This window comes from Neovison vison, chromosome 5 (assembly GCF_020171115.1).
Source record: "Neovison vison isolate M4711 chromosome 5, ASM_NN_V1, whole genome shotgun sequence".
Taxonomy (NCBI): domain Eukaryota; kingdom Metazoa; phylum Chordata; class Mammalia; order Carnivora; family Mustelidae; genus Neogale; species Neogale vison.
Genome location: NC_058095.1, coordinates 10,138,651 through 10,282,829, shown reverse-complemented (window position 1 = coordinate 10,282,829; position 144,179 = coordinate 10,138,651). Strand labels below are relative to the sequence as shown.

The 144,179-nt window shown below is 40.4% G+C and overlaps 1 protein-coding gene across 7 annotated transcripts; it reads left to right on the top strand.

Moving 5' to 3' along the window:
- The first annotated feature begins 62,065 nt into the window (after positions 1-62,065).
- KCNJ16 (potassium inwardly rectifying channel subfamily J member 16) lies at positions 62,066-116,713 on the top strand. 7 transcript variants are annotated; one of them, XM_044247534.1, is made up of 5 exons: positions 62,067-62,229; positions 69,740-69,838; positions 111,236-111,404; positions 112,476-112,619; positions 113,106-116,713. In XM_044247534.1, exon 5 carries the CDS (start codon positions 113,194-113,196, stop codon positions 114,451-114,453), a length of 1,260 nt encoding a protein of 419 aa, XP_044103469.1. In that variant the 5' UTR covers positions 62,067-62,229; positions 69,740-69,838; positions 111,236-111,404; positions 112,476-112,619; positions 113,106-113,193; the 3' UTR covers positions 114,454-116,713. The 7 variants fall into 7 exon arrangements, 6 of the variants coding, with proteins under 6 accessions (XP_044103469.1, XP_044103473.1, XP_044103471.1 ...); XM_044247538.1 differs by lacking the exon at positions 112,476-112,619; XM_044247536.1 differs by lacking the exons at positions 111,236-111,404; positions 112,476-112,619 and adding an exon at positions 86,226-86,309.
- The last annotated feature ends 27,466 nt before the right edge of the window (positions 116,714-144,179 follow it).

The following is a 144,179-nucleotide window of genomic DNA, read 5'->3' as shown; positions in this document are numbered from 1 at the left end:
ACTCTCTAAGAACTTCTTCAGCTGCATCTGTTGATTTTTTGATATATTATCATATTTTGATGATATAGTAACATATTTTGATTATATGCTTTCTTTATGATCCATTCAAGATATTTTCTAGTTTTCCTTATTGGATCCATGGGCTACTTAAAAGACTGTTGATTAATTACAAATATTTGATTTCTCTAGATCTCTACATATTTTATTGTTATTGCTTTCAGTTTGGTTTAATTGTGGTCACAGAACATGCAAAGTATGATTTCAAACCTTTGAAAGTTATTAAAACTAATTTTATGACCCTGCATGTAATATTTGGCTCGTGTGGTTCCAGTATATAGTTTATCTGGTAAATAGTTCACGGGTACTTGGAAATATTATGCAATTGTCAGATGCAAGGGGAAATCATAAGGGATGATCATGGAATATCATGAACAGCTTGATGCCAATAAATCCGACAACTTAGGTGAATTGGAAAAATTCCTTGAAAGGTGCAGACCACCAACGCTAAGATAAGACAGAATAGGAAAAAATCTGTATGGATGTAGTTCTTTATATACTCTGCATTTACACAGCGTTTTCTTTCAGATAAATGAATTATGCATTTTTTCCCCCGAATCGTGGCTTTCCTTTTCATTTTTTCCCTCATGCTGTCTGAACAGAACATTTTTACTTTTGGTGAAGTCCAGTTTTTCAAGTATTTTTTCTTTGATGGTGAGTGTTTTTGCATCCTGTGTTGTCTACTCTAAGGTGGAGAAGATGATCTCCTACACCTTCCTCTAGAGGTGTTTTAAATTTAGTTTTTATATTCATGTCTGTATTTTACCTTGAATTAATTTTTTTTAAGATTTTATTTATTTATTGGACAGACAGAGATCACAAGTACGCAGAGAGGCAGGCAGAGAGAGAGGGGAAGCAGGATCCCCGCTGAGCAGAGAGCCCAATGGGGGTCATGACCTGAGCCCTGGGATCATGACCTGAGCCAAAGGCAGAGGCTTGAACCCACTGAGCCACCCAGGCGCCCCATGAATTTTTGTATATAATGTGATGAGTCCTAGTTTTCTTGAGGAAAGGTGTTCTGTTCATGGGGGTCTCACCCCATGTAAATTCCTTCTTTCAAAGATCCAGTGCCAACCACCTGGGTGGCTCAGTGGGTTAAGCCTCTGCCTTCAGCTCAGGTCATGGTCTCAGGGTCCTGGGATCAGCTCCTGCATCGGGCTCTCTGCTCAGCAGGGAGCCTGCTTCCCCCACCCCTCTCTGCCTGCCTCTCTGCTTACTTGTGATCTCTCTCTGTCAAATAAATAAAATCTTAAAAAAAAAAAAAGATCCAGTGCCTCTGAGTTTCTGCTCTTTTCCATCATTTTGTGGTGTCTTCAAACTGCTTTTATATTTTGCTCGATTTGTAATTGTCATCTGCAAAAATATTAGTCCATTCCATTACTGGGCTCAGGACTCCCTGAATCTCTTCTGAGAACCATATGTCAGACTATGCTTTTAAAAATGAAAGGATTCAATCTCTCTCCCTCAACAATTCTGGAAATTCTTCAAGCTACTCCTTTTACATAGATCTTTTATTTCCTATCCTATTTTATCCTTTTGTAATTCCTAGCAGACAGTTTTAAACTTTTTTTATTCTCTCTCTTTGTTCTCTCCTATCTTACATTCTGATTTCCCTTTCTCTTTGTGCTGCATTCAGGATAATTTCTTTGTCAACCCTCCATTGCTAATTCTCCTTTCAACACCAGTTTAATTTTGTCCAGTGATATTTTTTCTTTCTTGGATTACATGTTTTAATTACGGTCTTTCCCTTCCCTCCCTAAATCTACCTATTTTTTTTTCCTCATATTTCCACTCTTCATTTTATATCCTTGATTATTGGACACATCAGTGTGTTGTTGGCTTTTCATGTTATTCTGTCATTTCAGGTCTTCTGTAATCCTCTTGTCTGCTGGCCGTGCCTGATGAATTATCTGGGCAGTATACCCTTTGTGATTGTAAGAGCATCTTCAACAAAGTTGATTTTTTTTTTCCTCAGTGAAATTATGTGCTTTTAGTTTGCGCTGCCATTTGTATCCAGGGTTTCGAAGGGTGGTGACCTGTTTTTACACTGATTTAGCATCTCAAGCATAGAAGCATCATGTAGGTACCAGACATTTTGCCCCATGACCATGTGTGGTGTTAGTCTGAGTTACATGATTTCCAACAGAAGACTTTATTGTCTCCTACCATTAAGAGGGACAGAGGTAGGGGCGCCTGGGTGGCTCAGTGGGTTAAAGCCTCTGCCTTCAGCTCGGGTCATGATCTCAGAATCCTGGGATCGAGCCCTGCATCAGGCTCTCTGCTCAGTGGGGAGCCTACTTCCTTCTCTCTCTCTGCCTCCCTCTCTGCCTACTTGTGGTCTCTGTCTGTCCAATAAATAAATAAATAATCTTCAAAAAAGGGGGGGGCAGAGGTAGAGATGTACAAGCTTATTGCCATACATCCAGGCCAGGGTATGGACTTACATAGCCCACCTTTATAGCAGGGTCAAAGCTAGACCAGTCCCCACCTGATGTAAGGCTCTCAGTTCTAAATCTCATTCTAACTCAAGTCCAACGCAGCCTCTCCTGTTCCTGTGTATGAATGAAAATATCAGTCCCTAGTCTGTTCTGGTGTGGTTCCTGAGGTTCCTAGATCATTCATATATCAGCTTAGGCTTCCTGCTTGAGTTGTCTCTACTTCTGGAACCTGGGGCGGGGTGGGGGTGGATTTTCCTTTCTTTCTTTGGAGGATCACCTATATGATGAGTTAAATATTTCTGTTGTAGTGAGAAGAGAGTTCCTAATCCACATTATAATTTAAGTTTCTATTGGCTTCTATTATTTTTATTTTATTCTTGAAGGCATTGAGAGGGTGTGTTTGATTTATGTGTTTATCCTTTGTAGGACTTAGCGCAGTGCTATAAAAATCCGTTCGTGCTTAATACAAATAGAATGAACTTAAAAACGAATGAAAGGAAGCGACTAAATAATAAACGTTGAAAGGGAGAAGACTTTAATATTTTAAATAGATGAATTCAGTCAGTCAGGGACCAAGAGATGACGGAAGGCATTACCGTCCTCACTAATGGATCAACAAGCACAATGTACTGCTTCATTTCAAAAAGAAAAAAAAAAAAGTACCATGCTGGTTGCCGTCCACAGAAATTCTGCCAACATCCTGGTGGTTGCCGGTTTATAATTTTATGGGTTTACAGAGGATCAAACACTGTATTATTATGTTTGGCTACTAACTCAGGTCAGCAGTTCAAAGGGAGAGGGGAGTGGAGTGGAGTAGGTAGGAGGGGAAGGGGGGAGCATGTGTACGCGGGTGTATTTAAGATAATAGATGGAACTTACTGAACGTGAAGCCGTCTTTACTGAATCTCAGTGAATTTCCTTTCCACAGATGATAATTAGTATATATTCAGAACTCTGTTTTGTAAGAATTGAAGCTTTGACAATTACGTACTATTTAAATTTTGACGAAAGAAGAAATTAATAGGTCGTTTGCTTCATGTGTATCTTTTCACAGTGATTTGAAATGAAAGGTGTTTTTGTTTTTTGTTTGTTTTTTGTTTTTTGAAATGGAAGATTTTTATATAAATGAAGACAAAAACAGATTATCAAACATATCCCAAATCCCAAATCCCTCTCCCGTCAAAATAAATCTATCTACCTATATATAATTCATGGGACTATCGATACTAAGTATTACAAGTATCATTTTAGGCATTTAAACTCGACATTCAGTAATTACGGGGTCCTCTCAATACCCAAACTATTTTAAGACCTTCAACAATATTTTCTCAGAAATGAACTTTAGATTATTAATGTAAGAAACTCGGCCCCTTAACCATCACACCTTCTAGCGGGGCCAAGAGGAAATCAAGTTTGACTTCTCGGCCACCGTTTCTTTCCCTTAATTCAGAAGGGGCTGGAAGAGGGGTGGGTCAGACAGTTAGGACAACAACTTTGTTTAACGCACAGCAAACTGATTATTCCTGGATCTGCTGCCTCTCCCTCCTGTTCCTTTCTCACAGTAAGTGTGTAGTGGTGTCAGATTTATCATTAGCTGGCTTCAAAAGAAATGGGAGAGCATCATGCACCGACATTAGAAAAGCCCAGACACAACACAGCTGTTTAGTAGTTTTATTTAAGATAAACGTGCATCCCTACACCTGGGTGGTTCCGTCAGTTAAACATCAGACTCTTGGTTTTGGCTGAGGTCATGATCTCAGGGTCATGGGTTCGTGCCCCATGCATGGGACTCTGCACTTAACGCAGAGTCTGCTTGAGATTCTCTCTCTCCCTCTACCCCTCCCCACCCCCACTCATGCTCACTGGCTCTCTTACTCTCTCTCTAAAATTAATTAATGAAATAGACGTGCTTAGAAATCCGTATGTTTCATTTGTCGGTTTATTCATCACATTACATATTCTGTTATTCTCTCATCAAACAGGTATTTAGGGAATATCTATTTTGTGTTTCCAGGCACTAAGAATGCAGCAGTGGAGAAGGGAAAGCAGAACCTTTGCTTCAAGGAGCATACCTCCTGGCAGGGAGGAACCGTAGAGCGGAAAGCGAATCATGTGAGTGCTCTGGCTAATAGAGGGGGAGAAACAGGGAGTGGCTGGCTTGTACTGGAAGAACTATTTAGGGCAAGGGAGTCAGAGATGGCCTTTCCGAATACAACAGTTATCAGATATCTGAAGACTAAAAAGGAACCTGCCTTTGTGAAGGTTCAGAAGAGGCATTAAGAGCAAGTAAATAGGACAGGGCTCTCTGCTATCCTGTTCTGTGTTCCGGGACAGTAGTACCAACGGCAGGCCATGTGCCCTCTATGGAAATACTTAACAATGATAAACCGAGCTAGAAAACGGTTCGTATAATAGTTCGTGTAATATTTTCTACCCACCCACCTTGACAAATAATCCTTCCTAACCACCTCAAGGCGCCCTGCTTTGAGTTTAGAATTCTTGGACCTTTAGCCTTCTTCCCTGGTAACCCCATCCATGGGCCCATTTCCCCTTCTCTTCACACCCCTGGCTGCCTTCCATGATGGGAAGAGCCTCCCCCCTGCTTATGTGCAGGTCCCCCAGTCCACACATCCCAGCGCAGCTCCCCCTGCCCTTTGGCACTCTCTTGGGCTCGTTGGAGAATGCTCCTCAAGATAGTCAACCAATCTGACTTTACGAAAAGTCTCCCAATCCTTTTGCTGGGAAAGAGCCCAACGATTCTGAACATGAAACTCCTAAGCTGTGACTGAAATTGGGATATTTCAGAAAAATTGAAAAGGCCAGTAAGCCTAGGATGGAGTAATAAACAAGAAGGACCGTCAGGGTAGATGAGATGGGAACATGGGAGCCAGAACGCACGGGGACTTTCGGCCGTGCTGGGTAGTTAATTTTTCCCCGAGGTAGTGAAAAGTCATTAATTTGAATATCATTTGCTACGCTTCACATATATCTTACATTAGCATTTTTAACCTGTTACAGAAAATGTTCCAAAGTCCCTGAGTAGTTTGTGGATTTCTTTTTTTTTTTTAAGGTTTTATTTATTTATTGGACAGACAGAGATCACAAGTAGGCAGAGAAGCAGGCAGAGAGAGAGAAGGAAGTAGGCTCCCTGCTGAGCAGAGAACCCAATGCGGGGCTCGATCCCAGGACCCTGAGATCATGACCTGAGCGAAGGCAGAGGCTTTAACCCACTGAGCCACCCAAGTGCCCCTAGTTTGTGGATTTCAAGGAACAGTTTCCAGTCTAATGTCCCCTACTATTCTTCCCCTCCCTCCTCTCCATAAAAACAAACAAACAAATAAATACCACAAATACTCCTACCAAACCACCCCTAGATGGAGAAAGTAAAAATAGCTCCATTGCATGGACAAGAAAACTGGAGCTCCCTTTTCTGTAGGGCGGCGAATAAGAAAGGATTGGGAACATGGAGACTGATTGGGGGTCTTGCATCTCCCACCCATTGGCTGGGCAACTTTGGATGAGTTAACGGCTCTACCCTTGATTTCCTCTGACAAATCCTCTTATAAATGGTGATAATAATACTATTTACCCCATAGTGTTATTGAAGGAATTTCAGTGAGGTAACATGTAACATTTAATGCATTTCACAGAATGCCTAACACGGAATATATAGTCCATAATCGTTTGTGGTCATTAGCACTGCCATGACTATCAGCACAACAACGACTACTGTGTCCGCCATGACTATTCCTTACGCCTCCAGTAAGAAACTGAGAGAACTTAAAGTTCGGCTTTTCTGATTCCAAGACGAGTGCCCTGGTAACCTTAAACTATGGTCCTTTCAGGGGGCAAAAAAAAAAAAAAGAGGCAAACAAAATTCCAGCAGCATCATTATTTGCAGACAGCCACCAATATCTACCATCAGAATATGGAAGGAGGTAAAGTGAGGGCCCTGACATCTCATAATTTTGTAAAGGCAAAGCTATTTCCTTTCCTGTACAGTCACACTCACTGGGGAGCTGGCCTGGAATCAGCAGCTGGAAGGGGCTCTGCAGTGTCCACACAAAGGGAGTGTGGCAGCTTTGAAAATATAAAACAATGAGCTACAAAACCCAAATGTCATTTGGCTTTTTGGCTTTAGGGCCAGAGGTTCAAAATCCCTCTTTGTCTCTCTCTCTCCCTTTCTCATTCCTTCTTTTCTCTCTCCCTCTCTCATAGACAGACAGACACACACATTAGACATGCACACACACTTTTACCAGTTTTACCCATGTTGTCTTCTTGCTTGCACCCACTTCGGTGCCCTCCAGCGGGTGTAGACAATCTACTCAGAATCAGTAGTTAATGATAGGGGAGTGAGTCAGACCTGCAGTGTCAACAGGATCTTAAATCGCTTGCTCTATTAAACGTATTCTGTATTCCGTCCATGGCAAGTTTCATGGGTTAGGAAACCATGATCAGGTGGGTTTGCTGAATAAAATATTTCATTCTCAAACATTGTACCTGGATACTTCTAAGAAAAGTCCTGGCCCTTGTGGGTGGTGGGAACCTGGAGCTCAGGCAGACTGGGATCAAATCCTGGCTTCCTTGAAGGTGTTTCTATAAGGTTCAGTCTCTGCCGTAAGAAAGACTACCATCGATCGTTACTTTTGTAATTGTTCATATTTATTATGATAATAATTACTTGAAATTAGAGCTGGGGGACTCTGGGGAACCCAGAATAATTCACATCTACTCAAGAGGAAAATATGACAAAAATTTTAAAGTGTTAGTTGTTTGTGTAGGTTCCCCAGAAAGAAAAGCCTGAGGCCAGGGCTGTGTTCTGGTAGATTATTTGGGGAAGAAATCTCAAACAGGAGGGTTGGAGGACTGGAGAGAGTAAAACAAGGATGTCAGGAAATCCAGGTAGGAGGAGCTGTGAAGCTGCTCTCCCCTGAGCTGGGAGCCTGGTTGCCTGTCCCCATGGGGTTCCTCTGAAGAACTGCGTTTTTGAATTACTCATTTGAAAGAAAGAAGAAGAGCACTTTTGTTTACTAGCTTCCCTCCTCTGAGGTTCAAGTGTTGATCTATGGAACAGTCATGCCTTGGAGCTTCCAGGATGCACATGTGCTGGAAGGTTCTTGTAATCACTCCGCTGTGTGGGTGTCGGACAGGCCCCAGGGCACACAGTGAGAGATACTCATTGCAGCTGAACCCGGAGGCTGTGGGGGCTACACTGCTGGCAGATAGCAGCTGGTTACCGAAGCGGAGTCCTAGCAGACGAGGAGCCAAGAGAACATGAGGTCCAGGCCAAAGGGACTCTTCAAGCTTGTTCCCTAACCGTGGGTCAGTAATGGCAGCGGGTTCATAGCTAGCCCTTAGTAGAACTCCAAACAATGTAAAAGGGGTTACAAATTCAAATAAGGATTTGTTTTCTTGGGAGATGTGGACTCTTAAAAGCTTGGCACTCTTCCCATTTGTGTTGAGATAGGAATTCTTTGTTGGAAGAGGGGCTGCTTTGTGCATTAAGGGAATATCCCTAGCCTCTATGCACCAGATTCCAGTAGCCCTCCCCCAACTGCCATCACCCCCTCTCCTCCCCAGGTTGTGACAACCGAAAATGTCTTCAGATGTTACCAAATTTCTCTAGGGGATGGGCCATTGCCCACCCCTCCAAGCACCCCACTGAAAACCTCTCATCTAATAGAGTTATGATGTCTTTCCTGCTCCCGTTTTACCCCATGTACCCCCATCACTGACCCCATGAGTGTTTACGTCCCATGCCACAAGCAGCCCATACCTGTGACCAACACCCTTCCCATCCTAGAGACCTGTACCAACAAGATTTTTCTCCGTAGCTCTGTTTACTAGAAGTGCTATTAAAAGCAACTTGATAGGGCCAACACAACTGGATGTAATTAAGAACAGTTAAATAAAAGAATCTTCTGAAAAAAAGGATAAAGGGAGTACTCAGTTTGCTACAATGAGGTATGTTTCATAATATTTTTTATGTGTTTTTCTTCATGTTAAAATGCTCCTCATTAAAAAAAAAAAAATGGTTAAACAGTACTCTGGAGTGTTTCCTTTGGTAAGCGTATACCAGAACAGCAAATTAATGAAGATAATAGAAGTCTGTCCAGGAACTAATTTTTTTTTCTTTCAAATGTTACATCCTTTTTAAAAATAAACTTCTAATTTTAGTTCTACAGGATATAGTACAGATGGCTCCTCTGTACCACATACCCCCTCCTATCATTAACATCTTCTATTAACATGGTACATTTGTCACAATTAATGAAACAATACTGATCCTTTTTTATTAACTAAAGTCTATACTTTATTCAGATGTCTTTACTTTCTCCTAATGTCCTTTTTCTGTGCCAGGATCCCATTGGGACATCACATTTATCATTCTCCTTGGCAACTCTTGATGGGGACAGTTGAGAGCATCTTTTCTCATCCTGGGCTCCTAAATTCACAAGCACTGGGTAGCCCTTTAGGGCAGGGCATCAAGGTGACTATGGATGAGAAACTTTTCATTCTCATTGTATGCCAATAATAATGGTAAAATAACTAATTGTTTCATGTTATCATGTATCCTGGACAAGGGCTTTCCATGCATTATCTCACTTAATCTTCATGACAGCCCTGGAGAGTAGGGACTGGTTACTCCATTTTATAGAAGGAAACATTGAGACACAATGCATTTAAGTAACTTTTTCATTGTCCCATAACTAGCAAGTGAGACTTACTAGTAAGCAGTATCTGGAACCTATCAAGTCTCTTATGAGGTCTGATGCTAGTGCCTTTTTCTTCTCCTTGTTTCTTTTCTTTTATTTCTTTTTTTTTAAGATTTTATTAATTTATGAAAAAGAGAGAGAGAGAGGAAGAGGAAGAGGAGGAGCAGAGGGAGAGAGACAAACAAACTCCATGTTGAGTGCTGAGCCTGTCTTCATCTCATAACCCTGAGATCATGACCTGAGCCGAAACCAAGAGTTGGATGCTTAACCGATGGAGACCACCTGGGCGCCCCTCTTCTTGTTTCTAGCATGTCCTTAACATGATGAAGCCCATGGCTCTTTATTCTACCATCGCTTATAACTTACTTAGAAATGGAGATCTGTTTTATTCATGTCTCTATCCACAAAGCACTTAGTTCAATGCCTTATGCATTAAAGGCATTTGCTAAAAGATTATTGAATTGAATTTTTTTTAATTAAAAAAAAATAACGTAAGTTATTCTCGCCTCTAAGCTTGATCCGAACAGCTCTGGAAATTAGCTGGAAGAATGCTCCTGGGAGGGTAAGAGCTAAAAATACCTTCTCATTAAAGTAATGATCAGAAATACCAGTGAGCTCTGGGAAGAGACATTCTTCAGGTCTGCTGGCTATATACAGCCTGGGGCGGAGGTCTAACTGTGGGAAGCAGTGCCCTGTCCAGGGCGCTTCCCTTGCCCACACTGGAAAATGACAAGGTGTGTTGGAATGTTCTAGGATCATTGGGGTCCAGAGACCAGGAGTCCAGTGCCGAGCCGGCCAGGCATTGACCCTGTGACCTCCAGAAAGTGTCTTCATCTCTCTGGGACTCCAGTTGCCTCACCTGTAAAATGCTCCTGAAGGAGCTTCAGCAAACTCTTAACGATTCCTCCAGCTGTAACATTCTATGATTTTTAGGTGCAATTATGTGAGTCCTGGAAGCCGTGCTTATCCACGCAGCCTTTTTGGAAAAAGGGGAAGGAAAAAGGAAAAGAAAAACACTTCCATAAAAGTATTTATAGCACAGCCAGTGACTATGAATCACAGCATAATTAATTCTCTTTTATAAAGTTGCCTTGTTCCCTAACTTACTTAGTTGCAGTCATTCCCAAGCCCTGCTCAACAGCAACTCCATTGACTGATACGGCATTTTCCTTGTCTCTCTGCACTGCGTTAAGTTCAAAGCATCCAGGCTAATCTCTGAGTTTCTGCCAGTTCTAAATTTCGGGAACTGCATGATACTAATCTTCTGTGACTGACTGACAGACCCAGTTGCCGAAGGATGTGAGATAAATGTGATCTATTTTGACTTTAATAAAGCTTTGGATTAATTTCCTCACATCAGTTTTGTCCATCAAGTTTTATTATTAAGTGGTTTACAAGTTAATGATGATTGGCCTAGAAAAATTAGCCACGGGCTGGTTTGAAACCGCTGCATGCTGATCCCGTGGTTATTGTAGATAACAAATACCCTTTTTCTGCAAATGTCTGTGACCCGCCATTTCTTCCATCTGATTCTTTCTGGCACAGCTTTCTGATGATTTGTCTTTTTTTTTTTTTTAAGATTTTGTTTATTTGTTGGAGAGACAGAGATCACATGTAGGCAGAGAGGCAGACAGAGAGGAGAGGGGAAGCAGGCTCCCTGCTGAGCAGAGAGCCCTATGTGGGGCTCAATCCCAGGACCCTGAGATCATGATCTGAGCCGAAGGCATAGGCTTTAACCCACTGAGCCACCCAGGCGCCCCATGATTTGTCTTCTTAATAACACCTTCTACAATAATGTTTTCTCATCAAACACTTTTCTCTAGCCTCGAATTCCACTCTAGGAATCTTCAAAAGGAGTTTAGGAAGTTACCTAAAAGCATTCATGCTAGAGGGCTCGAGATAATCTTGATTCTGTTTTGCAAAGTTTGTTTTTATTTACTGGATGTCTACTTCCAATTTGGAGTTGAGAAACCACTAATCCGTTTCCTTCCTCTGAATTGGGGAAGTGAGGGATGAGGAGGAAGCTAACAAGAGCTGATTTTATGTTGACAAATTCTACTGACTGGCCAAAGGGAGGAAAACTGTACGTCTGAGCCATAGGAATGCATGAGTGTTCACTCTTCCCGTTGAGTCTTACCTCATGTCATGTTTGACTTTGGATGGGAACTGTGTAATAAAAGGGAGATTAGTCCATAGTTTAGATTTCCTCTTTGACCTTGAGCAAGGAGGTTTACCTACGTGGTACCAATTTCCCCATGGGTAGAATAAAGAACTAGGACTGGCTGGCTTTGAAAACTTGTTCAATAGAAAGGTTCAGGGAGCAATCTGGATTGATCCATTTTATTAAGGTCCAAGTTGGTTCATGTCTAAAAAAAATAGATCATTATGGGGTCATTTTCAAATTTCCTCCTTTTTTTTAATCCTGATTTTGAAAGACAAGCCTTTGGAATATCTCTTTGGGGTCATACTATATAAAAGGTATGATCATCAGGGTGGTGAATTTACACAATAGAAATGGCGTTATGCTTTCCTCACCTGAGAGAGGCAGAAAAGTCTGAGCTGCACTTAAAAATCTATAAACACTTTGGAATCAGAATATAATCAGCCTGCCATAAATGTTCCTGAGAAAGATAGTAGCAAGCCAGACAAGAAATGGAATTCTTGGCAGAAATAACCACTTCTCTGAAAGCCAGGTCCTCAGCATCCACTTGACCCCAAATTGAACACATTTAAAAGCACTCAGGGATCTCCAGCTTTGTCTGCCATTTCATTGCCTTGAGCCAATCCTTAGCCCTCAACACGCCCTTTTCTAGTGTGGGGTCTTTCAATCATATTTTCAGTTTGTAAGCAGATAGCCATATAGCTACAGAAAATGTTTGAGGCCCTCTTTCTTGTTTGAATGAGATTCTATTATGTGCGAGAAAAGTTTCTTTTTTTTAACTTTACATCTCATAAAGTACAGCTTATACATTTATAAAGAAACCTTGAGGCACCACATAACATAGCAATTTAGGAGTGCCTAGGTGACTCAGTGGGTTGAGCTGCCCTTCGTGGGGGTCATGGTCATGACCTCAGTGTCCTAGGATGGCGCCCAATTGGGGCTCTGTGCTCAGTGGGGACTCTGCTTCTCCCTCTCCTCCTGCCCCTCCCACTCCTGCTCATGCTCTCTCTCTCTAGAATAAATAAAAATAAAATATTTTTTAAAAGATAGGAATTTAAAACTGGGGATCTCCTGTGTTATCTACCACTTCAGTTGTACCCCAAGAGGGTATACCCTGCACTACAGGGAATCTGATTTCACAATGAAGCTCCAAGTCTAAGATCTTAGAATATTGGGGGAAGGGGTTGAGGGATGCCCAAATGTTATGCATAGAATCACAAAGGAGGTGGAATTACCCAGCAGCTCATCTGTCGCATTCTTTGTGTAATGGAAAAGGGCTGGCAGGTTTCAGTATAGTGCAGACCTCTTCGTTTTCAGAGGTAAGTATCTTGTTTTATCCTAGGCGGCTAAGCCACAATGAACAGTCATGGTGGTCTCTCACCATGTGGTTTCTCTCTCATGATATCTTTACCTGCTGAGATAAGAAATCTGTCAGGGAGAAGCTATGTGTTCAACATAGCCATTTTTTGATTTCTACTCACTACAAAAATGAACCTTAAATAAGACTTGTGGAATAAGGGACGCTTGGATGGCTCAATTGGTGAAGCCTCTGCCTTCGGTTCAGGTCGTGATCCCAGGGTCCTGGAATTGAGCCCCGCCTCAGGCTCCCTGCCCAGTGGAAGTCTCCTCCCTCTCCTCCCTGCTTATTCTCTCTTGCTATCTATGTCTCTCTCTCTCTCTCAAATAAATAAATAAAATCTTCTTTTTTTTTTTTTTTTAAGGGTTGTGGCATAAGATAAACATGAATTTGGGTTTGGTTTTGCCTAATGTGCTAGCTAATTCCAATGTTTAGTCTTATGCAGTTGCCCTGATCTAGAGGAGAGGCGTGTTGTTGTTTCAGTTGTCTTTTCTATAATGTATGCATTGTCTTCCTGGAACTAGAGAAAATAAGAAAAATCACACAGAAAGGAGAAATAGGGATATAGTTCCTTGTCTCAAAAAAACAAAAACAAAAACTCCATAAATTCTAAAACTCAACCAAGTTAAACCAAAAACCCTCTCCTTTTGCAAGAGAGACACATGGGATTGGAAACAGAATGAGAATTATTCTCACACTGTGTACCACCATTGATACAAAAATAGAGTTTTCATCATTTATATCCTGTGATTCTTTAAGGCAAGTTTTTATAACAATAGCTCTGTTTATAATTCTATTAATGTCGCATCACTTTAAATGGTCCTTACTTTCTGTGGATTCTCCTTTATCAAGTCAGGACTTCATTGTGTGCCATTTTCCATAGGAAAATAATTGCAAATACTACTAAAACCTGTACATTTATAAAAGAGATCCCAGGACTTGCATGCAGACACCCAGAAGATAAGGATATAGAATTTCCTATTTTTTAATCAGCAGATGACTGCCCACCCAGCTGAGTGATAAAAGCATGGTAGGAAGAGAATGGTTAAGGGTTCTTGGATCCATCCCCCTGGTTAAAAAAGATATTAAAACCTTCTTTATATTAAATATTCTATGGAAGAAAAAACATTGAGTGCTATGTTTTAGGAGAAAGACACTTACAGGCTGTGTAACCTTGGACAATTGTATGACTTTCTAAAGCTAAATATCTGCCCCCAATACCGTCATCCCAGAATTCCTCATTAACTGAATTTGACAATAATTCCTACGTTTTTGTGAAGATTAGAAAAGGATAGCATGTATGGTGACGTACCCAGTGAAGATTGGAACTTTGATCTCAAGTAACCCTCATGTGTGGAATCTATCCAGGTTTCTGCCTTTAGGGGTGATACCTGTTGATCTGAGAGATTTCCTAGAAATGTGCGTACAACTCATACAGGTATCAGTCTATGGTTCTTATGAGGAGAAACCATTGGATTTTGATGAAACAGAGATGTGAGCTGTCTGGGGACATGACCTTTTCCTAACCACAGGTGTCATGAAATCCTGTGGGTTGGGTAGGGCTATGTGGAAAATTTGTGTGAGAAAAACAGAGAGGTATCCTGGTAACAAAAGGAAGGACTGAGGATTTAGTTCCTCTCTGAGATTCCCAGATAGTGAAATGAGCTGGTTGGACCAAGATGGACGGCCCTGATGAATGCTTCGGGTCAAGAAAGGGTAAAGTGGTTCTGGCTCTGTGCCACTGAACGTTAAGGCATTTTCAAGAGAAGGAGTGTCCATGACTGAGTATTTCTCCAGTGTTCCTGCCTCATGGTCTAAGAGCCAGTCATCATGGATTCTCCACAAACTATGTAAAATTCCATTTTGAATTTCCTAAAACCCATTCCCTCTTCATAAAGCAGACTATTACTGATACATCTTACTGTCTTCCAGAGTGTTCTCAGCTCCTGACCATTTGCAGGCTGCTTCTAGCTTGTTTGGAGTGGGCTGGGAAATTGAGAGGTTTCTCAGTTCTGGTGTGGGAAATGGAAAGAATTCAATTCTTGGTGGTCAAAAAAGGGTGGGGGGGGAGAAAGAAAAACACCAAAAACTGGGGAATGACTCTTCCTATCACTGAGAAAAACACTGGCCTGGTTCTTTGGACTTTGGTTTCATGAATAGGCTCGTTAAGGATTCAGACAGCATCAGAGCCCCTATTCCCTTGGCATCATGTTTTACCTTAATTTATTCTCACCATTTTAAAAAAGGAAGGAGTGGGAGTTTAAGAGAAGGATAGTGGGATACTCCCACTTCCCCTCTGGTCCAGTCCACCCTCTTGTGCCCTCCAGGAGAAATAATTGCACAGGTCCCAGGTTTTTCATGGGTTTCTCAACCGGAAGACCCCACCAGGCAGAAGCTCTCCCTTGATTCTTCATCGCCATGCTCCATCTTTCTCCAGCATGTTGGGGTCTTGGTGACATGTTGGCCTACTGCCAGATAAAGACTTTGTGTCGGTGAGGAAAGATGAAAGTCTCTTATCTTGCGTGGTTAGCTTGGGAATGGTATTTGGTGTTCTCCATATAAAGCCTATCTTATTAGACATGGATAACACCTTACGCTTCTCCCTACATTTCCATCTACATTATCTAAGTTGTTTCTGGGACAACCTTTTACAGTTGGTGGTATTATGCCCTTAGTATAGATTCATTATTCGTTCTCCAATATTTGGAGTTGAGCTATATGCTATGCTAGGTAATGAGGAGATAGTTTTAAAAAGCTGGGTTCTTTCCCTTAAAGAAGATGATGAGCCAGTGAAGGACAAAGATAAGTAAATGGACATTGTATTATGGGGAAATAACTACATGGAAGAGAGATAATGTTTTAAGACTATGGTGGAGATCCTGTTGATATAAACCACTGGGCCTTTACTGTATCAGTGCATGCTGGTCTGTCTTCCACCTGCCAGCACCTTGGTCTCTTTAGCTAAGGGGGCTTTCCTTTGGTCTCTCAGGCTATTCATCCCTTGACCTATGACTGGTAGACATTATTATACACATATTCCACGTCCCTTGCTCCTCAGATGGCTAACAATAAGTGCATGCTTCCTATTGTTTTCTATACTTTCCCAGTTGGATCAAGCTCCATAGGCCAAGTAATAACTGTCTTGGTAACACTCTATTAGTTCCCCTTTCCTTCTCAATTTCGTACTTTCTGTATTCCTGGGATCACATTCCAAATACACGACTTGAAGTCCAACACATGTCTCAGAGTCAGCTTCTGGAAGAACCCAAATAAGAGAAAATGATCAAATAAGTATCTTTTATAGATAACACATCTCTGTGATTTCTAGTTAGAATATATATATTTTCCCATTCTTTAATCCATTCATTTATTTAACAAAATCTGAGTACCTCTTGCATACTTGGCAAGAGTCCTGGATATCTGGGAGGAAGAAAATAGACATAATTTTTTACTTCAAGGGGGGTCGGAGTCTGGTGGCAGTATGCCAGTAAAAATAAACATATAGGAAGAATCTTTGATGACTTCAATAAGTAAAACAAAGGAAAACAGAGCTTTAGGAGTCATTTGGAGAAAAATAAACACTTCATTTTATAAATGTAGACATTAGTGTAAAGAGAAGAGAAGAGGGTCCCAACACACCTGGCTAATATGAGGCAGAGCAAGGACAGGAATGCAGGTCTGTCTAGTCTAACCCTGTATTCTTCTTAGTATAACACTATAATATACTATACTCTTTCTGGAAAGATAAGAAGTACTTTAACTACTTAAATTTTGTGACTCTTATTTATGTCCAGAAAGGTATGTGATCACATGGTAACCACCAACTAGTTTCAAGTGGAGTTAAGTTCACTACAGAAATAAGTAGGTAAGGAAATAATTTCTTCCACTTTTTCTTTCTTTTTTTTTTTTTAAAGATTTTATTTATTTATTTGACAGAGAGAGATCACAAGTAGGCAGAGAGAGAGAGGAGGAAGCAGGCTCCCTGCTGAGCAGAGAGCCCGATGCGGGGCTCGATCCCAGGACCCTGAGATCATGACCTGAGCCGAAGGCAGCGGCTTAACCACTGAGCCACCCAGGCGCCCCTCTTCCACTTTTTCTTAACCCCTCACTCATGGACCAAACTCAGCATTCTTAACACTTGTCAAAAAAAAAAAAAAAAAAAAAAAAGTCCTATTGGTGTAGTTGTAATGGATTGGATTGGAAGCAACAAATAGTTTCAAATACTCTTTACATTCTTGGCTTCCATCCTCGATCTCAGAGAAATCTCCTCTTATAGTTTGGGCTTTCTCTCTAGAGCTGGATATGATATGCCATGGAAGGAATGTTGAGCAATTTATCTGGGACTGTGGGTTGGCAGCTCTTGGTCCCCCATCTTCAGTAGCTATTCACAAGGCCAAGAGGTTGATGTGGGTCCTAAGTTGTCATCTGCATAGGCAGGATGTATCCTGAGGTGGTCCAAAGCCAAGTCCAGGGTTTTGTAGTGTTGCTTTCCTCAAAAACAGCCTGCTCGTATACTGTTCCATCTCCCTTCATGCTGTTGCAAGTGTTGGGTGATTTCTGATGATTTATTTACCCATAAATCAAACTAATGGAAGTAAGTTCTGATTCTTGCTATCCAATTGAGGCATTATGGTGATTGGTTCTTGGTATACGGTGGTGACTTTTGCTTTGTTATTAAGGTACGTGCAGTCTATAGAAAAGGACCATGTGCTCTCCTTTCATGTTCTCCTACATTAGAAAAATTTAATGAGTGCTTTATACATCTTCATCCCAACAAATATCTGTGTTCCTCAGATTTCTAGCATCCTGTACATTTATCCCCTCCCCTAGGCCTCTAGCAATTATGAACTCCATTAATTATAATTTTGAAGCTCCATGATAACTTGATATATAAAGCAATTGATATTCACAATCTGTAATCTCCCAAATGAATATTTATTTCAGTACTTCAGCTGCAACATCTAAAAATGAAGGTAAATAATTTGACAAGGACCTCAAAAGGGTGGCATATTTTCTTTCAATTGGGAAGTATGTGACTTCTTAAAATAGCTCGGGCTCTTTTTTCATGGAACTTACATGAATGCCCCTATTGATTTTTCATGAGATTGGAAAGGGAAAGGATTTGGATTACAACATTTTGGGCTATTTTTAGAAAGTATTTAACAATCTAAAGATGTAGTTAGAGATTTTTTTTTTTTTTTAAAGGGAATGCTGTTATGTTGTTAATGTGATCCCTAGTTAGTAATTAAGGGACTCACACTAAAATGGTCATCGTCATCAGAAAATAATATTGTCCAAATTCTAGTCAGTTTTGATTAAAACAGAAATGAATAAACCAATTCTGGCTCACTTCAGGAGAAAGATGATGGTTCATTCGATCCGTAATAGCTTTTGGGTTCAACCTAGAGAACCAGGCTCAGGCAGACGTCAAAGGAGGAAAGGTTCCTCCAAGATGCCCTGATGTCCAAGAAGTCCTGATGTCCAAGAAGTCCTGATGTGGACTTCAGGATATCATTGTTCCCCAGGCGAGTTTCGTTAAGGCTGCACAATGCTTCACCAGGACATGGGTTGTTGCTCTGTTGCACTGCTCTGCGTCCAGACCTTGACTGCTATGCCTTTGGAATCCCCACAAGTTTTCTGACTTTCTACCTGCACTTCCTGTTGTTTTCCACTTATGGGCCAAGTGCAGGTCCCAGCATCTGGTTGGCTGAGCTAAGTAACCTTTCCAGAGTTCAGCTTCCAAGAGACAAAGACAGGTTGTATTGGATGCTCCTTTCGCTACGTGATTGAAAGTGGAATTCCCTCCCCGAACCTATCATTTAGGTGACCAGAGTCCTGGTTGCTGGAACAGTCATGATTTAAGTCTGTCACTGATATGTGATGATGAATGGTGCTCTGCTCATTCTAAAGTGTATCCAGGTTTGGATGATGTTATGGATTCAATGTTTGTGCTGCCCCCGACCCCCTTTCATAGGTTGAAGTCCTAACCCACTGGTGTGGTGGAATTGGTAGGAAGGGCTTTGGGGAGATGATTAAGTCATGAGGGTAGAGCTCTAATCATGAATGACATTATGTTTTTTTGACATGTTTTTTTGAATGACATGTTTTTTTGAAGACCTCGGAGAATTCTTTTTTCTCTTCCACTATGTGAGGAGACAGCCTTTTATGAGCCAGGAAGTGGTTTCTCACCAGACACTAAACATGCCAGCGCCTTGATTTTGGACTCCCCAGCCTCTGGAACTGTGAGAGATCAGTATTTGTTGTTTAAGCCACCCAGCCTATGGTATGTTGGGGACAGAAGCCCAAATAGACTAAGTCAGATGATAAATGACATGCTTACTCTACTGATTCTACGATTTCCCCCCAGATTAAAGGGGTGATTAGGTACACTAGGAAATCAGATTTTATACTCTTTTACTAAGACACAAAGTGCAACCAATGCTCCCTTCCCCTTTTCTCATGAAGAAATGGGGATGGAGACATACTTTTCAGTATCCCTACCTTTTGACATAGTTTCAAGTTTAAGTCCTTTGAGGAGAACAAAATGTCAATGTAATAAGTGAAAAGATTGGCTCTCTCCACAGTCCAGCGACGCACCTTGATCATAAGGACTTTTGTCACTGATGGGCCACAAAGCAGAGAATATATCTACTACTAACCTTGCATACACAACTCTACCAAATGAACTCCTCACACATGTGTCTACTGTTGTGTAACATCACTGATTTGTGTGCCCAAAGCAAGAGGTAGTCAGGTATGAAACACCACTAGAGAGAGTAGCTAGAGTGACTTATGGTTTATACTGAAGCAAGCCTAGTAGGATCAAAGGATAAAAGGAATTTCTTTCCCTCCAATCAATGATTGGGATGATGATCAAGATAAACCACTTACCAGTATGGCGTTAAGTGCCATCTTTTTCATTTTCCCTAGCTTTCAGCCTTTTTTTCTGGGGCATTCACTGACGTTTATTACTTACTTACTCCTGCCCGCATCTAGATGACAAATCCTCTGATGGTCCAGGCAACTTAGGCTGGGTAGTTTTTTTTTCAGTAGGCGACCATGACTCGATCATATTTGTTTCTCCCGTTGCATTCGACATGTGCTTTGTTTGCAAGACACTCTCAAAATCACCGATCACACTAGAATTAAAATTTGTCATGCACATAAAAAGGCTGAAAGTGTATGTTGAATGAGTGAACATGATTCTGAGAGAATAGAGCCATTTGGAAATTATATACATTTCTGGATGTAGGGTCTTCAGGAACTTATCACGCTAAGTCCTACCAAGAAAAAGATTGAGGAACCTCGAGGGATTTATATGTATATTGTGCTGCTAATATAATGCAGTGAATAAGGAGGAGAACTGTCTTCTTCCTCAAGAACCTTTGTAGCTTCCTGGAAGTTACTCTTCTGAGTTTGTCTTGACGACATTATATCTTATGCATTTTTTATTGTCAAAGATGAAAATCTGTGGTCACTATGACTTATCCCGGTGTTTCGGTTCCCTGAGATGACTTTGTTCTTCATCAGGGAGAAGTAATAGCCTGAAAATAGATGCCTCCACAGAGATCAAAATAGGTGAGCTCTTTCACAGGGGAAATGGCTTTTGCTCGAAGAAATGTTCTCACCATTTTACTGTTTTTGATTGTTCTTTCTCACCTTATTTCACATAGGAAGACATTTTCTTTAATTACCGTAATCAAGTATGCAGCTTATAGGAAGTGACTCAAAGGAAAAAGGTGTCGACTCCTGCGGGCTGATAACATAGAAGCTGGTGACCACACAGGAAGGCCTTCAACATGGAAACACAATGTTAGTTTTGTGCCAGGATCCCATGGCCATATTCCCTTATATTTACAAGACTTCATGAAGTTGCTTTCAAGGTAGGGTTTCAAGATGCATTACTTGTATGTCATTATAGATGTCATCTATATGTGTATATGTACGTGTGTGTGTGTATATATATATGTATATGTATATGTATATATATATGTCTTTATGTCTATATATATAGATGTCAAGATGTCATCACTTGTATGTCATTATAGGGTGTTGTTCCATCTTGACCAAATGCATACTTCTCCTCTTTTTGAGTCAGAAATGAAGAGGTGGGTATGTATTCATTCACTGAAGAAATTTATACCGAGTGTCTACTATGGGCAAGGCATTATGTTTGGGTCTAGAGATATAGAATGGAACAAAAGGGTGTTCATTTTCAGTGCTGGGATATGAGGGCATTGGCAAAAGAATGAGGAGGTGACAGATAATAAACCAATGAAAAAAATGTATAATATAAAAATGGTAAAAAATATAGTATCAGGTTATTATACATGCATTAAAAAACCTGAGGAGAGAGGAATAAGACTCTGTCAGCGAAGTCAAAGATATCAATATTAAATGGACAGTGAAGAAAGTTGTTCTGAAGAGGTACTCTGTGATCAGAGGGCAGATGTAGATGTAGTCAGATAGAGACCATGTGGATAAGTGAAAGTAGAATTTTCCAGACAGCGATGTCCTTAAACTTGCTGTCTTGAGGAATATCCTTGTGCAAAGGAAGGCAAGGGGCTCAGACAGTGTGGGTGAGTGGTAGAAGATGAAGTGAGAAAGGTAGCAGAGACCAGACCGCATGGTTGTGTTAGCTTTGCTGAGACCTCTGGACTTTATTCCAAGTGTTTATCCTACGTAAGTAAGTGTGAGATCTCTGAGACACCAGCTTCCATGTTGTAGCAACTGCCTCTTCTATCCCTTTCTGTGGCTTGTTTCCCTTTCCTTTTCAAATGTATCATCCTTGAAATTTTATTTTACATCTTATTTTTACCTACAAAGGAAAAGGACCTTTTTCTGGTATTGATAATATGTTTACTGATAATATGACAGCCACTGCACAAAAGAAAATTTCCATTTGACTTTTTACAATCACCTTCTGGGATTCCGCTCAGCTTAATTAACTAGTCACAAAGTCGGAGAACTGGAACCCCAGCTTAGGGTTGTCTGACCAAAGAAGTCTGTGCCCACCATATTCTGCCATACTGCCAACTAAATGCTCCATGACTCAAGGATGATGTGGGTCCTTTTACCTGAAAATTGTGGGATGGACATCCCCCTCAATTCCAAGCTCCATCAAAGGGTCCTGTCATAAAGCCAGTGTCACTATCTTTAAGCTATTTCTAGCCCATGCTGTGGGAGCCTCGATTTCTGTGTTGACTGCTAGCAGGGAAATCTAAAGTAAGTGGCTAGAGTTGGACCTTCGAGGTGATGGTGAAGATAACACCCATCCAAGAAAGCTTGGTCTATGGCCTCTCGGTGCCCATGCTGCTCACACACAGGTGAAGGTGGTGTGGCCAAGAGTGGAATCGAAAAATGTGCCTCAACCAAGGCAAAAATAAATAAACCAAACTATGGAATTTCAACCTTATACCACGTCGGAGGTTTAAGATTCAGTGATTCATCCCTATTTCCCCAGGTCTGCTAGTCCCTCTCTTTCATGTACGTATTACAAAAGAAAAACAACAAGAACAACAACAACTACTACAACAAAAAACCGCTGATATAAATGAAGGAATTGGCACATTCGGGCTGGGAAGTGAAAATACTATGTCTCACTGTCTTTGTGTCTTGGATTTTGGTCTCAAAATACTCTGTTAACAGCTAAGGAGTATTAATGAAGAGACACATCTGCAAGAAATGTCTCTTCAATCGCACCTCTTAGAGAGATGGAATTGTTTTATGTAAATGTTTTCCCTAGCGTGACTAATTGGTATTGATTTGTTTATCTAAAACATCTTCTTCAGCACTCTCCTACTTGTGAAACCAAAGGATGTATCACAGAAGCCTGTGGCATTCAGAATCAAATAAAGCAAGGTTTAAACCTTTCTTCCCTCCCTTACTGGTGGTATGTACCTGCCTCGTTGAGCCAAGTCTCAGTTTTGTAATCTGTAGGTGGGTACAAGAACTCTCGTAATTATCCAGTCTATATCATTCTGTGAGATAATGCATGTGAAAGCATTTAGTACATTAGAGAGTCCACAGATAATAATAGTAACCATCACTGGGATGCCCTGTACACGTGACGTGTATTCTTATTCTAGGAAGCCTGTGATTATCCAAGTTGGTGACTCAAAAAGAAACTATAAATTGTTGCTAACACCCTTTTTATTATATTTTTAAAAATATTTTCTTTTCCAACCCCAGTTATGTGATTATGTGCTCATTCTTATCATCAGTTTAATTGAATAATTAGGGAGCCTAAAAAGTCTGGATATGACAAGGCCAAACTGACATGTAGAAAAATTATTTTCTTCTGGAATTAGAATTCATCACTACTTCTTCCCACTCTTATTGCAATTAAATATTGATCATCTATGAATGGACATCACATGCATATTAGTAGCTGACTAGATAATCAGAGCTTTAGAAAATCTAATTTAGTAGAATACTGGGCATATTGTTAGCATCGAATTATGTAAAGATTAGTCCGTATCATTGTTTGCTGCTATTTGACAGTGGGCCAAAGTAAGCTATACATGTTTATAATTATATTTAACTATATATGTAGTTATATATAATTTATAATTTCATCCTATGACATCTACTGTGTATACCGGTAATTGCTCTGTGGATAGGGATGGATTTGGGGAGAGGGGATAGGATTCTTGGAAGACACAGAAAAATTGCAAGTTGTCTGTTACTTGTCCTCTGTGTGTTCTCTACTCCCCATTGTACATTGTCTAGTATAAAGTACCATATTCTAGACTGTGTGTAGAGGTAAGACTGGGACTGGAGATTGGAGCAGAGATGTACAAGATGTTTGCAAAACTACTGTTTCATGGACTGTTGTCAGGGCCCCTAGGTGGTTCAGCCAGTGAAGCTTCTGCCTTCAGCTCAGGTCATGATCCCAGGGTCCTAGGATCCAGCCCCACATGAGGCTTCCTGTTCAGTGGGGAGCCGGCTTCTCCCTCTCTCTCTGCCACTCCCTTTGCTTGTGCCCTCTTGCTTATTTGCTCTCTCTCTCAAATAAATAAAATCTTAAAAAAAATAATAAACAGTTGTCAGTTAACATGAAGGACCTTGAATCATAGCACAGAGACTGATGACATCAAAGGGATCTTCTATGTCTTCTAGTTAAATATTTCAAGTTTGGGATGTATTGTTCTCTTTTGTCCCCTAATGAATTTTTTTTAAAAGATATTATTTATTTATTTGACAGAGAGAGATCATAAGTAGGCAGAGAGGCAGGCAGAGAGAGAGGGGGAAGCAGGCTCCCCGCTGAGCAGAGAGCCTGATGTGGGGCTTGATCCCAGGACCCTGAGATCATGACCTGAGCCGAAGGCAGAGGCTTAACCCACTGAGCCACCCAGGCACCCCTCTAATGAATTATTTTTAAATATTAAATGTCTACTTAGTCGAACAAGAACTAACTTATTTAAGTTTTTCAAGAATAATTTACCTTCAGCCATCTCTCATTTAGTCATATAATTAACCAACAAATATTCGTGAGTTGCTGACTATATTGATGGTGTCCAAGACAGGAGCCTGCATTGCAGACACTGTTGTGAGCAAATTTGACATGTATGTTTCCTCCTGCCTTTTCTCCTACATCATATTCATTACGAGTTATTGAGAACATCCACACAAGGGAGACACTTTGATGTGTTGCACAAAAACAACATGTGACCCCAAAGATGAAAAAAAATAGTTTCCTCCCATCATCAAGAAAAGAGTTCATGTTTTCTTCCCTATCCTATTTTGTGAAGAGGAAATGGGAGCTTGAGTCAGTCTTAAGTCTTTTCATTTCCTTCCCAAAATGGATATTAAGTGAGAAAAACAAATAAAGAACAAAAGCCACAAGGATAGCAACAAACAAGGTAGGAGTCTTCTGGCTCGATCCAATGCAATAGCCTATAGGATAGGCAAAATGGTGACTGTTCAGTCTACTCTCTCTCTAGTAAGAGAAGAAACACAAAGACAAAGAAGAGGTCATTGTCTGGAGTATAGACTGAGAAGAGAATTAGAGAAGAGGATATTTGTCTCCCTATTTGATTCATGTGAACAGTTTTCTTTTTTTTTTTTCTAATTTTCATAAAGACACAACAGAAGTCATTCCCCCATTAAGTTTGAGATTGTTACTAAATTATCTAGATAATCTCTTCTACTCTGTTTTGCTGTTGGTGAATGTTTGACTTATTGTCCCAAATACTTGAGGGTGGCCATGTTCCAAAGATAAATAAAAATAACGTCGGGTTTATGCACGCTTTTTAATAGCCATATTATAAAAAGATCACTTCTTTCCAAAACAAGTTTAGCAATTATGCTTTCTATTTTTAATTTGTACTTAACACTTGATTTCAGTTCTCACCATTCATGTGCTCTGTGTTTACTTACCTCACTCTGACAAGTCTGTTTCCCTTTCTGTTTTATGGAAACTTTCACCATCTGTTCCTGATGCTATAATAGCCTTCCATGAGGTTTAGGTTTACAGCAATACTGACAAATTGGGAGGGCTGGGGCAGAGAAAGTAAAGAAAAAGTAACAAAAGTGAACTGTGCCAGTTGAAATTTAAGTTAATTAATGGAAAACTTTTAGGGCAGTGAAGCATTTTTATTATATACTATAAAATGAAGCTTGTGTTTCCTAAAAGCGTATTTACTGCTTTATTTACTATTAATAGTCTATTTGTTTTAAAGATTTTATTTATTTATTTATTTATTTATTTGAGAGAAAGCAAGAGTGAGCACAAGCAGGTGGCAGGACAGAGGGAGAAGCAGACTCCCCACTGAGCAGGGAGCCTGATATGGGACTCAATTCCAGGACCTAGGATCATGACCTGAGCTGAAGGAAGACAGTTAACCAACTGAGCCACCCATGTGCCCCTACAATTAATATTCCTAAGTCCTTCTCTATTTGCGGAGTGCTTAGTCTTTGAGAGTTTTACATCATCAGGTCATGCATAAATGAGGTCCATTTGGAGGAAGAAGCATTGAGACCATTCTTACATTAAAAAGAAACCAACTCATGTGAAACATTGCACCAAGAAAGTATATAAATGGGTAGTAAGCCTGTGAAAAGATTCTCAGTGTCATTAGTCATTGGGGAAATGCAAGTTTAAGCTACAGTGAGATACTATTTAACACCTACAGGATGGTGATTTAAAAAAAAAGAAAAAGGGGGGGGTGGCGCCTGGGTGGCTCAGTGGGTTAAGCCTCTGCCTTCGGCTCAGGTCATGATCTCAGGGTCCTGGGATCGAGCCCTGCATCGGGCTCTCTGCTAAGTAGGGAGCCTGCTTCCTCCTCTCTCTCTCTCTCTGCCTGCCTCTCTGCCTACTTGTGATCTCTCTCTGTCAAATAAATAAATAAAATCTTAGAAAAACAAAACAAAACAAGACAAAAAACAGACAGCCAGACAATAGTAAGTGTAGAGAATCAGGAACTCCCATACGTTGCTGCTGAAATGTAAAATGGCTCAAGAAGTTCAATGTCAATTTCTCATATTAGCCAGAAATTCCACTCCTAGGTTTCAACTCAACAGAAATAAAAACTTATGGCCACACAAAAAACACGTACATACATGTTCATAGCAACATGATTCATGACAGACAAAAGCTGGAAATCCCTCAAATGTTCATTAACTAGTGAAAGACTGAATAGAAAAAGATGTTTCCATACAGCAAATACTGTTTGGGAATAATAAGAGAAAGGACTGACACAGCCTATAATGTAGATGAACTTCGAAAGTACTATTCAAAATGAAATAAGCCAGACACCCAAGACCTCTTGCAGTATGATTTCACGTACATGAAATACCCAGAAAATACAAATTTAGAGAGATGAGAGAAAGAAAGAAAGAAAGAAAGAAAGAAGAAATAAAAAGAAAGAAAGAAATGATGAGTGGATACTTGGGGATGGGGAAGAAACAAAGATTAACTGTAAAGGGTTAGGGGGGATCTTACTGGGGTAACAGAAATGTTCTGAATTAGGATCGCAGTGACAGATTGTCAACTGGGTGCATTTATGAAAAAAGCATCCAATTACACATATAAAATGGGGCTGAGGACTACAGCGGGTTTTCTGTGCAGGTGTTCTAATATGGTTTCAGTATGGAAGAGGGAGATTGCCCTCCCATCTAGGCAAGAGACTTGCTGGGAGTTAGTCCGTTCTGGGTCTCTGTGCCACCTGCTCCCACTATGAAAACTTTATGACCAATAAAAACAGGAAGTAGGCCATTCCCAGAGCTCAGGTTTTATACTTTCCTGCCCCAAAGGACAACATAAAACCCATGTTAACCTTAGATTTTATATACTTCAGGTGTTCAAAACAGGGTACGGTGGGATGCGGGGAACTTGAAAGGGGGGACATGTGACCCCAGCATCCTGAAATCAGGTGTGGGCAGAAAGAAACAAGACACCTGGTAATTAAAGCAAACCCAAGGCCAGATGAATAATAAACCCAGCAGAGAAACAGGGGGAAGCGTCACCAGTGAGGGCCCGCAGTGGGTTTCAGTGGGTGACCCATCGTCCTTAATGGAAACTGCGTATGTTAACATGCAGATGCCATCTGAAAAATGAAAATCGTCCTTCCTTTTCACTCCGTGTTTATCAGGGCAGCAGCTTTGGAATCTCTTTAGGATAGGTCAGGCTTAAAACAGCAACACTGTTCATTTTCTTTAATATGTATACACATGTGAGTGTCATTTCTGCAGGACCCTCTGCTAGATGGAGTTATGCAAAAGAGTATTAAATGTCATTTTTCTTTTTAAGGATTTGCAGCCTCGTGACAATATGAGCCAAGCCGATACAAAGACAGATATCTGTAATAAAACGGGAGAGCAGATGCCAACAGCCAGGGGAAAGGTGAGTGTTAGTTCCTAAACGTCTATCAGACTGGTTACATTGAAATTGGTTGGAAAATAAAGTAACAGCTTTTCTAGCATTTACTCTCCACGTGGTCACAGCCTGGGCATTACCTGGAGCCTTGTTAGAAATGTAACACTTCTAGCCCTATCCGGAACCCACTGCATCAGAATCTGCCTTTTTAATAAGCTTTGGGGGCTATTTGTGTGCACATCAAAGTTAAGGAAGCGTTCATCTGAGCTGTGGAATTAGACACTCCAGGAGTAGGATTCTGGGAACATGCATTTTGGAAAAGCTCCCCAGAAGATTCTGGGATCTAATTATCTAGGGGAGGAGACTTGGGACATTGCAGAGACCCTGTACATAAGTGGGCTGGAGGCGGGTCTGGAGAGTTGATGGGGAGTAGGGAGTGAAGCCAGTTCTGCATAAGCAAAGGGATGGGGGCCATAGTGATTGTTTCTTGTAAAGTGAACTCTCGTGTAGCCTCTCCATCCTCTCTGTGGCCCTGTTTCTGCCTTCCTATGAATGTTTAGAGACAAACATGCATCAATTTCCTTTCCTTTTTTTTTTTTTTTTTAAGATGAGAGAGCACACGCACGCACAAGCTGGGGGGGGGATGGTAGGGGGCAGAGGGAGAAGGAGGCTCCCCACTAAGCAGGGAGCCCAAGATCATAACCTGAGCTGATGGCAGACATTTAACCAACTGAGCCAGCCAGGTGCCCCACACATCTTTTTTTTTTCTTCATGGGAAGAAGAACTGTTCCTGTTTTGGGTTGTAGCAATCCTTCCAATGTCCCTTTATTACTAGTTTCCATTCCCTCTACTTTCCTCTAAGACCTTGCCCCAACAATGACCCCCTTCTTCCCATATCTTCAGTCTTTCCTTCTCTATGGGCTCCTTCCCCTCAGTGGTAAACATGAGCAAATTTCTGCCATTCCAAACAAAACCTGCCTTTGACCTTACATCTCCCTCCTGCTACTGCCTGTCACCCTCCTACCCTCCACAGCTTTGAGAAAATGAAAACTGAGTTTCTTTCGTTTGTTGGTTTTACAAAAAGAGATACATACTCATTATGTAAAATTAGAAAATAATATAGTCAAAGAGAGAGCAAAAGAGAAGGCATAACCATAATATCAATAGCTAAAGATAATAATAAACATGATTGTACTTCTAATATATTTCTATGCATAAAAGTACTTTAAAAGCATAAAATGTATCCTAAGTTCACACTATTTTATAATGTGAAAGTTACATTTTTAATATTATGCACCTTGAAAATCATTCAGTGACAATGCCTTTTTTTTCCAATTTTTTTTCAATTTATTTATTTTTAGAAAAACAGTATTCATTATTTTTTCACCACACCCAGTGCTCCATGCAATCCGTGCCCTCTATAATACCCACCACCTGGTACCCCAACCTCCCACCCCCCCCACCACTTCAAACCCCTCAGATTGTTTTTCAGAGTCCATAGTCTCTCGTGGTTCACCTCCCCATCCAATTTACCCCAACTCCCTTCTCCTCTCTAACACCCCTTGTCCTCCATGCTATTTGTTATGCTCCACAAATAAGTGAAACCATATGATAATTGACTCTCTCTGCTTTGGCCAAAATTAACAAAACAGGAAACAGCATGTGTTGGAGAGGATGTGGAGAAAGGGGAACCCTCTTACACTGTTGGTGGGAATGCAAGTTGGTGCAGCCTCTTTGGAGAACAGTGTGGAGATTCCTCAAGAAATTAAAAATAGAGCTTCCCTATGACCCTGCGATTGCACTCCTGGGTATTTACCCCAAAGATACAGATGTAGTGAAAAGAAGGGCCATCTGTACCCCAATGTTTATAGCAGCAATGGCCACAGTCGCCAAACTATGGAAAGAAATAAGATGCCCTTCAACGGATGAATGGATAAGGAAGATGTGGTCCATATACACTATGGAGTATTATGCCTCCATCAGAAAGGATGAATACCCAACTTTTGTAGCAACATGCACGGGACTGGAAGAGATTATGCTGAGTGACAATGCCTTTTAATTTGCAATGTCATTCTTCATGGTTGTGTAGGGTTCAGTGGGATAGCTGGATATTATCTTGAACTTACAAGGCATGTGTTTCTCCCCATGCACACACACCTTCCCTGGCACGCTCTCCTACTCTTGGACCTGCTTGTTAATTCTCCTCCCAGTGCCACCTGCCAAAAGACGCTCTACCTACCAATGTTAGTGTTCTTCACCTGGGTTTTTTTACTGCAGAAACAAAGGCAGAATTATAAAACAGACTTTCACAACTCATGGTCCAGGCACTAAAGATACTAGCAAGAAAAGGTGTGTGTTCGTGAGTCTTTCAGGGATCTGAGAAAATTTGTGCCACAACTGTGGGCAGCGTATCCAAGGTCACCATGACTAGGATTCCCAGGGGCAAGATTGAAAGGGGAGTTCAAACGGATCAAGCTTGGGTTCTGCACCTTTTGAGTTGAATCCAGGGAGAGAAGAGATGGAGAGATCCTGGATTCTATGATCTGAGAGTAGAGGGCACTGGGTTCTGTGTTCCCAGAGTCCCAGGACTACCATGACTAGGAGAGTAGAGCAGAAGCAGAGCAGTATACCCCATGAAGCTTACTATGGCCCCAGACTGGTTTGGGAGGAGGATTAGGTTTACCTGTGCTCTTATAAATGGCACAGGGATTAGATGAACAAGAAAGGGCTGGAGAATGGAAAGGGTCTTGAGCCAAGGGCACATCTATCAACTGCCAAAGCAGGGAGTGGTATGATCACCCATCAACTTTTGCACATTACAGTCAACCTCAACTCCTCTTGTACTTTGCTTGGGGAAGCAGTATAATTTAGTGGTTGAATCTGGGTTATACCACCCTACAGACTTTGGCTCAAAGTTTTGTCACTTACCAAAGCTATGTGACTTTGGCCAAGTTACTTGACCTTTCTAAGCTTGCTTTTTAAAAAAAAAAATCCTACTTCATAGGATTAAGTGTGAATCAAATAATATATAGTTATTATCCCTACTTCTATATAATAACTCATCATATGGTAGCTGTTCTTTTTATTATTATTTGCCCAACTGGTGAAGGAGACTTGAAGATTCTATTTTCTAAACCCGCACTCTTCCAACTGGCAGCCACAAATGCATATGACAGTTAATCACTTGAAATACAGTTTACCAAAATTGAGATGTGCATTAAGTTTAAAATGTTGGGCTTCAAAAAAGTACCGAGAGAGAGAGAGGAGAAAGAGAGAGAGAGAGAGAGAAGAAAAGAAAGAAACTGCCTCAGGAAAAAAAAGTGTTGTCTTGATTGTATGTCAAAATGATAATATTTTTGGTATATCTGGTTAAATGTTATTAAAATTAATTTCATTTGTTTGTCTTATTTTTTTTTAAGTAAAAACTTTCAAACCTACCATCTACACTGTTGCCTGGCTGATACTTCTAAAATGTTAGAAAACCTTTTCCCCCTACCTCGAGGGTAAATCCAGTCTCATCTTGGCACACAGAGCCCCTGGGGAGGGTAGTTTCTACCTCTCTAGACTTTCCCTGGACTGTTTCTCATTTTCCCCATGGGATCCAGCTGCTTTAAGCTATTCATGCTTCTAGGATTTGGACATCATTTCCTTTTACTCACCCTGTCTACCCAAAGAATTCCTTCTTTATCCTTAAGAAGCACCTTGTTACCTGTGTGAAGCTTCCCACACCTCTTCTTTTTTGTCTGTTTACATAGCCTGTCTCATTCTCTTTCTCTATTACTGACTACTCCATTTGGACTTTGGGTGTCTTAAGAACAGGGATTGTAATTTATTAACTGTCTGTATCTACCACAGGTATCATAATATCTGTAACATACAGAGTACAAAATATTTAAAGACAGGTAGGATAGATTGGTGGGGGGAGTTTAAAAAAAAAATGAGCACACAAACCATAAAAGCAACAACTAAACATTCAGTATTGTCTATTTGTGTATTTGAAAAAAAAAATGTCTGAGACATACCAGTTGGCTAAGTAAATAATGTAACATCTTTCCCTAAGATAATGAATGCATTTTGTATCAGAACTAGTATTCAAATTCACAGCCAAGTTTGATTTCCCATTCGCTAGTTTAGCTAATGGAAACAATGATAAATAATACATACACCTCTTGAAACAGGAGATTCTTTAATAGATACTGTAGAACTAGATCAATTTAGTCTTTGGCATGATCCTAATCTTCTCTAAAAAAAAAAAACAGTGATTACTTATGTTTGTTGGAAATTATATTGTTTTATGATTTCTACTACGAAACTCGCATGAGTGACTCCGTCTATAAGGTCTCGAGGTATGCTCTTTGAAAGTTTTCAAGCCTCTTTCCTTCCGAGGTATTGTCTCCATAGATTGTCTCTTGTCTGACAGAAACCTGGCCTGGGAATTAGCCTTGCCCGTTGGGAGAACACTGAAACCGCTATCAGGTGCTAATGATTTCTGAACCAGACAAAAACAACAGAGAGACGTGAACACGGATTTCTGTGCTGTCATCCCCTTCCTGGTGATTTATTAACTGGAAGGTACTGCTTGCTTTCCAAGGAGGAACAGTTAGGGAAGGTCTACACTCATCTCTGCAATTTCTTAAGATCCTAAAAACAGATATAAATTAGGGATAGTATACTGACCTAATTTTCCAGGCGAGGGTTACCCAATAGGTCAGTCGGCTAATTCCAGATTTTGATGTACTGTGAAAAAGTATGGTCATTGGATCAAAAAGTCAGCTGGGGGATGAGGGGAGTTGGCCTTTAAGGGGAAGATAGATGACAGATGACATCATCATTGGCAGGGGCCTTGCTTGCCTTTGGGGACCAAAGTTTCATAAATTATCACAGATTAATGTTTGTGCAGCACGTGTTGTATAGAAGAAAAGAGATATGATGCACTTTGTAGGAATTACCAGTACTAGGAAAGAATTTACCACGAAAAAAAGATATTTCTGTTGAAGTGAGTCTAAAATCCTAATACAGATGCATTCCATTTTAAAACTGACTATTGTGACATACCAAGGCACAGTTTTTTTTTGCGCCAGAACTTTACTATGATTAGCATTGTTATTGGTAATTAAATATTGTGCTAATAGATCAGAATAAATATAATTTCTTTCTCATTTAAGACAGCCAATTTCACATTTAACCTTATTAAAAATTCTGTATAAACATAACTTAGTTGACTGGCTACAATAGGCACAGCCTATTGTAAACAGCCACATACTACATGTTTTTAGCAGTGCAGGCAGTATGGTTTCTGTAATAGTTGTTCACCTCTGTCCTTTTATCGTGACAGCAACTATGGACAATATGTAAATGAAAACATGGCTGTGTTCCAATGAAACTTTATTGACAAAGACAGTGGGCTGGTCTCAGTTCCCAGGAAGATATTGCTGATCCCTCTGCTACAGTATAATACAGTGTACTATCTCCTAGATACACCTGAATTTACTCAACCTCCTTCTTACTGCGGACCATTGAGATTACTCCCCAAATCTCCTTACTCTAATAAAAAAAATTTAAATAAACATCTCTATGATTAAAACTTTCTGTGCATTTCCATTGCCCTTAGAATAGATTCCTAGAAGTGGGATTTCTAGGTCAAAGGCTATAAATACTTTTCAGACTGCCTTTTCTTTTGCCGCTTGTGGGAAGTGTGAATTGGTGTGTCATCTCTGGAAAACAGTTTGGCAATGCTTAATTGATGCCTCCCTGAGATCTTAGTAGTTCTAAATAGGATCATTTGTAAAGAAAGGCAAAGAAAGCAAGCTGTGTGAATTTTATGTTTAAGAAAAAAGGGGGGGAAATGGTATCTTGGTGAAATAGTTGTGTGTGTGTGTGTGACTCATGACAGTAGTTCAACTTTTTTTTCAAGTTTATTATCCATTTACATTTATTCTGTTACAAAATTTTCATTTGTATCTTGACCCATTGGTTTGTTTTCTCTCTCTCTCTCCATTTTATTTTTTCCTCTCCAATTTTATTTCTGTTAGATACATTTTAGGTGGTAAAAGTCTAAAAGCCCATGTTCTAGAGTCCAACTGCCCAGACTTATACCTTGACTCTGCCACTTCCTGGTCATGTGACCTTACTAAGCCTTCCTATGCCTCAATTTTCATGGCTCTAAAATGGAGTCGATAAGAATATCTACCTTATGTCATTGCTCTGAAAAAAGAATGTAAAGCCCTTTATGTATTGTCCAACACATAGTAAATGTTCGGTGGATAATTGAAGGAACAACTCTGTTTAGTTAAGTGCTCATTATGTATCTGATAATCAAATGTTTTTTCTTTTCTCTTCATTGTGGTTTAATTTTAAAAATTTCCCTCAGCGTTATTTGGCTGTAAGTTATGAAGACAGGCTCTAAATTGATTGGTTTTCCAAATAGCTGGCCAATTATCCCAATTTTATTCTTTTATTATTGAATAGTACATTCCTTCTTCATTAGTTTGTGCTGTGACCTTTATCAAATATTTTGCTTTTTCCCATTTTAGTATCTGCCTTTGGGAAAGCTAGTGTCTTAAGTTTATCTGTTGGTTTATTCTAGCTTCTTCACCATTGGCTTAATTATTACGACTTTATAACGTTTTAACACCCGATAATGTGACTTACTTGCATTACTCTCATCAACCAGGTTTTTTTCTTAGACATTCCCGTAAGTTTACTCTCCCAGTTGTATTTTTGGCCATGTTGTCAACTTACAACAAGAACTGCTGCTATGTGAATTCAGATCAGAAGCACATGCTACTTGTGGAATCATTTGAGAATTGACATTGTGATAAACATGATTCTTCCCATCCTGGAGCATAATGTATATTCTCATTTATTCAATTTTTCTTTTCTATGTTTCCCTTTTCTTAAGATGTTATTTATGTATTTATTTTTGAGAGAGTGGATCCAAGGGTGTGGGGGAGATAGAGAGGGGGAGGGGCAAGCAGACTCATCACTGGGCATGGAGCAGAAGCAGGGCTCAATCTCATGTCTCTGAGATCATGACCTGAGCTGACTCAGTTGGTGGTGCCAGCTGAGCCACCTCTTCTTTCATAGGCACCCCTCTTCTTTCATATTTTTCAATGGCATTGTGCCACTGCCCATACCATGTAAAAATAGTTTATTGAAAATTAATTGTGTGCAAGGCATTGCTCTATGGACTTCCCATGTATTAATATTTTTTAACTCCTAAGACTATAAGGGAGAGGTTTATCATTATCCTCATTTAACAGTCGTGACACTGAGGAACACGGAGGATAAGTGATCTGTCCCTAGTCACTAGGTCCAAAGTCAAAACCAGAGTCTGTCTCCAAAAGCCCATGTTCTTAGATTCCGTGGTTTACCCATCATGTACATTAGATATTAAGAAAATTGTTAGATTATCATAGTGGCTGTATGAATGAGGTCATTTTTCCTCTAAAATATTCCTTTTAATTGGTTACTGCTAACATAGGAAAAATAATTGCCTATTATTGATAAACCCTTATAATTTGTAAGCAAAAATCTACTTTGAGAGATTAAAAAAAAAACAGAAAATTGGATGCAGATTATGTTGCAAGGAAAAAAGAAAGAAAGAAAGCTAAAATTGAGATGTTTCCACTAAAAAACTTGGTTTGTTTTTGAATTTTGCAAATTGGGAAAAGAATAATTTGCAGCAGAATAACCTGGGTAGTTTGAGGGGAAAAAAACAAAACAAAACAAAACAAAACAAAAGAAACCCTCTGTCTTGAAAACAGAGTTTGAGAAACATGACCAGTGATAATTCTCTATGGAAAGGTCCATGGACTCCCAAGAGAAGGAATCTGAGTTTTCCTGTAAGTTAGCAATCTGTCCTATGACTTCCTTGATGTTTTTCATTTGTTCTCCATAAGAAGAAGTTAATAGTGTACTACTGGCTTTTAAGTATTTTACTACGTCTACTAGAGTTTTTCATTCTCTCAATACCTTGTTGTCCTTCCTGAATGTTATGATCAGTCTGTCTGTACCACTTTATGGACAAATTGGGCAACTGTATGCCTTGCTCCCACCTCCCCCAGACGTATATGTGTGCAGCTACACAGGTGTGAGGAAGTTGTAGTCAACTGTTGTCCATCAAATAACAGGCTATTCAGAACAATTAAAATATCAAGCATTTGGAAATAATCTTGCCAGAGAATTTCCTGACGATTGGCAACTGCTACATGAATGTCACTCTCAGGGAAAGGAGAGGGTTTCTGATTTGAAATTAGAGTCCCAGGAGATAAAGATCCCTACACAACCGAAGAATCTATAAGAACAGGGGGTTTCTAAAATTCAAGGTGATCCGTTGGCCCATCAATCTCATTAAAGGGGAAGACTTCTCTCTCTGGTTCTGGCTGCTACCCTTACAGGTTGAGGGTGAAGTGAATTATGTTATATTCAGGAGCAACAATGAGGAAAACACAACACAGGCAAACTCGATGAATCACTTTCCTTGGACTCCGGAAAATGTATGTGTGATTGCTTTGTTAAATATAAGCCCATCAGCCAAATTGAATGGTACTTGCTAATTGTTGTTGCTACTTTAGCTGTCCTCCTTATTCTTCTTCATCCCCATCTTTGTCTTATATAAAGTAGCTACCTTTGCTTTTACATCCAGCATTTTCTCCCAGCTTTTTTCCGTTGGATTCCTCATCTTCTATTATACTCAACTCTTCTTGTGCCACTTGTCTCTTTCCACTACAATGTAATATTCACAGAGCAGGGAGTGTATCTAATTTTCAGTACATTCACTGAAGAGCCTAAAAGAGTATGGGACATAGTAAGTGCTCAATAAATATATGTTGGATGGATAATACAACATTGCTTGGAGATTAAGAACAAATTACTTCTGTCTTTCAAGGTTGTTCTGAGTAGAGGGAACTGTGCTTAATTAGGCTTCTGATGCATTAATGAACTGCAACAATGTTTTATGTGGGCCTCCTATGTCCTAAGCACCCTGATAGGTTCTCTGAAAGATTTAGAAAAATATAAAGCCATGGTTCTCGTCATGAAGATTCTTCTAGTCTATGAGCAAAGACAAACCTGTAAAAATATGTTTCCATTAAAATATGGTAGGTGTTAAAATTAAAAAAATAATAATAACTTAGGAGCAAACAGTTGGCCTATAATTAGCAGCCATGGTATAGGGACAATTTTTCCAGAAAAGATGGATGATTAAACCAAGTACAAAAGTATGGATAGGAGTTTTCCAGGATTCTGAAATGGTAGAGGACATTATGAGATTTGTCAGAGTATGAAGGTATGAAAAACATAGTCTGTTAATCTCCATGAATCTGGGATTTTGGAGAATCCATACATCTCAGCCTATAAGCAACCTGAGGCTCAAAATAAACCACAGGATCTTGACCAGTTCCACAGCTGTCCCCGGGCTGTGTTGGCAAAAGGGGTGTGAATCTCCGGAGAGCCAATGATGAAGTGATAAGATGCTCAGGTTTTTTTCTAACACTTCAATCCGATAGGAGTCTCTCCTCAAATATTTGGTGACCATGTGGTTTGGCTGAAGGGAAGAACGTTTATGAACACAGCAGAATATTGGCGTCAGAATATCCTAGATATCTGAATCCTAAGGGACTGACCGGGCTGGACATCAAACCAAGATTCTGATAAAAGGAGATAACACAGACTGGCCAAAGAAGGAAAGGTGCTTTGCTTAGCCTGAGTCAGATGTACTGAGAGACGCTTAGGAAGCAGCTAACTCAGGAAGTTTTGAGCCCGTGAATAGGTAAGTCAAAACTTTAAACTTCAATAATTTGTAGTAATAGTAATTTGTAGCAATAGAAGACTTTTTTTCTATTCTGTTAAGTGATAGCTATTGGCTCTGGTCTAGATGCTTCTGTCATATGCCTTTAATATTGTCTCTAAAATGAATGTTAATAAGAACTATTTAATGATCATTTTGTTGTTGTTGTTGTTTGTTTGTTTTCATTTTATTTTTTTTTCAGTGTTCCAAAATCCATTGTTTATGCACCACACCCAGTGCTCCATGCAATACGTGCCCTCCTTAATACCCACCACCAGGCTCCCTCAATCCCCCACCCTCCTCCCCTCTAAAATCCTCAGTTTGTTTCTCAAAGTCCATAGTCTCTCATGGTTTTTCTCTCCTTCTGATATAATAATTTATTTAACATTGGGCTGTATTGTAATTAAAGATTGTTTTGGATCTTTTCATTCCACACATGAGAAAACGGAGCCTCAGAGAAAGGATATGGCTTATCTGAGTAACACAGTTGGTCAAGGTTTGTGATGGGAACAAGTGTCCTGACTTCTAATTCAGTTTCCTTGCTAGAATATCTATAAATTGGGTTCATATTTTGATCTCTTCTCCTGGGGAGGATATGGATATCAAATCATATACAGTTAAGTTTGAGTTCCATGTTCAAAGCTCCTATCTGTGTGAATTTAGATAAATTACTTTAAATTCTGAGTCTCAGTTTTCTCATCTGTGAAATGGGGGTTAGAGGCTAGGGAGATAAAAGATCATATTTGTAAGATCTCTAGCCCAGGGCCTTTGTCGGTCCAGACAGTAAGTACATGTTAACTGATGTTATAAGTGCCTCAAATCACAGGTTGGGTTTTGCTCTGAAGAAGTAGTCTGATTGCAAAGCCGCATTTTGGATTCTACAACCATAAATGAGAACTCTCTAAGTGAATTTCAGCTGAATTTCTGTCTCGAGGTTTTCATATAAAATAAACATTCCTGTTTCCTTGACATTTGAATGGTAAAGAAGAGAGTAGAGTTAATAGCTTTTCAAAATCTAGTGATGCTTCTTCCCACTCTTGTAGGTCATCAGTCAAAGAGTGATAACATTTATTGAGGTTCATGATCAGTAAGAGAAGAAGATACACCTTTGAAACCATTACAAAGAGATATTACTTCATACCTGTCAGGACATCAGTTTTCAAATACACAAGAGATAACGAGTGTTGGCAAAGATGTGAGGGCACAGGAACTCTTGTATCTTGCTCATGGAAATGGAAATTGGTACATGTAATGCAAAAATCAGTACGGTAGTCTAGGGATGCCTGGGTGACTCAGTGTCTGACTTTGGCTCAGGTCATGATCCCATCGTCCTGGGACGGAGCCCCATATAGGACTCCTTGCTCAGCTTTTTCCTCTGCCTGCCACTCCCCCTGCTTGTGTTCACTCTCTCTCTCTGATGAATAAATAAATAAAATCTTGAAAAAAAAAATAAAGAAAAGCAGTCTGGTAGTCTCTCAAAAAATTAAAACTAGAACTTACATACAATCCAGCTATCCTACTTCTAGGTATATATTCAAAGGAATTGAAATTAGAATCTTAAAGAGATAATATGCAACCCCCCAGAGTTTTTATCAGACTTGTTCACGTGAACCTTCAGCAATGATTAGCAACAGTTTAGATTTTCCTGGTTCCCATGGAGATTTCTGCTCTGGTAACTTGTGATTCTCTGTATTTCCCTGTATGTGTCTCCAATTTCGGTGGAAGCAATTTGCTGTGGCAGATCTGAGAAGAGTTGTTGATTTTTCGGCTTGATCAGTTTTTTATTTGTTGTTATCATGGTGTGTCAACTTCCAAACTTCGTATATCCCAGATGAGAACCATTCATTTTTTTAAACTTTCATGGTGCTTTAAATTGAGGGACACATTATTCTAGATATACAGGGCTATGATACAGAGACTATGTCTAATGACATTTTCAAATTACTGGACTTGAGACCTCATTCTTGGATTCTAATCATTTTCAAAGTCACCATCTGCTAAAGAAGTCAATTAATCATGTTATTAGAGGCAGGTTCCCATATACATCTATGCAGAGTAGGTCATTTTAAATGGTTAATTCCTAAAGACAATGATGAAAGGAGGGAAGATATACTTGGAAAAATATAGGATCGTAGACAATTTAGTTCAACAGAAATAGAACCTGAATATTTTACCTAAAAATTCCAGATCATCCCTAGTTTTCAACCTAAATTTATTTGAATTAAAGTTTGAATTTTGTCTTCTCAAGAGACCTTCCATATGAGTTTTGGTAAATTTCCAATTATGTACCAACTCACAGTCTTAAAATGGAAGGGGGACACCCACAATGGAAGGAGAGAGCCCACAATGCTTCACTGTAACCCTGTCTGTTGCAAATGAGCTTTGCTAAAGGAACAGAAAGGAGATGAATGGAAGAGCCTTTAAGGAATCAGATCACAATACACCAACCCAAGTGAGGCCTGTGCAGCTCTTGTTTGTTTTTGGTAGATTCACCATTACTAGCCTTTAGGTGATGGAAGCTGTGCTGTCTCTGAATTCTTTCAGACAGTAACATCTTGTGTCTGGATATATTTGCATCCTAATGTTGCAGAAGACCTGGTAATGCGCTGGTAAGAAACAGAGCTCAGGTTGTCCCCCTCGCTTAAACTTCTAAAATTATTTTATTTTGCAGGAGATTTCTGGAGTGTAAGCCCTGGGATTCAGGGGTCCCTCTCTGTCAGCGAGGCTCACTTACCTTGAGGCAAATACTTGACACTTTTTTCTTGGATGCGACCCTTCAGTGGGAAGCCAGTGTATCAGTCAGATGTCACCTTCACCTTGCCAAAGGCAGATTTCTTCAGATTTGGGATGTGTTCTCTAAGTTTTCACTGCTAGACCTGTCCCTTCCTGCATGCACAGAAGGTTAAAACAAACAAACAAACAAACAAAAACAACAACAACAAAACCCACACCAAAAAAAAAAAACCCAAAAACAAAAACAACAACAAGAAGCTTTTTATTCTCACAGTCTTTTGGCAGTACTGTAGCCTTGATTTATAATGTGGTACTTAAATTTTCTTTTGTACTTGGAGAAAATTTTAAACGTGGCTTCCTCGTGTCTCTCCACACCCAGTGGTGTCAAAAAACTTAAAAACAATTACATAGGCTTCAAAGGTGTGAAGGCCATTTCATTTTGGGGTTTTGTTTCTCTTTTCCAGCTGACTCTGGAAGGCCTGTTTCTTCTCCAGCGGCAAGCGTCTTGTTGCTGGGTATGGCATGCATAGAGGGGGAGCTTTGAAACTGGATCTGTGAACTTCTTCCTTCCCCAAGCTCTCTGACCTCTGCTGCGTTTTTCTTTCCCAGAAATTCCTGTGAAAATAGGAATGATGGACTTTGAAAATCTAGACCATCCAATTCAATCATCTTAATCTTACCACAAATCAGGGCTGCAGTGGGGAATGTTATTTAAGATATATTAGCCTATATCCTAAAGGAAATTTAGTCATTTATTTAAAAAATATATATATATTCTTCAAAGGTATCTAATCACTGTGAACAGCCACTGATTTACATGTCATTCTGTTGCTCTGAGTCCGGAGATCAACTTCATATGTCTTCCAAAACACATTCGTTTGGAATGGGGTTGCTAAAGGACAAAGGTCATTTTTAACAGCCTAGAAAATGTGGATTCTAGTTAACAATGCAGCCACAGCAAAGTACGAAGCTGTCTTTCTGGGTGAAAGAATCATTGAGGAACTGAGAGCAAGCTACAAAATGCAATCAAAGGCAAGCAGATTTGCTCTTAGCAAACAGGAAGCCTGCTGCCTTTCCTTGTGGTATAGAAAGAGTAAATAAGATCAGACTGAGGAAGTAATCTGTATCTCGTAGAGCCTACCTGCTCTGTGATAAAGAGTTGTTGCAAAATAACACAAGCTGTATTTTTCTTTAGTACCAAGGCATTTGTTGACATGAAGGACAACCAAAGGTCATTTATTCATTCACTTCTATATTTATTTAAAAATATATATATACACAAATATATGTATATATATATTCTTTAAAAATATGTATATATATTTTAAAGATTTTATTTATTTATTTGACAGACATAGGTCACAAGTAGGCAGAGAGAGAGAGGGGGAAGCAGGCTTCCTACCAAACAGAGAGCCTGATGCGGGGCTCGATCCCAGGACCCTAGAATCATGACCCAAGCTGAAGACAGAGGCTTTAACCCACTGAGCCACCCAGGTGCCCCCTTTTTTTTTTTTAAATATATATATTTTTAGAGATTTAACTTCTATATTTATTTAAAAAGGCAATATGAAATTCCTACTATGAAGTTACCATGGAGAGTTAGAGGGACAGAGGAGGGTGGGTGGCAGCTGCCAAAATGATGAGACAGCCTTGAGAAGTTCCCAGTATGCTGGGGAAGAATGCTGTGCCTATAAATAATCATCATTTGTAGCTACAAGTGTGATCATAGAGCCTTGCACAGTGGTCTGTGGAAGGACCCAGTTAGCCTGGGAAGGAGGGAGGATTTATTGAAAATGCATGGACTGCTCGTATGTCACTGGCAAAACAGATCTACCTGTTCTAGACTTTAAACTTTCTCAATTAGGCAAATAAGCCGATCCATTTTCATACTACAGTTATGAATGGCCCCGTAAGCAAGTCAGGAGGCGGACTGAGCAGGTGAGAATTGACATGCAAAAGCAGGAAACAGGAGGTGGTGTGGGGCTCATAACCTTTCATGTTCAAGGGTCTCCTGAGTTTGGGTCTCTGGTGGTCGAAGTGAATTAGGTGGCAAGAAGTGGGGTTAGAGGCACCTCAGCTTGCCCTTTGGAAATGAGCCCAGTAAACAGACAAACCGTCCTGTGTGTCTACACCTTCGTCATCTCCTTATGCTTCTTATGAGGTTTAAGGTGTGGGCGTCCCCCGCCCACCCCCGCCACCTTCACTAGCTGTTGCAGTGCACGTGCACATGTGCATGCGGCAATTCTAGCTAGACCTTAACCAGGAATTTGGGAAGATTAGAAGGGAGCACTGGGCAGAGAGAAGTGAAAAACAAGATGGAGAAGTTTGTTCGAGAAGGAAAGGGAGAAAAAGGCCAGCTCTCCGGGTAGAACGGATTCTGTTTCCTTGGTCTTTCATGCTTCCTCCTTCCCCAGATTTGCATTGTTTGCTCCTGATGACTTGGGGAACACCCTCTTCCTCAAATGTCGTTGGTCCAAGTACTATACATCCACAGAGAACAAAATGGAAAGGCAGCTGGAATGAAACCAGATTATGCCTACGAAATGGTCGCTTGGGACAAAATTCTGTGTTTGGTTTTCTGATGATCCTGAATAATAGATAATAGATAGTATAGACAGAAATTGCACCCCCCCCAAAAAAAAAAAAAAAAACTAAGTGGTTCTTGTGTACTTTAATGGGTTAATATAGGAGAGTCCTTTGCATTTTTAAAACAACCTTGATGTGTGAATTTCAAAATGTTGTAACTAATGGCTAATTATAAAAATACCATCACTTCTGGGTAGCTCAGTAGGCTGGGGTCCCATTTTTGATTTCAGCTCAAAGTCATGATCTTGAGGTCTTGAGATCAAGCCCTAGGTTGGCTCCATGATGGGTATGGAGCCTGCTAAAATTCTCTCTCCCTCAGCCCCTCCCCCTACCTGTGTCTCTCCATCTCTAAAAATAAAATAAAATTTAAAAATGTAAAAAGTAGTATCACTTCTTATTGAACTCAAATAATTATTTTGACTTGTCAATGTTAAGTGTGTGCCTCACTTTCAAGAGGACAGTAAGTTACTTTAATTCTTGGCTTATTTATTTAAAAGCTTATTCATTTTTTACAATTAGGATATAGACATTGCTGAGTCTTTAAGGTTTTCCACAGTGGTAGCTGTTGTTTTTGTGTAACAATTAGGAAAGGTGACCCGTGACCAGGGCAAATCAGATTTTCTGTGGCAGTCCGTCTCTATGCCTTTATATGATTTTCAAAAAAGGCAATTCATTAAAAAGATAATCAGATTTTGTTTATTTGGAAATAAACTCATAAATCAGAAACATATTCCTCTGGACTGTATATCCTGATTTTTTTTCTTTTTTTCCACAGAATTTGGTCATTTTACCCATGATTATAATAACGTGAAAAGGCATAGCTTGGAAAATAGAAAGTTAAAGGAAACTTTCTGGTGAGATTTTAAAATGTGGATTGGATATAATTTGAATGGAATTGAGCCTCTGGGGGAAGTCATTAAAAAGGATTGTTAAAACCATAAGTGACTCTTAATCTCACAAAACAAGCTGAGGGTTGCTGGGGGGGAGGGGGGTTAGGAGAAGGGGGTGGGGTTATGGACACTGGGGAGGGTATGTGCTTTGGTGAGTGCTGTGAAGTGTGTAAACCTGGCAATTCACAGAGCTGTACCCCTGGGGATAAAAATATATGTTTATAAAAAATAAAAAATTATTAAAAAAAAAAAGAGGATTGTTAAACTGTAGGTGTAGTTAAAGACTGAATGGAGCTGGATAACTCCTATAGATTTTAAAGTGAGGATGATAACATCCTGTTCAGATTTATATTCTTTCCTTACTGAGATTTTTAACAGATTCTTGAATTTTAACTTGCTCCGTGTAATATCGAATGAAAATCCCATTAGGTTAATCCCATAGAACCGGTGTGCAACCTTCTCTTTCCACAATCCCCTTGTGGTTTGGGTGTCTAGAACATCCAAGAACTTGCAGATCAGTATCGGTTTCAAGGGCTTACGTAATTTCAGGAACTGAATGAATGCCCGCTCTGACCTCCAGTGTGTGAACCTAGTTCAAGAGAAGCTGGTGCTTTTTCCCTCCAGCGACCTTGAAAATCACCTCTGTGACAACGTAAGCCCTATTCTACTAGTCAGAGGAAGACAGACATTTTTAAATGAAGTAGTGAGAGTCCGAGGAAGAAAAGTGACTAGCCCAACATATCCCCCCACTCTTGGTGAAGATGAGTCCTAGAAAAAAAAAGCTTGGCATATCCTACTTCCCATTTACTTTCAAGAGTGTTGCAACATTCAGGAAAACTAACATTGCAGTCAATAGCAGGATTCTGGCCCTGTGCATCCCTCCCCCCCTTTTTTTAGAATACCCAGAAATAATCTGTTTTAATTCAAGAGGAAATTTCTTGTTTAGATGAAAGAGACTGCCCAGTTCACTTCTGCCCCTAGGGCCATATGCAAAAGTACAGGTACAGGAGGAAGTCCAGTGATAAGAGAAAACCTGGGACCCTTGTTCTCAGTGTGACTTTGAGGCTCATATTTTTATTTGCAAAATAGGAGTAATAGTTTTGTATTGACTCATGAGGTTATAAGGATTAAATATGATAACACACTTGAAGTGCTTAACATGGCACCTGACCTTTAGAGCAAATGCTACAATGGGAGAAAGCCGCTATAGATAGCTCAAGATGGTTGCTTCCCTGGGCCTTTTGCTCCCTGCACTGATTCTCTTTTAACTAGATGACAGTCATGGATTTGTATCTCTTCTGGGGAAAAATAAGGACCTATGGAACCAACCTAGTTTCTATTCCTTTGTCATGATACCAACTTTTCCTCAGAAAATGCCTGAAACAAGTATAATCCAAATGGATCATGAGAGGGTTCATTATTTAAGAATAGCTATCTAACTAAGGTAAGACCAAGAGAACCTTGGCAGGATGTCTTACTGCTGTCCTTGGTCGACTAGACTTATTTTTAGAATTCATGTCATTAGCATAGAAGTAATGTAACTGTGAGAACTAGGTCTGAAGGAGAGAATTCTGCCCCCTAGAGAATGGGTGCCCTGCCTTCCCAATACAAGAGAAGAGGAGGACGCTGTCTGTGGCTCCACAATTTAGTGACTCAGTTCTAGCCATCTTTGATGTTGACTGAGGTTGGCACAAAGTGATACTCATTCCTTCCACACACAGAGCAGGTGCTGCTTTTTGAAAGTCAGACAGATGACAATGAATACTATAACCTCCCCATAACATGTAGTTCACACTTCTCTGCTTTGGGACACTTTGACCCGTTTTGGTACCCTTACCTTGCTGCATACGACGCTTGTTCAAGCAAGTCTTGGCTTTCCCTGAGCTTACGGATTTCCGTCTGGTTGTGTTGGAGCAACTGCTTTTGTCTGTTGACCAAACCAACAAAGAGCAAAGGATCAGGCACAAAAATTTCCAGAATACAGGTGCCAGAATGGGTGTGTTTCTATGACAGGATCCTGCTTCCTTTTTAGTAAGAGGATACATTTTTTTTTTTCCTATACCACCAGCACCAACCCATTGGACAGACTAAAGGAGCAGCCTCCATGAACCAATTTTGTGCATGACTTGAAACCATCTGTACTCAAACACAAGATATTTCTAACTCACTTCAGTAAGAAACCACCTTCTTTGTGGTGGAGGAAGATTCTATGCCTGAATGGCAATGTAGCTCCATTTCTCGAGATGGGCCTGATCAGCATACGTTGATATGCCAGCACTATTACTGAATATCAGAATTACATATTATACAGTCACCTTTAAGGTGAAATGCTTTGGCTTATTTCATTCTAACCCATTCAATTAAAAACCATATGATAGTTGTGTTGCACGTTAAAAAGAAAGCAAAAGAAAACAAAGGATGTATCTAAAGCTTTGGCTTATTCTCATAGAACAGTAAATTACAATTAAAATGTAGGAGTATGACAAAAACTCATCTCAGACCATGGAATTTCTAGGCCGGAAAGAATTTCAGGTTTGACTTTTAGTCATCTTAACTTTGCGGATAAAAAATTGAGACTAAAGGAAGCAAGGTGACCTCTCAAGGTCATGGATGAGTAAATGGTGAAGTTGAGACCCTGAGCTGGATCTGTCAGTTTTTTTTTTTTTTTAATATTTTATTTATTTATCTGACAGACAGAGATCACAAGTAGGTAGAGAGGCAGGCAGAGAGAGAGGAGGAAGCAGGCTCCCCGCTGAGCAGAGAGCCCAATGTGGGGCTCGATCCCAGGGCCCTGAGATCATGACCCGAGCTGAAGGCAGATGCCTAACCAACTGAGACACCGAGGTATCCCACCAGGAGTTCTGTTTTTGAGTCTTACAAATATATATATGCATTTATATATTGCTATATATATTTATAATTTATATAGTTTATACACACACACACACACACTCACACACACATATATATATGAAGACAAGTAATTTTTGAAATTTTTTTTGGATAACTGAGTGATGGGAAAGGTCATGAGTCATAACCCCCTATCACAATCATGTACCCCAGAGACGAAATACCTGATTTCCTTTATACACTTTATTCTTCACACAGGCATGCTGGGAAATGGTTATTAGTAGAAGCTATTTTCTTCATTCCAGACTAATTTCAGGGAACGGGTAGCAATCTGCTTCCCATTATTTCACGATGCATGGAGACTGATGCTGTCATAGCACAAGCTATGTCTGCATGTTCAGATGACTCAACGGTCTGACTTTGCCAAGTTGATTCATTAACCCATTGTTTTATTGATACATGCAGACTGCTTACCATGCATCAGGCGCCCAAACTGGGTTCCCCAATCCTACTGGCATTTGCCTTTCATAGCCCCAAATGGAAGTACAGGAAACCAAAAATAGACTTGCACTGAGGAGTTCACGTGGCAATGGGACAAACCTATTGGAAAAAGAGGCACTGCCTGCAAATATGGTAACCCAGTAAGAATAGAAAATCCACACTCTATCCGGACAAGTGGTTAAGTACTCAGGGGACCAGCCAATAGGTCAGCAGATTTCAGGGAATGGATTCAAGCAAATCATTCGAGATCGCAGCATCCAAGACGGTGCTCAGAAGAGCTCGCATATTGCAGGTGTCAGTACCTGAAGCAACATCAGTGAGGAAGTCAGCAACCAACCACAGCATCAACGTCTAGTTATACAAGCAAATAAAATAATCTAAAATAAAGAGTAAAAATCTGCTAGAGGCAGAAATGATGAGAAATCCAGGGTATATTTTCTGTGCAATGGTCATATACTATTTCCTTGTCTTTTTCCTTTATACCCAACTAATGTCGACTCACATTTGGGAGTTTCAGTGGGTTATTCCCACCGTTAGACTCTTCTCTTTCTTGCCCCTTCTCCCGGAGGAACTAATTCTACAGTGTGTCATCTGTCACAAGCTTAGAACTGCTCAGACAGGAGTATTTTCGACTGATGGCTGTTCCCTACTCTCCTCTGGTTACTGATGCCCGAGCCAGGCCCCATAAGCTGGATTTGAGTTGACGCTGCTGAACTGAATAACTTGCACAATTCAGTTTCCTAAGTTCATTCATCTGCAGCTCTCTCTCTCTCTCCTTTTTAAAACAAATCACCTTAGGCACTCTTACAGACAGGCCCTGATGCCTACACTTATATCTTGGTTATGTTGGTAATTACAATCATATGAGAGACGTCTCCCATGCAGACTATGACAACAGCAGCCCGATAAGGGCAGGACATTGGTGATTTGAGTTCCTACTTAAAAAAAAAAAAAATCTGATTTTTTTTTTAAACATGTTTTCCTTCTCTGCTTAAAACTTCAGAATTTCATGAACAATGTTGGAGAGTTGGGGCAGTTATACAACATTCAAATTTCAAGCTCTGATAAGCTCTGATCTCTAGGAAAGTGACTCACCAGCCATCTATGGTTTATGGAACTGTGTTGTGTTACTCTGAGAAAGCAAAACATATTGGCTCCATAAAGAGAATGGAAGCATTTGTCTTCAGAGATGTAGGTAAGAGGGTTTAATACTGTCAGTGAAATCATGTTCTCTGTATGAAACACCTGCTGATTTTCTTTTCACTCGAGAAATCCAGTATTGTTCTCACATGGTATCCCCATTTGGAGATTCAAGCAAAGTTGCCCCCACAAGGGCTTGGGATTGATTGGTTGGTATTTACGTATTTGTATTCAAGAAAATTAAAAAAAAAAACAAAACACATGTCCCTAAATGTGAAGAAGTTTAAAAGTTTCTCTAAGAGTTCTACTTTCTTTATAATGGCAAAGAACTCCTGCTTAGCAAGCTGATTAGCTTGCTAATCAGAATCCAACTCTCCTGTTTTGCTTTGCTTTTTCACAATTGTGATCCTAAGTCTGGCTCTTTCCTCTGTTTCACATCTATCATCCTGTCTGATCAATACACAGCCCCTGTCCCTGGATGGCATAATTTCCTGTTGCTTTCTGCTTGGTGTGTAGGCTTTGGAATAAAATAACAGGAGATGGAGATTTTCAGTGAATCTTTCAAAACAGCTTTCTTTTGTTTCCAGACGTCTTCATTCATTTGATTCTATAGAAGTGGTAGGATTTTCCCCTTGTTTTCAACTTGGCTTTCTGTTTCTGGTTTGACATAAATGAGGTCTTCTTAAGTGGCTGTAAAACTAATGCATATTATTAACACAAAACATTCTCAGGGGCACAGGAAGTTTTGAAAGTGACCTTTGATACTGCTTGTCTTAACCAATTCCTCAGGAATCAATTTAATCACAGAAGGGATGTTTACAAGAAGATCTGCCATGTACATACGTGTGTGCATATTTTACAGGCTGTTTTCTTGGATTATTAGCATTAAAAACATGATGGAAAGGAGGCCAAACATGGTGTGCATGTTCCTGTTATTTTATATTTACACTGGATCCTTGTAAAATCTTTTCCAAAGAGTGAGTAAGATTCCTAGACAGAGAAGATTTTGAACTCTGCAGAACTGAAAAACCAATGGAAGTATAGTGAAAAGCATTTGCTTTGGATATTTTAAGTAAGTGGATTAGTGTCACAGAATTGGAACAACACCAAAAGAAAAAAAAAAACCAAAAAAAAACAAAAAACCAGTAACAACAAAATCCAACTTTAAATGAAACAAGAAAAGAACATTTCAAGGATCAGAGATTGCTGGATAAACTTTTGGAATGTAGCAATAATATGTTGATAGGCTATAGAATGCTATAATTGAGACCTGGAACAAATAGAATTTAAAAAAAAAAAAAAAAACAGTTGGGGCGCCTGGATGGCTCAGTGGTTTAAATCTTCTGCCTTTGGCTCAGGTTCTGATTCCGGGGTCCTGGAATCGAGCCCCGCATCGGGAGCTCAGCAGGGAGCCTGCTTCCCTCTCCTTCTCTCTCTGCCTGTCTCTCTGTCTGCTTGTGATCTCTGTCAAAAAAATAAATAAATAAATTAATAATTTTTAAAAAACCAGTTGGGATAGAGATAGGAGTTGGAAGGGTAACATAATCTGATCAATAACACACTCCATCATGTAAGAAGAAAGGAAACTCTTGATTAATGTCTTCAACTCTACCATAATTACAGTCCTCTAGTACGAGTAAGGGAATGGTATTATTGGGGCCAGCTAACGAATTTAGAATTAGAATGCTATGTCAACACAACACTGAACTGAGCAGCTATCTGGAAATCTCCACAAGGATAAGAAAAACTTGACTCTTCATTTGACCGTTCAGGTATTAAATAAGCATAATCTGAGAATATGCAGTCAGTTCTGGGTCACACTTGTTCTGAAAATGTGAGTTAGTTTCATATTTTGATATACAAGGGAACAGTGTGAGGATACCATATAATTTGAGCTAAGCTTTGTGTTTCCTATGTGTGATTTTGTGCTCAGGAAACACTAGGTACATGAAAACAACTTTACCTACTTGACACGAGAAACACAGGAATGCACAAAACCCATCCGCATGATCCTAGGACATCTCCCAGTCATTTCAGGGCCCCGCATGTGTTACGGGCTCATTCATCCATCCCCCAGTGTTACAACTTCCATCAGATTTCAGACAATCTTCCTTCCACCACTCTCCCCACTTCTTCTGATGCCCATGTCCACAAGTAAACCTCAGACCTTTCTCAAGGCAAAGTGTCATGTTTATTGTGTTTATTGTAGCATTTATGCATTCCTTAATACTGACCAAGTGTAAAACTCTGCTACTCTTTCTATTAACATCCTGAGTTTTGAAAATGTCCTTATTACTTTTTTTGGGGGGGGGGATTTGTTGCGTAAATTTATTTATTTATTTATTTATTTAGATCATAACAGTCTTCATTATTTTTGCACCACACCCAGTGCTCCATGCAATCCGTGCCCTCTCTAATACCCAACATCTGGTTCCCCCAACCTCCCACCCTTTGCTGCTTCAAACACCTCAGATTGTTTTTCAGAGTCCCTAGTCTCTCATAGTTCACCTCCCCTTCCTTATTACTTTTATTATTTATTTTTAATTATATATTGCAACAAAACTTTTAAATATTATGCCCCACCTTATTTTTGTCTGTCTTTTTTTTTTTTTTTCTTTTTCCTAGGTCATGTATAGCATGGTGGATTTTTAAGAACACTTAGGTCATGTGATAGCAGAACTACTGCACCAAAAGGAGAACTCAGGCGAGATAGGGCTGTCCCAGGACTCCATGTCCTGACGGTGCTGTTTCCTGTGAAATGCGATCTGTTTGATACCCTCACTATATTAGCAAGAAAATCTAAACATGTTACTTTGTCTTCATTTGCGAATTTTCCCTCTGGTCATTTTATTCCTAATGCCCCTGTGGCTTCATTTACCTAGAATGAACCTAAACCAGTTGGCAAGGCTTCCCACTCTAAGAAGGGTTTTCCAAAGACCAAATGCACCATTTTCTTGTCCTTTCAAAGAGAGCCACACAGGAAGGAAAACAAGAAATTCAACTTTTAAGCTGGGCTATTCATGGCCTTTGCTAAATCCTGGCAAAGAATCATGGTTTTTCATTACGATTCATCTCACTGATTTCCTAATGGAATGAACTGGCCTTTTCATTAAGGCCATAGGAGAACGAAGTTGGGTGACCTAAGTCATTAACTGTTGTTATCTGATGAGTGAAAAATGGATTACTTTTCAGTATGCATTTGGGGATCCCTGTGTTTTCTTTCACTGGGTTCTATTTTTTTGTGGAAATTGGTTCAAGGGGAATGAGAAGGTCAATCTTGCATATTCTGTCCCACTAGAACAATGTATGTCTTTCTGCTCTGTGGGCAGGCAAAATAAAATAGATGGGTTCAGTAATCAGAAGTGTAACGCTAACATCCTTATTTCCCATTTTTAAGAGAGCCTAGCTATCTCACTCGCTTAAGAACATTCTATTCCCGTAACAAACAGGAATGTTACTTCATTAGTTTCTTAGCTATTCCAACAAAACAAAACCACAAACATGTGCATGCACGGTGACATCTCTTTCTTCTACAAAACCCACCTTTGTAGAGATATCAGTTTGCATAAGAGAGGAGAATAGATTCATTTAAACCCCATGCTAAATTCATTATTAGGAATATAATGCTAACACTGAAGTTATTAAAAGTACTCTGTGGATAAACAATGTAATTACATCTTTGCTATAATGTGAGTGCAATTCACTATAAAACACTTGTGATTTAGAAGTCATCGAAACAAGTAGTTTACTTATTTACTTTATACTTATTTACTTCATACGTATTCACTACATTTACTTATTTGGGATAATATTAAATACAATTTCACAAAGTACTATTTATCTTATGACATCAAAATATTCATCTTATGAAGGTCAGATTTTATCTTATTATAGTCTTAGTCTATAACATAGACTGAGCTATTTGCATTTCCAATTCATTATATTATTAAATTTTATATAAGAAGAAAAAATAGTGGGTTAGGATTGGGTTACAAAATGTAAAAGACATTAGATACGATGTCCAAACAACTTTATTACAAGCAAACAATCTATCATCTAGGCATTTTGTATACATAGTATTAACAATGCAGGTATTTTGTAATGTGTGTTTTTTTGGGGGGGGGGAGAGAATGTATTAATAATTAGCAACCTGCTTTTGAAACTCATAGATCAGGAAAGGAGAAATTGTGAATACACTTTCTAGAATAATTGTGTGCAGAAGTTTGTCTAAACAGTTCTACTGAATTTTGGCTCCTTCATCCTTTGTCCTTATGAATCAAAGCAATAGTTGCAACGTGAAATATGTTGCTGGGTCGTGATTTACAAGGTAGCAAAGTAACTGGGCATTATAAAAAGAGTCAGCCAATATATTGTAGGAAAAAGAAATATTCAAGATGCATATTATCTTCAAGCAGTGCTATAGAAATGCACAACCAAATGTAAGATTTCTACACCAGTGAAATTTCAAAGTAATTCCTTCCAATTCAGTCTCAGCTAGATCTCTATTTTCCATAGCATGAGCAGCCTGTAGAGAGAGCAGTGGGAATAAGAGATCTACAGAAATGTACATAAGTTTTCCATTTTGAAGAGTAATCTTGCTGGAAACATTTACATGTGTATAATAGCAAATAACTTTGAAGTCTATAGAAGTGTGGCTGTAATTTTTTTGGTGTCAAATCCAGCTTTAATAATGAAGCTAAAACCTCAAATGGCTCTTTTGACTTAAAAACAAGAACAAGGGGCATCTGGATGGCTCAGTTGGTGAAGCATCTGCCTTTGGCTCAGGTCATGAACTTGGGGTCCTGGAATTGAGTCCCATATTGGGCTCCCTGCTCAACAGGGAGTCTGCTTCTCCCTTTCCCTCTGTGATCTCTCTCAGTCTTGCTCTGTCTCAAATAAATGAATAAGATCCTAAAAAAATAAATAATTTAATCAATCGGTCCTTTGGCCTTGATAAAAACACATAATCTTTTTTTTTAAAGATTTTATTTATTTATTTGACCGACATAGATCACAAGTAAGGAGGGAGGCAGGCGGAGAGAGAGAGAGAAAGAGAGAATGGAAGAAGCAGGCTCTCTGCTGAGCAGAGAGCCCGACGTGGGGCTTGATCCCAGGACCCTGAGATCATGACCTGATCCGAAAGCAGAGGCTTTAACACGCTGAACCACGTAGGCGCCCCCAAAACACAAAGCCTTTTATTGATTTATTCATTCACTCATTCATTAAGCATGTATTTATTGAGCACATATTGTGGTTTAGGTACTAGTGTTAAGCATTGACTTTGCAGTGTAGAATAAAACAAAAGAAACAATCCCTGTTCATAAAGAAGCTTCTTTATAATGTGGAACACTAAAATTATATACTTAGAAGAAATAATGGTGATCATCCAACTCTTACTTGCATGCTAAAAAACTACGATGCGAAGAAATAAATTGTCTTGACAAGGGTCATACCTGTGGTTAGTTGTTGGTACGGAGGTAAAACCCAATTTCCTGACTTTTTCTCTAGGAATATTGCCCCTGCACTGGCTGCTTGTACTTAGTTGCTGCCATTGAAAAATATTATTCTCATTAAGATATTATGAATCTTCAGCAGAATTCCTCCCACAGACTCAGATAATGAAAACTGAGAATTATCTTTGGTTCTTTTCTCCCTTATTGCTTAGTTTTATCAAGTGCTAAATAACATAAAACCATTTGTATTCCGTTTATGTTTGCCAAATTCTCCCTCTACTCACTAACTCCAGCTCTCATTAACAAATGACTCCTGATTGATTCCACCCCCTTTTTGTGTGCACCGCCCCACCCCTCCCCCACTGCCCAGTTGTCTCTTTCCACTCAAATCTGTGGGTAGATTTCCCTCCTGACTCTGACCTCTGGTGACTCCACATTGTCTCTCACACCAAACATGGCCTCCTCAGGGGAAGGTGAAGCTCTTCAGGTTCTGGCACCATTTTTTTTTTTTTTTTAATGTTCAGTTAGCCATTATATAGTACATAATTAGCACTGATGTAGTGTTCAGTGATTCATTAGTTAAGTATAACATCCTGTGCTCATCACAACATGTCTGGCACCATTTTTTTTTTTTTTTAGCCTTTTTTTCATTAGAGGTGTCCCAAACCACATCGACTGGCAATACTCTTGTTTCCCCAAGAGTTTCTCCGTTCTGTCTTCCTTCATGTTTTTCTTTAGATTTAGAATACATGCATAACCTTTCCTAACTCTTGAAAACTCATCAAATTACCACTTGCATGCCGCTTTTGTGGACCTCCACCAGTGGATTAAATTGTTCCTACTTTGATCCCATACCAGTTGGGTTTGTACTTCCTTTAAGCATTCCTATTACCCAAAATCCAACAGTTTTGTTGTTGCTTCCATACTTATCATATTTTCCTACTAGACTACTAATTCCTTGAGGACAGGCAGGGGACGATGCCTTATTTAAGTTCATAACTGTTGTGTTACGAACACTATATACACATTGCTTGGTGCTCAGTAAATGTGCGTTAAATCATATATATATATATATATATATATATATATATATATATATACACACACACACACACACATATATTCTTTTAGAATATATATATGACCTAAATTCTATTCTAAAAGATAAGGATGCTTTCCTATCTCCTTCCTTTCTGCCCTATTATTTTTTCTCCTCCCTCCTTCCTTGCCTTTCTATCCCTTCTAGAAAAATGTAGAGATTCTAATTCTGTATCTGTTTTATTATATTACAGGTATAAGACTCAGTGAAAAGTTTCAAGGCATTGTCATTTAGTGGTGTTTGTTTTTTTTGCTCTGTGACTGATGCAAAAGTCTTAGGAATTTATTCAAACAAATAAATAGGTGAAATAGGCAGAGTGGACTTTGTCAGAGGAATATGAGCTATGATATGCTCTCTGGTTAAGATCTCTCATTCTCTGGCCAACTGCCTGGGTTCATACCCCGGGGCCTTAATTGACAGGACATAAGGCCTTACGCAGATAATATAAGATGCCTGTGCCTTCCTCACCTTACCCCCTGGTTAAGTGAGAAAAATAAATGATTTAAGACATCAAAAGCCTAAAACAGTCTCTGCTATTAGTCTGTACTGAATAAATATTTCTTACTGCTTTTATTTAGGTTCTAATCATTATTGCTTTGGTAAAAATAGGTACTTGGAAATTTCAAAAAATTGCAGAAAAAATTTCAGAAAAACAGAGCAGTGTTAAATGCCAGTTACACAGAATTTAACATGCTGCTGTAGATATCATCTTAATTAAATTGTTTCATTTTGAATGATACCAATTTACGTGAATATATTTCTTTCACATTTTGTCCAAATCACCCACTTTAGGAAACTCTAAATTCATTATTAAAATAATTCATTGTGGGGCGCCTGAATGACTCGGTCAATTGAGCAACCAACTCTTGATTTCAGCTCAGGTCCTGTTCTTGGGGGGGGTCATGAGATCGAGCCCCACCTTGGGCTCTGCGTTCAGTGAGGTGTTTGCTTAAGATTCTCTCTCTCCTTTCCCTCTGCCCCTCCTCGTGCTCATGCACGCATGTGTTTTCTCTCTCCCTCTCAAATAAGTAAATAAATCTTAAAAGATATCATTCATTGGAGTGTCGTGCATTGTCTTCTGAAAATGCTGAACTGGATTGTTCCTTGAAGAAACACATTCAAGTCAACTCTTTCCTTGGCTCTTTCCTTTTTCTTCCGCTTCTTATAAAGTACATTCTGGAAGGCTGGGAACATATTAAGAGGCACAGAGCCCTTTAGGATTTAAACAGAGAAGAAAGGAAGAAATGGATGGGGAAGGGAGGCAGGCAGAGAGGAAGGGAAGACGGGAGGGCTTGGGAAAGAAAGGAAAGGGGGAAGAAGGAAGGAAAGAAAGATGGAAGGCGGGAAGGGAGGCAGGAAAGCAGTCTGGCTGGCGGGAAAATAGTGGAACGGAGACTTATTTCAGGAGTCAAAGTTGTAGTTCACATTACAGCATGAAGCATTTTGATGTGTGGTTTGAGGGACTAGCAGGGTGAATTTTATCTTTACAAAAGCAAAAATCCCGTTTGCATAAGCCAAGGAATCCCATTTCAGTTATATTCCCTTTGGGACTTCAAAAGCTCTCGAGTTCTCGCTCCTTCAATTACAAACATCAGTTCAATGAGGTTTTTCATCGGCATGGAAGAAGTTAAAGGACATGTGACTCCAGTAGACAAAACAAGAAGATATACAGACTCACTGGAAACGTCTCGATTTTGAAAAGTACCTGATGTGGAAAAAAATTGAAAGGGACATCGGAATGGAAAATTCCTTTGCTGGCTTCCTGTTTCTCTTTCCTGCTAAGGTGGGATTAGTTACCAGCTGTCAAATGAAATATCACTTTTAATTCTTATTTTGGGGGGAAGGAAAGCATTAGAAAAAAAAAAATGTCTTGGAAGGGAATGAGGCAACAAGAACCTTCCTTTCTATAATTCATTCCTGAAGTTTGACAAGAGGACAAAAGGGCCCAAGGAGAGAAGGACAGGATTCTGCCTCCAGCAGGAAAAGTGAGGAAGAGGTGAAGTCACTATGCAGGTAAATGGGTCTCCTGCAAGAAATTCCCGATGAAGTCATCGGCATGGTAAGGAGGTTTGTTAGGGGTATAGAGCTGGAAGTATTGAAGTATTCAGGTAATTACCTCTGATCTTACCTCAGACAGACAAGGACAGAATCAATAAGAGCGAAACTGTCTCTAAAATGAGGGTGTCTTTGGAAATCCAGTTAGCTGCCTTTGATGCCATTCTCACTGACTCAGAAGGCCTGCCTCCTTGAGAGTGATAGCTTCTCAATACATAAGCTCTTATCCCACAGGATTGGGATTTACCTAATGTTTGGGTACACCTTCCAACGCTGCATCACACCTGTGACATGCTTGACAGTTTATAAAGCTCTCTCCAGGCCTGGTTTCAGTTAATGCCCACCGCAGGGTATCAACCATTCCCATAAATGTGTGGGACTGGAGTACTGGGAAGCCAGTGTGCAGGCTCCTGAAGATGGGCTTGACTTCTGTCTCCCAGAGGTCGGGAATTCCAAGGTTAGGAATGCATTCTGTTAACCTTAAGACAAGAGGTCCTTGACCAAGGTTAAAAAACATGATTCAAAAGTACTAATACAGTTGGAATCTCAATTTGATCTTAAAAAAAAAATTGGGGGAAAGCATGCAAATCATTTTATTGAAAGACACTGAGGTTTGTGATTCATCTTTATTGCTTTCTTTGCATCTTTACCCGTATTATCTCCAATAAACATAAAGAATTTTAATATCCAGAAGAGATTTTTTGAGGTATTTTTTTTTCCCCTCTCCAGGAGGGATCATGCAACTTTTAACCTGTTTGTGTGATTCGCTACATCAGGCTTTTCTGATACGGTCCCCTTCATCATGTTTATTTAAATCATTTGTTGAATTATGATACATCATCTTATAACCATTCTGGACTGGATTGCTTCTTAAGAAAGCACATTCAAATTAACTCCCCCTGCCCTTTTTCCTCTGCTTTTTACCGTATATATTCTGGAGGGCTTGGAACAGAGTACATCAGACCCCTTCAAGTGAAATGAGACACAACAAAGAAAAATTTGAGGGCTGGGATGATGAAGAGAAAACAAACAACAACAACAATAACACAAACGAAAATGAAGGCACCTTCTATTAATTATGATGATGGGTAGAGTATCTGGGTAGCAAGAGGGTTTTCCGTGTCAGGACTGCTGGGAAATGGACAGGGAATGATAGAAAAGCTCATTAAGACATTGAACTAAAGAAAGGAGACCAGAGGAGTTAAAAAAAAAATAGTAAGTGTTTGACTCCTGCAAATATGGCATACTTGTTTAAGAAAAGCATTCATTGCTTATCATCTACTGTATCACATCTATCTGCTAGGTGCTTTGTTGAATTCAAAGATTTGTAAGACTTAGCCAATCCTTATCCACTAGTATTTTAAATTCAGTAAATGAAGGGTTCCTGGGTGGCTCAGTTGGTTAAGCAACTGCCTTCAGCTCAGGTCATGATCCGAGGGTCCTGGGATGGAGCCCCCTGTTGGGCTCCCTGCTCAGCCAAGGAGCCTACTTCTCCCTCCCCCTCTGCCCCTACCCCCTGCTCACGTTCACGTGGTCTCTCTCAAATTAAAAAAAAAAAAAGGAAAATCTTAAAGTAAAATAAATGAATAAAATTCAGCAAATGAAATGAGATGTACAATAGAGAACTGTAATATATAAATTGAAAGGGACAGTGTGTTTAAAACGTTTGTTCTTAAAATTATTTTTTAAATAAAGTACAAGTTGATATTTACAGTAGGCAGAGAAGGAGTTAGTAAAAGGAAACTTGAGGAAAAATATTTTATTTTATTTTTTTAAAGATTTTATTTATTTATCTGACAGACAGAGATCACAAGTAGGCAGAGAGGCAGGCAGAGAGAGAGGGGGAAGCAGGTTCAGAGCAGAGAGCCGGGTGCGGGGCTCGATCCCAGGACCCTAGGATCATGACCTGAGCTGAAGGCAGAGGCTTTAACCCACTGAGCCACCCAGGTGCCCCAGGGAAAGATTTTTTTTTTTTTTAAAGATTTTATTTATTTATTTGACAGAGAGAGACCACAGTAGACAGAGAGGCAGGCAGAGAGAGAGAGAGGGAAGCAGGCTCCCTGCTGAGCAGAGAGCCCGATGCGGGACTCGATCCCAGGACCCTGAGATCATGACCTGAGCCGAAGGCAGCGGCTTAACCCACTGAGCCACCCAGGCGCCCCAGGGAAAGATATTTTAAAAAGATGTTTATCTCTTTATAGCAGTTGTAGGTTTACAGTAAAATTGGGGGACGGTAGAATTTCCCATCTGGTCCCTGCCCCCACTCAAGCATAGCTTCCTCCATTACTAACATCACTCATGAGAATGGTGCATTGTTTTTTTTTTTAATCAGGAAGGAACCTACATGGACATATCATAATCACCCCATATCCACAGCTTAACTTAGGGTTCGTTCTTGGTTTTGTATGAGTTTCTATGAGTTTGGATAAAAGCATAATGACATGTATCCTTTGTTATAAAACCCTACAAAGTGTTTTCATGACTGTAAAATTTCTCTGTGCTCTGCTTATTCCTTTGTCTGTGCTACCCTCCCTCAAATCTTTTCACTGTCTCTGTAGTTTTGCCTTTTCCAGAATATCATATAGTTGGAATCTTCTAGTATGTAGCCCTCTCAGATTGGCTTCTTTCACTTAGTAATATGCATTTAAGATTCCTCCATGCTTTAACCACAGCTTACTTATCCATTCACCAACTGAAGAACGTCTTGGTTGGTTCCAGGTTTTGGCAACTGTGAAGAGAGCTGCTGTCAATGCCAATGTGTAGGTTTTTGTGTGGACCGAGTTTTTAACTCTTTTGGGTAAAGACCAAGGAGCATGATAACTGGATTGTACCATAGAGAGATAAGATTTTAGATTATAGAGTTGATTTGTAAGTTATCCATGTATTAATCATTAATCAGAAAGAAGAACTTTGTCATTGGAGAATAGTGAATCTTATGGGTTAGCTAATGCGGAGTTTAGTAAACATTTTTCTGTAAAGGGCCAGATGCTAAATATTTTAGTCTTTGAGGGCTACATAGCCTCTCTTGAAGCTCTGAGGGCCACTGGAGTCTACTATTGTACAGTGAAAGCAGCCATTGACAATATGTGAGCGGACAAGTGTGGGTGTATTCCAATAAAGCTTTATTTGTAGAACCTGGAAATTTGAATATCATATAATTTACAAATGTCACAGAATTTTCTTCTTTTTTTTTAATTGTGCCCCCACCATTTAAACATGTAAAACTATTTTTAGCTCGAAGGGCTTCCAAAAACAGGAATAAGAATGAACAAAGAAAGAAAGTTTTCCAGAGACAGAGCTAGAGTGATTATTTCACACTTCTATGTAATAAATAGTCTCTTTGTGTAATCTATCTCCTTTAGGCTATTACAGAAATCATTGAACAGCCATTAAGTACAAATTATTGAAAGAGAATTATTTATCACAAAGTTTTTATACTTTATTACAAATTCTTTCATCATCTTGTTGCATGACAAATCTTAACACAAACTTGCCCCTTCGACTTGCCTTGGTGCCTCTCTCTGTTTTGGGGAGGATCGTAGTTCACCAAAGTTGACCTTCAGTAAAGTTAATTTTCAGTTAAGGTGGATTTGGGAGGCATAGACATGCACCAGAAAAGCCAACCCAGATATCATTTTCATCTGGCTTTAGAAAGTGTTTTTCTACTTACATGTGAGTATGGGTGTGTCTGATGTTCTGGGAATTTACTTCAAACAAAGGAATGAAGCCACGCTGTGATTTTCTGACTCAGTGGGAGTTGGGAAACCATCCAATTTCTCTATCTTGCCTTCTGTCCTGTTCTTCTCTGCAGTCTTTTTTAGGCTGTGTTTAGATGTCTCATCTTCTCAGATCAATCCAAACACTCACCCAAACAAAGCTACCTTTCCTGAAATGGTCCTCCCAGAGCGGAGGGTGTTACGTGCGTGGTGGTGTTCTTTAAAAGTTCTTTCAGATGGAATGCTAACAAAGGGAGCTCAGCTTTCAAACAAGGAAGCAATCAAGCAGAGTAAGTGATAAAATACTAAACCACCCAGTCAGACTTATTATGGATAAACCATAGTGTAAGTTGCCTTGATTAGTATGCACATGTCCCATTTTCCTGGTATTCAGACTTTGCAGAAGAGGCAACTCTGTGTCCATCACCTTCCTAACATTTACTGGTAATGGAAAAGATAGCTCCCTTAGAGAATTCAGACTCTTCTGCCTGGTACTCCGTAGCAGGCTGAAAATCAGTGCTCCCATCAGAATGTCAAATCCTTAATGATAGCTGGCAGTTTGGAGACACTAATTATCTTCCTAAGGTAGGTCATATTTATTATTATCCTCCTCATTTACAGATGAGGCAACTGGGATGCAGACAGCGTGCATAGCTCCCCTTATCACAAACCTAGTGACAGCACTAAATGAAAATCATTATCTTGCTTCCTCAAGTGTTCACGCTTTTAAAAATGGAAACGAAACCCCAAAACCCCAAAATGGCAACTGTGGTCAGAACCCAGAAATGACCCCCTAAATTTGTAGGGCTTACCAAACTGGATGGAAGCTCCTAGATCTCCTGGCTACCCGCACTCTTGGGAGTAAAGAAATATATGAAACCCTCGCTTTCCAGTCTTCCTTTTGAGATCTTCTGAGTACAGCTCCCCCAGGTTCTGAAGAGCTTGGGATTATTATTTCTTTCATTTCTTGCGGCTGCTTTTCACATTCTTCTGGACCTTTCTCTTGACTCTACCATTTTAAAGCCACCTCTTCACTTACTCGATTTTCTGACTTCTGGTCCACTAGCTGGACCACACAACCACTCACCATTTCATGTCATCTCTTAGGACCTGTTGCTGGAGCAGAGTAGCGATCAGACTGTGTATCCTGGATGGGAACCACAGCCTTGGTTTTTATTAATCATTTTTATTCTAAGCTCTGATCCTTGGGGTTCAGTGAGGGAGGAGACTCCAGCCTCAATCTCTGCCTTCCATTTATCAGGGTTTATTCAAAGATGCTAGGCTAGTTCTTCAGAACTGTGCTGCACAGGGTGACTAATCATTAGAGGCACGGCAAATAAAGGAATGAATGGATGCTTAGTTATTTCTAGCTGTCCTGTCTCAGTTTTCATTGGCATTGGATCTCAGCCCTCACTGGCTGAGAGGTAGACAAAGAGTTCTGGTAAGAAGGATTTCTTTGCATTGGGTAGGAGCATTTCCATAGGTCACCTCTCAAAAACCCTGTTTATCCGTATTTGTTGAACATATTTCTGGCCCAGGAAATCTTCCTCCTTTCTATCCCTGACCTGGTGAAAACTTAGTCAGGATATGCCTGAATGCCCTTCACGCTGTACCTCCTCCAGAGGGACGGGGCGGTGAGGTAACCTCTGTCTCAGCTGACCAGCTATCGCCTGCTTTATAAGATGCCAAGGGCTGCCTATGTAGATTTTCAGGTGGAACTGTAGGAACAAACCTGTGTCAATGGTTAACTCAGGTTCTTGGTGTCTGGAGTTTTTCTTTCCTTTATTATTAACTAAAGAACATTTTTATCCCTGCTCACTCGGGAGCACCCAGCTCATAGATCCTCTGTGGGGAGAGTGAATAAAGGTAAGCATTGCTCTATTTTTGTTATTATACAAAGTCATTCAGCCTGTGCTTTGTTCACGCTAGTTTCTGTCTAAGGGGCAGCAATGTCAATGTCAATGTTGAGTTAAAGACAACTGAGATCATTTAATTTCCTATGAAGTGCTGTAAGTAGAATGTCATATTCCTTGAGTTCTTTTGAAACGTTGGTCCAAGGTATTCTCCAATTGGTCTTTACAGAGTTTATTAAATAACTTTTACATGACAGGATATATGTAAATGTCTAAAAGTGACTTTATTGTATTCCATATTCAATACCATATGGAATATTCTGTAATTTCTTCTTAAAGTAAATTATTGCATCCTGTTTAAGTGTATACACATGTATGGATATATACCTGTAAGCATGGAAGTGCACTTTTACACATCCCCTCAAAAAACTTCAAGAAAAATAGGTTAATTTCCCCTGAGAATTGTAAATAATGATACGAGAGGAAATAAAAATATGCACATCTAGAGACTTATTTTAATATCCTTCTCTTTTTTCTGGTCTTCTTTGTGAGGCCTTTTTTTTATTTTCAAGTAAGCTTTATGCCCCTTGAACTCATGACCGGGAGATCAAGAGTCGCATGCTCTCCTGACTGAACCAGCCAGGTCCCCAGTTCTAGACTAATCCTATCATAAATTAGAAGTAGAGAATTTCGTTCTGTTGTGTTCACTTTAAATTCTCTATAGCTCCCCCCCATGCATTAAAATCTTAGAAATTTTGTTCTTGCGTATTTATTGAGACAAGGGTGGACATGTTATCTTTGCCCTCTGGAAACTATGACTTCTCTATCTTTTCTAATTGAATTGTTTCTGTGGGCAGTGGGTATGATTGGTAAACAAGAACTTTTCTACAAACCAGGTAGATTTTGATCAGGTGCATTAAGCTCTTAGATGATCTTACTAACCTGAAAGGTCTTTAGGAAAATAGTCCTGAGGAGTATTTCTGCTGAGCATTAATCTTATAATTAGGCAAGAGTCAGAGCCTCAGGAAGAAACATTAGATTAATGTATCTTTGCCACTTTACTTTGGAAACTGTAGGCCAACTACTCTCTATGTCAGATTTTAACTAGTAAAGTGACTTGAGGAACCTAACCTACAGCTGTTTTGTAGAATGCCATTTAAGGAGTTCTTGAAATGAAGCTAAAAAGAGGTTTAAAGGTGAACAGGGTCCGGAGTTCATGTCCATTCAAATAGCAGAGGGAGAGAGAGTGATAGAGACAGAGACAAAGACAAAGACAGAAAAGGAGGAAGACACAATGAGGAACCGGAGGTAACTGGTAGATTTAACTCCTGCTTACAATTATTTTTAGAACATAAGAACTGTCATAAATCCAAGACATTAGTTTCATTCAAAACAAGACCATGACCACATTTGACATTGGAAGAAAAGACTTGAGTAGCATGCTATTTGAAAATACTTCCCTAAAAAAAGTATATTTTGACTTGCAAGAGAACAAGAGTTTTCAAGGATTTTGGAAAACTATGTTCTTCCACTATATATATATAGTGGAATAATATATATATATATATATATATATATATATATATATATATATATTAGTGGTGAGTCCAAGTGAAGGCTTGGATATGAGTTAGTTGAAAATTAGGAATTGGCAAAAAGTATAGTTTTAGGGAAGAAGGTAGACATATAAAGAACATTTAGAGCAAATATTTAGTGTCAAAGCAACTCATATATTTAGGTAAATCTTTTTTTCAAATTTATAATACCCGTCATCTGAACAAACTCCCCAGCTTTTGTCCCATATGAACTTATCCTCAAGTCTCTTATGTTATCTCCCTGTTCTAGGAACAGTGGTCTTGAACCTATGTTTAGGAATAAAATGTGCATATTTTCCATTAGCACACAATAGGCTTGATATAAAGGGCAAAGAGGAAATGCCCCCCAAAGATCTCTCATGTGTGGTCCTTGTGCATGGATATGTCTGAGAACATGTAGGTCACCAGTACGCTCTTCCTATGAACGTCTGAGTGATGCCTTGTTCATGGATATTGTTATTAACTTACCTGGAACCAATCGTCGCAGCTCTATAACTCAACATGACTGCAGCCTTAGTCCTCAAGAATCTACCTTGATTCTTTTTACCAAGGGAAGGCTGGCATTGCTCTTCTTCTACAATTACTTATGTTGCATTGGTAAAAGCAATTCTTCCAGCATGGAGGAAACTCTATTTGTTTTTGCCACTAATAGATTTTTTTTTTTTTAATAATGGGAAAGAAGTTCATTTTCTTAGGAAGACAATGACCAACATTTTGTTTGTAGAAAAGCAAATTCCAGAATACTCTCTCTCTTTTTTCTTTGCTTTTTAAAATTTTTTTTGTTTTTGTTTTATTTTGTTTTTACCATCATTGTCTCAGCTCCTTAACCCCTATAAGACACTGACATAGAGATAATGGATCATCCTGTCATTTCCCTGATTTAGCTGGTCCTGAACTTAGCAAGAAACATTTTTTTTCTGATTGATTGATTGATTGATTCTCTCAGAAAATATTTATTAAGTGACAAGCCCTAAAGCTTAAGGGTTGAGTGGGAGATTGTTTAATGGGTGAAACCACTTTCTTTCAGAATTTGAGACTACTGAAGGAGGAAAAACAGATGATTTGTCAATGCATAATATAGCATGTATTCAACAAATATTTATTGACTGACTACTCTGTGCCAGACATTAATTGGACATAAATTGATGAAAAGGACATATTAGTGAAAAGAAAAAGACAAAAATTCCTGGCATTATGAATCTTGCATTTTAGAGTAGATGTTGGAAGAGTCTATCAAGAAGTAAAATTAAAAGCATGTTAATGGTGATAAGCAGTATAAAGGAAAACACGATGGAGGGAGGAGTTACTGGAGATGGGGGCTGGAGGAGTGAGAGTATTGTATTTGTTATCTATTGCTGTGTAACAAATTTCCCCAAAACTGTGTCTGAGAGCAGCAATCGTTTGTCATCTCCAGTTTTCTGGGTCAGGAATCCAGGTCCTCTGGATCACATGCTGCAGTCAAAGTGTCCACTGGGACTAACCATCTCAAGCCTTCCATGGGGGAAGATTCTCTTCCAAGCTCCATCACATGGTACTTGGCAGGACTGGTTCCTCTGGGGCAGTTGGATGGAGGGGGGACTCAGTTCTCCACTAGTTGCTGGCGAGAGTCCTTCCGCAGTTACTTGCCATGTGGGCCTGTCCATAAAATATCTCAAAACATGGCAGCTGGTTTCCATTAGAGCAAGCAGCAAGTAAACAAGACAGAGACAGAGTCTTTTTCAAACCTAATCTTGAAAGTGATGTCCCCTCAGTTTGGCCAAATTCTATTCATTAGACATGAGTCACTTATTCCAGCCAATACTCAAGGGGAGGGATTTCACAAGAGCGTTAACACTAGGAAACAGGGATCTTAGGGAGCCATCTTCCAAGCTGCCTATCATAGCTCTACATTTTTAAATAAAATTGTCAAAGGGAGCTTCATGAAGTAGTCAATATTTGATGGAAGACCTAGAGGTCGTGAGTCGGGAGTGAACAATATGGATACCTTGGAGAAGCATGGTTCAGGTAGATGGAATAGCTATAGCAAGGCTCTGAGTGTTCCCGGCATGTTTGAGAGATGGTGAGGGGATCCATGTGGCTGAACCAAAGCTGACAAAAGAAGAGTAGTTGTAGATGAGGTCATGTGGATGTGCCAGGATTTTTTCCAGAATGGAGAGGATTCTACAAACTGAATGTGTCAAAGATAAAGGACTAGTATCCAAAATCTATAAAGAACTTAGCAAACTCAACACCCAAAGAACAAATAATCCAATCAAGAAATGGGCAGAGGACATGAACAGACATTTCTGCAAAGAACTTTGTGGTTTTTAAAATCTACGGAGTGGATGACTTTATTTTTTTAAAGCTGCTCTTGCATGAAAAAGATGGGATCAACTTCTCCTCCAAGGTTTTCTACTTTGAAACCAAGAATTCAGATGCAAAATGTACATCGCATTTTAAAGACACTTTTAACTATTAAATACAACTTTTTCCGGTTATTTTGGCCCCACATTCACTTTCTCTTCAAAATAGACCTGAAACTTCCCACAGATGCAGAGGAAATTGGGGGAAAAGTCAAACTGAGTGAAAAATAACCCTAAAGTAGATTTACTTGACAATTCCAAATAAAGAAGATTTTCACCTTAAATATGGTCCTAAAGTATCACCTCAATTCTTAATTTTATTTTACTTACATGTGTATAGTTTAAAAGACTTCAGATGGTTCCATGCTTCAGATTATATTGCATATGATTTGCTCTTTTGACTTAAAGTGAACATTCAACTATTTCAATTATTTTTAAGAAAAAAGTATGTTTGAGGAAACCTGACCAAAACCATTTTTATTTTGATGAATTTTGATTTTTTGTTATATTCCATTTTAAATTAGAACCATGTTCCCAGGCAATCAATAATCTTTTATTCAATCTGGATACAAAGATAACAAAAACCTGGTTCCTGCCCTCTGTCTGGCAGAAAAAAGCAGGTCTGTATGTCATTAAGGGCAATTCAGTGGCCTAGGACGGTGATAAAATAGGACTAGCACACCAGCCCACTGAACTTTTTTCAGGAAAGCAATAGGGGGATGGCCTTCTTTGGGGCCTGTGGATATTGTTCAGTGTTTGTTTTTAGAATTCAGAATGTTTAAACACTGAGATATTGTGGGGTTTTTTTTAATGATATACTTTATTTGAGAGAGAGAGAGAGCGAGCACACTCATGTGTGTGAGGGAGAATGGAGGGCCAGAGGGAGAGAATCTTCAAGCAGAATCAAAACCCAAGATTTGATCCCAATGAGGTCACGACCAGAGTCAAAACCAAGAGTCAGACACTCAACCTACTGAGACACTCAGGTGCCCTGAGATACTGTTTTTACTATGAACTGTTTTACAACAAGAGGTTCCAGTGCCTTACATTGTCCATCTTCTTCCCTTCATTTGATAATTATTCAGGGTTCCTCAAAGAACCAGAACCAATAGGATATACAGGGAAGGAAAGACAGAGAATGATTTATTCTAAAGAATCAGTCATGTGATTGTCAGGGAAGGCAAGTCTGAAATCTGTAGGTTAGGAGGAAGGTTGGAAATTAAAGTAAGAGTTGTAGTCTTTTTTTTTCTTTTTTTTTTTTTAAAGATTTCTTTATTTTATAAAGAGACCAAGAGTGGACACAAATGAGGGCAGGGTCAGAAGGAGAGGGAGAGAGAATCCTCAGGCAGACTCCCTATTGAGGGCAGAGCCAGACAGGGGACTGGATCCCAGGACCGTGAGATCATGACCCATGACCCAAGCTGAAATCAAGACTGGCTGCTTAATCAACCCCTCAGATGCCCCGATATAGTAGTCTTGAGTCCAAAATTGGCTAGTTAGACCAGCAGGCAGGAAACTTAGGCAGAGTTTCTTATGTTGCAATCTTGAGGTAGAATTGCTTCTCCTTTGGGAGAAACTTCAGTTTTGCTCTTAAAACTTTCAACTGCTTGGATGTGGGTCACATGCATTTTGGAGGATCCTTTGCTTTGCTGAAAGTGGACACATTGTAAGTCTTAATCACGTCTATCAAATATCTTCACAAAGCATCCAGCATGATGGCTGGCCAGACAACTGGACATCACAGCCCAGTCACATCACATTGATACAAAAATTAACCACCACAATGACACAGGGCATTTTCACCCTGATTGTATATTATCATACAGACATTCTGAGTTTGAAGCTTCAATTTCTAGAAAAGAACTTAAGAACCACACTTTAATAGTTACTACATTTTTAATTCTGCAAAAGAGATATGCCTAAAAATGAGATCATTTGGGTAGAGAAGTAGCCATTAATTTAATACAGCCTTCTTACTCTTACAGCTTTTTACCATGCAATCTGGCCAAAGAGAAAGTCATTTCTTTTAATTAAGACAAAGAACGGGTTACTTTAAAAGACATCCGTGGTCCGTCCTTCTAACGGCATTGTCTCCTCTTCCATTAACTTCCCATGCTACACCATATTTTTCAGCTACTATATATTCTTTCCTATATTTGCCTGCAGTTTATTTTTCACGTGTAGGAGTCTGGTTTCCAAATGACTCTGTTCATGGTAGTAACACTGCCAGGATCTATGAGAAGCCAGAAGAAAAACATGGTATACATTTCAGAAGCATTAATTTAATTCCAGAATTAGGATTGAGAATAAGAAGAATTCAATAATTTAACTGAGAAGTAGTGCAAAGAATTATTTTTGTAGTTCAGGTGTTTAGAGGAAAATATCCAGAATTCAAAATCAACACAGATTAAAAAAAAAAAAAATCCTAAGACCAGAATATTTTGAGCTTCAGCCCGATTCTTTGTGTTATATTCTCAGATCTCCCTAGGATTTGGGGTAGGGATAATGGTAACGTACTCATTTCTCTTGTTTTGTTTTTTAGGTTTTTCATTTAATGGAAAATTTTGAGAAGTACTATTAAAGGATAATTTTTGTGAGATTAAATTCTTGGGTTAGGTTACTACTTGATTAGTTAGTTGGCTCTGCCCCAGAAAAATATCTACTCACCCACAAACTTGGCCAGTCTTTTCACGACTATGTACTCTTCACATCTCATGTGAGACTTTTCCAAACAATGGGTAATTCAGGACATTCTGTCTCTACTTTGGGAAAATTATCCAAAAGTAACCTCACAAAACAAGGCACCTAGCATAAAGCCTGGACCACAAAAATTCTGCAGTCGATCTCTGATTCGGGGCACCCCTAGCAGGAAGCCGGCCCATTGAGTCTGCTGAGCATGAGCAAAATAGCTCTGTCCAACTAGCACTTACCTGAAAGACACACTCGGCCATCTTTGATGAGCTATTAAGTTATTAACTGACCTTCTAGTGTTCTGGTAATGTACTGTTGAGTTCTATTTATAGATGGTAGAGTAAAATCCTTCCCTGGACTTGCAAATAAAATTGAGAAGGTGCCAGGACATTAAAGACTATGAGCCATCCACCGAGATCGTCACAGCTAGAAGCTTGTTCCTGTTGTGTGTTTAGCTTGCCTTTTATTTGGGTCAGAATTGAGCCAACTTGTGGGTGGTTAGATAGCACTCAAGGAGAAAGTGGTGTGACTAATTTGAGCAAAGTTACACATATTTAAATTTAGGCTTTGTGGGAATAGAAAGCGGTTCCATTTCCTTATGACTAAAGTTTTATTTAGCTGTGTTCGATAACAATATTGAGCACCATTGGCATCAGGAGTTGAAAAGCTAGAGAAACGTTTGGAGAAAAATAACTAAGGAGAGCAATATCACAAACCAGCAGATCTGAAGGAAACCCAACAGAAGCAAAATGTACTATGCTTTCCTCTCCCAGAACTTAAGCATGATGGAGAAACCAGGACAATGTTTCCATGCATTATATTGCTATAGGCAGATTATTTTGTGTGTTTCTTCTGCATGACTGCATCAAATCTTTCCTGTTCTTGTTGTAAACAGTGGACACGACTTCTCCATTCGGCATGGAATTTGGTCTTGATTTGCTGCAGCAGCTTGTGAAACAGAAGCACGGGAGTACGGACTGAGCAGAACCAGGAGGTGAGTAGAAGTCCAGCGTTGTGTCCTGGAGACAAGAGCTGTTTAGAGTCACCACGCTTCTTTTTGTGTGGAAAGTAAGGGACTATACAAGTTAAATACAAGTGAATTACCACAGTAATCACTATACCATTAGTATTATACCATTGTGGACATGGTTTTTGTAGGCATCACAATCATAGCATTTGGTAACCCCCCTGCTATTCAATGGACAGAACATTGTCATCCTTTATACTTTCATTTTTTGAATTGAACAAATGGCACCTCCATTCTTCCAACTCAGTGAGCAATGCTCCTGTCACTGGGCACTAGGTTTATAAAAATAAATTTATCAGTTGCTTACCATTGAGAAAGTCAAAACTTAGCAAAGGAAGACACAGGCAGAAAAACCAGCTGTGCCTGGGGAATTGAAGGAACCTGAAAGAAAGAAGAAACGTCTTCCTGATTTATGAAGAGCCTGACATGTTTGGAAGAATGTGAGAAGCTCCGAGTGGTTGACACATAGAATTATCAGGGTGACAGACGCATGTGAAGTGAAGGAAGACAACAGATGAGAACCAGTGAAAATGAGCTGGAAGCCACCAGGATAAAACGGAGCTCATGTCCATCTCTCACCTTGAGATGAGATGCTTAAGCCTCCAATTAGATAATGAGGGTAGCCAGCAAGAGAAGCTGGTACCTGCCATCACGTAAACAGGAGCCATAGAAGCTGAACAAAGAGAGCTACAGAAACCATGGGTTGACCTGCTGTCTGTGCCAGTCACACAAGGCAGACGATCAGTGACAACCTCTGTGAATGACCACAGAGCCTCATGCTCTATGCCAACCTTCTGCTATAAAAAGAACATGGATCTTGCTTCCCTTTCATCTTACAAATCTCATCCAAAACATCTTCCAGGGGGTCTAGGCCAATATGGAACTATGAAAGGAATGGCATTCTGGAACATGTGGTCCCAGGTTAGCTAAATCCATACAGTGTAAATCTGCCACTCCTGATATTTGCCATTCAGAATATAAAACAAATGATGGAAACATAGTTCCTGCCTCCAAAGAGCCATCCCTGTGGTGGAAGAGAGTCCTAATTCACTCTGGTATATGTTGTAATAACACTGATTTGTCCCTTTTACCAGCAAAAAGTGAGACTCATGCACATGAATGAGCTTTGGAAGTGTTAAAGGTTTAATGGCTTTTCAGAGTTTCACTTTGGTTGTGTGATTACCTCTACCCTTAAAGGTGAACACTGGGAATAAAGTCATTCTAGGTATTTTAGTAAGTTTAGAGCCCCTCGTCTTCGTCTTATTTCACTTGAGTAGTGCGGTGGTGCTGAATGGATAGCAACCAAACTTCTGCATTCACCCAAATCCTTTCATTCATGAAATGGTACCTGTTCATTGAAGTCACCAGCCATTTCCCCACAGAGACAAGATTTGTCCTGGCTCAGCATAACTTAGCCCTCTTTTAAGCTGAGAAAATGGGACATGTTAAACCGATAGCTAAGTTCCTCCACCATTAATTAAAAAAAAAAAAAAAAAGCAGTGAAGATTAGAAATAGCCTCAAAATGTTGTACCAGATCTGTCCTGGGAAAACTCCTTCTCTCTCTCTCTCTCTCTCTCTCTCTCTCTTTTCATTTTGTTTATTTATTTGACAGAGAGAGATCACAAGTAGGCAGAGAGGTAGGCAGAGAGAGAGAGGGAAGCAGGTTCCCTGCTGAGCAGAGAGCCCTATGTGGGGCTCGATCCCAGGACCCTGGGATCATGACCTGAGCTGAAGGCAAAGGCTTTACCCCACTGAGCCACCCAGGTGCCCCAGAACACTCTTTTTTAATCAGCACAGTCTTGCGTGGCTTGTCTCTGCTCTCTCTTTATTAGACCGTGCTTGACTCACCATTTCAACTCAACCCTCTGTCTCGTTTTCTCTCCCTTGGAAGCTGCCTGGGTAAGCAGATTTTGCATCTTTCAGAGACTTTGCATTTTCTCTGAACCTTAGGGATAGTGTCACAATGATGACATGGCCTCACTCTGTCCACAACCTAAATGTTGTGTTACCGAAGTCATGACTAGAAGATATTTCTGCTCTGTTTTCTATGAATGATGGGCCATCATGTGGTGAACCTTCTGAGATGTTTCCCCTATTGGTAACAAAGGAACATGTGTCGCTTGACTGCAGAAATAATATTTTCAATTTACTGATCAATTTTTGTTTAACAACAACCTGCTTGCCCCAAGGGGCATGCTTCACGGATATTAACCCTTCCATTCCCATGGCAAATTTCATTTTTACAGGTGAGGAAGCAGGCACAAAGTGGCCATGCAATGTTTTGAAGATCACACGGCTTGTCAAGGGCACAGCTGATTTTGGACCTGTCTTTGTCTCTAGAATCCAATTTGAACAACTAATGTGTGCCCTCTATGGAAACTCAGTTTTTCTGTACATTCATAGCCGTGTGATTATTAAGAATGCTAAATGACATTCCCACATAAGTTGGAGTATATACCCAGCATTCAAGAAACGTTTGTACACAACACAAAGGGGAAGCATGAGAAATGCCCAGGCACTGAAGTGATAAAATAGAGTGAAACCGTACCAGTGGGACCCTGCTCTCTACTCTGTAATTACGGATTTCTTTAAAGTATTCTAGTTTGCATGCTAGGCATTAAATTGGTTGTCTTCTGTCAAGCCACTTAAAAGATAAAAACAAGCCAATCAGAGACAGAAAAGAAGACAGCTGCACTCTATTTAAGGGCAGAACCCCGGCCACACCAATACAGGGCTTTGTCAATTTCATCAAAAGTAAGTAAACACAAACAGAACTTTAACACCATAAATCAATAAGAATTTCACTCCGTTGAGCAAAGATAACATATAGTCTAAGGAAAGCAATGTTTCATTTGTGGGGGGAAATGCAATCATTCTTCATGGTCCTAATGACATGTGAAAGTCTGTTGGCTTTAATATCAAATATTGAACTAAGATCAAATAAGCCATTTGTTTGAGGGAAAAGACAGAGACAAAAGCAGAGCCCAAAGGGTCTTGAGAGATTTCTCAGTTTAGAGCAAAGTCTCTCCTTTATTAATCTAATATAAAATAGCCCTTTTTCTTTGTGCTAGTAAATTTTAATTTTGCTAGAAATTACTGCTCTTGATATGCAAATATTTATGATGAGAATTTTCATGGAGTAGGAAGAAGAAGTCTTAGTTTTTACCCTTGTATTAATGCTCAGTGAAGATTAACAGTGATGAAATCATTTATTGGGAGCAAATCCTGTGTTTCATTGGTTTGGCCATGTCTTACAAACAAAGTCAAATGCATATTTTCAGAAAAAGCATCAGACAGAAGCCAACGATCAATGTAGTAAAATTGTATTTTTTAAATAAAATATTTTCAGGAGTCTTTTTTGTTGTTGTTAAGATTTTTATTTACTTATTTGACAGAGAGAGAGACAGTGAGAGAGGGAGCACAAGCAGGGGGAGTGGTGAGGGAGAAGCAGGCTTCCCACTGAGCAGGGAACCCCATATGGGGCTTGATCCCAGGACTCTGGGATCATGACCTGAGCCAAAGGCAGACGCTTAATGACTGAGATACCCAGGTGCCCCAAATATTTTCAGTATTCTATGAAATAAAGAAAACCATACTTCCCAAGAAAGCTAACATAAATTTTTACTCTTCAAAAATAGTTACATCAGACAATAAGATGCAATTATTTATGTAACTATATTTATAAATTTATATTAAATTTATATAGATTTATTTAAAATTTTATATAAGTATTTATATACTATATAAACATAATAATCAAATAATAATTACATGATTATTAATCATTTTTCAGTATTCATCATAAGGCCATCTCTTAAAGAAATGACGATGTTTACTTTTTAAGTTGAAAAAAAAAAAAAAGAAAAAAATTGGCAGTTGCCCTACCTTTAAAACTGTTAGTGCATTCATCCTTAAGATCATTGAGCTCCTGAAGCTTCCAATAAACTTTTCTGTTGTGTTTGGCATTTCCTTTTACGTAGTCTCAGCTTTTAAACTAAAGACCAGATCATTCACGGGCATGTTTTTGTTTTTCTTGTTTGGTTCACCTTTATTCCTGCTTTTTTTTTTTTTTTTTTTTTTTGGATTCCTAATGAATATCATAAAACAACACTAGTGGTTGCATTTCAAAGCTTAGAAAATGCTTTGACAGCAAAGATCATGTTTTGTCTTCAGAACACCTTGGCAAGAGTACTGGGAATACTGGAGAATTCTTCGCATAGTGATGGAAATAGTAAGGATCAGGCAGATTAAGCAATGGGCCCGTACAGGGCCAGCAGGGGAACTCAGCCTCCGGGGTTTGCCTCCAGATCCATTTCTCTTTCATGTACCCATGCTTCCTCACCTCTTCCATCTCTGCGCTGGAGAAATCTTAGGAGGCTAGCAGGTGTCTTGTCGGGTATCAGTTTGCATTTCTGTATCAGACCGACCTGGAGTTTAATCTTAATTCTGCCACATGTGCCCTGTAGTGGTTCTCCAAGTGTGGTCTGGGACTAGCAGCTTCAGAATTGCCCGGGAACTTATGCAAAATGCAGATTCTCAGGCTCCACCTCAGACCCAGCAAATAAGCATCTCTGGGGCTGGAATTCAGCATCTTTCTTCCTCACCATCCCTCCAAGTGATTCTGATCAATACGAAGTTTTGAAAACCAGGGGTCTAGACCAAAGCATATCACCACTGCAGAAGTTCTGTCTTGGCTTCCAGCTGGGTCCATGGTAGCTCTTATAAATGTCACACAGCCCATGGTAGACAGACACTTGAGAAATGTTGACATTCCCAAGAAACTGAATTTTATTGCAAGAGTTAATTCCAGCTCATTCCATAAATGTGGTAACAGCCATGAAGTGATCACCCTTCTTGAAGGCAGCACTTTTCTCCAAACCTGGAGTTTAGAGAAATAGTCGTCTTAACTGTTTCTAAATCGTGGGTAAATGATGGTATACTTTGGCTATGTCCAAAGTAGTTAGTAGCTGCCATTGAAAGGAAATCAAGGAAGCCAAGTGATTTTTAGTTAAAAATCAGGGAGGGGCAGGGCCTGTCTTTGTCACTATCATTTTATTTGATTTTTATTTATGTGATTCTGGCAATTGTTCATGATAGCTTCGTCCAATGGCCAAATGTCGTTCCGTGGCTTGAATTACTTAAAATTTATATATCTGGGGGCACCTGGGTGGTTTAGGCAATTAAGCGTCTGACTCTTGACTTTGGCTCAGGTTATGATCTCAGGGTTGTGAGATCGAGCCCCGCACTCTGCATTTGTTGGGGAGTCTCCTTGGGATTCTCTCTCTTCCCTTCCCGCAATTCAGCTCATGCTCCCTTGTTCAGTTTTATACGTGTGTGTGTGTGTGTGTGTGTGTGTGTGTGTATGCATTTTGAAACTCAATGAAAACATTTTTTAGCCTGTGTTCACCCAAATATACGAAAGTTGGTCTTAGGTAGTCTTATGGAGTATGAAGCTATGGGCCAGTAAATTCAGTCAATTTCTCTTTGATTCCCCTGTTTGTCCTCTTCCTGGACCTTTTAAAGTAGAGAACACCTATTAAATACCTCCCATGTTCCAGGTACTATGTTGTATGCTCAGGGCTTGTGGGGAAGCCAGGTAGGAGGTGTTCTTGAAATTCTGGTGCTCAAGCCACATCAACTGGCCGCCCAAGTTCTTGGTTTTAGATGGAATTAAGAGCCTCACATAATTTGTACGTGGGTCTTCACTATCAGGAAGGGAGCAGGAGTTACCTGCTTTCAACTTAAATTCCTGAAGTTTGAAGAGAAACAACCACCCTAAGCCATGGTTTTTTTGGTCACTTATTTTTCTCCATAGTTCCCAAAGGTGGGATTCCTACCTTGGGTTGGGGAGGGGGGAGGGTGCAGGCAGTGAGAAAAACAAAAACCCCAAAAACCTTAAAAGCCTTTCTGTTCCTAAACCCCTCCAGGGTTTCCATCACTGCGGCAGTCTGTCATCCGAGGGTAAGCTAATAGAGTAGCTTACCTCACTGGGAAGAAGGGGAAATATTTAGGTATAAACTAGATTTTACAAGTGCAGGTAACATTATTTCAGAAGGTTTTCCCTATCTCTGTTTACCAGCGCTGCGTGTCGATAAAAAGATTAAAAGCTAGTTACTCCAGTATTTACAGAGAACACAGGGCTCTGACTCACTCTGCTCAGAATCTCCAGTTACATCACCCTGAAACGCTCTGCCAGCCTTCCCTGTTCTCGCGGTAACTGCTCCCATCGCTGGGTCCACCCCTGATGCGCTGGCACTGACGCAAGGACATCTCAGAGGGAAACCGGTGGTGGCCACGTCTGTTCGGCCTCAGCTATTCCCTTGCCCTGCAAAAAAAAAAAAAAAAGCTACTCAGTCATTTGCTCAGCATTTATATTTTTAGGCTCCTCCTTGGATTTAATCACTTAGGTATTTCCCTGCCCAAGCATTTGTGCTGGTAAAACGGGGCCACGCAATCCAGGCAGAACCTGCTGTCTCTGCTCCTGTCCGAAGGGTCAGCCATGGAAAGGCTCATCACAGGGATTCTGTAGTTGAAAGGAGTCATTGTTCGGGGTTTTTTTTGTGTTTCCCTTGAAAAAAAATTCTGAGGCTTGAGAGCTCTAAGATAAGGGGGAAAAGTCTACCTAAAAACACTATGTGCCTTCTCCCCGACCTTTCACTGGGAGAGAACAGATCATCTTTGTTACACTTTGGCTGGTTGAAAGCGCACACATTATATGGGCAATTGAGGTTAATGAAAAGACTCGGACGTCATTTTCCCAGGTTCTTTCCTTTTCTGGGCTGAATTATGGACCTAATTTAGGTACACAGTCCTACTTACAGATCGAGTTAAATTCACTGGGAGCATTTAGCATATTCATAAGGTTAAAGACATTTAAAAGTCTGTGGCTGTCATTTTGAATTATCAAATTCTATAATCTCTCTCCAATAAGCTGTGATTCATCCACTTGGGTGACCAAGAATGTGTATGGTATAATTTGCAAAGTTGGTCAAACACAACACCTGAATAATGGAAGGGTCATCCATTCCTCATTGCCTGCATTGCCAGAAACATGACCAAAACCTTGTTCAGAAATACTTTTTCCTAGAGAAAGAGAGAATGTGCAGGAGCAGGTGCGGGGAGGGGCAGAGGGAGAGGGAGAGAAAATCCCAGGATGACTCCCGGGTGAGTGCAGAGCCTGACACAGGGCTCCGTCCCATGACCCTGAGATCATGATTTGAACCAAAATCAAGAGTCAGATGCTTAACCACTGAGCCACTCAGGCACCCTCAGAAATGTTCTTTAAGAGATATATGGCTAATGGGGCACCTGGGTGGCTCAGTGGGTTAAGCCTCTGCCTTTGGCTTGGGTCATGATCTCAGGGTCCTGGGATGGAGCCCAGTGTCTGGCTCCTTGCTTGGTGGGGAGCCTGTTTCCCCCCTCTCTCTCTGATCTCTGCCTACTTGTAATCTCTGTCAAATAAATAAGTAAAATCTTAAAAAAAAAATAAAGAGATATATGGCTACTAAAAAAATTAAAAAAAATTAAAAAAAAAAAAACATTCAAAGTCCCTATCCAAGCAGATTAAAGCTTTGCCATTTGGGGGCCCAACGTAATGTTTTTCTGTTCTCAAGGACTTCTCTTTTATGAATCCAGGTTTCTCGCTTTATAAAAATGCTGCGTCCCGTGCTCCCATCTGGAGAACTTAAGTCCTCTCCTATTTGACTCTTCCTTATCCCGCATGTCTTTTAAACTTCTAGACAAATCCACCTTTTGCATGACACCTGACACATGAATTTGAGTTGAACCAACCTGGAGCCTGCCCTCCTTTGACTGTTTCCTCTTCTACTCACTTGACCTTCATCCATGACCCTGTCCCCCTCATTGGACGGTCAACCAAAGCAAGACTGAAATGAGACTACGATTCAAGTTGTCACATTCTGTTTCTTACATCTTGTCTTCTAAATACCTTGCGAACTTCTTGTGGACGGGCATGATGCCTTAGAAATCATACCTTGGCGAACAGCCTGTTACCTAGTTTGAATCGAGGAAGCAGGAAAAGGCCTAGCAAATAGCTCATTTGCTCATTTGAGGCAAAGAAGAGAAAAGTGAGGCTGAGACAGGATACAGAATAGAATTTGCTCCTTGATCGGATCCACTGTAGACAAGTTACATTAAGTTAGTTATTTTATTTGGAGCCTTCCTTCCCCGAGGCACCTCACTCTCTCCCCCCAACACACAGGCACACACACCCCTCTTTTTGATGTTCTGATTTTATCTGTTCTGTTGGTTGCTGGCCTGGTTCTTTGTTATATTACTCCAGGTGGGTTTTCATTTTCTTGCTGTTGCCCACACAGGGCTTTCTTTGTAAGACACAAAAGAGCCTTTTTGCTTGATTTTAGCCTATACTCTCAAATCATCCTGATCTATTCCATGAAGAGACACTACTCTCTTCTTTTACTTTTTCATATAATATTTACATTTAATTTGTACAGGTCTGAGTGCACAGACCTGTACAATGAGTAATGTTAATGTGTAAAATACTCTGGGGGCCTGGGTGAGGGTTCATCTGAGGCAGTTGGGGAAGGACGGGTCACTTGTACTGTTTAAACAGAGCCTCATTCAGAGGCCAGGAAAACAGGCATTCTACAATACTAAAAAATCTAAAATTTGGTCTACCTCATAAATAACAGAATGCTAATGTAGCTATTTAAAAGAACACTTAGGTGAAACCCAGCAGGGTTTCACTAAATCCTATTCTGGATTTAGTTTTTATTGTTTTATGAGTCTCCGTTTTCATATAGAATCAAAATTACCTTAATAATGTCTTCCCAAAATGTGCTTGCTCCCTTTAGCCTGTCTGTTCAAAATTATGAAATCAACTCTATAAGCAGACTCAACCCCGCCTCCCCACCCCAGGAAATAGACAGCCAGCGATCTCTTGATGGCAGGTAAAGTTGAAGAGCAACTTTTTAAGATTTCCATCTCCTCTTGGGAATGTGATGTGTCACAACCAGAGAGTGAGCTCAGTATCTAAACAAACTTGGACCTTGGCTTTCTGTGAGGCAGCTAGCTTTATGGTTGGAAATAACAGAACTATTTACTAGTCCATTGATGCAAAGGTAGTAGAAGATCCCTCAGAGACAAAGGAGCAGATGGGAGAAAATTCTAGAAGGTGTGAAATCACCTTTCAAATGCAAGTATGGGTGTTGCATTAGTTTCTTCAGGCTGCTGTAAATGGGTGGTTTAAAACAGAAATGTCTTCTCTCAATGTTTGGGAAGCCCAGAGTCTGAAATCGAGGTGACTTTCCCACCACAGCCTCTGGGGGAGGATCCTGTTCCCCTCTTCATCTTCTGGTAGCCCAAGGATCCTTGCTTGTGGGAATGGCACACCAACCTCTACCTCTGTTTTCACCTGTTACTCTTCTCTCTGAGTGGACGACACCAGTCATACTGGACGAGGATCTTAACTAATGACCTCCTTTTAACTTGATTACATCTGTGAAGACCCTATTCCCAAATAAGGTCACAGTTCCAGGTGCCAGAGGTGAGGACTTCAAAATGTCTTTCTGGGAGGACTCAGTCGAACCCATACCAGACAAGGATGGCAAAAATGGAGAGACTCCACGCTTTCCTCAGAAACACGCTGAAAACACACTGACATGAAGGATGACCTTCCTTTCCTTCTCTTGCCATCCTTTCTGTTATTGTGCCTTTTGTTTCTGTCGGCCGTTATAAAATGGTTAGAGAATATTAGATGGAAACATTTATTTTTCCACTTATTGTTTTGAATCTTTCACTTCTTGAAGGGGCACGGCCCGACTGCTCTTTTGTAATTTGCTATCATGATGAGAATTTGAATTTTTGTCAGTAAGCAGGCCACCTTCATGCTGGTGATGAACAAAATGGCAGAAGGTATCTCATAGAGAGGAAAAGAAAGGCCAAATGAAGAGGGAAAATAAAAGGAACAAACCACTGTAGATTGAGGAAAGATGAAAGACATGAAGGATTCTCAGAAATAGTTACCCTATAAACATGGAGAAAATAAGGATATGGGTATTGACGCAAGAACTGATGACTCAGATTTTCTTCCATCATTTCTCTTGCGCCCCAGACAGCCGTATGTCCTGAAGCTTCCTCTATATTTTCCAGATTTCCTAGCCTAAAGAGAAATAACAATAGTCACATTTGCATTTACTTAAGGCTTTGGAAAAATCAAAGTGAAAATAAAAGTAACCTTCAAGTCATGTCTGCATGGGATAACAGACTCAGCTCTTTTGGCTAAGCCTGTCTTTTGGTCTTTATTTTCAGGGCAGTAATTACAATATTTTCAAACAGTGGAGGGTGTGTGTGTGGGGGGGTGAGACTATCAAATAAATCCTTCTGTGAAAGAAAGCATCAACAAGCTGCCAAGATGGTTGATAGGTGAGTGTTGGCATTTGTGACTTTGAAAGAGTCGCAAAAATCCAAAGAACTCGCATGGCTAACAATTAGGAAAAGTGTGTACTGACTGTATGAGTAGTCACCATCTAGACTGAAAGCATGGGCTGGCAAAATGGTCAAGTCACCACACCCATCCAGTACACTCTACCACCCAACAATGTAAGAAGCCACAGAAAAAGAGCATGGAGAAAAGGTGGGGAAAGTGGTAAAATACGTCTACCTTCCTTTTTGTGGCTAAAACAGATTTGATTCAGTAGATTTATCAAGGCTGAAATTTATTATACACTGTCCCCCTCCACCACCAAGGTTTAAAATAATTTTGGATTGTTAAGATAGAGTCACTTTTTTTTTTTTTAAAGATTTTATTTATTTATTTCATAGGGAGAGACACAGTGAGAGAGGGAACACAAGCAGGGGGAGTAGGAGAAGGAGAAGCAGGCTTCCCACAGAGCGGGGAGCCCGATGCAGTGCTTGATCCCAGGACCCTGGGATCATGATCTGAGCTGAAGGCAGATGCTTAAGGACTGAGCCACCCAGATATCCCTAGAGTCCCATTTAAAGTAAAACAAAGTAGGTAAAATACCATGTGTCTAAGAACATGATGTATCAACATGCTAGATTTTACCAGTTCTGAGAGATGGCAGAAGATGTTGTCCTCAGGATTCTATACTACAAGGTCATCCAATTTCTCCACAGAAAAGCCATCATCATTGGGTATTTGTTACAATAGTTTTCATTAAGATGGAGGAGATTTAATTATATTTAAATCAACCCAGCATTAATATTTAGCTAATAGATAATTAGATTTCTAAGAAAGCCAAGCTGTCCTTAAAAAAAAAAAAAAAAAAAAAGAGAGAGAGAGAGAGAGTGATCAAATGCATTTTTTTTTGAGTCCTATAATGGAGGAGTTTGAATACTTTATTTTGGGAATTTTAATCAGAAACGAACCGATTTATAAGTATTGGTGTGGAGGCTAGAGTTTCAAGAAGCCATATTTTGGTTAAAGTAGCTTGTCCCACCTTTCATGTACCACCATGTTGTGGTGCTTGTTTTGGAGGCTGGGTATACAAAGGGACAATGCCAAGACCATGTATGATAATACAGCTGTGACCCATAGCCTTTGTAACAAAATAGTGAGGTAAAACCACCATCTTTGGAGCAGTGAGCCCCAAATAGTCTAGACTTGGTCATTGACTTCCAGCATCCCAATCTTTCCCCCTGCTTCTTAGAACCAAACCAGAGAAAACAAAACTTGCTTCCCAAACTAATCACAAAGAATGTCTTGCTTCTAGTTAACCTGATTCTAGCTTCCCTCGTCAGTAACCTCTGATCATATCTTTTTTTTCCATTTTCACTATAAAGCTTCCCTGATCTTTTGCCTCTCTTTGAGTCTCTGTCAAACACAAGTGATGGCTGACTGCCTTGCTATCTCAGACCCTGAATGGTACCCCCTGCTTGATTTTCATTTGGGTAATCTTTGTTTATTTCTATAATATTTATTATAATTTCTGTATAGAAACCTTTAAATGGCAAGATGAGCTATACCCAAGTCTGGTAAACCATTTAGGGCCACTGGATATTGAGTATAGTGCCAATAATCGGACAAACAGAAAAATGATTAGAATTGGTTCATGCTTAAATCAAGATTCCTTCAACCTAGCTCAGATCTGTGATGGTCTGGCATTTGTATTATTCACTCTTACTTCTAAGTCATTACAGCAAACATCTCACTGCTTGTGAGTCTCTTGCATACAGTCTGGTTCATGTGGTTCTTTTCTCTGTGGAACGGCTCAGCTGTAATGGACACTTCCTGTGGTGGGATCAAATTGGCTCTCTGTCTTTGAGAAGGTCGATTTTTGCCTTGATTAGCTGAAAAGCATGTGATCTTTGATATTACAAGATTTCAATTCAAATCCTACCAATAAATGTCATTCATCATGTGACTTTGAGGAGAGTCTTTTACCATACTTAAGTCTCGGTTGGCTTATTTAAGAATTGCTAATGATTTTAGCATCTATATCCTATGGGTTGCACAAGAATTAAAACAGAATTTCTGTAAAACAGTTACCAAAATCCCAGTATGTAATATGTATTAATAAGTGAGAGCCATTATTATTCTATCAAAATAGATGTTCATAGTTCCAATGAGCAATCTTCTTTATAGCTTATGTGACAACATAGAACATTTCTCTTTTTTTTAAGAGTTATTTATTTATTTTAGAGAAAGAGAGAGAGAGCACGAGTGTGAGGTGGGATGTGCCCAAGGGAGAGGGAGATGACTGGACTCCACCCCCCAGAGCAGGAGGCCTGATGTGAGGCTCAATCCCAGGACCCTGAGATCATGACCTGAGCTGAAATCAAGATTGGGACACTTAATTGAACCACCCAGGGGCCTCAACACGGACTATTTCAAGCCAAGATTTAGAAATTGCTGGCGACTTGCTCAGTTTTCCAATTGTGTTACATATCCGATAAGCACTGTTACAAGACAATATATGCATGACCTCATATGGAGAGTGAAGGCAGTCGTCTTCATAATTCAGCTGATGTACACCTTCTGCTGCATTAAAAACCAAGCCTCTCAGAGCTGGACTGACTTGGCCTGAGGCAATCAAGGATGTTTTGACCTTTGCCTTCTCAATGGCCTCTGCTGGTTGAGCTAGTGACAGCTAGTGAGTTTGGTTAAGATTTTTGGGTATCAACTTTGTTTCTTAGAGTGTAGACAAAACTACATTTAAAATTGGTAAACTCTTGGGGCGCCTGGGTGACTCAGTGGGTTAAAGCCTCTGCCTTCGGCTCAGGTCATGATCCTGGGGTCCTGGGATCGAGCCCTGCATCAGGCTCTCTGCTCAGCGGGGGAGCCTGCTTCCTCCTCTCTCTCTGCCTGCCTCTCTGCCTACTTGGGATCTCTCTCTGTGTGTCAAATAAATAAATTAAAATAAAATAAAATGAAATTGGTTAACTCTGGAGGTGCTGTAAGGCACACGGCACAGCTTGCCGAAGAAGGTAGCTCATCCTCTCTTCTTGTCTACATCCTATTACAGTCAAAGAAAACACCTGACACTGAAATATTCATTTTACAGATATGACATGAGCACATTTAATTTCTGAATCAAACAAAGGAAAAACTCTTGGGCACTTTATGTATATTTTTCTTAATATAATCACAGAATCAGAGTTAACCATTTAATCCCAAATGAGACATGACCTCATGGGGTTTGGTCCTTGACTGAATTTCGGAGTTCCTCAGAAGGACCGCATGGATTGCATTGCCTCAGTGTTCCTGTCTCCTCGCTGATGTCCGGGATTTGTTTGGGGGTGGAGCTCGGGGGGGTCTCCAGCCAACGTTTTCAGAGTAAATACTTGTGGGAATTTCACTGTTTTTGTCACAAAAGCCATTTAGTATAGTCAATCTGGAAATAAAGACTGGAATGACTTACCTTGTTAAAATTCTTCAGTCATGAAGCTTTGGTTATGTATGGTGGGTTTCATTAGAAATTAGAGGAACAGGGGGTGCCTGAGTGGCTCAGTTGTAAAGCATCTGCCTTTGGCTCAGGTCATCATGCCAGGGTCCTGGGATCAAGCCCTGCATCGGGCTCCCTGCTCGGTGGGAAGCCTTCTTCTCCCTCTCCCAACCCTCTGCTTGTGTTTCTTCTCTCACAGTGTCTCTCTCTGTCAAACAAAAAAATAAAATCTTAAAAAAAAAATAGGGAAGAAAGAAATTAGAGGCCAGGTCATTAGAGGGAAGTGGGATGACCTATTGGGGACATCTGGAACACTTTCTCACAGTACAGGTATGCTCGTAGATCCTTGATGCAATGTCACTAAGGAAGGGGCCCTTGCTGCAGCCCCACGTCACCTATGTCTCAACTTCCCTGCCATGGCGTTTTCAAATGTTTTCCATTCTCCTTCAATCTCTTTATGCTGTCTCCTCGCCCCACGGTCTCTTTATCTAACCAGAGGATAAAGTCACAAACCTGTTGCAGCCCAGCCTGGAGGCTTGATTCCAACTGCATCTGTGTTCTTTCCCTGGGCTCATCTCTGACTGGTCCCCATCCCTCCACGAGGGAGCTCCTCCTTTCCCCGTTTTTTCCCCCAGTGGATTTCAGATCCTTGTAGATTCAGACTCCCAAAGATCTCTCCGATCTGTTCCCTTTGCTGTAGTTCCCTGGGTTACGCAATACCTCTCTTCCTGCCTCCCCTATCAGATGTCTGGCCAATCCATTCCCACCAGCACTGCCAGAATATCTTCTCTAAGTGCTAATCAGATTGGCTTACTCCCTTGATCAGAAGCCTTTAATTCTTCCTTAGAACAAGCAACATTCTTCAACCTGACTTACGGGGTACGGCTCACCACCCCAGCTCTGTCTTTCTCATGCGTCTCGCCATCCCAGGATGGAGCCAAAGAAGCATTTTTATTTTTCCTGCGAATGCTTATTCAGTGCTAACACAGTGTGTCTCAACCAGTTGCATGCGGTATGAATAGAATAAGGGTGGAAATTACACCCTTGGGGAAATGGGACTCGCGAGTCCCTACTGCAGAGCGGATTCACTGGAGAACAAAAACAAACATATCCATGGCTTTAAAGGAAATAGGAGCCTATCCAAGAGTGAAAAGGGCTAAACAAGAAAACAAATTTATTCACTGTGGAATTTTGGGGGGTTTGTTTTGTTTTGTTTGTTTGTTGTTGTTTTGGATTTTTTTAGAGGTTGGGGAGTGGCAAAGGGAGAGATAGAATGTAAAGCAGGCTCCAGGCCCGGTGCAGAGCCCGATGTGGGGCTCGATCTCACAGCCCTGAGAGCATGACCCGAGCCAAAATCAAGAGTGAGATGCTTACCCGGTGGAGCCACCTAGGTGCCCCTCATTGTGGAATTTTAAGTTGAATATTTATAGTTTCCTTTCATGCAGAATAAGGACTTGATACATGCTTGCTGAATTATATGGCAACATTTAAAACTTTAAATCATGTTTTGCAGTATCCCTCCTGCAGTTATTTTTAATCCAGTTTTCCATTCCATTAAAAACACACACACAACTTAGTGGTATCTATACTTAAACTTAGTGGTATATAATAATTGCTAAGTGGTGTATATAATTTAATGAGAAGGTACCCCTAATATATCAATTTTGCAGTTGATTTTATTTCCAGTGGAGATACCAGTTTTTCTTTTCTGACCCAAATATTAGAGGCTAGAGGGTTTCTCTGTGACGTGGTATACTTCCCCCATTCATTGACAGCTTGACGTTGAATTTTGAGGGAATTGGACCTTTGAAGTAGAGTTTCAAGTGGAATCTAGACTGACTCTGGGCTGGTCAAACACCACCTTGGTAATTATGAATTAAAAATATATCACATGTGGGGCGCCTGGGTGGCTCAGTGGGTTAAAGCCTCTGCCTTCGGCTCAGGTCATGATCTCAGGCTCCTGGGATCGAGCCCTGCATCGGGCTCTCTGCTCAGTGGGGAGCCTGCTTCCTCCTCTCTCTCTGCCTGCCTGCCTGTCTACTTGTGATCTCTATCTGTCAAATAAGAAAAAAATAAAATCTTTAGATAAAAATATACCACATGTTAAAAGAGAACTTCAGAGGAGAACAACCAGAACATTGAGCAGATACAAAAGCCTAGCTTATCCTACAGCACTCTGGGTGAGCAGTTCCTACCATCCCAGGAGACACAGGAACCCCTTATCAACCTCACCTTCTGAGACATCACATTGGTCACTTGAAATCAACCACAGTTAGAGCATTTACACTACAGAAGTTGGTAAACTCTACTGGGCAGTCCTTTGTTTTCCTCAGAGAGCCCTATTAAAATTTGCCAGCCCATCGTTGCTTATAAAAAAGTTGACTAAATATCTCCACAGTCCTGGTTGACCCCTGTTGTCTTAGTGACTTGTCATTTTAGCGTTTGTCCCCACCTTTTATGCTTTCAGAAGTGACAAATTAAATACACACTGTGCGGACCAGAAGTAGTTGGCGGCTTTGGAGATTTTTCGCTGCAAAAAGTGAAGACTGAGGTAGGAAGAAACAAATGGAAGATTTCTATCCAACATTGAAGAATTTGCTGTTGGAAGTAGTACAAGACTTGTTTTTCAGAGGCACAACAGGAGGACAGGAAAGCCTTGTGAAAGCTAAAGGGAGACATTTTATCTGAGTTTAAGGAAGGACTTCCTCATTGGTGGCTTGTCTCATCTTAAAACAGGAACAGAACACATGAAGGCTCAGTGAGCTCCTTGTCAATGATAATACTCAGAGATACAGGGTCAGCTCCAGGGGATCTGGTAGAAAAATTCAAGAAATGATGTCTTGTTGTGTTAATGCCCTCTTGAGGATTCATATTTTGAGTTGAATCCTCCTCTCATGGCACGTGACTCAGACATTTTGGCAATTCCCAAGGGGGTCTTTGCTTGGTAACATGTGTTTTGTAATTAGTACAACAATCAGCTGGGAAAATAATTCCTTTGAATTTAAAAAAAAAAAATTAACCCCAAACAGAAAGCTTATGAAACCTCATGTTCAGTTGGAAAATTAAATAATTATCACTAATTTGAGAGGAAATTCATGCTCACCGTCTTACACAGATTTATTTCTGATTCCAAAACTCTACTAGGATACTCTACTTCAGCACAGTTTGACCAAAGAGAAGAACATAAGTCAATGAGTTTCAAATAATTTTAGTATCAGAAATAGTGGGAGAGCCTGTCATAAGCAGTGGGAGAGGAACACACCGGTAAGTAGCAGGGATTCGAGCACTTTCTCTGTACCTATAGTAGCCAGGGTTAGGATAACAGGAAGCCCTTAGGCTAGCAAAAATGGCACCTGTGAAGGCTGTTTGGGTCTCTCTGAAGGCATGGTTTCAGCAGGGGCTGAGGTTACAGAAAACTACCCAAAATTATCCACTGGGTATGGAAAACCAGATTAAAATAAACAATTCTGCCCCTTACCTACTCTATTGTACCTACTATACTGTACCACATAGAAGTCAGACTATTTTTTCCCTATCTCAGATGATGACTTCCCTGAATTAGGTAGATTATCATATGGATTATCATAAGAATTGTTTGTGGGGGTTTTCTCCTAGACCAATGCCTTTCATTTACACACCCCTTAAGCTTACCACAAATGATTCTGCCCATCCCTTCAGCGATGCAGTTTCCTCCAATGCTTTCCGTATTTTGTTTGACTCCTCGCCAACGAGAAACCTGTACTCTGATCTACCAAACCACATGAATCTCTCTTCACAGTCTACCAACTGGACTGTTATGTAACAGCACAGAAATGGCAAATATTACTGCCTGATATTTCTTAAGTGCCTCACCAATACTCATTCGTTTCTACCTGCTGAGATCTACATGAAAAATGCTTCCATTATCTTTTATAGATGAGAGCACTGAGGGACGAGTGCCTAATAAAGTAGCTAGAGATATCTTCTAATCAACAGGGTTATAAATCTCAGCTCTTAGGATGTCATCTCTTACTGTAAAGATAAGAACTAAGTCAACCTTAATATGATTCTCTGAAACCCAAGGTTGGCAGTCATCCTTCCATGGAACTGTGTTTTATCCCTACCCATTCTTCTGAAGCCCATCTTTCTTCTTATGAACCTACATATGCACAGGTTCTGTGAAAGTCGATGTTCAAAACACTATGTCCTTTTACACACATTTTACCTATGTACCTTCTCCTTAAGGAATTCACATTTGTTATATTTTATGATAGAAATTACATTCCCAATTTTTGAGTCCATGATTCTACTATGGATTCCATTAATGAAGAACAAAACTTGTCTACTGAATTTCTTTGAGTCTAGAACAGTGATGCTCAACCTGGAGGTGAGGTGATTTTTCCCCCCAAGGGACATCTGACAATGGACACATTTTTGACTGTTACATCAGGGGTTGGAGTCTAGTGGACAAAATGGAGGGATGTTGCCAAACACCCTGTAGGCACAGAACATCCTCCCACAACAAAGAATTATCTGGCTCAAATGTGAAGACTGAGAAACCCAGGTCTAGGATATTCTGTACATTTACAGTGATTCTGTTGAGGACATTTTATGTACCTCCTCAGTAGTACCATAAAAGTTATAAAAACTATATGCATATAAAATTAAATCTATCATTATTAATATATCAGTCTGTCAGATTAAGTAGACTCAATTTATATGTCTTATATTTTATTCTCTCAGAAGCCTGAATGGTTTATAAAGGACACAGATTCATAATTTAGTCTTAAATGTGACACTTAGAGAAAACGGTTATAATAGCAATGAATTCCATTCATTTTTTTAAAAGTTTTTACTTAAATTCCAGTTAGTTAATGTACAGTCCAATGTTAGCTTCAAGGGGACAATATAGTGATTGAACACGTGCCTAAAACACCTGGTGCTCATCTCAGCCAGTCCCCTCCTTCATCTCCATCACCTATTTCCCCCATCCCCCCCACCCCCCTCTGGTAACTACCAGTCTGTTCTCACATTTAAGAGTCTGTTTCTTGGTTTCCCTCTCTCTCTCTTTTTTTTTATCCCCTTTGTTCATTGGTTTTGTTTCTTAAATTCCACATACGAGTGGAATTTATGGTATTTCTCTTTCTCTGGCTGACTTATTTTGCTTAGCATTATACTCTCCAGCTCCATCCACGTCATTACAAATGGAAAAGCTTTGTTCATTTTTATGGCTGAGTAATATTCCATGATGTATAAATGCCACTTCTTAGAAGAAGATTTAATTTTTTAAGATTTTATTTATTTATTTGACAGAAAGAGAGAGAGAGAGAGCTAGCGCACGTACAAGCAGGGGGAGGGGCAGGCAGAGGGAGAAGCAGGCTCCCTGATAATAAAGTAGCTTGAGATATCTTCTAATCAACAGGGTTATAAATCTCAGCTCTTACGATGTCATCTCTTACTGTAAAGATAAGAACTAAGTCAACCTTAATATGATTCTCTGAAACCCAAGGTTGGCAGTCATCCTTCCATGGAAATGCTCCCTGATGAGCCAGGAACCCAATGAAGGGCTCCATTCCAGGACCCTAGGATCATGACTCAAGCCAAAGGAAGACGATTAACTGACTGAGCCACCCAGGTGTCCCTGTTCAAATTTTTTTAAGAAATAAGTGTTAAGCATAAACCATATAACAAGTAATGTTCTAGGTGAGTGAATAGTTGAGGATGTAGCTGTGATTAAGTTGTAGATCAATGTTAGGTTATTAATGTGGGTTTTATATTTCCTGTAGATTATATCATGTTACACAATTATAAAAACAGTTGTATTTCAGTTGAAATTAAGAGAAGTATTTTACATAATGTAGGAGAGAAATAGGAGAGAAAAATATTGAGAGAAAAGAGTTGATTATTCACTCTTCACCCAGTTAGTTGAAACTGGCGTTTAGTAATACATCATGCACAGAGCAGACCTACTTGTAAATCCAATAATAGTATCCTATTCTCTCCCTATGATTTTGAAATGAAACTATGAGGTCAAACAAGACACCTTCTTCAAATCTTCTGAAAGTACTTATTTGTAATGGAAACAACACACAGAACTAATTGTAGGACATGTACTTTATTAAAAAAATCAGTAAGTTGGCAACATCTTAAGTGACAAATCATAACATCTCCCATATTAAAATAAAAGAAAGCAGAAACTCTTTCTCTGAAAAATAAATCCTTGCTGCTCCCTATATCCCTTCCCATCCTTCAAGCATTTTCCTACTCCATTTGACAGCAGGGATCCCTACAAATGGGATACAAATGGTTTCTATTCCTTCCCACACTGTTCCTACCTGTTCCTGGTCTCATCAAGCATCTGATTCTAGGACGCTATTGAGACATCTTTCATCAGTCACCAGTGATATCATGTTGCCACAACCAGTGGTCAACTCTTCCTTCTCCTCCTGACCCATCATTAATCTGCAACACAGATAACTCCCTTTTCCTTATCATACTTCCTTCACTTCATACCCCATCTGGAGGTTTTCTTCCAACTTCAAACAGTCTTGGTCCTCTTTATAGGATCTTCCTCATCTTCCTAACCCCAGCTTGGGTTGCCCAAGAGCTTGATCACTGGCATCCCTTTCTTTTCCAATTATTCTCACTGCCTGTCTGGTCTCACCTATGTTCATGGTTTTATGAATAAGTACATACTATATATGTACTGACAACCTCTACGTCTAGACCTCTCCCCTCAATTCCAGAGCATTATATTGTCTACCTGACATTTTCACTGGGTTGCCAGAGAGAATATTCAGTTACCACAAGAATACCTCAACTTCTAAATCCCTTATCTCCCAGTTCCATTATCTCAGTAAATGGCACCAGTATTTGCTTAATTATTTATATATGTCCACATTTTTATGACCAGTTCATTCCAAATTTTAAGACTTCTCGATAGAAAAAATGGGCATCAGTAAGAAATGTGTTCCCTCCCTGATCCCAGACTTAGAAGAAGCAAGCAAACACGCCAGAAAACAAAACCAGTTTCTCAGAAAAAGATTTAAGCTCTAGCTTTGGAACCACTACTGAGGTTGTCAGTGGTCATCTAGGGGCACACATTTTCCTGGAACCCAAATGAAATGATGTTGGGCAAGATGCTGTTTGCCTTAGGTATAGGATTACATACACAGGGTGTGTGTTTGCACAGAAAAATCTTTACGGCGATAATAGAGCACCTACAGCTAAGAGGAACACACTTGGAAGAAGTTGTACGAGTCCGGGAGGTGTGAGTAAGAGAAAATCCAGCCTTCTGGAACAGTAGGAAGTTTAGGGGGCCATTTGTGGCCACTTTGCGATTTGGGGAGATCCTTGGTGTTGAATAAGGTCACAATGGTCTGATCACAAGACAAAGATGTAGATGGGCAGGGAGGAAGGCTATTCCTTCTCGATGCTTGTATTCTGTAAGCTGCCATTGGCAAGACTGTCTACTACGTGTAGGCATGGGAACCAGTTAAAGAAAGTGTTGATTCACTAGAGTGAAGCTGAGAACTCACTGGCCTTTGTGTGTGGTGAATGTGTCCGGAAAAGCAAAGAAGGACGAGATTCTCCTGTGGGGTTTCTCATCTCCATGGTGGTAGGTGCTGACAGCTTCAGAGGGGGCAGGAAGGAGCAAAGAGAAAGGAGCCTGGGATGCATAGTTGCAGTGCTCTGAGGAGATGAAAAGGACACCAGGTTTGGGTCTGAACTTCATTATCTGGAACTAAGGTAAGACCATTTAGTGGGTTACAGAATGATCCAAGCCTCAATGAATTTCTTGTCTGATCTTGAGCTCGTTCTTGCTTGCATGTATGCCTGCTAATAGGCACCTGAAGGGTGCTTCCTTTGGCTCTTTAATGCCCTACCATCTATGGCAGGGAATAGTCTTTCTTTCTCTCATATAATCTCTGGGGAGAGCTGCACCGAACAGATTAAGAATGTGAGTGCCATTTATAGCTCAGTGAAGGGAAGTAACATTCGGAGAGAGAGAGAGACTGAAAGCATGATGACTTAGCCAGCTGAACATTACTTATTGCCGGGGGATGGGTGGGGGGGTGGGGGGCGACATGGAAAAGGATGAGTCTTTAACCTCCGGTGGAAACAATCATTCATAAAACCCTCTTTTTTGAAGGTCTTTGTCACCCTTCCACTGTTTCAAAGTGACAACAAAGTGGCATCAAGAATTTGAAAGGCCGTGTTAAAACATGTTGTCTTTGATTTGTAATTCATTGTGTCCTTACCGCTAAAAATAGAGACGGAAATACTGGAAAGTTGTGCTAGGAGGGGAAAAAAAAAAGCTGCTAAAAGTTAACTCCAGTACATGATAATCTTCTCAAGCTGTTAAGTCTGATGAGGTACAAAACCCTGTTAAGTCTGATGAGGTACAAAACCCCTGAGCCTTCTAACTTTTTAAGGTTTTCTTCGACTCCTTGTTGTCTTTCGATTTGCAGACTGTACTGTCGCTATGCAGTAAAGAGCCATCTGTTCCATTCCGTGCCTTCAGCATCCCATTTGGCCAGGCAAAGGAGCAGAGGCTGAGATAATACAGGTCATCTACCTGGAAATTCCAAGATTTCAGAGGCGCATGGCCATGGCACATAAACATGCCTTATTGATAAAACTCCTGAAGCTTTTCTTTTAAAAGCCCCTTCCCCTGCTCTTTCTTTAATTTTAATGAGCCTTGACATAATGCTGAGAGTTTAGGAGCTAGGGATAGTATCCCCAAAGGTTCTGAAAGCCCATGATCCTGCAGGTAGAGCCCACATTGGCTGCTTATCAGAAGCATGACCTTCCCGAGTTACTTAGCTTCTCTCTGCCTCCTTTTCAGACACCTGTAATAAGGTCTGTCTCTGAGATATCACTGAGTCTCGTTTGAAAGGGTATCGGGCACCCCGTGAGCACAAGCTACGTGGAGACAATGGTTACTGGCCCTGTGTTAGAGAGGAGGGAAACTGATGTGGATGTGATAGTGGATTACAAACTAAGATCACAGAAATGACTTCACTCCAAGGAGCATATCCTCCGGTTTTCAGGCTTGAGAGAAGTCTGGTCGATTGCAATTTTGTCATAAGGCAGGTAGGCTACTGTTGCATTGTCAAAGGTATACCAGCCTCCACCTGCTTCTGACTTGGTTTTCTGACCAGCAGTATGGAACATTCAGATATCCGCATTCTAGCCCTGGGCCTCACCTCTTTGATGAGCCAAGTTTCTGCAGCCCAGTGATGTGGGGCAGGTCAGGGAAGATATGTTGGGCCGGCACGGTGGGTGATGAAAGTCAACAAGAGAGTGAGGGCCCAGGATGTACTTTTGTGTAGACCTAGTTTAATGAAGACAAATGAGTCACTCACATTTTGATCTCTTGCAATCAAAACTTCTGTCTCTGTCATGGTCACAGGAGCAGCTTCAAATCAGCTGAGGCAAAGTTCCTAGTTTGCCCAAGTGCTAAGCTCTGGGTGAAAACTCCTGACATTATGGGACACCTACTCTTTGGCAATGCTATCTGATTTAATTCTCTGAATTACCCTTTTTAAAAGGAGGAGATCAAAGACAGAAAATAACTACTCTGAATTCAGCTAGGTACGTGGTAGAGATGAGATGCAAAGAGAAATCAGTCTGACTCCAGTAGTCAAATCTAACAGATTAAGGCAAAGGCACTATTTTGTTTCCATTAAATAAATAATGTATCTGGAATGGTAGATTGTGATAGGAACCTGATAAGGCCTTTCTGAGACCAGACCATCAGAACCTGAGTTTGGTTCACCTATAGGAGATGGTCTGCCAAATCTCACAGTAGGACTCAGGGGCATCTTGGAGCACAAGGGTGAACTGATCCAGAGACATCTCCTGCCCTTAGAAACTTCCCTGTCAACCATTCCCCTGGGTTTCTCTAATTTTTTTAATAAGAAAAATCCCATGATCCAGGCTGAGGCTGTGTGTGTGTGTGTGTGTTTGTATGTGTGTTTAGTTTAGGGCATGCACAGAAATACAAAATGAAAATAAAAACAGATCAGTGAAAATTTTTTAAAAAGTGCAAGAAAAAAATCTCAGTATGATCTTTCCTATTTCTGTGACAATATGGCTTATAAGAATTTAAAAAAATCAGACGACTCAAGTGTGTTTACTTTAATGAGACAATGAGGTCTTTCAGACACTTTATTTTTAATCCTCTTGGCCAGTCTTTCATTACAATTCACCTTATAGATTTGGAGTAGATGCTATTTGCTAGTTAATGAAACACGACACAAAAATCCTTAAATCTTTGAGCAAGAGACCTTCAGAGTTACATGGTTGAAACTTCCTAAGAAGTTCAGAAAATGTTTGTCTATTCTTTAAGCGGTCATCCAAATTCTGAGTAGAGAGTCCTAATCTTTTTTTTTTTTTTTTAAGATTTTATTTATTTATTTGGCAGAGATAGAGAGATCACAAATAAGCAGAGAGGCAGGCAGAGAGAGAGGGAGAAACAGGTTCCCTGCTGAGCAGAGAGCCCGATGCGGGGCTCGATCCCAAGACCCTGAGATCATGACCTGAGCCGAAGGCAGAGGCTTTACCCACTGAGCCACCCAGGTGCCCTGAGAGTCCTAATCGTCACTCAATTATTAGAGATACTAACAATAAAAATATTCTTCTCGATGCAGGTATTAAATTTACTTCCCTGTCCATCCCACACCCAGACCCCCACCCTACCTTCTGTGGCATCACACAACAAATGTCTTTCTCTCCTGATGAATAGAGATGTCCCATCTCTGAAATTCAGCCTATGAGCTTCTTGGAGCAGAGGCATGTGATGATCTCAGTACAATTAGTTCACATACAGGAATATAGTTGGTACTCAGCAAAGATTTTGAACACATGACTCTATTATATTTCTTTGATGTTTTCTTTTCCACTTCCTGCTGTGCTCCACATCTTACCTTGATAGTGACTTCTAAGGAGGAAGATATCCAGAGTTGAATATCACATTTCAGGTATGAATTGTCTCCAGTGGAAGAAACTTTGACAACTTTCACTAGAAATTCTGTATGGGTGAAAATATTTTCTTTGCATCTTTGTCTTGATTTTCTGGAAGAGATACGTTTTTAAGCTCATTTAATCTTTCCTACTGCTCACCTCTTGCTGACCTTCTGGGCTCGAGACAGATCAGCTTTGAAGGAAATCATTTGTTTATATTTCCATGCTGTGAATTACTTTGATCTCTAGAGCTAAAGGCATTGACCCTACATGAGGGTCCCTCTGCTCCGGGTTTTGAGATGGGTCAATCCATAAAGCACCTAAGGGGTTCTGGAATACACCTTATGGGACTTACCCAGTATCTCTTACAGTTAGCTCTGCCCTGAACTTGTGCCCAGCTGTAGTGACTGAATTTCCTTTTTTTCCCCTGTGATCAGGTCCAGAGATCCACTTGCATCCTGACTCTGTTTCTAATAGCTCCTCTTCTCATTAAGGTTTCAAACTTGAGTAGTAGAATGTGATGAATCTCTTGTAGTCTTTTTTTCCCCCAACATTTATTCTCTGTGTGACCCTGGATGGGGCTACCGAACTAGTTCAGCTTTAACTCTGCTTCCTTAACATGGGGTTGATGCTGATAACTGGTTGTCAGAATTTGGGGGAAAATTAAAACAGATACATGGATATAGAGTGCCTTGCACTTAAGATGTCTTTCTTTTCAGGCTGAGGGTTGTATCTGACCCTCATCCTTTCTCAGTCTGGAGCCCAGATCCTGAACCCCGGCTCCCCACCTAGAGCCCAGTGACTTTGGGCATTCCCTCTTTAATGTGTCATGCTTGCCTGCTGGAGTCCGTACCTGCTGCCTTGTCTCACTTCTCTTAAATTCCCCACCTCTGTGTGTTCCCTTCCTTATTGTCCCTTGGCCCCTCCGTAGGTGGCTGATAAGTGATTAACTGTAATTCTTTTCTCTCTTTACTCTCCTCCAGCAGCTCAGCTAAAGCTGTGTCCTTCTGCAATTGCATACCTGGGCTTGCCTCCAAGCACAGCCTGTGCCCCACTCCAGTGGCAGTCCTAAGTCCTTAGCTTTGACCTTAATAGTTTGGCCATTGTATTACCTAGATCTGCATATATCTGATTTGATACTTGGAAGGATCCTGCCATCTTCTCCCTAAGTTAGTGCTCACAGCCATTCAAGGTGACCTTATAGCCTCCTAGACCCACACATACTGAGAGCAAGAAGCTATGGCAGCTGTACTCTACCACGAGCTGCTTGGTCAACCTTGGCCAATACCCTCAAGACTGAAGACTCAGAATATGCTATCATTCACCTACAATGTTACAAGATGCCTCTCCGTAGTGGAAGGTGCTACTTCTACGTAAACTCTCTGGCCTATAATGGGCAATACATTCTTCTCACAGGCCCTCAAGACAGGAGGCTCAGTGCATAGCCCAGGATCACAAGAGAAAGATGCCAGGGTGGTCAGAAGATAGAAGACAGGAGCGAGGGGAGTGTTGAAGCCATGACTTTTATAGGGATTTGTGCGGGAAAGGCAAGGCAGGACAGGGCGCATAGGTTAGGCTTGGCAAATGTAAATAATTTTGGTGGGCTTGGGGCAATGGGAGTTTGACCTTAGCAGCTCAATACCTGGCCGTGGGATAATGAAGGCAGAAGAATATTGCCTCCTTGAATGGATGGGCCAGATGGAGGAGATAGGGCTCTGCATGAGTTGGTTTTTATAATCAGAAGCATGTTCCAGGCTGGGTCTTTTGTTAGTTCGAAGAAGTCCCTAACCCTGGGAGGGAAAGTCTCTTCCCAGTCAGCCAGAATGTGTTGTGTTGTTCTGGTTTGCTTTGGTTTTCTTTTTAAGATAAGATATCAAAAATACACAGACAATGTAAAAATATTTACAATACATAGATATTCTTTCATCTCTGATTTGACCTGACAAATAGACTGTCCTCAGTCATTGGTTAGGGCATGAATGTCTCTTTATTTCATGGTTGCCTGTCTGCCACTACAAAAAGCTCCTTTTGTTTTGGGTCCCTCTTCCCGACACCCATCCTCCCATATCTAATAATCACCATTATTATATGAGAAAGCAGATCTCTGATCAGAGTTTGAAAGTGTCCTTGAGGAGAGTAAGCCCGTGTCCTGTCTTCCCCAGTGGAAATGGCCTTTCCCTTCTTAGAGGGATTTGTAAACAATCAAGAGCGTGTGTGGAGGGGAGGTGGGAGAACTGATTTTCTAACTCACAGATCAGGAACCAGACTGACACCCACACACCCTCCTCTCCAGGGCTGAGACTTTATGATTAGGACGGAGCCCTCCATAACAGCCAAGCTACTGGCTGCACAAGGAATTCATACCGAACTAATCTGTGTTCTTTGGATCCAAGCAGTAGGAAGCGTTATCCTTGCTGCTTTCCTCAGGATGCTCTGTGACATCATCCACACTGGATTGTTTTTCCCTTTGTGTTCAAACACTGGCTTCATTCCAAAGGGCGTCCAAAGCCAACAAGCCCACCCACGGATGGTGTAATCTCACAATTGGAAACATTCCTCTCCATGAAAAGGCAGCGCCCAATAAGGTCTCATTGACAGCATTCCCCAACAACCCCCAACTCCAGCTCTGAATTTCCTTGGGTCTCTTTCCTTGCTGACCCTTCTTAATGGTTCGATGAGGTGGGGTTATCTTGGTATCCTGGAGTGCACATCAAGGGCTGATCTTATCTGTAGAGTGGGTAGATACATCTCAGGAAAGCTTAAAAACAACCACAGATGCTGAAATGTTTCCCTACAACCCTGGTGTTTGGACCTTCAGGAATAGTACACAATCTCCCTGATTCAAGAAGATCTGGCTTAAGCCTTATAGACAAAAAACATGCACATCCAAGAGCATGACATTCACCTTTATGCACCACTTATAACCTGGTTATGGAGCCCTGGGCTGAAGCCTACTTGTTTAGTCAACAACCTCGTTGCTCTAAGCCTTAGTTTGTTAATTTGCAAAACAAAGGATAAAATAAAACTTGCTTTTTGAGATGGTTGTTAGGATGAACGGAGGACGGGAGGATGACACAGCTTTGAGACCTCTTAAGAAAAGATCCAGCTGGACTGAAGGGAAGATGTCATTAAAAGTAGAGGTGGAAAGTACACAGAGAAACCTTGATTAGCATCACAAATTGCTTATTGGCTGGACCTTCAAGGTGGCACCACACTGACCTCCTTGGTGGTACTCTTTGACTTCCTGGCTCACTGTTTAGATACCTGAGATTTTTATTAGTGTTGGTCTACTGAACTGACAGTAAAATCTCCTTGGGGAAAGGGATGAGGGAAATATGCTGACACATGGGCAAGACCACAAATCCCAATGTGTTGTTTCCATACGAAGAGTGTTCTTTGATTCAGATGACCAGGATAGAGGGCATGAATGGCACGGCTGGGAAGAGTAAGTGGAGATCAGTATTGCTTGATGGCACAGGCATAGATCTTGTGTTGCCAAGGCAAGCCTGGGTCCAAGAACCCAAGACCCACGGGGAAGTTCTGCGTTGGTGGTGGTGGAGAGGAAGGGGTGGGGCCTTTGGTTTTCAAGAGATTTTAGTGCCATGTAGCCAACTATGAATGACTAACAGGACAAATACTCCCTCAGCCTATTATGTTTCCTTTCTTAAATGTTTGTGGATATGGAAGCTGGCATGAGGCTATTCACAAGTTGTTGAAAATCCGCCTTTGAGGATTAGTTTGTAATTTTTTTTTTCAATGAGGGCATCCAATCTGTCTCTCTACAAAGTTACACGAAATTTGGAAGTTCAAATGCCAATGATGTTTACATTTCTCAGTTAAAAACCCAGTATGTCTTCCTCTGCTCCTAAAGTCTATGAATGGAAAAAGCTATTTTAGTTCATAGCATATTCTTTCCATTAAGATTTTAAATTTCTGCAGTACTGCCAAGTCTCATCTGTTGAATGAGTTTTTTGTAAATGTTATCTACCAGACACGGGTGCAAAGTGGCATTTTTATGAAGTTGAAGCAAAAGGTAATTATATTACCTGAGAAAGCATTCATTTCCACCCCCTCCTCCAATCAGTCTCAAATAAAAGGAGACCATGTTGGCTACAATTAAAATTACATGAATAATTTTTGATAAAATCAGTAGCTAAAAATTGTTGAATTTTCAAAACACATTGGAAACCTTCTTACATACAGCTATGCTGTGTACATTTTTGGCAAAGAATGAATTTGGATTTGGATGTGGGAAATCTATTTGTTCAAGCCAAGCACCACTTAAATTTCCATAGGCAGATTATCTGCTGGATGAATTAGTCCAAGAAATTAAAGATAAAAATTCCTAAACTGCCTTTTGCTCAGCTGCCCAGAATGTTCCCCTTGATTACATCCTGCCAGTCTGATAGCTTGAATTCAGGGAACAGAAAAATCATTTTAATAGCCTGCAAAGTACAGAAATGGGGCATTCTTTCCAAAGCATATGATTTATTTGAAGCCAAATGCAAATCGATTTCTCATTGCTTTCCTCCTGTGACTTATCTATAGCAACATCTCCCTTCATTAGCTTAGAAAGTCAAAAATTAACCACAAAAGTGAAATGCTGGAGAAGCACCTTTGCATGTTAGAGGCTGGGAAGGTCTCAAACCCAACCACATTTCTTTTGGATCTACAGGATAATGCCACTTCGTTATTCTACCACAGATACCTCCGCGCTCCCGTAGGTTGACCAGATGTCTGTGGTATGCTGGGCACAATGGAGGCCCCTTCAGAGCAGTAACCATCCTCAAACTGCTCATAATAGCCCTCACAATGCCTCAGATATAGTTGAATGTTAATCGAACTGAAGAATACACAAAACTTGTTTCCACGATTTTTTTTCCCTAGCTCATTACAGGCATTAGTATAGTTTAGCTAAATTAAAGTCTCTGACAATGAAGGTTCAAATATCAGCATGCCTGACTCTGAGCTCCCTAGTGCCCATCAAGAAAAATAGACTTGCAATAAAATCACTTCTCTTTTTAAGAGAACTATTACTAATGGGGGTCACTTCTGTTTGCATAGGCATTCACAGATAATAGAATCAAACATTCCAACTCAGGGTAGGATGATTCATTCTGCTTCTATAACACTGTAGTAGAGACAGAACTATAACTTGTGGAGAAAATATGAAAACTGACATACATAGAAATTTAAGAGTCTATCAAATGCTCTAACTTCCATCAGCTACTTAAATCTTCTATTATTTGCAGTAAGCGGCAATGCTTTTTTGTCAAGTGCCCTTGAAAAGACACAGACGAATAGAAAGCTAATCTCTTGTGATAGGCAACACCAAGCTTAAGGTACTGCCTTAATAGGCTATCTAACTGAATCTTCCCAGGGAATTCTTTTGTCTTGCATTTTAAAGACCTTTTCTCAATGTATCTGTATCCACAAGGGACAGTGGAAATTGAGATAACAGCCAATAACAGTTGCTTTATTTTCCTTCTTAATGAAGATGTCCTGAATTTTCATTTTGACAGTTTAAGGTAGAAAGAAAGTCGGTCATTTAAAGGGTAAAGACCTTGTAGACACTATTCAGGCCGTTCCCAGTCTGGCAAATCATATGTATCAGTTCAATGATTCCCAGAAGACTGAATAGGACAATCAATAGATTCTCTGTAAATTGCCAAAGAGGACAATTTGCAGGCAGTTTACCCCAAATGGGGAAAATGCCAACAGAGATAGGACTAGGTTTTCTTTTGGAATACCATAAATACCAAACTTGAAGAAGGTCAAAAGTCATGGCACTTATGTTTTTCATAGATGACATTTGTTATTGAATGCCCAGCTAGGTTCAACCAAAGCAGCTCCCGAACCAAACTATATGGGAGCTACTAAAGGTCAGTCATAGGTAACCTGACGTTTAGAAAGCGAGGTGGGTTACTAGTCCATAATGACTCCTATTCCTAATGATACTTGTGGCTTCTCTGGGCAGCTCTGCCATGCCTCCCTAAAGGTTATGTCCAGACAATTAGATGCTAGAAGGGAACTTTTAAACAAGTCTGAGAAATTGCCCGTCTAATAATTTATGGTTAAAGAAAATGGCAGCCTCTCCCTCATCGTTTAGATCTGTACTTCAATGGACTGTAGTCATAACTAGAAGCACTGAAATTAAATACGTATTAAGCACCAACACCATGAAAGGAGACTTGGGGGCACAGCTTCCTTTAATCTTCATGGCAGTTGTATGATTTGCAATTTTCAGATGGGCAAATCGTGGCTCAAAGAGTTTGAGTAACTTTTGCACACGTGCCTAGTCTCACTAAAGATTAAACAGATATCTGAACTCCATCTCAGTGTCTCCATTCTTGAAACTCTAAGGTAGTAGGTCTCTATCTTGAAGATATATAGGAGGGCGCCTGGGTGGATCAGTAAGTTAAAGCCTCTGCCTTCAGCTCGGGTCATGATCCCAGGATCCTGAGATTGAGCGCCGCATTGGGCTTTCTGCTCAGTCTGAAAGCTGAGTTGAGTACCTTTTGTACACGTCTCTGTCTCTCTGCCTACTTGTGATCTCTGTATGTCAAATAAATAAATAAAATCTTTGGGGCACCTGGGTGGCTCAGTGGGTTAAAGCCTCTGCCCTCGGCTCAGGTCATGATCCCAGGGTCCTGGGATTGAGCCCCACATCAGGCTCTCTGCTCAGCGGGGAGCCTTCTCCCCACCCCCACTCTGCCTGCCTTTCTGCCTACTTGTGATCTCTGTCAAATAAATAAATAAAATATTAAAAAAAAAGATATATAGGAATCAGCTGGGGCTGGGGTGGGGGGGAAGGGATCAAAATTATTGTGTCGAAGCACAATGGTTGCAGGTATAACGTGCTCCCCTAGGATTTTCCCATTGGGTTGGTGGTAGACAACACTTCAAGAAACACTACTGTACCATATTGCTTGGCGAGGTGTCTTAATGAAGTTTTGGAGTTCATGAAAATGAATTATTAAGAACTGGCTAGGGCCACCTATTTAGGCAAATCTACATCACAAACATCTGACCTCCCTTCTCAAATCCACCCATTTCAAAGGACCATTTCCCTGGGTCTTAAAATCTAACAACATAGGCCTTAAAGTAGTGAAGTTGCAAAATAGCACAACTTTTAACATTTTCTTTCCAAAGTTATTGAAAATATTAAGATAAAAGAAAGATGCCTAAAACAGATTTTGGGATAGCCAGCCAAGAAATGAAGGTATTAACAGTTTAATATGTTTTGGAATGGGGAAGGGAGAAAGGGGGGGCACTGAGAAGAAGGATTGCATCTGATCCCTTTTTAATTTTAACTCTGCTTTATGTATCCCTGATTTGTTACCAACTGCTTTCATGAATTCTGCAATTGGTCTCCAGTGGCCAAATCTGACCTGATTCCCTCTCCATCCCCACCCCCCCCCTTGTTTTAAATGAGATCTGGTTTTACTTAGATGAATTAAATGTCACTATATTTGTTTCTGTGAATTGTTCCAGCAAAAATTACAGCATCCATGTCTGACTTTAAATGTCTGTAGGACTGTCTGCCTCTCTGGGCTATTTATAGTTGCCTTTTAAAGGCCCTAATAAATGCTTTTAGATTGCTATTGGTTTGCTTTCCCTTTGTGGAGACTCAGAATTGGTACCAACTGAAATTACCTGTTTTTTCCTCTTTGCTAAAGCAACGCATGTTCACTGTAAAATATAAATAAGGAAAAAGAAGAAAAAGGAAGAGCAAAAAATATCAGACCAAATAGAGGGCCACAATTGACATTCTGTGTGTGTGTGTGTGTGTATATATATATATATATATATATATATATATATATATATATAGCAAGCTGGTTTTGTTTTGTTTTGTTTTAGTCCTGTTTTATTTTTTTCCACCTGAAGATATGTTTCAAGTTTTTTCTCATTCTACTCCTGCACTTTTAATGGCTATGTTAAAAGTAACGAGTAATGTTCTGATTGTACCATTACCTATGAAACAATCCCACACTTATTAGACAGTGAGGTCAGGGCCAAAATTTGCTACTACAAATAGTGGTACAAATTAGTTACACTAGTAACCATCACTATGCTCATCCAAGAGAATTTCTTTAGGATAAACTGCCACAAATGGAGTTTTTGGTTGTAACAAACCCCTAGACTATTGTCACTTCATGCTGGCTTACCTCCAGAAACAGCTCAAATTAAATAGTACAATATATATTATATTTGAGCATATCTTTAACATGACGATATAATTACATGCATCAGTGTTGGGAATACCACATTGCTAATAATTCAGTTGTTGCTTTAATAAACTTTACAAAATACTTCTTAGTGCCAAGTTCATTTTCCTTCCCAACTCCAGATTTCCAGAGTTCTGCAGCATGATTAAGGGAATTATCATACTAGGGAAGCTACTAACCTGAAGTAAACAGTATTTTTTTTTTTTTTTAACTAGGTGTGAACTGGTGGCTAGGACAGGGGAGAGACAAGGTAAATGGAAGGAACTGAGAGCTGATGTTTGCAGAACTGTCAGCATTGATGTTTTAACAATTCTAGGGATTGTTAAATTCTTTTACTGATTCTTTTACTGTGATGAAAATCTCATTCAGGATGTATTAGCTCATTCCTTCAATGTCTATTTAGTGAGTACCTGAAATCCACATGTTTCTCTGGTGCTGGGGAAAGAGTGGCAAAGAAGGCAAGGGGATCTTTTTTCGTGGAAGCTATAATCTATTCCATGGGGCCGTCCAGCCAACAAACAAGTCATCATCCAGTCGTGGCAAGCATTTTGAAATGAAAATCATGTTTATGATCCAGAAAATAAGGACGTGGGGGAGGATTTTCGTTTAACTCCTCATCAGACATGGCATCTCTGAAAAGGTGACGTTGAAGAGGAGACTTCAGTGATGATAAGAAGACACATGGGCAGAAAAGGAAGTACAAAGGTCCTGAGGCAGGAAAAGCCTTGTTCATGAGAGTGGAATTTAGCAGATTTTTTTTTTTTTCCTGTAAAGAGTCAGATCACAAATATTTTGGCTTTGTGAACCACATTGTTTTGGTTGCTACCACTCAAGTCTTCAGTGGTATTGTGACAGTAAGTAGCTGCAGACAATTTTATAAATCATCATCTGAATTTTGTGTTCCAATAAAACTTTAAGGAAGTGACCAGTGAGCCTGGTTTCACCCTTAGACTATATTTTTTGGACCTTTGTGTTAGTGAAAGAGGGAGATGCAGTGATGCTAGAGAGTGAAGAGTGGAAGGGGAATGGTAGGAGGTAATTTCTAGAGGTGGGCAAGGTCAGAGGTAGCTGCTCTGTATACAATACAGATCATGCAAATTCCTCTAATTGCCCTGAGAAGACAGGGAAGATGCTGGAGGGTTTTAAGCAGGAGAGTGACATGTTTCGATTTTATTTTTAAAAAGGGTAGATTGCAGTACAACAAGGGCAGAAAGAGAAGATCTCTTAGGGGGTCCACTGAAGACATGGGGGGCTTTGACTACCAGGAGACGTGATCAGATTTAAGATATGCCTTGAAGGTGAGCCCACAGGAATCGCTGCTGGGTTATGTGATGACCAGACCATACGCTTGTTTTTAAAATGCCAGTAAAGGGGTGCCTGGGTGGCTCAGTGGGTTAAAGCCTCTGCCTTTGGCTCAGGTTGTGATCCCAGGGTCCTGGGATCAAGCCCTGCATCAGGCTCTCTGCTCAGCAAGGAGCCTGCTTCCTCCTCTCTCTCTGCCTGCCTCCCTGCCTACCTGTGATGTCTGTCTATCAAATAAATAAATAAAATCTTTTAAAAAATAGAAAATAAAATGCCAATGAAACTGAATTTTAACTGAATTTTCTCTGTTTCAAGTGATGAAAACTATCCCTGGGTATCACAAGCAGACAAAAATATTATTGGAAAGGTAACAGGTAACTTAAAACATCAAAGGAAGGGAGAAAAGAGAAAACCTGATAGGAGCAAAAGCAAGGGAGCAGGATGAAAGGGAAATCTTATCTCGGGGACTGCCTCCCCTAGAGCTGTGACTTGGGCCCTTCTCTGGAGCAACGTAGATGCCCTGCCACACCAGTAGCCTCTTGACTCCGTGTATCTGCCTGGAAAAAACAGGCTCTGGCATCCCGGCATCCTGCATCCCTGCATCCCTGCATCCCTGCAGCAAGAGGCTGTCTTGCTTTCGAAGTTCTGATTGGTCCCCCCAAGGTCATGTGACTCTGCTCCCGGAGCAGGTGAAGAAACATGCCGGTGCGAAGTGGCTTCTTCCACTTCCACAGCATCTTCCTAATCCTCGCCAGCATCGTCTCTTACTTGATCATTGAAATGCCTTCCTGGGCTGCTCCCCGCATCGGCTTTTAAATTTCTCCAACTGATTTTCCACTGGATGGCCAGAGTGGTCTTTATAAAAATGGAAATGTAATGCAGTGCTCTTGGTGAAGATGCTTTGATTGCTTTTACTGCTCTTGGGAAAAAGACCCAAATCTTAAATTCTCCCTCCCAGGTTACTTATTTACGTTCTGTCTCTCTCTTCCCAGCATCGACTCTCCACCCACCCCATCCCCGTCCCCCATCGCCCAAATTCAGTTCTTTGGAAAGCACGCCCTATGCATCCTTGAGTCACCTGGCCTTTGCAAATGCTGTTCCTTTGCCTGGGAAACTCTTTTCCTCTTTCTTCTTACTTGGTTAACTTGTATTCATTTCTCAGATTGTAGCTCAGACAGCCATCTCTCCCAGACTCAATAAAGGCTCAATATTATAAGCTATGGCAAGAAACAGAGGAGAACTGTGTATTCAAGTTAAGGGTTCAACAGGGGTTCAACAGAGGCTATAAATAAGGACAGTTTGCAAGGTGCTGGTGGGGGTACTCGTTTATATTATGCCTTTCATTCCCTACCAAAAGGTTTTGAGAGGGTCAAGCACTGTCCCTATGTTTTAAAATAAATAAATGAGGCTGAAAGATATTTGTGGGATGCAGTTGAGATGTGGTAGAACCATGACTAGAATCCAAGTCTTCGATCTCTGTACTTTTGTCCTTTAACAACGCTAATGCAGGACCAACCATGATAGGGAGCTGGGATGGGATCTACGGTAGCAGGAAGGGTTATTTACATCTCGGGTCAGAACCATGGCTCTGGATGCAAGCGGCAAGAGATGAGTTAGAAGGGTGTTATGTAGACCAGGTAAAACCAGGTTTTTACCTGATCAGGGAAGCCTGATTTCAAATGATAAGATGCAGATGAATTCCTGTAATGATAGGTTCTTGTGAGAACCAGGCCTTACAATTAGCTTAGAACAAAGGGCGCAGCCGTCAGACTACACCTGGAAATCGCAAGATAGTAACATCTAGATAGTGACTGTGTCTCAAACAAACAAAATGGGACAGAGAACAAGACCCGAGCTGAGAACATGTTTACCGACGGCCACAGGCAGGAGCAGTGAAGAGCCTGCTCTCACTTAGAGATCAAGTCCTTTACCAAAGGCTCTCTGATCCCCCTGCCCGGAAGGCAACCTCCCTCCCCCCTCCAGCCATTCTCTGAGTTAATGCTTCATTTCCACAGCCCACAAAGACACGTTCCACAGAGGTAGGACTCTTACTAATTCTCTAAAGTGGATGACTCTGGAACACAGTAGGGGCTCAATTTAAATAAATAAATAAACGACTAAACAAAACAAGAATGAAAACAGTTAGCAACGAATTCTCATTGGAGAGCTTTAGAGATCCCTGGGGAACCTTCTGCACCAAGAGGAAATTGAACTGTGATTTTTAAAAGGACGTAAGATTTCATGATATTCAGCTTCTGCAACCAACCCAGATACAGCTCCAAGTAAGTTCTGAGCAACTCAGGCTGGCCCCCAGCCAAGACCGGGATGGGCTGATTATCATGATAAGAACAAGAGAAACCTTCAGAACCATCTTCGTAAAACGTGCCCACACCACTTAAGACAAAGAATAAACATGATAACCATCCTGTGAATTTCTCTAACCTGGTAACTTTGCCAAGCTTGTCGGGCTTGTTTCCTTTAGCTTGGTTGCTCAGAGGAAAGAGTGATACAATTTCTTTTTAAGCAATACATTTTAAAAAATGAGTTGAAAGCATGTGTATAAAAATGTGTGTGTGTGTGTGTGTGTGTGTGTGTGTGTTAGGTGAGAGGGAGGTGTGTGTGTGTGTGTGTGTGTATGTGTGTGTGTGTGTTGAGGACAAGGAATAGAGGATTTCCCATTTGGTAAAAGTTGTGAAAAGGAAAGCAAAATGATCTGGTCCCTAGAGCTTTGGGGAGCTAGTGGAGAGGCAGAGAACTGGGCCACCTGCTTTAGTGGTAGGAAACAATGGTGCCATCCCCGAGCTTAAATAGATATGCCTACTGGGAGCCACTTTGTCAGTCTTGTGTCTTGCAAGTGGAGAGCTCTTTGACAGGGTACAAGCAGAGGCTCTGGTATTTTATAAAGGGGGAAACAGCCCATGTAAGATTCTGATTCATGCAACAATTCTTGAATAATTACTATCATCTTGGCCCAGTGAAAGATGGCTTCCCGGTCCTTATCTCACTCAGACTCACTGTCACTCAGTAACATGGGTACTCTTATCCCTATATCAGGCATGAGGACACTGAGGTTCAGAGAAGAGTTACTTTCCTAAGCCACTCAGGATGTTGAGGACAGTCCTGGAACTGGAATCTGCCTCCCAATTCCTGATTTCTCTGCAAGACCCAAACACGTTTTATTTCAGACAATTTGTTTTTAAGGCAGGATAATGTAGAATTATAATTCTTATTACTTCTGAAGGCAGTTTGTTTTTAAGGCAGGATAATGTAGAATTATAATTCTTATTACTTTGGTATGATCTTGACATACCAGAAAAATGGGGAGACATACTCCCAGCCTCTAAATTTTTCCTACTTCTTTATAAAACATAGCATCTTTTGGGATGCAGCACGATTTATGATTAGGATGTAGATATTACTTAAGAAAAAAAAAAATGAGCTAGAAAGAGGCTCTCCAGATAGTTACTCGCAATGCTGTAAAACCAGATTTCTTCTTCTCCTTCCCAGCTCTGGATTCAATTCAATTGTTAATATAGTTGAGAGTCCCTTCCCTATCATAAACTGGCACAGAACTTTTTTTTTTTTTTTTTTTAATTAGAGAGAGGGAGGGGCAGGAGGAGAGGGAGAGGAAAAATCTTAAGCAGGCTCCACGCCCAGCTCGGAGCCCGATGTGGGGCTTGATCTCACAACCCAAGGATCAAGACCTGAGCTGGAAATCAAGAGTCAGACTCTTAACCTACACTGAGCCACCCGGGCACCCTGGCACAAAACTTTCTTAAATTGCTTCAGGAGAAATTATAGAATTATATCAGGAAAGAGGTAAAGGTCTTTGTCACTGAGGACTTGGACCAGAGTTGGAGACTGGGGTTGGGAGGGAGAAGAGAACAGAAAGGTCAAAGGCTGTAGCTTAACCAGAGACCTGCTCTGAGCAGCTGAGAAGAAACACAAGCTCACCATAGACTGTCAACAAAGGAGACACTGTTTGCCATGCGGAAGACAGAGTCTATTTGCAGATGTCTGGGCAGCATCTAGTGGGCTCTGAGTGAAGCAGGTGGTCAGTGGTTGAAGGAAGAGCTCCACCTAACTGTGTCTGAGTCTCTTTATGATGATTCCAGGCAACACAAGGCTCAGGCTTAATTCCAAGGCAATAAGTTGTGGGACGGGTTTGGAGCAAAATAACCCCAACTTGTTTGGGTCCTGTCCCATCCCATTAAAACCCCTCTTTCTTTCCTCCTTAGCAACCAGGGCCCACCCACGAGTGCCATCTGATGACATGTCCTCTCACTAGCCACCAGCCACCCCCTGCTCAGGCCCCTTCACGAACCGCAGAACTGCACCCAAGCCAGTCCCCAAAGACAATGACCAGCACGCAGAATCTAGACCATCCTTTCTACACTCTGCCTCCTCAGCTCTCAAGTGTCCACTACAATTTATCTCATCGCACCGTCGCCAGGAAAGTAACTTGATTCCCGAGGACTTCATGTAAATCAGCGACATGCTAAAGATGATACTTGTTAATATCACAGGCCCTGGGCATGAATAATTGAGTTTCACCAGAGGTATTTAGAGCATTATTTGTGGTGTGTCTCAAATTACCCAGACAATTCGTATCCCTATTAATATATTTATAGTAAGCAGATGCTAGAGACAAGATCGGCTTTTATTTATTTATTTATTAATTTTCAATTTATTTATTTTCAGAAAAACAGTATTCATTATTTTTTCACCACACCAGTGCTGCATGCAAGCCGTGCCCTCTATAATACCCACCACCTGGTACCCCAACCTCCCACCCCCCCGCCACTTCAAACCCCTCAGATTGTTTTTCAGTTTAAAGTTGACATGGGATTCTAAAGTTTTAGCCATTTTGTTGTACCTTCAATGTGCTAACGTGCTAACGAAAGTTTGAAGAATTACCCGCGAGAGTATTCTGCTCAGTAAAGAGCTGAATTTGAGAGGATATAGGCAAATGACAGAAGGTTTGCTGCCGAATGGGTGAGTCTGACTAAGGCACTTCCCATACTGAGAAATGAGGACAGATACTCAGGTCGGTCACTTGTTTTGCTGAAAATGCTCTGTCGTGTGTAGCCCGTTGGAAACATGCTAAATCGGTAAAGGTTTCTCCTTGAATCCATACAAAGATCTAGAGGACTGAAAGCAGGTCCCACCAGTGCAAGTTGATTAAGAAGCTTTGATATATATATTTTTTAATGTCTGAAGTTAGTACAACGAGATCTCAGGAAATGACGCACCATGCTGACCCTGCCTCTCCCCTCACTCTAGCCACCTCTATCTTAGAACTCCTTATCATGGCAACAAAGTCACGGTCTTTTTTCTGCCTTGGCCATTAACCCCCTGCAGAATACTTTGAAGCTGATACAAAGGGGAACTGCAGATTCTGCATTTCCTTCTGCACTTTATATTCCACGATTTTGTCATTGCGGTGCTCAGATTCCCATTTTTAACAAAAAAAAGGAGTTTTATCCCCAACGAAATAGCCACTATCCGTTTCTAGAGGGTAAGGAGAACAGCATGCAAAGAGAAATGCAGAAGGAGGAAGGTTGTAAATGCTTTTTTGGGATGGAATGGGAAGTGACAAGATGATTATGAAAGCATGGAGGGGTTTGGAAAGCCAGGTTTTAATTCTAAGTAACACTAGTGTTACACACAGAATGTCCATGCACTTGGCCAGTCTTCTCTATCATTTAATAGAAAACAAGGGGAAGGGGCGCCTGGGTGGTTCAGTGGGTTAAAGCCTCTGCCTTTGGCTCAGGTCATGATCTCAGGCCTGGGATTGAGCCCCACATCGGACTCTCTGCTCTGTGGGGAGCCTGCTTCCGCGACATCCCCCCCCCCCCCGTCTACTTGTGATCTCTCCCTCTCTGTCAAATAAATAAATAAAATCTTAAAAAAAAAAAAAAGAAAGAAAACAAGGGGAAAAGTGTACAAATGAACACAATGTATGAAACAGATTAATAAATAGTTTGTTTAGTCATTTTGACAAAAGAGTGTCCATAAAATTCTTTGTTTATGGGGTAATCTGAGAAATGATTAAGACTTGATACAATTAGTTTGGAGCACTGGGTGTGGTGAAAAAATAATGAATAATGTTTTTTGAAAATAAATAAATTGAAAAAAAAAAAATGTCATAATAACTAAAAAAAAAAAATTAGTTTGGTTAAAATCCGGCCTTTAACTTAAAGACCATCATCTTTTCAAAAGTGTATCACTTACCTGGTTGAAAAAATAAAAAATCGGGGTGCCTGGGTGGCTCAGTGGCTTAAAGCCTCTGCCTTCAGCTCAGGTCATGATCTCAGGGTCCTGGGATCGAGCCCCGCATCAGGATCTCTGCTCAGCGGGAAGTCTGCTTCCCCTCCTCTCTCTCTGCCTGCCTCTCTGCCTACTTCTGATCTCTGTCTGTCAAATAAATAAATAAAATCTTTAAAAAAAATCAAAGATCAATCAAAGGTCTGCACTAGAACAGATTCTGAAAGCTTTTGTCTGTATAAGTTGAAATGAATGGATGATCAATTCAACGTGGTGGGCCGTGGTGGGGACACAGGGCATGGTGGGTTTAGGGCAGAATTCTCACAGCCATAAGGTGTATCCCTGAATCTATTACACTATTCAGAAATAGACTTTCCACATCCTCAAATTTGCTCCGTTAACGGCTTCTATTAATTGAAAATCCGTTCCCCAATTAGCATAACGTTGAAGGTGTTTTTAAAATGGTTTGTTTATAACAGTTGTTGGCACCACCGGAATTCACACTGCATGCCATTTCAAATAGAAACCTTTCTTTTTTTCTTCTGGCAGCAGAAAAGAGCAGAGTCACACAGTAGCTCTTGATTTATGAACTGCACTTTCTTATTCTCAGACTCCCACAGTGTGTGCCGTTCCCTTTAAGGAACAAGGTTGGGAACATTTAACAAGGAAACAATTCTATCTCAAAATCTACTTTTTAATTTGAAATCATATGGGCCTTTGATTATAATAGGTCCCATTCTCATGCCTCCAATGGTCGGGTGAGAGAATGAAGACCCAGAAACCTTGAGCAGCTTCTTGTTGTTGTCAAGGGTCATTGGATGACAAATGGGACAGGAACCTACAAGAATGATACATGTTGTGGGCCAAATTTGTGGAACCATTTAACATCCGACATTCCGGTAAGCATTTTGTCAGCCCGGGGTCACATCCTGAAATTAGACAACCATCTCCTCCAAAACCCGGCTGAGGACAAAGGTGGAGATGTAACTAACTAGTCAAAGCAAATCCGCAGGTCTAGTGGGCAGAGTGGCGGGGGCGTGTGGATGGATGGGGAGAAACTTGCGCAGACCTTACAGGGTTTTTTGGCTGAAAGCAGAGTTCACCCTTGCAGTGGTCCATCAAACAAAGTGTTTATTGTGAAGTGGGCCTGATCCCTGGAGAAGAAGAAAAGTGATTCCTATTGACTGTTAGGAAATTAACCCTTTCCTCCCTTTTTCAGGGAAGGTGTCAGATAAGAGCTTTGTGATTAACTTCCGCGGTGGTCAGTTTCAAAGGGGGGTGGGTCTCGATGTCAGCCGCAGTATTGACTTTTGACTAGTTTCTCTGCAGCGTGGGCTGGATCCTTTAGTGGGACCTCTTTTCTCCCCCTTATCCTTCCTTCCCTCATCTAGCAGAGGCAGGGTGTGTGGAAAGCATATTCTAATAATTACTAAACCACTGGGCTACAGTGACTTTTTTTTTTTTTTTCATAGAAATAACTCAAGACCACTTAACATTGAATTTTTAAAACTTACTTTCAGACTTGAGTTGGGAAAACCACAGGCCTATTCTAGGGATGATAAAAGCACTAGGAACTGTATGTTCTGCCTTGATCATTTCAAGATTGAATTCGGAGGGTGAAAAAATGATTTTGCCTATGGATGGCTGTGAAAGAATCAGGAATACTGCAGAGCTGGAGAGAAGGGGCCAATTGTAGGATGCTCCCTTTAAGAGGGAAACGAGATTAGAACTTTGGCAAATTTTCTGCTTCTATTCAGAGGGAAAGAGAAGAGATGGCAGTGTCCAAAAAGAAAAAAAGAAAAAAAAAAAAAAGAAAAAGGATGCTGTCATGAGACAAAAGCAAAAGCAATTTTATACCTTATTGAAAGCTTACCTGGGCGTGTTTTTGTGGTTTTTTTTTTTTTTTTTTTTTGCTTTTTTCAAAACTCCTCTGGGGTTAAGAACATTTTTTTGCCCTCTTAAAACTAAAGGAGCTAGGGGAAAGGACTTGAATCTGAGCGAGCGGCGTTGTCAGTTCTGTTCTGTCTTGGGAAGTACACGAGGAAGAGAAACTTCCTGGGAAGAAAGAGAGGACACGGCCGGCGCTGAAGGGGAGGGTCTGCGGCATTCAGTATGTAAGTTACATGTCAGCGGGAAGGGGGCGACCCTTCCTAGCATCCTTCTTAGAAAATGCATCTGACTTCAACAGTTAGAAGGCTTCTAACCCTGCTAGACAAATATCTGAATTCTATTTTGCCTTTCAACATTAAAGATTGCTTTTTGTTCTAAGCGCCCCCATGCCAGAAGAGTCAATAAAAACAAGACTTTGGTTTATGTCAGGTCAGGAAAGGTAGTGAGGCTTCATTTGGGATAATCATAGTGTTTGCCCAAGCCTTTTGCATATATAAAAATGTTATTTTCTCTAATTGCATATTTTGCTCCTATAATGACTGAGTTGAATTCTAAGCTGAAATGAGTAATCAATACTGAGCGTCTCTGTTGTTCAAATGAAGTCTTCGCCGTTTCGGATGGCATGAAATTGCTTCAACTTTGGCAAATTGCTCTAAAAAGGGAAATTAAAAGCTAAAGCTAAGGCATATTTAATTTTCTTTTTTTTTCAGGTTTTAACTGAAAACTTAAATCAACAAATAGCAACAGAACTATTCCTTGTACAAAATCCACCTGGATGCCAGAAGGACAGAGGAAAGGATGAGCTATTACGGCAGCAGCTACCCGATTGTAAACGTGGACCCCAAATACCCAGGCTACGCCCAAGAGCACATCCTAGCTGAGAAGAGAAGAGCCAGAAGACGTCTGCTTCACAAAGATGGTAGCTGCAACGTGTACTTTAAGCACATTTTTGGAGAATGGGGGAGCTATGTGGTTGACATTTTCACTACTCTTGTAGACACCAAGTGGCGCCATATGTTTGTAATATTTTCTTTATCTTATATTCTCTCCTGGTTGATATTTGGCTCTATCTTTTGGCTAATTGCCTTTCATCACGGTGATCTGTTAAATGATCCGGACATCACGCCTTGTGTTGACAACGTTCATTCCTTTACAGGGGCGTTTTTATTCTCCCTTGAGACCCAGACCACCATAGGTTATGGTTACCGCTGTGTCACTGAAGAATGCTCAGTGGCAGTGCTCATGGTGATTCTTCAATCCATCCTGAGCTGCATCATAAACACCTTCATCATTGGAGCTGCCTTGGCCAAAATGGCGACTGCTCGAAAGAGAGCCCAAACCATTCGGTTTAGCTATTTTGCCCTCATAGGCATGAGGGATGGGAAGCTTTGCCTCATGTGGCGCATTGGTGATTTCCGGCCAAACCATGTGGTAGAAGGCACAGTGAGAGCCCAACTTCTCCGCTACACAGAAGACAGCGAAGGACGAATGACCATGGCATTCAAAGACCTAAAGTTGGTCAACGACCAGATCATCCTTGTCACACCGGTAACTATTGTTCATGAAATTGACCACGAGAGCCCTCTGTATGCCCTTGACCGAAAAGCGGTGGCCAAAGATAACTTTGAGATTTTGGTGACATTCATCTACACTGGTGATTCCACAGGCACTTCCCACCAATCCAGAAGTTCCTATGTTCCGCGAGAAATTCTCTGGGGCCATAGGTTTAATGACGTCCTGGAAGTGAAGAGAAAGTACTACAAAGTGAACTGCTTACAGTTTGAGGGGAGTGTTGAGGTATATGCTCCCTTTTGCAGTGCCAAACAGCTAGACTGGAAAGACCAGCAGCTCCACAACATGGACAAAGCCCCCCCGGCCCGAGGATCTGGCACGTCAGACACCACGGTCAGAAGAAGGTCGTTTAGTGCCGTTGCCATTGTCAGCAGTTGTGAGAACCCAGAGGAGACCATCACCTCCGCCGTGGATGAGTGTAAGGAAGCACCTTATCAGAAAGCTGTCTTGACTTTAAATAGAATCTCTGTAGAATCCCAAATGTAGTTCCAATTGTGATGACCAGGACCACCACTCCATCATTTTACTCTGTAGCCCATCACTTTAAGGCAAGTAGTTATAAGCAGGGCTTTTAAGGAATGGTCCAGCTACGTTTGATGGACTTGGGGGGAAAAGAAGAGCAGGTTAAATCTGGTGAAAGATCATCTAAAAATTACATAGTATCCGATCGTTTAAACTTTTTTTTTGTATTAGCAAATTTGATATTAGGGATGCTATTCATAGCCTAATTGATTAATTTAAATTTCACCTCCTTTTCTTATATCACACACTTGCATCTTTAGTTGCAGGTGTCCTATCTGGTAAAGGAGAACAAAGGTAGGATACTGGCATAAGGAAGACAGGCAGCCAGCATGAATAACTAATTTTTAAATGTATCAACATGTATAGTAGTTTCCTGGAAAAAGTCACATCTTTCTAACCAAGATAGGCAAAATATGCATCCAGTAGATTGTTAACATTGAAATATTTAACTGAAATCACCTGGCAGGCTCAGCATTTGCCCCGTAGAGTGTCTTGGTATCCACAGAAAGAGGTAGTGACTGTGAGGTAGAGACACCTGCCACTTGGGCAGGTTAATGATTGAAGAGTGCTAGAAGCTGTTTTTGTTTCTTCTAATTCATACGACAGAAAACAAGTTGTCATTATTCAGGACAGTATTTCTCTCTCAAATGCCCTGAGTGATGGCAGCAAATGCCTTTATATGGAAGAGCAGAAATAAGGCAACGGTGACATTTCTAGCTTCTCTAGCAAGGGGGCTTCCTCTGCCCAACCCCATCTTCTCCAAAGACAACATGAAGATAGGATCACAGAGATGGGATGAGGGAAGGGGCGGCAGTGGGAAACATTTCTCAGACAACTGTGCTGTGTTCTGAAAGACTGTAGCTGCTTTTGCTTGCTGCGTAAGGGATGGAACCATTATTTTTTGGAGGGGACGGGGAGAGACGTAGGGGGACAGCAAGGGGAAAGAGATGTATTTGTGCCCAGAAGCAGTTAAATATGTCTTCTGCCTTGGTGACTCCATAAGACATAAATGACTTGAATTCTAGATTTTCAGCAACTCTCCCATTGAACTTGGAACGATCATTTAAATGGAAGATTTTGTGAAATATAATGAAGCTGATTTTTCTGCACATTATTAAACAGATAAGCTAGGTGTTATGGAATTGCTTAAATTGGGGGAAGTAAATCTGTATGCTCTATTTCTGTGTCAAAAGATGTTAATCATGATTATTTTAAGCCCAATTTCCTATGAGTAAAGTCACTTTCAGCTTTATAAATTGAACAGTTGTTAGCTTCATTCAGAATTAATGTGTTTCTTTACTCACTTTCTTTTTTCTTTTTCTTTTCTTTTTTTTTTTTTTACATTGTTGCTGAGGGGACAATAAGCATATAAGCATATGCCACAGATTTTCCTTTGCTTATTTTATTTAAATATATGTACACACAAATTGTTTTTGCAGTTTCTGGAAACACTCCCCCCCCAATTTAAATGAAAGCTTACAAGTAAATTGAACTGAATCATAGAGTCTGCGATTATCAATCAAAGTAAAATATGTAGGTATGTAAAGAGTTTTTCTCCTTTTTATTTTTCTTTTTCCATCATCCCTTCCTCCCTTTCTTCCTTTCCCTCTTTCTTTCTTTTGACCATGAGCACTGAAGTAACTTTTTTAAATGCATGTGTGCAAATCTTTTATTCCTGTTGTTTTATGGATAAGAGATTCATTCAGGTCCCAGGTGGTAAAACTGTCCTGAAGCTTAATATCAGAGATCTAAAGAATGCATTTTTTTCTGCCTTGCTCCAGAAACGCAAAACCCATTTTTAAAATTACACATGCCTTGTAGATTCAGATTTTGTAGCAACAATTACTCAGCTAAATTAGAAGGCCACCATCTACCAAGTAGAAATCTATCGCCACTGCGACAAACCCAGAGGCCCTCCCCCACCTCCAACCCGACTTTCTAAGATTGTTTCACACCCCTCTAGTTTCATTTCATTTTGCTTTGCTTCCTAGACTCTGCCAAACCAGGATTCGCATTTTGTTAGTATCAGAATAGAAGTGTCGATATCCAATAATTACATTTCCCTGTGCTATGCATTTCCACCGGTTAAATCCTCTTACCCCGAGTACAATGTAAAATCCGTGTTCCCTTGTCACATTTATCTCAATTTTCTGTTTAGACTCATAACACACTCTGATACCCCCAATGAGTTACTTAATAATAAAGATCTTAAGTAATGCAGAAATTGTGTGCGTTTGCCTATATTTCAGGTGAGTGTAAACTCTTGTCAACGTGGTCAGCATCAGGTACAGGGCACCCCAAAATGAGACTGCTGCCTCACAGAATTAGAATGTAGGCAGAATCATAAAGTGTTTTTTTTTTTTTATGGGTTTTTAACGGCTTGTAGGACGGCTCTATCTGAATTAATAGTTGTTGTTTCTGTAAGCTCTGCAAGAAGGCTCCTCAGAAAATTCCATTTCTAGTTTCAGACGCTCAGTCCATAATGAGACGGAGGCTGATTTTTTTTTCTTTTTTTTCTGCTAGCAGTTATTTTTGTCCCTAAAGATGAAATTATTCAGTGGATGTAATTAGATGGGAACCACACTGTGGCATCGAGGCATTCTCCCTTGTGTGCTCTGCCTGTGAACGGGGCCCCCAAAGAGAAGGGAGCACCAGGAGCGAGAAGGAAGTGCCATTTCACGTCACCCTAGTTCATCAAGGACACTTGGGTGCGTTGCACACATACACTTTGTCCTCACAACAAAATAGTGGGGTGGATATTTTTAATTTCCGGATCATCAAATATCTCACTTTTTTGCTTCTTCCTAACTAGCCAATTCCCAACTGGGGCAACAATGTGCCAGGAAAGGAAATGTGTGTGTGTGTGTGTGTGTGTGTGTGTGTGTATATCCAACTAATATAACTAAGCTTCTCCCTTGCGTCTAGGGGGTGGCAGGTGGGATTGGGGCGTGGTGACTTAAATGGCATGGATCTGGCCCATGAGATGATAGTAGAGCTTGCTGGGTGTGACCTTTAAGAAAACCCGTTCCTTGGGTCAGAGTTAGGGGCCCTTGACTGCCCCCTGACTGCCTGCATCCATGCTTCTGCCCTAGACCTCACACTCTGTAGCTGAAGGTCCTGCAACTACCCAGAGAGAGGGGCAGTCGAGGACAGCCCTTACAAGGGACATCGGAAAAGTAGAAAAGCAGGCAGCCCTGGATGGCCTATCTCCAGACTTCTTCTGCGTGAGTGAAAAGAAATGATTTCTCACCGAACAGGAAGTGGTAAGGGAGGAAAAAAAAAAAATGATGGGTTGTCTGGGTCCAGCTCGTACTTGTACTTGACACTGGATGGAGCTTGTCTCTGTGGAAAGCACATATTTTCTGGGGACTTGAGGAAATGCCACTATATTGTAAAACAAACATGAAAGAATTACTTTGGGCCTGGAAATCCCTCTGAGACGTGGACGGCTGAGTGACCCTGATAAGAAGATTGAGGAGTCCTGCTGTGGGGCTGCCCTTTATCTCCTTCCTTTCCCTCCCCTGGAATTACATCAACAGGACTTTCACTAGGACAAGTGACCCAAACCCTCAGAGATTCGGGCAAGCAAGTACGGCACAGCTTGGGAGAAAAACAAAATTCTGCTAATACTCGGCTCAGCCCCCCCAGTGCGACCCAACGGCCTCCAGGGACTCAAAAGGACACTGAATATGCACCAAGAAACCTAGATCATCTCTTTAGAGGCTGGTACTGAACGACTTCTGACTTGGCCAGGAGAGGTGTGCAATTGATTCTTTGGGCCTCAAGGATGAGGCACTAAATTCTACTTGGTTTAGAATATTTCATGAGTTCCGTTATTATAAGCATTGATTCTTCAGTTCTGAATGCTCTCTAAGGCATATCTATAAGCCCATCTCCCCCCCCCCACCCCCGTAAGCTTCCATTGCGGACTCCCAGAAACCACCCTTATCCACGCTGGGATACCCTAGAAAACACAAAACCCTCCCTCAATTCCAAATCTGCCATGGCCTCTCTGGCTCCCTCACTTTCATTTTTAAACAAGCAGCCTGACCTACATTCCGGGGGCGGGGGCGGGGTGGGGGAAGGACTTTGGGTGCCACAGACAGAAGGCGAGCAGAGATGGTGACACAGACACAGAGGGAGATGAAGCACCAGGGAGGGGCTTGGCAAACACCGCAGCAGTTTCTCCGGGGTAGGAGGTCTTCGAAAATGAAAGCTCCTAGTGGAGACTCTGTTCCGGATGACTCTGTGGGCAGAGAGAGCAGGCAAGGCCTCCATTTTCCTGAAAAGGCAAAATCAGAACGTTGCCCGGAAACCGTCCTCCATCTGTCTGCCTTGCTTTGGAGCTCCGGTTGGGTAACAAAACTGTAGGACCTGGGGGATTCCCAAGTTTCTGTTGCACAGAGCCTACTTTTCTAAAGCGACTTAACGCAATCCTTTTAGGACTGTGTGGCTGTGGGGGGGAAGGGGTTGACGTTTGACTGAGGGCAGCCCGCATCTGTCCCATCAGGCCATCCTGTGCTCCCTCCCTCGGGAGCGACCAGGCTGTGGTTTGGGATCTTTTGCACAGAGTCTGGAGATTTCAGGTGACACGGCTGGGCGTTTCAAAGTTCAATAGACTTTTAGTCGCTAAATACCAAGCAGGGAAAAATTTCAAATAAACTAAGTTAAAGAAACAACAGACTTTTGCTGTTCGGTCTCATTGAATTCTACTATTTTATAAATACTGCAGAATAAAAGGATACTGTATCCAGAGTCTGTTGTCCCAGGAAAAAAAGCAGCTGGACTGAGATGAAGGGTTCTCTAAATTAAAAAAAAAAAAAAGCAACCTGAGCTGGGTAATCACTGAACTCGGGCCCTTGATGCAAATGTTGGAGCCTCTGCAAGCTGCAGAAAAATAGGTTAATCATTTAAAGTTTTCAGCAAGCCCAGTGGATGAAAACCCAAACAGCTTAAGTCTTGCTAAATTACACGGCCAAGGAATGCTTTTTCTCTATGCTATCATTTACCACAAGAGCCTATAAAACATCCTTAATCACTATCTCAGTAACTTGAACTTGAGACGGAAAGAGCCCCAAGAGGTTTAGACCCTGTGAAAACTTCTTTATGGAAAGTTATCAGAAACCTACAAATTTGCCCATAAAATGCATCAGTCACATGCACTCTGCACTGTGGGTAGGGAAGGCTCTTTATCTGAATTAGGAGCACATATCGGAGATCAATTATGTATTTTGCTGCTTGTTGATTCTATTCAATGCCAGTTTGCGTGGGAAAGGGAGGCTAGCTATAGGGGACGGGTTAAGGACAGAGCTAGCCTCTGCCAGCTGCCAATTCCAGAACCAAAGACTTTTCAGACATCAGAGAGGTATTAGTTCATTTAATCAGATTCTATTTTATGAACGCGGAAACGTCCTACTTTAGAGAGGTTATCTGGCCACAGAGACCAGTCATGCAGAAGTGGCCGAGGAAGAAAACGCTTAGGGCCCAGGGCACTGAGCTGTTCTGCTGCTGCCTGAGGTTGGGCTATTTTCATTCTGTAATCATGCAATGGAAAAAGCGATCATTCCAAGACCCTTTGTCAAATAAAAGCCCATTATTTTCTAGAAGTGTTTTTCTGAACTGAACTGTTATATGGTCATTGATTATTTAGAGAGACTGGAGAGTAAGCAAGGAAAAAAAAAAAAAAAAAGTGAGAAACAGCCAGTAAGAGTCAGGATGAGTGAGGACAATCTTCTCCAAGATGTAAACAAAAATGGTTGTATTAAAAAAGGCCCCATCCCCTCCTTTCTAGGGCCAGGACAATGCCCAGTGGGACATACCCCTGTGCACTAATCCACCATCACCAGGCTTTTTGCCTTGGAAGCAGGAACCTTTAGTCCTCTAGCAGGGCTGGCCTTTAGGGAATAAATAAACACAATGTGGAGTGGGATTTTTCATCCAGGACACGGGCACGGAGTTTTTTGAGGTCGGACCGACAAGGGAAGGGGGCCAGCTGAGAGGGTTTATATAGATCTGAGCTCATAGCATTCAGTCGTCTTATTAACTGTGCAACTTTGAACAACCTGCGTAGCATTTCTGATTCTTAGTTCCCTACCCTAGAGTTCTTGCTGAATTAAGCCATCATTAAGACTGCAGGCTTAAGAACCAGACGGCCTAGGTTTAGATCTCATTTCTACTCTATTCTTGCTGTGGGACTTTGGCAATTGACTTCATCTCTCTGTGCCCCAGTTTTCTCAGCTATGAAGTGAGGAAAATAAGAGCCCCCACCTCACAGTTGTTGCAGGGATGGAGTGCAGTAACATTTGTAAAATGCTAATAATGAGGGCTAATAAAGTGTAAGCTATTGTGGTCAGAGGCAAACTCCTCATCTCTTGTAGGGTTTTGTCAATTAATTCACATTCCTTGACACTTGACATTGACTTAAGCACCCCCACCAACCAAAAAAGAAGAAAAAGGAAACAAAAGCTATTAAATGGAACATTTAGTAGAAGGAATATAAAATATTCTCATCCAAAGGTAAATGATATGTGTCCTCTTACCAAAACCACGATGGATTACGTAAGCCACACTTCCTCTCCATTGAGGCATCAGGACTTAGTAAAATGGTGCTTTGAGAATAAAAATATTACTCTACTCATCTACCCAGAAGGTTTCATGAATAGTACCAACCCAAGGAAAAAATCAGATTACAGATCCTACAGTATACTCTGCTGTGTAAATCGCCAACTGGGCCTTGCCTTTAAGCCCCTTCAAAAACTGTTTAACCATTTCATGTCATAATATCACACATCGTATTTAAACTTCTCAACACGTTACAGCAAATTAAGGGGTTTCTGGAAGAAGCAGGCTCATTATCCAGAAACGACCCATCAAAGCCCTGTCAAACCATGGCTAACTGAACTTGGAAAACCTTTGCTGGCTTGCGATGTGCGGGGCCCCATGAGTCTGCAAAACACCCAGAAGACTGAGAGCCACACTGCATGTGTCCGAATGAGTGGCAAAGTCATCTGGGATGAAGGAAGAACAATCCGTGTTCTCTAAGGTATGACCTACGGTAGTACAATGATTGTGGTCTTGAAACCAGACAAAAGTGGGTTCAAATTCCATGTGTGCTCCTTGACAGCTATGTGAACTTGAACAATTTCTTCTGAGATTGATCCCTGCATCAGGCTCTGTGCAAATTATTGTCATTGAGCCTGTGTTCCTGCATGAGTATAAATGCAGATAATAGTATTTACCTTGTGGACCAATCATGAAGTGTGTACCAGGATATTCACACACACACACACACACACACACACACACACGTACATATGTATGTATATACAAACATATATATGTATGTATACATATATATGTATATGTATATATACATATATGTATATATGTATATACATATGTATGTATATACAAACATGTAACTGGTACATGGGATTTGCTTGATAAAACTAATATTCCCTCTTTTCCTTCATTTAATCAGTAATATCATCTTTCTTCCTTTCCTTTCCTTTCCTTTCCTTCTTTTTCTTCCTCCCTCCATCCCTCCTTCATCCCCCCCCTTGCTTCTCTCCCTTCCTTCTTTCCTCCTTCCCTTCCTTCCCTCCTTTCTTTTTTGAGAGAGAGGGAGGGGGAAGAGGCAGAGGGAGAAAGAGAATCTTAAGCAGGTTCCACCCCCAACACGGAGCCTGATGTGGACCTCGATCTCACCACCTTGAGATCATGACCTGAGCAGAAGTCAAGTTGGATGCTTAACAGACTGAGCCCGCCAGGCGCTTCAGTAGTAGCATCTTTCAAAGGGATTTGCAAGCAAACACATCATCAGCTTTAGGATAATATTGCTGTATTATCACAGAATTATTTTTTTCTAATTAATCATGTTTTCATCTTGATGTCTAAAATCAACGTTCTAGGTGTATTCTCTGCCTGCTCCCAGGAGAACCTGATTTAGTTCCAGCACTGCCACTAATCAGCTGTGGGATTATGGGGAATTACTCAACCCTTCTGCTCCACTGTTTCTAAACACTTATGGCTGGGACGTTGCTTTATGTTATCCCATAATTCTTTGAAGCCTCAAAATATGATTTTCCCTTCTTCTACTTCTTCCCTTGATTCTTTTTTTTCTTGTTGACTTTCTATGCTTTTCTTCATTAGTGTATGTAATTTCCCACAATCTTCCCTGTTCTCATGATTACTGTACTAACTGAATTTTATAGGAAAGGTCTATTTCATTTTATTTTCTGCTTCTTACAAAAATTCTTCTTTTTGGTAGGGGGAAGGGGTAGAGGGAGAGGAAGAGAGAGAATCTCAGGCAGCTTCCATGCCCAGCATGGAGCCCGATGCAGAGCCTGATGCAGGGATCAATCTCACAACTCTGAGATCATAACCTAAGCTGAAATCAAGAGTCGGACCATTTACTCATTGAGCCACCCAGGCGCCCCTATAAAATCCTTTTATTTTTTTTAAGATTTTATTTATTTATTTGACAGACAGAGATCACAAGTAGGCAGAGAGGTAGGCAGAGAGAGAGGGGGAAGCAGGCTCCCCACCGAGCAGAGAGCCCGATGTGGGGCTCTATCCTAGGACCCTGGGATCATGACCTGAGCCTAAGGCAGAGGCTGTAACCCACTGAGCCAGCCAGATGCCCCATAAAATCCTTCTTTAATGTGTAACTGTGATGTGCCTTTTTACTTTCCATGATAATACATCGACAATGCAGTTACAATAATACTTGTTGAACTTCGTTTTCAGGTCTGATACTACAGTCTTTTTCTGACATAAGATCTATTGTAAACAACGACATTCAAGGAATTTAAAAATGATACAAGCCTGATTTTTTTTTTTAAGGGTAAAATGTTGTTTTTTAATTACACTGGCAGGATGCAAGTACTGGCATGAAAAATATAGAATTCTCATGAGGACCACCTAAATTTATGGCAAACTCACAAAGGGCACCAAATACGTTACTAAATTTTGTGAAATGCCAGAACACTTGATCTATGGAAGTTGAGGAAAAAATTTTCAGTGAAGGATGTTACTAGCCCTTTGTATTCCTACTCAAAGGTGCTTCTTTTGATTGGTGATTTATGCAGTGAACAACTGAACAACTGTATCTGGCCGGCCTGTGTTATGTTTCCAGTTGGGAAAAAGTGGTTGCTTTTTTATACTCTCCCAATAACTACAACTGTTTATGATTGTAGCACCTTGCTTCCCAGGCTCTAGTGGTCCCTGAGCATGAGGAGAGAAGGTCCAATCTCAATACCAAACAATCACAAAAGAACTGGACAGCACATTAGAATCTCCTGGGTGCTGTTCCCAAGATCATGTCTGGTGTTGGACCAAAAAAAGCGGAATTTGCAAATAACAAACTTGAACTTTTACTGCAAACTAAAGTGTCTAGGATGGCTTCTGTATTCTTATATTACAAATAAATATTAGAATGGTCATAGAATGATGAAAATTAAATTGAGAACAACGTCATCTACATCAAACAATATAAAGTTTTGTTTATCCTTCTCCAGATACATCACTTATTATCTGCGGCATTACTCTTTGGTTTAAAGCTTTGGGCAATTATTAAACCAAGGCTCTACGCACCTACTTGTCATTCCTGGGGTGGGGGACTGGGGAAAAACAAAATACTAATGATTCTGCAGGCAGAAGGAAGATGATAGAAAATAAATAAAAGCACTTTATCTTTCCCCCGAAAGGCTAAGGTGATATGTGGATCTTTTGAAATATCATAATGATAATAAGACACAGTATTAATAATAACAATTATGTAAAAGCCTGTGGTAATTGCAATTCTATTAAGATGTTGAATATTCTTGGTCACCATTGTGCCACCTTGTGGTCACAAGGGAACACATTTTTTTTTTTTCCATGAAGTAAATCGATTAAATTTTTATCTTCTCCCTGCTACTCTGGGAGGATATTTGGAAGAATACTTTGGGAAGCACATTGCCAATAAGGGCTATTAATAAAATATGATGGGCACCACTCAAATCAGAAACTAGCGTAATATTGGTCTAGGTATGGATTCCATGTACTAAATTTTTTTTTTCCTCTGCTACCGCAATGTGCATTATATATTTAGAAGAAGACACTAAAGTTCATTTAGGCTGTCATTCTTAATCTCCATATATAGACATGGAAATCTGAATCATGTCCATCGAGAATCTATTAATCCAGTAATCTAATTATAGTAAGAGAAAGCAACCAGAATTCAAGTATCCATCCCCAATACTAGCTTAGAATAACTACATTAATGCATATATAGAAACAGCTTAATAAACACAATTTTTATCATGAGTAAAGATTTGCTTTGTAAATATGTTATAGTCTCATAAGTTTTGTGCTTTTCTAAGAGTTGTGATATTTATTTAAATGATTTTTTTTTTTTTTAAATCTCTCAATTCCACTATGCCACTATGTCAGCATCCTGATGTAAAGAACAGAGAAAGACAGGACTGGCCCACCTTCCCCCAGAGTTACGTGTGAGCTTGGAACTAAATTATATATTTTGTACCAAATTCAGAAATTTAATGGCCACTGATGTATATTATCAAGGCTTATTTGATCAAGGCTATAGCTTTTATCAAGGACGAAGCTAGTAGAAAAGAATGAAGTTCCAAAACTCTCTCATTATAAGTAGTATGTGTGTGTGGAGAATGAGACAGAGAAAGAGAGAAAGAGAGAGAACCAGAGAGTTTAACAAATTCTCACAGAGGCATTGCCATGCAAGCGCGCTACATGGTAGTCTCTGCATCTCTCTTTCTCTGTTACACTCTGGTTTTGTTTTTTTTTAATTTTTAAAAAGATTTTATTTATTTGACAGGGAGAGACAGACAGCAAGAGAGGGAACACAATTAGGGGGAGTGGGAGAGGGAGAACAGGCTTCCCGTGGAACAGGGAGCCCGAAACAGGGCTCCTCGATCCCAGGACCCCAGGATCATGACCTGAGTCGAAGGCAGACGCTTAATGACTGAGCTACCCAGGCACCCTACACTCTCTCATTTAATTTAGCCTGAAATCCCGGAGGTCTCCTGCTCTCATTGGAGTCCCAGCTCTGTGGGTTTCTAGTGGCGTGGCCACGCACAAAGTTCCCAAACTCCGTTTCCCTGTGTGTGACACAGGAGGACAAGGATGGAACTCCCACAACTGTTGTGACAACTGAATGACTCACAGCACACAAAAGCGTGTAAGACAATACTTAGCACAGAGTACATGGCCAGTGCGTGGTGCCCATCTCTATTTTTATTGTCTGGGAAAAAAGTACCCATTCTCAATATTCAGATCCATGTCAACATGTTCCAGCGCTGCCTCCCTTGGAGGTATGATGTCACCGTCAATTAGAGATGCAGCTCACAGAATTCTGTAACAGAAATACCTCCCCTGTACCTCTTCTCACAACTTTATCAGTGAGAAGCTAAGAATCAGAGAACATCTTGCCAACAGTAGTGTAATTAAATAACAGAACCCAAGCATGATCCTTGTCTCCTCTTTGTACATCCTTACCCAGAGTTGGTTGCAGTGAACAACAGTCCTCATTCTAAACCATGGCTTCATATTTTGGGGGCTAGTTTTACATTTTTTCCTTTCTCCTTGCCTCCCTTTCCCTGTTCCTTATCTATCATTGTTTATCTATCTATCTATCTATCTATCATTATCTAGCATTTATCATTATCGATTATCTTCTATCATTGTATGTCTATCATCTACTTATCATTATTCATCTATTTATCTATTATTATTTTTCATCTATTATTATTTATTTAGCAGCTGTCATTATCTCTCTACTAACTTTCTATTATTTATTATCTATCTATCATCTAATCTATCTATCATCCCTTATTCTTCTATTTATTTGCCAGGACTAGAATTAATGCAGCCAGTAAGATAAAAATTTTCCATTGCAAAGCTTCATTTTTCTAATATTCACTAATTCTGATATTCATATATTGGACATCTACATCATGTCTGGTCATTCACAGACATTGTGAAGGTACTAATGAACTAAACAGAATAAATGATCTTTCTACGAACTTGCAATCTAGTAGGAGAGGTAAAGCAAACAAATGAACAAACCAAGAAACCAAATGTCATTTAATGCCAGGCACAGTTAAATTGCAATGAAAAAAAAAAGGAAGAAGAAAAGAAAGGGTTCCACCTGTGCAAAGAGTGATGAGTGCCATTTTAGGCAGAATGGTAAGAGACAGCCCCTGAGGGAAGGTAACATTTGCTCTGAAATGTAGAAGGGAAAAAGCAAACTATGTGGCTAGCTGCGGAAACAGAGTTCCAAGCCAGGGCAGAGGACCTTGGAGCAAAAAAAACAAGTTTGAGAACCTGGTGGAGAAGCAAAACTTAAGAGTTCAGTTTGAACCAGGCTGGGTTTCAAATGCCTTATTGGATGTCCCCACATAGAGGAAGCAGTAGGAGATTGTATACGTGGATTCGGAGGCACTGTGGGAGGTCAGACCTGAGAAAGGAAATTTGGAAGCCCTCTGCATACATAGGTCTATAAAGGCCCAGGCTTGCTTGAGATCCTCCAGGAACTGAGTGGAGACTTGGGGACGGGGCGTGTTGGATGGTCCCCAGAGCCAAAGACGTTGCAACGTGGGAAGGGTGAAGCGAATGAATACATTAAAGGAGACAAGAAGGAGTTGTCCTATAAGGCAGGAGAGAAGACAGATGAGGGGTTACTTAGCTGAGTAAAAAAAGTGAGCAAGTGATTGACTGTCAAATAGTGCTAGGAGGCCAAGTGTGAGGAACACAGTTGATAGAGGCAAGTGTGTGTGTTGGGGGGGGCATGTAAGAATGCCTGGAGGGGGTGGTGCCTGACTCAAGAAGACTGGATGGAGAATTTGGGCTGAGAAGACAGGGACATCTTTTGAAAAGTTTTGATAAAACGGGGAGGAGATAAATGAAGTAGCAGCTGGAGAAAGGTACAGGGTCAAGGGAAGCTTTCTTTACTTTCTTTTTTTTTTTTTAATTTAATTCTTTGTATTTTTCTTTCTTTTGTTAGTGGGAGGTAGTTCAGCATGCTTATGAGCAGATGGGAACGATCCCATAGAAAGGAAAAAATAGACAATGTAGGAGAGAGGGGATAAATAAAGAAGAGGCCTTGAATAGATGAGAAGGGATGGCACCCGGTCTTCCAGAGGAAGGAGGGGGACGTTCTAGCTACGGACACGGAGGAAGAACAGTGTGACCCGGTCTGGATGAAGACAGGGGTGTGTACAGGGACCGGAGGGTGGAAGAGGCAACCTTCTCTCTGCTTCCATTTCTTGATGAGAAGCAAGGGAATCAGCTGAGAGCGAGGCATATGTTCCAGGATTGAGTGGAGTTGGAAACAGATCTGGGACCCCTCTCAGAGCCCAGGAGGGTGGATGGACCAGGAAAATAGAACGGGGTTGTCAGGTGCTCCCAAAGCCCCTTGGAGGCCTGTGACCATGTCGAAAGTCACGTCACATTTGACATAAAATTGAATTCCCCAGAATTTACCAATTAAACAACAACAACAACAACAGTTTCAAGAACAAACAAGAACCCCCAACCCCAAAGAACCCCAGCTTTCGAAAGAACACATCTCATTTCTGTGAGTAGCACAGTGGCTCACACAACCCAATAAAAGAGAAAAGTAATTTTATCTGCCATGGAAGCATTCACCGGGAAGACGCAGAACGCCGTGGCTTGATGACCATTTGGGCTCAGCAAGAACATCTGACCACGTAAATGTACCAAAGAGGGAAAAAAAAAAAAAAAAGCCTCTGACTCAACACACTCACACTCCCTCTCTCTCTGTTTGGTCCTCGATTACAACCAACTGTCGAAAGCAAACGTGTAAAGTGTGCTGGGACTCCATCCTGGCCCATGGGTCTGTATACTATTTCACGAGCTTTTTAGGATCTGGTATTGAAGTGTAGTAAAAAGAGTACTCGAGCTCGGGAACCAGAGTCCGGAGCTGAGATTTTTCTTGAACTGTGGCTCCCGGGCAGCCGCGGGTCGGTGCTGGAGGTAAGGAGCCCTCCACCGAAGGGAACGATTTTTAATCAGACATTTGTTTGTCTTCACGCTAGTTTAACTTTTTTTTTTTTTTTTTTTTTCCATCCGTGGGCTTGATTTTTTTCCCCCACGTGTTTGCGTGGAATGTCAAACCCGGTCTTTTCAGTTAAAGTCAGCCTCTATTCCCCTATATCTACCCTGGATGACTACTGATTACCTCTCCAATTGACACTTTCCATGATCACTCTTTTTTGGGGGAGGAGGGGAGAGATCTTAATGGATTGGGTCCTGATTTGGTTTGGGATATTCTTTGATATTTCATTGTAACAAAGTCCTTTCAAATTTGATTTTTTTTTTTTCTTAATGAGAATGCAAGAAAGGGAGGTAGAGAGTGTGCCGGCTTACAGAGGGAGGAAGCAGAGGGAGAGACAGAGAATCTTAAGCAGGCTCTACGCTCAACTTGGAGTCCCGATGTGGGGATTGAGCTCATGACTCTAACCTGAGCTGAAATCAAGACTCAGAGGCTTAACGGACTGAGCCACCCAGGAGCCCCTAAATTTGATTTTTGAATTTACTCTTTATGTTTTTGAACTTTGCTATTATAGAGCACGTAGTTAAGTGATGCTAAAATCTAATAGGAAGATTTTCACTCAGTCAACAGAATAAACAAACTAGAGAAGTTCACGTTTCATTTCAAGTTATTATAAAGATACTGCTGGCTACCTGAACATAATTTTAAAAAAGTAATGTAAAGAGAGAGGGTGATGGATTCAAGTCTGATAATGTGTTTTTCAATTAATGCATTAACTATTTGTAGAGCTATGTTTGGGTGCATATTAGCGCATGCATTATTGTATTGATCAATGAACACTGTTCAATGTATACTGTTAGAGGTATTGAGAAAGAGGCCTTTATGATGTAAACAAAACTCTGATGGCATAATTTGTGGTTGTCATTATAAGTTCAATTATAACATTTGGATGAGGGTTGTCATTAAACTTATACTTAGTTTATATTAAAGTTGCTGTTTATTGGGTAGCTACGGTGCACTTGTTGACTATGATACCCGCAAGAGAGAGGCTCACAAAAACTTGTTAGTTTACTTCTTTACAAACTATTACAAAGGGAACACTCTTGAAAGCATCAAAAGCACTCTATTCTTATTTTCTGCATGTTTGCAATGATAGCTGCCATCTAATTAGTTTTCCCAGGAGACTATATGAAGGAAATCTATAATATACATAATCTATAATAAACTCACATACAAGCTTAGTATTAAGCTTAGTATTAAGCTTAGAATACTAGCTTAGTATTCTCTGAAGTGGAAACTACAATGATAATGATGATAATAATAGTAATAATAGTAACAGCACCTTTATATCAACCTTCAGAGATCATCAGATTAAACAACTATGCAAAAACAAACAGAAGAAATATATATTGATGTCATAGGACTGAAACCACCAAGGTCATGGAGATCTAAGGCAATAACTCATACTTAACTGTGTTTACATCTTAATCATTTAAATGATATGACTCTCAGAGGACTTACATTCATGCGGAAGTTTTGAACAGAGATTATAACAATTTTATTTCTAGTAGGAGAAGTTCAGAGGGCCAATAATATAAGGTAAAATTTCTTACATTTTAGTTTGGCCAAAGAAATCACAGAAAAATAACTTTGGGCAGAACCGCAAGGAAAATCTTGCTCAAACCCCTCTTCCAAGTTTGTACACTATTAAAACAGGATACAACAGATCATTGATTTTTATCCATGGATTTTTTTTTAAAGATTTTATTTATTTATTTGACAGAGATTACAAGTAAGCAGAGAGGCAGGCAGAGAGAGAGAGAGAGAGAAGGAAGCAGGCTCCCCACTGAGCAGAGAGCCCAATGCGGGGCTCCATCCCGAGACCCTGGGATCATGACCTGAGCCAAAGGCAGAGACTTTAACCCACTGAGCCACCCAGTCGCCCCAATCCATGGATTTCTGATGGAAAACATTTAACCCCAAAGATCATTAGCATCCCTTTTTTTTAAAATAAAAAATAATTAAACTAAATATAAAGGATTTGGGGGAGGGATCCGATGTTGTTTGAGGGAATTAGTATCATGATTACCATTTCATTGCAGTAGATTCTGAAACTCAAAATTCTGTTGAAATCAGTGGGCTGGCTTTATTTCTTTTTAATGTTGTATGAATTCTCTTCCTACAATTTCTCAGGAAATGTAATAATTTATTAGTTTTTAAATCCCATCAGTATCATATTTGATTTTTCTCCCTATTGTGTTTTTCTTTGATTGATTCCTAGAGGCAATTCTGAACTTTTTCGCCATGCCACATGTTTTAAGGGCTAAATTGTTCTCTTGGAAGCACAGCTGTTATGCCTCTATCTAACAGGGTTAAGAAAAATTAATGTCAGGTGACAAACCTATCAGAAGTAAGTTCACTGGAAATCAGTATGTTTAGGAAGATTTTCACACGTTAGAATCGGGTTTTCAGGGTCCAACTGTGGGTTTATTGTTTCATATTATTAATAGTGCAATGACAAACCAGAGGCAGGAGGGCTAATGATAGGATGTGCTCCCACCTCCCTCCCTTTTAAAGGAAGTACTCAAATGAGCGGAAGCCCAAAGCCCTATTGATTTAATACTGAGCTTCTGATAGTAAAATAAACAGACAATGTAATTTACAGAACAGGATTAAATTAGGCTTATAGGCATGTCTAGTGGTGTTTGGAGAGAAAAGACCAAACTCCTATTAGTTCTTAGAAATTTCTAGTGGGAACAAGTTTTGGTGACTTTGTACTTCTGTTCCTCAAAGGAATTTACCAGGATTTGCCTCTGTGAGGCAGGGTGGTAAAGGTGTACATTGCATTGATATATTAATCAATATATTGCATTATATTAAAAGTAGGCATCGTGCTTTTCATTTTTTTTCTGTTAAATCCAGGGAAGAAATTTCCCCTAGCCTCACCAGTGAACTTATACTGGTTTAGAACTATTTCTGCATTCACTTATTTAACAGCTAAAGGACAAAATATTATATGAATGATTTAGTTGTGTTTCTAGACAGATATAGCAGGCTTCCCCTAATGAGTTTGGAAATATGATTGCAAATCTGCATGCACCAGGAGAGCATTTACTTGTAATCACCTCTGCAAACGAAGGATCAAGGTGCCATCTTGGTCTTAATCAAGTAGACAAACTTTTAATAAAAAAGGAATGGCATCTTCCTTTTAGTCTTAAAATGATACAGTGTTTTAGGCATTGTTCTTTGTCAAGAAATAATAAATATTTCGAGAAAAATGAGAAAATGCCAATACACAAGCATAAGGAAAAAAATAAATTATAATCACATCTACTACACTGGGGTCCCCAGAATATCATTTTGAAGGCCCGTCTCCAGATGTTTTTTTACATGAAAAAGAAATAGGTTTGTATTTTTTTATATATTAATATTTTGGCAACTATTGCAGGCAATTTCAACAAATCTGAATATATATAGCAATTTTGACGTATCTTGTTTATCATGGGTTATTTTGCATTCTTATTTTTCAAAAGTTATGCATTAAACTCTTTCTTGTCTTGATTACTGGGTTGTTACTGTTATTGTTGTTTTGCGCCTCTTGAAGTTCATACTTGAGGTGTGTAGTGCCTTCTTTACCACACCCTAATCCTAGCACTGAAGACAAATATAGAAAGAGGTTCAGATTTGGAAACTAGTTTAAATATAAAAATTTTTCTTTTCTCAAAGAAATGGAATCATATGATATAATCTGCATTCAAAATTCAAAGCCTTTAAACATTTTTTCAGGACACAATTTCTTTTTTGCAAAATAATCCATTTTCTTCTATTATTTATTTTTTCTTTATATTTTTCAATCACTAAATACTCTTACATGCAACACTTAACGATTGCTAATGAGATCAAATGCACGGTACCTTGAGTTGACGCAACTCAAAGGGAGAAATGTGTTTGATAGCTTCACAGACTCTCAGATCTGCTGTAGATCTACAAGCCTGAAACAGACTAGCTACAGATTTGCAAAAATCCAGTCCTCACAAAATCAGTTTCGATGTTCACTGATTTAAGGACTGATATTAACAGTAACCTTAGTTTTATTTTAGGAGGCTTCGTGGAAGGTACTGAATTTTGACATGAACGTGAACTTGATCAAAAATAATGCCAGCTATAATTAGTTTGAACAGAAAATACTGATTGTTTGAATACATATTTTATACTCCATATATGGTTATTCCTAAAAGTAAGTTTATGAGCATTTTCTCTCCATTTTAACAAGGAGGCACCAGCAGTTCAATAAATCCTACCATTAAATGTATTCAGCTGCTAGTTACTAGAGCTGAGGAATAGCTTTCCTGCCCTTTATGCTCAATTTGGCCTAATGCCCACAGCAGTATTCTGGACCGGTGTTCAGCAAACTTTGTCCATAAGGGGCCAGAAGGTCAGTATCCCAGGGTTTGTGGGCCACACGGGGGCTCCGTCTCTTCTACTCAACTTAGCTGTTAGATCACAGAAGCAGCAGTCATAGACGATGAGTGGATACGTTCCAAGAGTGGCTACGTTCCAGTTACAAATTTACTAATGAAGATAGAAATTTGAATTTTATAAAATAGTCTAGTGTCACAAAACATTATTCTTTCAATTTTTTTTTTCCACCTACAGTTAAGAACGGTAAACCCTTCTTAGCTCAGGAGCTGTATAGACGGTGAGCCAGATTTGGGCCCATGGGCTACAGCGTTGCAGATCCCACCCTGTTCCAGAACAGGGGAAAGGGTGACATCCTGGGTTTAAAAAAGAAAGGTCTGGATTTCAGGAAAAAGTTTTCATTTTCTAAGAGTCTTGTAATACAGGGACATTTGCATATAAATCATGATTTTGGCTCTGGTTCCTTTTCTTGATGTCGATACTCTCCCATCAAAATCCTCAATCTTAAATCGTTTCCATGAACAAACTAAAGGGGACTTTAAAATAAAATTCTACACAAGGAATCAAGGTTTTTTTTAATTGCATTTAAAGGAAGAAAGTCTCCGAATGACACTGTCTCAAAATGTCTCTTTTTTCCCCCCGTGGGTTGCTACCTTTTTCATTTTAATTGAGTCCTTCATTATGGAGTTATGAGTTAACTATTGAAAAGTTCCCAAGACCACCTCTTCCAGGTACCATCCTGATCTAGACCAGCCATTGAGCTCTGTTGCCCGGAAGCATCATAAAGGTTTTCCTTGAGACATTAGGGAAGGAACCACAAGGAAGGAGGAGGAGAGGGGAGGAAGAGAAGAGAGTGACATTGGTAGGACAGGGCCCGGGGGCAGCCATGCACCACTCATCGTCATTGGGCTTCTTCGGCGAGTACTTGGCTGCCCAGATGCTGCCAGGGCCAAAGACAAACATGCAACTTTTCCCATTAGTGTGACTACTGATGTCCTTGTTCTCTAGCTGATGGAAAATTCCTAGAGGAGAAAGGGGAAAAAGGAAAGGGGACTGCTGGGAGGGAGTTAAGGGATCAGAGTGGTGGGGTGGGGGTTGGGACTGGGAGGTAGGCAGCTCCTGCCACTTTCTATCTCTCCATCCGCACCCCGCTACCGCCCCAAACTGGACCCTCTACAGAGTGCTCAGTGTGCAACTAGTTTGCTCCCATAGGGAAGCCGCCACGGCTGGAGGACTGCAGTGTCTGGCTCGTTCACTCTTTGGAGAATTTGATCTCATCTATAAAAGAAAACAAATGCATGTTCCCTATTTTTCTCTAGGACCATTTTCGTTTTTTTGTTTTTGTTTTTGTTTTCTGCTCTTAATTCTTTCTGAAGTCAAGTTCCTTTGGTTGTTGAAGCCATCTCCCCTCCTCACAGTAAGGTTAAGATGGGGACAAAATAGCTGTAATTCTAGAACTTGTCAGCCAGAATCAGACCGTCGCAAACCAATCACCCAAGGCTGCTCCCTAATCGTTGAGATTATTTTTCCATGATGTAATGAACCTTTTAGAACCTTCTGAAAGAAAAATCAGCAGCAAATACATCTCTCTGTCTAGAGATCCCTTCGAACCCAGAAGGTTGGCGAGAAGGTTTTTAGACCAGAAGCATTACTTATGGATGTCGCCATTGTTGTTCCTTGCAAGGAAGAGAATAAAAGTGTAATCGTACTAGGTCATGTGTAAATTTATGCTGTTTTTACTGGCTCTTAACCCTTTTCCTTCCAGGAATTGTTAAGTTCCTTTGCAGTCATATATCAGTCCTTGGGTACGTTCTCACCACGGGTGACCGTTTGACGGTAAGGTCCCTCAGTAGACCAACAGAATAGAAGTCGGGTCACAGAGCGGACTCCCTGGAAATTACGTAAGAGAAATAAATACCCTGGTATTTGCTCAGAGAGGAAATTAGGAAATTCACTTCAAGCATGAACTCATAGAGTCTCCAATTCTCCTGTGAGAAAAAATTTTCTTGCTCTGAGAGGGTCTTCAGAGAAGTTAGGGGGTGAAACCTTGTAGGAGAGATCTCCAGTCTCCATGTTACTCGACATGGGACTGCAGGTCAGGCTGCCTTCCTTGTGGCGAAGACTCTGAAGAGGGTTCAGGAGCCAGGAGAACGAACAGGACACCTGTCCATGCCTGGAGGGGGGCTTGTCTTCCTCCTGTTCTCGTTCTTTCTTTCATTTTGGGGTTTTATGTCATGGCCCATAAGTCAATTCACAAAGAATTGCTTTCCCTTGTGGAAAAAATAATTTCAAAAATCGTTTTTATGTTTTTATTTTTATTTTGTGCCGCCTGGACTATTTCACCTGCAGGGTGTGGGTTGGTTTTTATATTAAGGGTGCTAGAGGCTTTTCTGGCAAGTTGCTTTGATGGGCTGTGCCTTTGTAATGGAGCTTGAGGAGCTGGAATCGTGCAGATCTGAAATGCATTTGCAGAGATGAACCAAATGCTGAATAGTGTTAATAGTACAATTCTAAGTGCTCTGCCTGGATCACTGGCTATGTCTGGGTCCTCTTATCTTGTAGGATTTGGAAAAATGTGTGGACCATGGAGAGGAAAAATGAACCAAGGCAAGCAGTGCCTGAGGAAAGAAGATAGAACAGAGAGAGGAGTGAATTAATATCTGTGCTTAATTCACTTAGGAAAGAGCGCCGATTCATTGTGAGCCCAGGATTAAGGAGGTTTGCCTACATCTCCATTATACTGCCTGGATTTTGACACTATGAATATGGTACCGGTGACAGTCTTTTGCACTATATGATGCTTTGACCAAGTAGATGTTCAGATAACTTCTGCCAGGAAATCCAAGTTAACACTTTCATCGTCTGCAGCTCCAAAGGATGAACTGCTTACCATGTGTACCTAGCTAGCGTGTTGCAGAAAGACTGAAGCTGTTTAGCCTCAGAGCTTTATAGATCATTCTATTTTTGGAAAATACTGAGAGGGTCGCCACTATCTGCTTTGAAACTTTCATATTTTCATGCATAAGAAATATGTGTGCAATGGGTGAGTAGATAATTTTTTAAATTGCAAATTGTAAAATACAACTGAATTCTTAAACACCATAAAATCAGAATCATGAAAGCGAGTTGCCGAGAAATTGAAGTCTGGAAGCAGGCTACAAATCTTTTGTCAGAACGAAATAGCTACAGATCCAAAATTGAACCATCTTCCATGTCTTGTGAGGTTTTTAGATATGACGCCATGAGGTCAGGAGATAGAACGTTGTGTGTGCGTGATTTTCACATTTATGCACTTTGATTTTGCTTTGCGTCCACTAATTTACTAAGTACATTCCTTCTTTTACTTAAGCCAGTACTAAGGAGGCACTAGATTTTTATTTAAAAATAATAGGCATTAAGAACAATAGTTTTGGGTTTTAACCTTTGCCCAAGTAGGAAATACATCATTATCTTTCAAGGATTTTTCTTTTTGGAAAGCTTTATTTTGGGTGAAGTTAACACGTATAAGAGGTTTAAGCTTAGTCAATGGGAAAGCTATGTCTCTTAACTGATTTTTTTTCCCTCAAGTTGTAGACTTTGTGTTTCAGTTTACACGCAGGAAGATGACCATGAGGTGACAAGAAGGCATTATTTATAGCATCTGCTAAAATTTGGTGGTTCAGTTATGCCAACGATATAAACGGACAGATTTAGCATAAATATACATTTTAAAATGAGATCTTCCTTGCTGATAAGATCAGAAGCTGAAACACCATGACAGAATTTAAGTCTGTGCAATAAATTCAGAGTTTCTCTGTTGCTAACTATAGAAACAATTTTCTGAAATGCTCCTTTCCACTGATCATTCCTTTGGATTTCTTTACATTTAGAATGGACTGGATGGAGTTCAAATCCAAAGGGAGGAAGAAATATCTGGATTTGATCCTAATTAGTACACTAAAATATCTAAGTAAGCACTTATAAAATGGGCAGTAACATAACTTGGGTTTTCTTTTAAAAATCATATAATGTTATCAGCGATGTTTTTCCTGCTATCAGGAGTCATTAATGTGATATGCGAATATGAGGTATAGCATTTGATTTCTGTATAGTTGTGATACAAGTTACTCATCTGTAACTTGTACACAGGAATTTGAATATTAAAAGATAAATTGACCAAGGGCCAATAAAGGCTATCTACCTGCAGAACACAAGTCAATGAAGGAGAAAATGATCAGTCATCTCCTCAGATACTGATCAAATTTACTTTTTTTTAATTTTTATTTTTTTAAAAGATTTTATTTATTTGACAGACAGAGATCACAAGTAGGCAGAGAGGCAGGCAGAGAGAGAGGAGGAAGCAGAGAGAGAGTTGAGCAGAGAGCCCCATGCAGGGCTCCATCCCAGGACCCCAGGATCATGACCCGAGCCGAAGACACAGGCTTTAACCCACTGAGCCACCCAGGCGCCCCTGAATTTACTTTTAAAGTGGAAGAAAGTCTCTCACTGGGAAGCATAAAAATTGAGCCAAGTATCTGGCAATAGGTCTTGTAGGAGGCGTGCAAGGTCAAATTTTATATATTATAGTCAATGTAGGGACCATTTGAGGGGAATTAGTCATTGGCTGTGAAAATTATCAGTCCTGTTCTACGATTTCTAGATTTGTCTGAGCACAGATGCCATGAAAAGTTATCCTCTGCAAAAAGCAGAGGAGGGGAACTTGGGCTTGAAATCCGCAGGCTTAGAGGCTGGGTCTGCAGCCTCCCCTCACACGGGGACCTTCCTGGCAACACGAATTTCTCTATTTCCTTATCAGTTACCATTGGGATTCAGGAAATCACAGGAAGAGAAATCCAGAAGAAAAGATCACAGGGTAGGACGGCAGCCAGAGGCCACCAACAGAGAAATGACAGTGGCATCAGTGTTCTGACAGCCCTGCTCTCTTCTCTTAGCCCGGCATTCACTCATCAGCAAGTCCCTTCCTGTCTAAAAACGGAAGGGTCACTCCTCATGCTTGTCTTATGGGTCTACGGTCTGGCCCCAATTTGATGTTCAGTTCTCATATCCCTTAATTCACGAATGTATTCAAATCCTCACCATCACCTGGAAAATCCGCTTTGCTCTTCTCCCTCTAACGCCAACCCGTGCTTCCATAGAGCTGTGACAAGGTCCCTAACCTCCTCAGATGCTTCCTCTCCATTTATCATTTTTGCACTGAAGCAGGCGTTGCAAGAGCTCGATGTGTTATTTAAAGGCTTATTATATATAAAATACCTCTTGAAGACATCTTATTCTCCCAATTAAGTTACTCTATTTATTAATTTGATCATCATCATTAGTAGTAGCAGCACCACGAGTTAGTGTATTTCATTCTACTGCCTAAGTGTTCATTATGTGTCAAGCACTCCAGGGGCATTATTTCTAATCCCTGTAACAGTCCCTTACAGCTGGCTGGATCAATGTCACAAACACAGAGCAGGCTGACCCAAAGCCCAAACACTCCTCACCAGGCAATGCCATCACCACTGTCAAGGTCACACAACTTGAATATCCTTGAGATTCAATGCATTGGGATTTGCCTTGAAACAATGCAATTGAAAAAAAAAAAAAGTCTCAAGAAAGCATACCTTTTGGCCTAGTAATTCCACATTTGGAAACCTAACAAGATAAGAGGAGATGAAGATAAACAATTGACAGGAGCAGTTAATGCATCTTTATACAAGTATAAAATATATATATATATATATATATATATATATATATAATGTATATATATATATAAAGGTATAGAATAGGTGATTTTTCATCCAAGTATGGTTCATACATGTTATGGATGTGAAATATATAAACATTAAAACATATGCTTTCAAATGAATTTTAGTTGCATGACAAACACACATAAAAAGTATGATACTCATGTATCAAAAATATGACACAATGGATCCTAAAATCATAAAAAATATATCTATAAAGATATAAAAATAGAAACAGAAAGATAGGAAAAGGGGGAAGAGATATACCAAAGTATTTATAATGGTAGGAATATGGATTTATTTTCTATGTTTTCCTACATTCCTCTATCTACATTTTTAATGTTTATCTTGGACATTTTCCATAATTGCTTTGACAATTAAAAAAAAAAGACCTAAACATACTCAACACTTGAAACACTTGAACACTCAACACTTGAACACACACACACTGTTAAAACCAATATCCCAAAACCTAGACATTCGGGTATGTACCCTTTTTTCAAAAGTAACATGACAAAAAAAAAAAAAAAAAGTAACATGACAGGATCATTGATATTATTCAAAATATGTTTTGTATATTCTTCGTATCTTGTGGCATAGTCCTGAAATGTCTACAGTGGTGACTACAATGGTTGTTTGAAGTTGTTACTTGTTGTTGTTAGTTCTGGAAAACACCAAGTTGCAGGCATTTCATAATAAGGTTACCTGACCCGAGGAGGGGCCATCCTCTTGAACAGAGAATGAACCCGGGACTTTAGGGTCATTACCTCTAAGGGAGCTAATGTGCCACAGACAACAGGGATGAAATGGTCATCATCATCACTGTGTTAAGAGCCACGGTCATGGGGGGTCTGGAGAATGCAGCATTTTCAGAGTGTAGTCATCTCACCCACATGAAATACGTAAAGTATTCCAGAGCACGACAGAAGAGTAATTTGCTAAGTAATAATTCAGCTGCTCTGGAATTGTGAATTAAAAAATAATAATAATAATAATCCTACTCATTATTGTTGGCTTTAAAATATCTGACGGAAAATAAAGATCATATTAATGGACACAGTAAGCACTCAATCTCTCGATAAATGACTACCTATGACTTTGTTATACATATATATGTAAACATATGCACATTTGCAGACACAAAGGCACCTCCCTCACCCAGAGGTCTCCCTCAACTATTCATTACACAGTAAATGCAAGGACGAAAGCATTTAAATGCTCTGAGAAGCCAAAATAGATGTCATAAATCCATATCCTGAAGCTTCTTGACCCAAAAAGGAAACTGACCAAAACAAGGTAACTCCAAATTTGCTATCTGCTCATACTATTTCAAAAATATATCTCCACTTTAAGCCCTTTAGATTATATTTGCTTTCACTTTGCATATATTTTTAAGCAACCTTGGTTATGTAATTTCTCAGTCCAGTGCAGATGAGAATCAATGTATTAGATAGAGCAGGGTGACAGCCTGATATATTTGGCAGAAGCAAAAATGAGAAGTGAAGGCTGTCATTGGTGGAGAAGAGAGAGAGAAAAAAAAAAAACAGAAGACTTAAATAAGCTTAGTTTATGGTTATTTAACATAGACAACATTGCTTTCACTGTATTTGGATAGTCCCCCTCAGTTGCAGGTAAAAATGAAATAGTTTATGTTTATTATAATGATACTGAGTCATTGTTCAAAAGTCGTAGTCTACTCAAAAACATGGTTACTTTTATTCCCTCCTTCAGCTAACATTTATAGAGACTGATGTATTTCCTTGCCTGGGTGCAAGGCAATGGGGATATAAAGAGAAAAAAAGACATGGCAGTGGGTTTTGAAAAGTGGAAAAAATATAGGAAGACGTATTTGTAATAGCATGAGAAGAACAAAACTTCAAAACATGCCAGAGTGTTCCGGGGCAATCAGCTAGAGTTCGAGGATGTATACAGTGTATTAGAGACGATGGTTCTCAGCACAAACACATGTCCGTTAGTTGGGAAAGCTATGCTGTGATATGCTGCGTTCCCACGTATGCCAGAATAATGAGGCATCATCACTGTGTGTCCCAGAGGTCACAAATGGCCAATAAGCTTTATGGAATAAAGCCCACTGCTTTAGAAGAAAAAAAAAAAAAAAGTCTGTAAGCAGAGACATGCAGCCTTTGTAGAAGCAGCTTCTGATTTATACACATGATTACAAGTGTATTGACAGATCTGGAAGCATAACAGGCGTTTTAGGACGTAAATTGAACGAAGAGGCAATCCTGTCTTCTGGTTCTCTCTTAGTATCCTTAACCCAGCTCTACACGGCAATATGTCACACGTATTAAAACCTCCATTCTAAACATGCCCATGAATTCTAATTGATTTCACTCCTCAGACACTCTCCAGAATTTTTTTTTCCTTGCATGATTGATTTTAGCACTTCAGTCATAAGCTGCCTTATTTCTACTGTCATTTGGTCATTCGATTTCACTTGTGCATTGCTTGTCTTGTCAATGAGAGACTGTGAATTCTCAAAGGGAAGGCACTGTTCCTCCTAGGACTCTTAAGTCTCCTGTATCACTCAGCCTATCACAAAACTGCAAAGTATTTACTCAACAAATACATTTATGGAATTTAACATGAAGATGAAATCTTACCAGGATGGTAATGAAATTGCCAGAGCTGTTTTCCCATTGATTAGATTACTTCCGTGTTGGGCACCTGGGCGGCTCAGTCTGTTGGGTGTCTGCCTTCAGCTCAGGTCATGATCCCAGGGTCCTGGGACTGAGTCCTACACTGGGCTCCCTGCTTGGCCAGGAACCTGCTTCTCCCTCTGGTTATGTTGCTTCTCCCCCGTCCCACTTGTTCTTATTCCCTCTCTCTCAAACAAATAAGTAAAATCTTAAAAAAAAATTACATTCAGTGCCTTAAAATACCATAGTCAATGGCTTGTCCTCATTGCAGCAGATTGCAAACTCATCCTGCCTACACTTTACGTTCACCCAACATTTATTATTTATGCTATCAATTATTACTATGAAGATTAGTAAGGGGTTCTCAATACCGGCACATTACAAATGAGAGATTTTCATTTCTCATCATTGTAAATTGGACTGCTATATATATTTATATATATATATATATATATATATATATAGCATTTGCTATACAGCATATACTCATATACTATATATGAGAGCCATATATAGTTAATGGAAGTCTGAAAATATATCAAATTGCTAGAGATATTTATATAAATGCAAAGGAAAGATTTGTGCCGCTGGTGGAACAATCACCTTCTGCGTCACACAACCATTCATAATCTGAGTTGCAGATCTAGATTATGACTAATATTTGGCTCTAATATTATAGGTGGTTACTGTGGAGGGAATCAGTAAGAGCATAACTGTCATTTCCTTGGAAAAAATTAATCCACAGATGGATCCCAACACCCAACAGCACTGGTGTCCAAAACGAACGGGGATTTTTGCTAAATAAGGACTGATTCAGCCAAAAAAGATACTCTGACTAGAGAAATTTGTATCATGCATCACTCCAAAAAGTGCTGAAGGCTTTGGAACATTAGAATTTTCCTAATAGGCACATAGTGAAGAGTCACTTACTAATTAAAATGTACATTTAATTTCTTTTTTCATTTATAGCAGGAAACAGTGGAGTTAATCAATGCTATCCTGCATTCACAAAGTTACATTTACTTACAAAACGTAATCCTTCATTTTCCTTATGTAGCTAAATAATTAAGGTACAACTTCGATTCTGGCTGGGAAGGTACTTATTCCAATAATCAGTTTTTCTTTAACTTTCTACTTCAAGAAATAAGCATTGCTGTATATCAGCCCATGGTAGGGAAGAGTGATGTTGGTAAGAAAGATTAGGATATGTGTATTTATTTGCCTCCTCCCATAACTAAATTTACACAATCAACCATAATCTTATAACTCTGTTCATTTCTTTGAAGATTCTTCTATTATATGAAACTATTTTGGCCTATGGTGTACTGAGTTTATTTGGAGAATAATATTAAAAGAAAACAATTTCAATGCATGTTCCAGAGAAATGGGATCCCTTTCTGAGTGACTGATTTTCAAAAAGAGCTCATTACCTGGAAATAAAAATGCTGCCTCTCTGAATTCATGGTTTGGAAAATTCTTAGCCATCCAGAGATGCACGGATTGAATCATAATAAAGAAGAAAACATACATCATGATTAATTTCCTCTTCCCACTTAGGCTTCATATGTTTTAAGGGATTAACTGGGCCTCTCCCACCTGTTTCTTAGAAGAAATCCATGCCGAAACACATTTCAGAAGAAGCATATTGTGGTGGGGTGAGATGTGACTCCTTCTCCTCCCTTTGACTACATAGAATTTTAGTTCCTCTGTCTCCACGTTTTTAGCTCAGGGCTACAGACTGGATTTCTGTACACCCATTTATTTTGCAGAGTTAATTCAAGCTGTTTAAAAGTAATGCATTACTTAATAAATACTCAAGTAGACAGACCCCTTCCCCTCCTTCCCCCGTCCCCCGCCCCCGGCCCCCATGGTGTGAGGCTTTTCCACCCTCCCACCCACCCCCAGCCGCTCACACAGGGTTTTAAAAGGCAAGGCGGTTACAGGGCTTGGAAAACTGCATAATGTCAGCAAGTAGAATGGAACGGCAATACGTTTGGCTCTCCTAGCAGAAACACCGCATGCCCAACTTATTCCACACTTTTAAATTTCAGTATCTCGCTCAGGGCTAGGAAAAGCGGCACACTTGCTAAAGCAGGGTTAAGGACGCATCTGCAAAACCTTCCCTATCTCACCAGCACCTCCTAGGGGCCGTACAAGAGTACGAGGCTAGGAAGCGGGTACCCGCGCAGACCCTTTCCTTGAATTGTCAGTTTCCCCTCCCCTACACGCAAAAATGCCCCGGGTCTGTGCCGCCGGGCATCCCAGCCAGCTTGGCGAAGCAGTTCGGCGACTCTAGGAAGGCCTTTAGAGGTTTAACCAAACTGCACGAAAGACGCATTTGCTCGCTTGAGGCAATAAACATTACACACACACGCAGGAATTTCAAACTCTGTGTAGGGAAGACTCCTAAATGTATTGCGTCCTTTAAGAGCAAAGCTTCGTTATGACACCACAGTACTCAGAGGTACACGCACTCACTCCATTTACACACAGACACACACACGGACATACGGACACACGGATCAATCTGCAAAGTTCCAGGATCCAGACGCGGTTAACAGTGAAGCTGACATAGGGTTTTTTTTTTAAAGGGTCTGCATGCTCTTGCCTGGTTGCTGGGAATTGAGGCTGGGAGGCGCTGATGCGAGGGCAGAGCTGAGTGTCTGTAGGAGTTGCTGTTCCAGAAAATTCATTACTCTAATTGCTCTGATTTTAGATCAGTAGAGCGTGCCGGGCGGTGGTGGAGAAAGCGATTGAGGGCGGACAGTGCGAGAGGGAACGAGTCGTTCACCCTTCCGAGCAGTCTGGGCGCTTTGTAAGTAATTCACCAGCAGCCCGGAGCCGAAA

Excerpts from the sequence above, each read along its gene's own strand:
- KCNJ16 (XM_044247535.1), top strand. The coding sequence starts at position 113,194 with ATGAGCTATTACGGCAGCAGCTACCCGATTGTAAACGTGGACCCCAAA.